Here is a 120,744-nt window from a genome sequence, read left to right on the forward strand (position 1 = left end):
TTCGGAAGTTCGGGCCAAGTTGGCGTTTAAGTAAGATAAGGTTAAAGGTTATTGTTCTCGTGAAGAACGGTAAAAGAGGCTTCGGCAACGAGGCGAAGCCATGCGAGCCATTCTCGCGGCTCCGCCCTCGGCGCCTTTGATATTCCACCCCCGATCAGCTGACATGCGCATTGAGAATATTTGATAAGGGTGCTCAACCGTCCGTCGTGCATGCATATGCATGCGATCGATGGAGAATATATCTTCGGATCGAAGGTGTTTCATTATTGAGTTCTAATAATCTACGAGAAAAATCTTTATCAAATACCTTTTAAATTGAATATTACGTAGATTAGGAATAAATTTTTATTTAAGGTCTATAGTTAAATGTAAGATATATGTTTTCCGTTTTATATTTGCAAAATAATTTTCTCTTCCATAAAGAGAAATGAAGAATTTAAGGTAGTTAAATATAGAGTTAAATATTATTAATTTTTTTCATTTTTCCCAGTTTTTTATATTTATAGAAATAAATCATAACAATTGTGACATTATATTATTTCATAAACTGATGTAAAGAAAAATAGATAAATGGTATCATCACCCATAATTACCACGACAAAACAAGTACCTAATATTATCTGTTTTTTATTTAGCTATTTCACTTTAATTTATGTATGCATGCATGCGTGCATTTTTATAACTCACATCACTTTAAAAATTTAAGCTAGGACTGTTGAAGAGATATTGATTTACTTGAGATTTAATTGACATCGATTACGATCAGACCTCTCTTGCGTCTTCTTTTTCATGGTACCTACTTCGTATAAATGATGTTGCAACATTGCTGTCCTAAACAGATACATTAACGTCTCACGTCGAAATTGCAGGCGCGATAAGTCATGCGGTAATATCTCGGCAAGTCAATAAATCAATTGCCTGTGGCTCTTTGGACGGGACATTAGGAATCTGTAAAGCACGGTGTGGACACAGCTGACAAGTCGCGACGATTACCCTCGCAATACTAACGCGCTATTACACAGTTTTAATATTGACATTACTATCGATTAGCTGTACCGGTCTCTGGTTCGTCAAATCGTACGTCCGAGTGCACGTGCTTCGTCATACATCTCTGACTGAAGCAGTATTAATGTTGAAACAAACATCTATATGAAAACAATTTGAAAGGATCATACAAAAATGAGACGTGTAATTAAATTTCTAAAAATAAAATAATTAGACAATGAAAAGTCGACGCGGATGTAGAGCGTGAAATAATTTTAAACGATAATTCAATTTATTATTTATTCATGATCCATACGTTTCGGCCTCTTTTCGAGCCTTCAGTGACTTAAAATAAAACATTCATATAAGATAAAATAGGACAAAAAGAAAAAAATAATAATACAGAAGCTGATAATAAAATTACAATACATACATTTTCAAGATGTCCATTACATATAGCTTATCTCAACCGATCCTCGCGAATGTCTAATGCAAGAACGGTACAAGATGTGAGGAGGGATGCACTAATGAAAGTAAAGCATATTTTCAGACTGTTAAAATTAAAATTTAAAATAAAAATGAAGCAAAGGCAACTTAATCAGCCGAGAAGAACAGCACAGGCCAAACAAACCGCTGACATATAACTGATAAAATTTTATTTTTATTATTCTGTAATATCGAGAGCTTTTAATTTAGATAGGTTAATTAAATTTCTCTATATATTCAAGTATCTTTTATTATTTACTATATACAAACGTAGTTTTCTTGGTGTGTTCTATATTATTTCTATATACATTACATAAAAAAGAGATTTTAAGAATGATTATACAGAGTGATAATAGTTGTTTTAATTTTGTAATACATTATATATATATATATATATATGTATATATATATAATATATACTATTTAAAATATGCTATTTAAAATTTATTGTCGCGCACGTAATTTCCAGAATAAAATGTTTTAGACTATGGTGAATAAAAAGTAATAATTTATTAATAGTTCTTTCTCTTCTCTTTTTGTATAACGTAAAAATTTATAAAAAAATGTATGTTCACACAATTGAACCTTCTATGTCAAATTTTTCAATTTATTATAAATATGCGTCTATATGAGCGACAGAAGATCGAATAACAGTAGCTTCTTCTCTTACATCTTTATCACCTACCCTCTACTTAGAATACTTTGCCAAATAATTTGCTTTTGATCTTAACAGAGACATATACCATATCGAGACAAGTTCGTGCCAAGTATCTTTGATCAAGTTTATAGTTATTGGAATGTGACGCGCGTCTAGCACGAATACGCATTAGACATCACCCTTTTCCTCGCGAGGAGAGAAACACACCGGCCGTTATAACGCATCGTCGAGCCTATAGAAATAAATCCTACTCTCACGGATTCTATACAATACATATGGTGTGCTCTTCGCACGAGTGATCTGCCATTACTACCATTCACGCAGGAAGCCTCTCTGTGTTTGACCACAAACTGTTTTAATCTCACTGTTACTCCTATTTGCGTTTTCAAATCGTTGAGCAATCGTAACGCATGTAAAAACGCTCGCTCGTTATGTATATACATATGTGTATTTATGCCGGTAAATAGCAATTGGCCGATCAATTGGCCGAAAAAACTTTTTAAATCATCGAAGAGTCTGTACAGGAGCAAACTGCAGGGAGTTTGTATTTTATACATGTATACCATAATCATATCACATGTTTATTTTTATTTTCTCCTTTATTGTCTACAACAACTTTGAATTGAAAATTTACTCGTACATTTATTTCTAATGGTATGTTTATTGTATATTGCACAAATGTTATAGTATATCATAAAAAAATGATAAAATATATGTATATAATTTCCTCTCTCTCTTTTTCACTATATTATATAATATATATCACAAATTAATCTGCTGTTGATGATAAAATTGACTCATAAAAGATCAAGTCTAGTTATTTATCTTTTTGCAAGCTATTTTCTCTTTCGTCATAAATTATTAATATTATAACGTAGATTAATCCCAAGGTTAAACTTCACAGCTCGAGCTTTCGATTGGTGCATCCACCGTTGGTGGTTTACGGTTGGGCGATTCTTCTGAAATTCCTTTAAAAGCGCTCGATGAAATATTCATCCAGTCGAACGCCATTTATCGCAATTATCGTCTATGAAGAACGCAATTATTTTTGCGTCAACGCTCACGTTGGACTGAATTTTTCCCGGCCGAAATTTCGCCGGGGCCCCCGATGTCTCTAAGTGTCCTTACGATCTTTGCTTTACCCAATATCTTCTTGGCTCCGCGCGCTCACCAGGTCTTTCTACTGCGACGTTTAGCTTTCCCTGTGTGGTGGGGGTACTTTTATTAAAACTCCCGTCAATAGTGCGGTGAGGAGGAGCAGGGAGACTCCTACTACAGGACGAGGCTTGCGCTTTATACAATGCTACAGCACAGCCTAGAGCCCAAGGACCGAAAGAGATTTGCAGAAATATTCGCGCGTCTCTCGCAATTTTCCTACGATTTTTTTTTTTTTTTTTTGTACGATTCCTTTTCATTTTCACTTCGCGACTGAATTTATTTTCCTGCGAAAATGACTCCATGTGTTTCATGAGGCAATCAGTTAAATTAACTATGTATAATAAAGAAACGACACTTTTGAAAAACAAAGTATAAAAAGAAAAAAATTAATATTTATAATTCAATATAAAACTTTTTCATAATATCCACAAACGATGTCAATGATAATTTATTTTTATACAATTGTACATTAGAATGACTGAGTTGATTGTATTATTAGTTTTTTATCAGGATAATACACATATATTAATTTTCATTGTATAATATGTTGAGATTATCTTTAAAGTCTCTCTTAATTCTTTTCTTTCAAACAGTAATACATTTTTTATGCACAAACAGTTTTTTTTATTCTTATCATCGAATTAGATTATTTTAAAGTAATGTCTTTTATTGATTTTCTTGACATATGCAGTGTATATACATTATAATAAAAATATTAAAAATATTTAAAAAATCTACGTGCGTTATTCCACGTCCGTTTCCACGCGTTATGAAGCACCGCGTGACGAACGAAGATGGCAGAAGTATATTTTATACGCTTTCCTTCTCTGGTTTTTAATTAAAGTTTGTAGGATACTCGAAGGGATAAAAGCTCAGACGTTGATCCTCTTACACATCGCGCTCGCTGACATCGCGCTCGAAAGAACCAAGATACCCTCGTAGTTTATCCCACGCGCGTTAACAGCCCTTTAAGCAAACCTTGCTTTTAGAAACCGGGGAAAATGCAGAATATTTTGACGGATGTCAACGATTATAATTAATCAAAGATACAGATGTTACATACATGTTATTAACATGTTCCGACAAAAAAGAAAAAATTAGAACAAATTTGATGAATAATAAACGTTAATCATTTTTTCATTAACATTATTATAAATAAATTGAACATGTAATTTATAAAGTGCCATTTAATATACACAGTATTTTGAAAAACTGTTAATTAACAGTGGAATTAGAGTCTAGAATAATTTCACCACTTACTATTTATTTTTACTATTTTTCAGTATTAAACATTTCACATTAAATAATAATTAAAATCTTGTGCTTCTGGTCAGTTAATTTGAAATTCTTTATATTTGATACGTATACTTTTATTTTATAGAAATCATCCTTAAATCAATGAAAGCTTTGCATGGGCAGACAGGTAAATTTCACGCGTTTTTTTTAGAAACTTCTGCGCGTAGATATAAAGATGTCCCTTTTTAGGTAGATGAAAACTGCGACTTTCTCAATTTTGAAGATAAATTTAATAATACTGTTGTTAGATGAATAAATGTGACGGATAAATATCGCACGCTTTCTTAGAATTCCTAAGAATCTACACAAAAGTAAAGCTAAAGGCGTACACGTGACCAACCACCCTGGACCTCACGCATGCCCCGTTTAATACCACAGCTTGACGGCTTGGTTGGTATGTGGGGGGTAGGTAGGTAGGTAGGTATATTGGCGCCTGCCGTTAAGCTCATGTTGATCCCTTGTACCAAGCTAGAGCCCCTTTATCCACAGCGATTTGGAACGTAGATAAAAGCCGCCATGTTGCTACCTGACTTCCGTTTTCCGAAAAATTTATAGACCTGAAATGAAAAGCTTATCAATTGAGAATTTAGAAAGAGAGAATATCTTCTGCTAAAATTTGCTATTGCGTAAAAAAAATTGTTAATTAAATTAGCGACGTAAATCTTTTTATATTTTATAATGAGCTAAAAACACATTCATAATTCAATAATACATAAAAATATTCTAGGTAGATGTTTATCCACTTTGCTTTTGTAAAAAGAGACTTTCGAGTCTGACAGTTACTTTATAGAAAAGAAAATTTTGTCCATTATATAAAAGTTTTTCTCTTACTTGCTCTCTATTTAACTCTTCGTGAACCAGGTGGGGTGAAATTAACGCCAGCAGTTCTAATTTGCTTTGCTTATGTTTCGAAATTTGTCTGATTCGGCTAATTTTTTTACTAGCTAGAATTGAAGTGTCGTCGCGTCATGGCACTGTGAAAAATTTTTATGTTTGTCTTTTTTAAAAATAAAAATTCTAATTTTTCAACTTATTTTTAATTCATTATTTTAGTTATAATATAATTATAAATATTTAGTTATAATATAAAAGGACAAATACAAATTTAGATGTTTTCTTGTTGATATTTTATATTTAGGATGAAATAAATTACGGAGTAAATTTGACCCCACGTGTTTCAGGGGGAGACTTTTTGTCATCTGGTTAACGGAAGGTTAAATTGCAATATTAAAAAATAGCAAAATTGACTTCTCTTTTAATTTATAGAGTTTTGCTTATCTGTGCGTATGTTTTATCTTAAAAAAAAATAAAAGAGTTTGTTTTATAAACATTTTTACTTTATTCCGAAATAATTAATCTAATTGTAAGATGTTTTTATCAAACATTGGATCAAACAAAAAGCAAAAGTGATTCTTAGAACATTTTATTAGTTTGCAACAAGGAATTCTGACATATGTTAATGTTTGAGAACGATAGCGCATAATCGGCAACATTTTTAATCTCCTGAGAATAGAAGGCCTGTCCACACATCGTTATCATTTTTACTGCCTATGAACGTAAGATATGAGAACGCAACGATGTTAATTAAACCAGGGTGATAGCGCGACGACAGCTTGTCACTAGAAACTTTCGAGAGCTTTGTTGTAGCTTTATGTAAAATTATGCGTACGTGTAAAATTTTTTTTTCTTCTGCGGCCGTACTTGTCTTTTATTCTAGCTACTGATCTTGCTAAAATATTTACATACTTGAATAATGATATAAACTGTTATACCTACTTATTATATAATATTATATAATATTATTATTATATAATGTATTATAAAATGTATTATGTAACGGTAAAAATAAATATAATACCATTTACTAAGAGATAATATATGTATAATGTTGTAAATTTTATCATTTTTTTTGCCCCTCAAACATTTTGAACACCATTAATTTTCCACTAAATCTTCATTCCACGCAATAATGGCTCCGAATATGGTTTTTAAATAAAATAAAAAATTAAATTAAATTATATATATTAATTATATAAATTAGCTATTGAGAAAACACATATGTTAGAGAATGGCCAACCAGTTTGATGTATTTATAATAAAGCTGTCTACATTTTTCTCGGACGGGAATGGAAGACGTGACGTACCCCAACGGGGCTTTTACTATAATGCCAGTGGAAGCGCTAAAGGCTTCGACACGCGCTGAAGTCGTTACCTCGCCGCACATAAATAATTAATGGCCATTTACTAGCGGTTATAAATGTGGCTTGCACACTCCGGTTTAGCGAGAATGACTTTGCCACGGTGGGAATATTCATGCGTCGTAAACCTGTAGTGTCGGAGGTATTCTATATACATATATATACGTATTTCAATCACATGTGCGTGATACACATAACAATTAAGCTATATTGTAATTTATATGTAGAAACATTTATCGGAGGTATATAAATAAAAAGTCATACAGTATTATTTAAACACTTTTGCATACTTAATATTGTTTTATTACACGTACATATATTAACATTTAATACTTTTTTTGAATAATGTTTTGTTAAAGGTTTCAAGATTATTATTACAAAGTTTGATTTTATCGAAGGTTAATATAAAAAGAAGGTAAAGAATAAAATTTAATACATCTCTAAAATATTCTCTTTTTTTCGTAAACAATATAAGTATATATAGAAATATATATATATATATATATATATATGCTCATAAATGTTGATAGATTATTCGAGGAATTTGTCCGATATTTACGTGAGATGAATTTCGCGTGCACATTACGATAATAAAATTCTCACACACACCATCGGGATCACGCGGGCAAAGGCATTTCATGTTCTACATGAAATAAATATCGAGTTGAATTTGTTATGAAGGGAGCAGCCGGGCGTGTATCGCGGATTGTGTTTATCGAGGCTGTTGATCTGGTTTACGAGATACGGATTGATTTACAACCGGAAAAGATACTACATCCCCTCATCGACAAATGAATTTCCTTCTTAAAATTAACAAATAACTTAATAAAAAAGGATATTCTATTAAATAAAGACTCATATAATTTAAATCCCTCTTTATCAAGATATAGTCGCGTGCTGTCTTAAAAGTATGCATTCATTTTTCATTAACTCTAGTGAATAAAAAGTCTTAATTATTTATTAAATATATAATTTAGTTTACATAATATTATTAATAGAAGAGCATTATTTTATAATTCAATATATATGTAAAATTTAATTAGGTATACTTATATGTTAAATGACGCTGATACTTTTGTTTATAAACTGATGGTTTAGAAATAAAACAAGATGCGCGCGAAAAGATGTTTATTAAAAATAATTTTATTAATCATACAAAATTTTTTTCAAAAATTTACATTATAGTAACACGTTCTACCGTTACGTATTACTAGAGAAGAGGAGAGGGAGGATTCTAGAACAAGATATTTATTTAAAATTTTAATATCAAACGCATCGAAAGTATTATCTCAAGCAATATGTTAAAAATGTATAAATCGGTATGATGGAACGCGCAAATTCAATGAGAGCTGCGATACTTGTCAAAAAGCTTTTCGAAACACGTGCGAGCGTCCAACAATCTCAAGTCCCCCTTCCTTCATGATCCCCGCGATCGTTTATATGGGCCCCTCCGGGCCAAGGTGTATGTACGTCGTATGAGCCGCAGTCACGTGGCCGCCACGTGCCAGGGATTACTAATTATGCCCCAAGAACGATCATAATATCCTGAACCTAGTAGGCACACTGCATAGATACAGTTAATATCTGGTACGGCAAACATCGCCACTATTCACAGCTCTGGTGTATGAATAAAGTTTCCTTACCTACGGGAGTTGTGGATATTTGATTTTCGCACGTAAGAAACGAGAGTTTACGACGACCTTAAAAAATCTTTGAAAAAAAAACAGAGCAAAATGGTACTTATTATTGGAGCTAATACAGCTCTACAGATATTTGAATGAATGTAGAAAAGATAATACAATGAATTAAAGCGTTTTTTCCTTTTAAATATTTCACTTTTTGGAAGATCAAACGTTTCTGTTTTATTTATAAACGAAAGAATAGAATTTATCAAAATAAAACTTTCGTAAAATAAAAATTTATCTGTAAAATTATTTAAAAAAACAAAACTTTATTATTTATCCAAAGTTTTACTCACATTTAAACCGCTTTATTTTGTCAATAGAAAATATTCTGTAATTAGATAATCATATAAAATAATAAGTGTATATAAATAAACGTACGTATATATAAAACTTTATAAATTTTCTGTACAAAAAAAATTGATTTAAAATTTATAAAGACAGTTTTCAAAATATTTTTTGCTGTATATGGTATACGCATTCATATATTCTATATATATTTCGGACGTAAACTACCGATATTTTACACGTTCACACGATTGCTCGTAAAACACAAATGTTACGTCGACGGCTTTGTTTAAAACGTTTGGTAACGAAACAGCACATATTTTTTTCGCTGAAACAAATTTGCGCGTCGTACAAATCTACGTTTGTTTTTTTTTTTTTTTAAACACGACCATGAAAAATCACCTACGCTCAATCACGTAGTTTACGTTACTCATATGTTGACCGGATATGAATCGAGAACGTGATCCAGTGTGCGATCTCGGCAAAGAATAATATTTATACGTTACTTTCCCATATTTGGAGATCGCCTTCAAAAACATCAAGGACTGACTTTTCTATTTATTATTCTCCCTCGATCGAACGTTTATTCATATATCGCATCGAAAACGCAAAATAATGTGTCCAGTTAAGTTAATTAAATACATATTTTATATCGCAGAAAGCAGTAGAAAAAGGAAGAAAAACACACAATCTTTTACTTAAAGTGAAATATTAAAATAAAGTTTTAACATGTATAATTCGATCTTTGGCAGAAATTTCTCTCTCTCTCTCTCTCTCTCTCTCTCTCTCTCTCTCTAACATGGCTCTGGAATTATATAATACATATATATGTATATCTAGGATATTCCAGAACTCTGCGATAAATATAAATAAAAATAAGGTCAGATTTTTTAAAATATTCTGCTCTTTCAAATGGGATTCTTTTGAAAATATCTATGGGATGCATTTTAATGAATTAATTTATTCATCATATTTCGCTGAAGATAATCCAAATGAGGATCGAAACGTTCGTTTATTTGTATTTTAGTGTGTGTAATTGAATGTATTATGTCACGACGTATATCTGCGCTTTGACTCTCATTTGCCCTCTTGCAAATATATAAGATTATTAATGATTTTTCAATATTACTGTTTGAATGAGTTATAAATAAAACGGAGGAATAAAGTATAAGTATTTTACTGATTTTCAATGAAATCTTGTGTCAGTCCTTTAATCAATGACATTTTCACTGATTCAGTTTAACAGAGTTTGCATAGAAAATTAATTTTTTTTATCTTTTTCAATAACAATTAAACTGCATATTTCTTAAATAAATGCGAATTTGATGTATTTTATCATTAACACGGCGGCGTGAGGCGGTAGAAAGACGGGTGTATCAACCAAGGTGATTTCGTCGGACTAATCTGTCGATTCCGGCCTTCGATTCGGGTTTCCCATGGACGTCGCCAGTGCCACGTGACTTGTGTCAATAATACGCACTTGGGAGTACCCGACCGGAGCAAACGCCCGCGATGTCTTTCCGTAGCGCTCGCCGCAACGTTGCAAACGAGAGAACGAGTATTTGCAAAGTGGCCGAGTTTTCGAAATTGGACGTGGAACTCGAGAAAACAGGGGCGGACACTGGGCGAACCTGGGAATATTTTCCCGAGCAAATAAACGCGACGGACCGCGGATGAGAATTTACGCAGCGCTGAATGAAATGTCGTCGGGATCGACGAAATAATAAATATTCCACGGTCAGACAGAAGGAAAAGCCTTCAGAGATATTTTCACTATAAGTGATGCACAAATTCAAATGCATAAAATTCCAATACAAGCTGATAAATTATTGCATTTTCGTGGAATATACTTAACGTTTATTTGCGACGTGTGTTTATTTCTTGCAAACTAATAATATTCAAGAGTTTAAAATTAAAATAGTTGACATGACATTTTAGCGTTTATAAATTAAATTATAATTTATATTTCTAGATATATGTACAAATGTTCCCCATACATTTTATTTATGTACATTTAAAAAGGGAATGATTTATCTAACTAGTTATGATATATAATTGGCTCACATATTTTGTCTCTTCATTTCTATCTGTTCCATATTTTTTATTAAGTTTAAAGAATAATTTATATATATATGTAATAGAATCTGGAGCAAATTTTGAATAGTTACTTTCCAAATCCCTGCGGAAAACATAGGCTACCATAAAATTTGAACATTCTATTCCCTACCCTTAATTTCATCCCTTTGACATTTTGTGATAAGATTTCAGAAAGTTTATGCTTTTTTCATGGTCAATTATATATTGTTTGCTTCAGAGAACCAAAATATTTATGCATTCGTTCTTGAGAGAAAAATAAAAAATATTTTATATTAAACCATTAGAACAATAAATTTAGCTATACAATGATATACTTGATATAGCAATAACGTAATACATTATATAAATTTGTAAGTTATTTTGTAATTTGAAAATACTACAAATTAATTTTAATGTATCATTTGATTATTACATTTCCACAAATGCTGATATTCTATATGACATAAGAAGCCTGAGTAGTTTAAACTAGTAATTAAATATAATACTAATGTGACACTGTCTATTTAATCATATCTTTGTAATATCACCTTCTCGCTACGAAATGTTTCGCGAATGAGTTAATCTAGATCTCCTGATTATCTCTCGTCGTCGATCTCTCGTAAAACGATCTGCGACGTATCTCGTATCACTGTCGACAAGTTACTCTACTGTCTCATCGAGACAGAGAGAAACAGAGAAAAAGAAAGAGTAAGTGACAATAGGGGGATGAATAACAGGGAGGCGTATAACCGGTAGCGGCCGATCGTGTAACGTCACACACGCTCTCACACGTGACGGGGCACGTGGCGCACGCGCGCGTGGTCGCGCGTGGAGCGCGATGCTCAAGCGTGTGGAAAATCGCTCTTTGAAGTTCCGAAATTCGCTGTTAATCGCGATCTAACGCTCACCTACGTCGCGAGGCCACCCGAGCGATATATTTTTTGGCGAAAGTCGAGTGAGGGTGAAACTCCCTCTACCCCTTCCTCTCTGCGCCTCTCGCTCTCGATTCGAGCCCGAATCAAAATCTCTTTACAGAGAGAGACAGAAACATGAAACGGGTTTTTGAAGGAGCGGAAGAAGGAGCGCAGAAATTGGGGGAGGGATGATTCGAGGGGGTGGGATGGGGTAATTGTTTGCCAAGCGTCTATATTGCGCGTTCGGCTGGTATCGAGGAAATACTGCGCGGCGACATTGTAATCGATCACCGGCGATTCTCGGATGATTCTTCTTCATTGCCGAGGGGTCTCTCTATATAAAATAAAAACTCTTTTCCATCTCTTCAAAATTCGTATCTTATATTTCGCAATTCCGTCGGATATAAATACATTGATGATTTTTTAATTGAGAAACGTCAAAAGTTGAATCTAGTTAATGGTTAAATATTGTTATAAAAAAATCTTGTTCTTTTATTTTTAAATTTACTTAAAAAAATTTAGAAAATAATAATTAAATTTTTGAAAGTCCCACTTCACAAAATACATTTAAATTTTACGTTAAGTAGTGTTTCTATATAATATAATATATAGGTGATAAATGAAATATCGCAAGTTTTATATATCTGACACACAGGACGTATAAAATGCAATCTTTGTCGGCAGGTGCGCTCTACTCGTGACGAGGAATATTTACTTTTTCTGACGATATGAATAGTTATTATGATAAATAGCAATATGCCTGACATTCCGAGGCTCGCGTGTAACCCCTGCCGAGGCGGGTTACACCGGGTTATTCAGGTTTGTATCCATTTTTCAAGGGTACTAGCTGAGAGCTGGGAGTGAAAAATTTTTTCCGCGACTCCGATTTGAATTTATGATGACCTAGGCGACAAAAAAGAAAACATTTCTCGTAATAGCGACATAAATATTCATACGTAACCAGTAGTTCAACATTCACCGACAGTTACCCTAAATGCTGATATTGCGACAATGATATAAATGTAACCTAAATGAGAAACAATGTTCTTCCGTAAAATCTATTCATCTTTACAATTTTGTGTTCCAAGTTTGTTGCGTGATGTAATTTATTGTATCAAAAAATTATAATTATGATCTTTTTATTCCTTAAAAATGTTTGTAGAGTCTTTCTTAAATTCTATATAAATCGAATAAATATATATATATATATTATGTAATGATTTTGTGTAAAATTACATCAACTATTTATATTATGTAATTATTCTTATGAAATACAATATAACATTTTGGTTTCCTTAATACATAAAAAAATAAATTAATAAAAGAAATTTGTCCTTTAAAATCGAGGTATAAATTATCTCTAAAAGTGTATTAATGCACATTGATAATATGTCAATTACTCGAAATTATCTGAAATCAATGATAATAAGCGGTACTGAATAACCACGTCAAGATTATTATCCGTTTATTAACTTATTAGCACATGAGTAGAGAAAGTATTTTGCAGGACAGGATTTATGTGATAATGCTATTTTCAAGAGTTTAAGACATTTCACGAGACAATTCTCCGCGAAACGATGCGTCACATTTTTTTATTCGACATTATTGTTCGCAGATATAAAAGCTCTGATACTCATTCGGGGTAATACGAGTGAATTCGGTCGGGGCGCGAGCGAAAGCGGGGGCGTTCCTTTATTGAACCGTGCGATGCCAAAGCCCGAATGCCAAAGAGTAGCGGGATCGGAAGGAACGTATAAGCTCTCCTTGGTCTCTCTCTCTCTCTCTCTCTCTTTCCCTCTGCAGCAACCCGGTGCTGGGTAACAGGGACGCATTCCAGGGAGGCGCGCAGCTGCTTTCAGCTCTGCTTCGCGTCCTGAAGCCGCGTTTCAGCTACGTTTCCCGTATAGCCAGTGGCGGATTATCCGCCGAGACTATCCGCCATCCCGGAATCAGAATGCTTATTAGATATTTTTTTATTCTAAAAAAAGTCGTGAGAAATAATTTTATTATTTGTATTAAATTATTAGTTACAGTTTTTTTTTTTTTTTTTGTTTTATTTATAGCTATTGTTCGATTTGTTCATTTTTACACACAATGTGGATTACTTTTAAGATATTTTATATTTCTATAATTTAAACTGGACTGTCTGATTATTTGTCTGATTATCATTGGAAATAATATCAAATTTTTCTCCGTCTTCCTCGAGCTAGAGTTTTTGTCAGCGCGCCTTGGACAGGAGATCTCGAAAGCTCAGCTTGCACTCGATGCAAGCCTTTGAGTATCCTCCGCCACTGCATACACCGCTCTCGTTTCGTTCTCGTATGGGCGCCGCGCCGCGCCGCGTTGCATTCCTAACAAAGTAGTCATCACGCATTCCTGGGACGCAATCGTGAACTTCCACCCTCGTTAGCAAAAGATGGATCCCTGTGCGCTGAGCTATAGAGAGGACACGTTATTAGAATTCACTCCGCGGGGCTGTCATCACGGGGGTGTCGAGTTTGGATTCCTCCGAGTCTCGGAGAAGTCGCGGCGATTCTTTTTGTCGCGACTCGAGGGGTTTGTATTACGAATCATATCGTATACCCCCCAACCGAATTTTTCGATAAAATGCGAAAGAATTACAAGAAGAATCTTGCCCTGCAATCGCTCTATGTATAGGAAAAAAAAAGAAATGATACTTGAGATATTAATATATATATGTAAAGTCTAATTTATTCGATTTATAATATTATAATACACATTTCTGGTCTTATTGTTAACTTATTTCTCCAGATATATAAATGTGGGGTTAATTCTAAATGACTAAATTAGTATATAATCATATATACGTATATGTTGTGTCTGACCACTGTTATCGCGCGATTCGATACTCTTCAAGATAGCGGCAAAATGCTATTGATCGGTGCCCGTTTAAAATCATATGACAGAACCATGTCTACAGTCGTGAAAAAAACAGCGGCGGCAAAACCTTTTGTTAATAGAATATACATATAAATGGGACGTCCGAGAGCCGAGTCAGTTAGTCAGAATCAGTATAGCGAGCAACGAGTGATAGCGAGTGCGAATTTTTTTTATCACGTGTATGTGAACGAGTAAGGTAGTCTTACATAGATATGAATTTTATCTAAACTTTAAACCTAGGTGTTTGCTCTATTTATTCCAACCATTATCTTATTATCTTTTGTTTTCTACTCCGATCTGGTACATCTGGTTCGCACACATGTAAATTTAACTAATATAATGGGCTCTTTAGCCCATTATTTTTTTTCCTTTAGTTAATATTATTTCTTATTCTTAATATTAACAATTTATTTCCGTAATAAAATATAATAAAAAAAAAAAAATAAATATTGAAGTACGCATGTAAAACATAATATTAATATAAATAAAAAATATATATAGTATATTTATAGTAATGTAAAGGAAACATAATATAAATATGTATGTATATAAAATATAAATACATTTTTAAAATTGTGCAATACCGATGCATGTGCTTGTATAGTGTAATTACATCGTCGACTGTTGAATTACTATCAGATACTGAACTTAAAAAAAATTATATTAATTCTTGGACGCCGAATATTCACCACGTTATTCACGTTTCGTTGAGGGTTGACAATCAAATTCACTCCATATCCCGTGAAAAGAATTCCGATGTCAGTGTGCGCTGCACTTTCGCGACGTGCACGAGACAAAGTGTTGTCAGAACCTCGGTATCGCGTATTACGATGCGGGGGCACCCACCCTATGCGTGACCAAAGGGTGTTTAGGTAGTCCGAGTGAACGGGGGATTCCTTCCACCCTCCCTCCTTTCCATCCTCCTACGGAATATAATGCTCGGACCGTATCGGCATAATTACACGGATGGCGTTAGTGTCACATCCCAAACAATATGTCCCCGCAAAGAAAAGGGGGAGAGTAACGCGGGGGTAACTGGGTTACATGCACCTGCAAGGAACCATATTTTATCCGACGCTCCGGCGACTTTTGTGCTTTTACGTGCCGTGAAATGGAAAGGGTCACTGAGCATCCCTAATTTTTCATTGTTCCGAGGATAAGGTCGGGATCGATGACCGGATCCGCGATCGAGATTCGGGTTGCATCTGGAAAAACGCGATTCTAACGCTTCCTTGATCCTATTGTCGTCAAAGTGTTAATAGCGCTCTATATAAGCTATTATGTATAAATTAAACCAATCTCTCGAAAAACTATCATGTACTAAAAATTGCGTTAAATTAATGATGAAAGAATACTTACACTGATCAACAATGATTTTATTAAATGGATAATTTTTCTTATTCTCATCGTATCTTTTGATGCAAACTCCAAAAATAAAGTCAGAATTTGTCCCAAAGGCTACATTTTTTTTTGTTTTTATTCTTTTATATGTTTTTTAACTAATATACATATTTAAAAAACCATACCAATACGTTTTGCTTAAAAAAATAGTTTTATACATTGAAACCTCTAAATAATACATTTAAATAATTTTATTAAAAATTATTAAGTTTAAAATATTGAAATAATTAAAATTACTTAAATTTATAATTAATTTGTAAAATTTTAATACAATTTCTTTAACGGGAGTAGGAAAATCTTGTTATAATTTAAAATTCAAAAAATACTATAAGAACCACCATACAAGATTAATTTAACACGAGAAAAATTAAATTTTGTTGTCTAGTAGTATTATTAAAACATATAATGTAAATATAATTTAGTAGCTTTTCAGTTCTATTAATTGAAAATCTGAAGATTCTTTTTAAATTCTAATTATTTTAATAAAATTTTCTGTGATTCGTATCCTTATTTATCGATATATACTCAATATTTACGAATATATAATAGGTAAGCAATACATACAATATATTTTAAAGAAGAGAAGCAGCTTAAATAAAACACACATTCATTTTAATTCACGATTAATAGCAGTTTAAGACTTAAAAAGCAAGAGAATAACAGAGAATTCCTTGCGTTTCTCCTTTACTACCCTCATGTTGATTTTTTAATGATACTTTACGATTTCCTCTGTCCGGATTGTTGGAACGTGAGTCTGGAAGATCTATCGATCGTGACGTATGGTCGCTGTCGCGTACGATTAAGCCAGTCTGAATACTAACTAGGCGCCCCGAGGGGGGGATGCCCCCCTCGGCCTGCACGTGTTTCCCCCAAATACTTTGCATCACCATTACCGCCAACTTGATGCCCCTTTGTATCATGCATCGGAGGGGCATGCCGTAGTTTCGTTCCCAACTAGGCGTATCATTTGGGGGAGGATTCGTACCGCGCGCGCACAGCGCAGGAACACAGAGACAAAGAGATCTATATAGGCTTTTATTTGGCAAACATCGCCGATAGACGGCCCGTACAAAGGACGGCATTGTCGCATATTTACGCGAACTGACAAACGGCCAAATACTCGCCGTGCGCACCGACTTTTCGACGGAAAAATATGTCCGGAGGCAGCATGGTTCGAAAACGGCATCGGTTATTAGCCGTATCCGCCCAGGGGGGAGATAGAAGTGCCCCCCTCCCCCTCTTCTCTCCTCCTTCCTCGTCAAAAAATGAAAAAACGGTGGAGATCATCGTTGCGATGAGTGCTACTCACGTCTACGAGTAGTTTTATGTCAATACAGCACCTCAATATCTTTATATTTGGATATTTTCTCTTCATATTTCACGATAGACTTGTGTGTGTGTGTGTGTGTGTGTGTGTGTTATGTGTGTTAATAATTATAAAATATATATATAGAAAATTAAAAATGATGTTTATACAATAAATATAAAATCATTAAGATGATGGATGGCTATCGATTTTTTATCATTGGAAACATTGCATTGTACAAATTATCTAGAAATTAAGTTATTTAAAGGTATTTCAATCATTTTCATATGTCTCTCTAGAAATAATGTAAGACACACTGTTATTAATCTCTCAAGCAATAAAGTACTGTTATGTAAAAAAAGTAAATTTACATTTTTTAATAAAAGTAAATTATATATTAAATAAGGTATATTTGTTTTTCTTGGAAACACGATTAGTTTTACAGTATCATGCAAGAATTAGCATCTTTGTCTCGCATGCTATACAAATTAATTCGACTCTGTATTTTTTTAAAATGTATTGTCATCTCGTTCTACAAACTCGTCCTAAATTTCGGCTAGATTTAATTTTGCACGATTGCTTGTTAAAAAAGTAAAAAAAAAAAAAAGAAGAAAGATCCCGATGGCGTCTAAGATCGATGTCCGCTCAGCCTGCCGAGATACGTCACTGAATCTTCCGGCAATGGTTGAGGTCGGATATTGATCCCCGTTCGCACATCGCCGCTGGTTGAGCACCCTCGGTGGTCCTTTTGCCCCACTAGCAACCCTCGGGCAAGGGCGGTTCCTGGCGACGCCAATCCGGTAGCCTCCACCGTTGAGTTTTGCGAGCGGCTAAGAGCGCGGGGGATGAACCCGCCCTCTTCACTCTCGCATCGATGCCTCATCTATCTCCAATGACGGGGACGAGACACGGGTGGGGAAGGAGAAGCCGCGTTATACCGGGATGAAGAAAGGGGTTGGGGGAGAGGAATGGGATTCTCGCTGTCGGCGCGAGTCGGTGGATCCCGATCAAAAAAGCGACGGAGCTCGCGCGGATGACACGTACGAAACTATCGTGTACAGAGCGCGTCCGGTGCGGATATCAAACGGGTGGATGAGGAAGGCGTGGAGGGAGAAAAGAAGCTCTCAGAAACGTCGAGAATCAGCCTTCACCGTTTTCACTGTATCCGGAATGCGGTGCAGCCGTGACGTCTCGCACCCCGAGAAGATCGTCCAAGAAGATTGTCATCTTACACCCGTGCACGGTATCCTCGGTGGTTCGTCATGAGACTCGGATAATATACGGCGTTGTCCGTATCGAAGAACCGGTGACAGCTAAACATACCAAGTCGTGAAGCTCCCCTTCCTGTTCCTCGGCTTCTAGCCAGAAGACCGAAGTGATAAACGTTCAATGTCTAGCGATAAACGAGATCGATGAGTACCAGCGTGTAAGTGACCTGGACTAATTTGTTTGAAAAGTGTCGGAAATTATATTACTATATACTTATACTTAACGCGAGATGCGCTATCGTTCTTGATAGCGTGTGAATTTAACGAGGAGAATAGAATCTACTGACAAGACAGAGTGGTATTAAAATACCTAAATAAAATTTCAAGAAACATCCACAGTTCGACAACCGGCGGAATAAAAACAAAAGTGAAACTATTGTTAAAGGACTTGAGATTTTGGTAAAATTTGAAAAGAAATTGCCTAGAACAATTAGATGCCTAAAATAGAAGAAAGAAGACGATAAAGACATTTTGAAAAAATTTAAATCATCTGCATTATTATTCCAAGAATTTTTATTGATGTGTGATTTCCAAGTGTTAAGTGTCATCCAAAGGAAAACTTTTTTAACGAGGATTTTAAAAAAAAGCGAGTTTTTAGCAGCTGGAAAACTTTTCTCGTGTTCAAGGTTCTAACAAAAAGACACCATGTTGGAATTCTATCCTCCAGCGTCTGGTTCTTTCAATCGTCAAGGTGAACCCGGCCAGCCCTTGCCGACGGTTCCACCTATTCCCTTCCGGCCCACATCTGATAATAATAATGCAGGTGAAAAGAAATTATTTTATTATATAATTTTATATATGCATATATATATATATATATATATATGTGTATGTATAAGTTTGATAAAATAAAATAAAACCTAAAACCAAGTAATATTTTTCGACAATTGGGATGCAAAACATTTTATGAACAGTTTGCTCTGTGCAATAAAAATATTTCAGTTTTATATATAATTTATGCTTTTATTCATTTCTTTTCTTTTTTTCCTATTGATTAAATAAAAGCTGGTAATATTCTTTGACAATTGTTGTGTAAAACGTTTTATCAAGAATAGTTTTTTCGTAAAAAAACATTTCAATAAAAATTTCAATTTAGAATAATAAATAATAAATAATGTCATTTTAATAATAATAATAAATAATGGTATTTTAACTGTATATTTCTTGGAATTGAGACATCTCATAAACACCCATTATTCTGCAGCTTGAAAATAGAGAGACAACTGTCGCACGTATTTAAATGCATATTATTTTTTTTATTTATGCTTTAATATTTTCTAAGCAATACTCGGGTAATTATAATCTATATAAATTAGCTTTTTATCATATTTGATCAATTATTCAGAAAATAAACAATTATACGATATCCTCAAAGGAATTATTTAATATTTTTTATATATATAAATATCATGTTGCATATTTTTTTTTTTAAATCAGTTTTCTAAGAATATTTCAGAATACTGTTTCCATATAAAAACTTTAGAAAAAATTACATTGCACATTAATTATTAGTATATTCGATTATACGTTTAATACGTTAGAAATATAAATATTTAAAAACTGATATTTTATTTATATATGCTATAGTATTACCTCCCTTCATATATTTTCTTAGAACCGGTTTGTTGACATTGAGTAAAATAGAAGATCCATTTTTCACCGAAAAAAATTGTTTCACAAATTTTTTCAACAGCTCGACAATGAAATCAAATAAAAGAAAACTAATGATTTTCATAAAAAAAAGTAAAAAATCTAGTTTCTTTTTATGATGACAATAAGTCGTAAAATGAAGCGAAAAATTGCTTCTGAAAAGCGAGGTAATGCTGTATGTCCTGTTGATTATGTCTTATAAATAGAGGAATTTAACATCTACATTTAAATATTTCTGTCCATTTGCATTCAAGCCAGATAAAAATTCAAACAATATGCAATACATTTAACACTAGAAGTATCGAGCGATCATTTCTTTAAATCATCATTTCTAATTATTTCTACTTTTTAGAAATCAATATCCCACTTCTTATGTAAAAGATAAAATTCTGAAATTTTTAAACTTCTCATTAATCGTTTAATAAAAGAAATCATTTCAAAATAATAAGAGTAAATTTCAGAATCCTATATTTTACACAAGAAATAAGTCACTAATCTAAAAAGTAGAAGCAATGAAGAAAATCATTCGGTACTTCTAGTGTTAAATTCTGGAGTCAAGTTTCATTTTCAATCATCTAACATCTATTTTGATTTTTTAAGAACTCTATAAATTATTCACACATATATATAAAGTCTCAATATTCTCTTTTATTAATATTCTTTTTTATAAAAATCCTAGTAAAATTTTTCAAATAAATGTAGAAAGAATTTGGAATTATATAGCACTCAGATCACTCTTTCAAACTATTTAATCGGATAATGATCGATGTCGTTAATAGCGTTATCATATCGTATAATATTGGTCGTTCTCTTTGAACGTTTGTCCCGCAGAGCCGTCCGTTTCCGTGAAGACGGAATCCGGTCTTCTGGAGACGATCTGCGCCGGCTGCGGCCGCACCATCGCCGACAAGTACGTGATGAGGGTGGCCGAGAGGAATTACCACGAGGAGTGCCTCTCGTGCACGGCATGCGGCGCGATGCTGTCGCACTCGTGCTTCATACGCGACCTCAAGCTCTACTGCCGTTCCGATTACGAGAGGATCTTCGGGGTGAAGTGCGCGCGTTGCATGGAGAAGATCAGCTGCTCGGATCTGGTGATGCGGCCGGTGTCCGGCCTGGTGTTCCACGTGGAGTGCTTCGCGTGTTGCATGTGCGGCCAGCCGTTGCCGAGGGGCGCCCACTATATCCTCAGACAGGGCCAACCGATCTGCAGACGGGACTTTGAGCACGAATTGTTTCTAAATAGTCCGCAAGGTGAGTGTCCCACACTGTGCACTATGTATGCGTGTGTGTGTACGTACGTGTGTGCATAAGTTGCGCATAAGGCTCGTTTGTTTTAAATCTTATTCCTCGATCTTGTGCCTTGTATTTTGTTAACGCGAAATAAAGCGACACTCTCACTATCGTCGTGCTCTGATTCAGTACAGAGACTTTTTCGTCACACGTTTCCTCTGTAAATTTCTAAGAATAAGAAATAAAATTAGCAAATGTGATTAGATTTTTTTAAAATAATGAATTAAACATTTTTTTAAATAAAAGACAAATGAAGCCACCCAGGTACCAAGCATATGTCATTTTGATATCGAAAACTGGTCATTTCTGGTTCAATGACGTCACGGGATCAAATAATGTCTAATTTAAAACATCTTTTTTGTGACGTCTTAATGATGTTGTAAAAGAACGTCATAATATCGTGATTCTTAAGTCATTATAAATCGCCTAAATATTACTATTTTTTAACTAAAAACTCATTTAATTTTTTTAATAATATCTTAAATTATTGAAGCAATTTTGCGTATAATTTTGATATTCACAATTCTCTATACCTCAGGGCCCTAACATGAATTTCCGCTATAACCTGGCACTTGATTATGACATTTGATCATGAATCTTTTCCTCTATCGTAAACTCGTGAAAAGTGAAAAGTGAAAAGTTTCATTAACGAATTCAATATTTGTGAATGAATTTTTCATTTTTTGCGAGTTCACGCTAGAGGAAAAGATTCATGATTAAATGTCATTAAAATGTCACTGATAGGTCTAAAATGGTTATGAGGTCACGTGTTTTTAATGTCTTAAAATGTCATCGGTCTGTGACATTAGTCCGTCATTTTTCTGTCATTACATCACGTCATATTTGATTCGAACTGACCTTATTTTGACATCAAAATGTCGTGTGTTTGCTACCTAGGCAATTTGAGGTAATTAAATCAAGTGCGTTTTAATTTTTTTTTTTTTTTTTTTTTTTGCATCAGTTTGTTTTGATACATATATACACTTATATAAAATATAATATGATAAATACACTATCAAGAGATAGTGTTTGTTACAATTTTTGTATTTTATAATTGAAAGAAATTGAAAGAGCTTAATGTGTGTGTTACATATGCACGAAGATAATAATTGTTTTCCTTGCATAAGAAAAAAATGCCGTTGTCTCGTATACAAATATACGAGAAGTAGCATGAATAAAAATGTGTGTATTATCTTGCATGAGATGACTTGACGATCTGTGTCCAGATTTCTATGTGAGCTACAATTTGTTTCTATCATACTGTCGCCAATAGTAGAAGCATTATTATTTCTGGAAATTGAATGAAACCCTGCGAAAAACTTATTGTTAGTTAAGTAAATACCACGATATATAATTTACTTGCGAAAGAATCTACCATTTGTTTCATACGTTTTCTGTGTAGCAACAAACTGCTCAACTATCTTTTATCGTCTTATTAAACGAATATCGATTATCACATCGTTTTCCACAGCAGATTTGAAGTAATTTGAGAATTGAGATTGGCGAGATTGGCGATACGAATTTTTAGCTGCGAAGTAATTTCACGAACCATTACCGCGGAATGCTTGAAAATACGATCGAATGAATCAAATAAAATGACGCCGTTGAAAAACGCATTGTACATACCTTGTTGCATTGTTCGCAGGTTGTACTACAATCTAAAGACATCCAAAGTAAAAATCTACAGGAATTTCGAAACAGGGCTGTTCCTTTTCAAGGTAATTACATTTAAATCAAGCGTGAATGATCAAAAGCGATTGCGTGACATTCGCGGCGTCGTAAAGTAGATATTGTTGAATTCGCCAATCTTTCGTAAAGTCAAAAAGTACCCCATGAAAATATTAAATATCTTGATATATAGTTATGGAATTTATTCCAAAGCGTTCATCGATTGCGATATATCTCGATATATCTCGATATAACTTTATAGAACGCGTTTCGAGATATTTCATGTGTTATTGGTGACGATAAAAAATGATGAAAGAGCAGTTTGTGAGCCGTTTGTTATGTATATATATATATATATATATATATATATGTGTGTATATATATATATATATAGCCCTTTTCTCCCTTATGACGCGTGAAATATGAAAATATGAAAATATACAAGAAATCACAGAAATAACAACGAACGTTCATATTACGCAAAAATATTGAAAAGAATTCTAATGGAATTTTTTTAAATAAATGCAAGAGGAGAGAATTCCCTCTTTCCTCCCCCATAAAGCGATAAAAACCACTGAAAATCATTTTTTACATTACATGAAAAATTCCAAACAATTCCAATGTGCGTTTTTAAGAGTTCATTGCATACGTTTAATAATAAATATCGACGATTTAATGACGATCGCGCATCTCGATGATTTGATCGACAATTTCGCTCATCTCCTGCAAAGCGAAACAAAATTTTTAACAATGGAATTCCCAGAGTTGTTGAAATATTCCGAGCGGAAGGTGGAATCCGCACGTATGGTCGGTGCGTTTGTTCGCGGCCGACATGTTGCCGCGCCGCGGTACATATGTTGCACGATAGGCGTGGCCTGTGTGCTTTGTCGGATCGCCGTCTGATCGAAGCCACCCGTATCTACTGCTCGACTTCGAGTTGCTACCGCTTGCGCCAGACGATCAATCCGTCATGCCGGGAGTTCGTTATTCGAAATACGGATTCACGAAGATTGACTAAATTGTCATTTACTCGTCTCTTTCTATTACGTTCTGTCGGTGTCACTAAATATTTTACAACAACTTATGAAAGAGTCCAACAATTGTTTGATCCTTTTTTTCTCCTTATCAAATCAAAAAATAAAATTGCTAACATATAATAGACAACAAACGATCTTATGTATAGGTAGTGATATTCTATTTACTTACTTGTATATATATATATATGCATATAATTTTTATTGGAATATTCATGTTAAAAAGTAAATTAACAAATATATATAAAATCTCTTGTAACTATGTAATTCCAAATTCTTTCTACATTTATTTGAAAAATTTTATTAGGATTTTTATAAAAGTAATAAAAGAGAATATTGAGACTATATATATGTGTGAATAATCTATAAATATATAAGATGCATCATATATATTATTAGATGACGACTTATTGGATGAGAATCGACCACGAGACGGTCGTCGAGGTCCAAAACGGCCGCGGACGATACTCACGTCGGCACAACGACGTCAATTCAAGGCGTCTTTCGAGGTATCCCCGAAACCTTGCAGGAAGGTGCGAGAGGCCCTCGCCAAGGATACCGGCCTCAGCGTGCGCGTGGTTCAAGTGTGGTTCCAGAATCAGCGAGCAAAAATGAAGAAGCTTCAGAGAAAGGCGAAAACCGAGCCGGGATCCGATAAAGAACCGAAAGAGGAGCGAAGGACGGAAAGTCCACACAGTGATCACAGTAAGAGTAATATTTTTCAAATCATTAATCCCGATTTTAATTTTAACAGTCCATTTTGGTTTCATTCTCGATTATCTATTATTTACAAGAAAAAAAAAAAAAAAAAAAAAGAAAAAGAAAATTGAGCAGAAAATTAGCGTAGAATTGCGAAAGAGCAACGCGATCTCGTCGGGAGACTCGCGAATTTGCGAAGACTGGTTAATGGGGCATTGATAAACGAGTGAGTTCAATGTCAATTGTCTAATCTCGTTCGCAGGTCATTACTTGAACGCCCTGAACATGCGCGATGGGGAATCTTCTAGCTTCCCCTCAGCCACCCAACCGCTCAACCCCAATAACCCGTACTCGCCCGACGGTAAGTCTTACTCACCGTAGAAACTCATTTACGCACTAATGTCACAGAGAGACGGTATGTGCGTAACGCGTTTGCGTTCTGATAGGCGTTTATGCAAAGTATATATATATATATTTCGGAACAGTGCGAATGATAATCTAGGCTCCAACTTTTTGACAAATTTGATTCTCTTTTAGTAAAATCGATAATTTTATTACTGAAGGACCCTTCTTACATTTAGATTAAAATGGCGACAAAAATTTTAATATTCGAAAGATAAATAAACAAATGACTAATCTCGTTGTGGAAAAAGTGAGATGTAACAAAAAAACTGCAATATATATATTGATTTTTCTTTAATATAAAATTTATCGATTATTTCATATTTTAAGATTTATTTTTATATATTATTCACACACACTCATATTAAAAGATTCAGGGATTTAAATAAAATTTTTAGCGTTGAATATTAAAATGTTGTAACAACTGCAGCTCGCACACATAAAAATTTCAAGAACACTTTGATAAAAAGTTTTTGAGAGACAAAATCTGTGTTTACTCCAACCATTTTTTTTTTTTTTTTTTTTTCATATCAAAGATAGAAGCTTCGCTATACATTTTTTTTCAAAACATCCTGCACACGTCACGCGCCTACGCAGGTTCGAAGCAAATATTTATTTAGCTGCTTCTATAGAGCACAGAGCGATGATATTTTTCTGAATATTTGGGACCTGAATTTTTAGCATTTTTTACAACTGCGATCATATTATTCTGTCACTTGATATCCTACCATTAGATATAAATTTAAAAGAAAGCTTATCTCATGTTTTTTTATTCCAGCAGAATATGCAAAATATGTTTGGAAAATTTGCCTTTTACATATGCAAATATCCTTTTTTTTCTTCTTAAGAGCAAATATAAAAAAAATTATTCATAATATTATTCATTTGAATTCAGTCAATATTAATTTAAAGACAGATATTTCTTTAAGGAAAATATATAAAGGGCTTTAATTATTGCGAAAATATATACTGTTCCTGTACTATATAGTTTTGTCCTGCATTATGTATGTTTGTGCAAAAAACTGTTTCCATTGCTATGAATATACAACAAAAAAAGAACCACGTCTTGTTTCTTCTAGACGCTTATCCAGGGCACTCGGGGGAGAGCTTCTGCAGCAGCGATTTGTCTTTGGATGGAACGGACGGCGGCTTCGACATCGGTGAAAACGACGGCGGCGGCGCGGACGGCAGTCATCAGGGTGCTTCGCATTCCCATCACGGCTCATCATCACACGACACCCCGTCGCTGTCGCAGAGCCTGCACGCGGCCATTCACAATCCCATCGACAAACTGTTCATGATGCAAAGTAGTTACTTCAGTGGTGATCATGCGTAATCCAAATTTTCCTTTCCTCAATCTCGCGTCGCTTATTTCGCCCTCCTCATCATCCCCATCCGTATCCCTCCCTCGCGTGTCCTATCAGTCGGCTTTATTGCGTCAACGAAGGAGTCGACATTGCAATTCGTTTCTGTATCGAGATGATCGCAACGAGATAAAAATAAATATTTTTCGTTCTCCGCGCGACCTGTTATTAACCCATTTCCGGTCAACGTCTTGTATATTTTATTTTTCTACGCAATATGCAAAATATATAAATTTCCTTACAAACTTTGTAATGTGTGTGTCGACGCAACGTCAAAAACTTCTCTTTGAAATGTTTGCTTTTCTTTATTGCCAAAGAATGAAAATCTGTATTTATTTCTCTGTGTGTAATAAATAGATATTCATGAGTATATTATGAAGAAAATTATTATGAAACTCTTTCCTCGTCCTATTTCATATTGCTTGATGAAAGGATAACAAATCCCGCCGACGTTGAATTAATGCAATTTTGTGCAATTTTAATACAGTTTATTTTTCAGAAAACTTTCATGCGTTCTTAATAATCTTGACTCTACAGAAAAGTTATAGTATGACAAAATATTTTTTTCCTTTCTTTCTCCATGGCCGAAAATGGGTTAAGAGAAAAATAATATAAAAATGAGAAAATTGTAACGTGAAATCAAAGCAAATACTTATAATAAATATTAATTTTTAAACAATTGGCACATCTACATATGCATATTTCCTGTTAAAGATAATAATTTCAGATCTTTGTTTAACAAACTAATTCGAGTAAGTTTATTCTGTCATTAGTTATTGTATATAACAATTAATATATAGTAGCAACAATGTGAGGCTAGTAATAACTGTGACTCAATGAAAACGCTACACACTCATGAAGACGATTCTTTTATTTCTATTATTTATTGTAGATTTATTTATTTTTCATAATTTTATATCCATCTTAATTAATCAGTCAAATTAATCTATTTTTCACAGTTTTTCGTAAAGAAGTGTAATAAGATGCGCGCGATGAAGATAGCTGTACATTCCGTATATAACCGTGCGAGAATATATTTAAGAAAATGCACATGCATGAGAGAGGCATACCATACATATATAGCATTTATTATTATATACGATGTATGCTTCTGTGTTTTCACTTATAAAAACCATATATTTAAATTCTGACGCTCTGAGATTCTTTTCCTTGCCAAACACAAAACATTCGATACTACCCACCGTTGGTCGGTGCGTGCGAATATTGTTTAAATTGAAATACTGTATAATTTTTTTTTCAATTTCTTTGATGTACTTTTCGAGCAACAAGATAAGATATAAATGAATATAATAAAATTTTTCTGTCAGCAAACTTACATAATTTTGAGTGTACATCAAATGATTATCGACCATTAATGTATGATTCAGAAATTATATATAAAAGATACTATATATAAAAAAATATACTTTCTCTAAAAGTACCTAAAAACATTACTAAAATTACACTATACTACATAACTATACTAAAATTATTACGTACTATGTACTATACTAAAATTTATACTATAAAAGATGGATTCTATTTTTTATGTATAAAACGGTATATTTCATGTTCACATTTGTTCCGTGAGATCGTTACTAATCTACAACTTGCATCGCAACTATTGATACAGTATTCATTATTGCATCTACTTTGTTTTCTCCTAATAATAGGCTTTTTGCATAGATTTTCACTCGTTTTGTTTGGTATTATTCTAATAACAACTATCAGAGCGAGGCAATATTTGTCTATAATAACGCATTAATTCGCGACATAAAAATTAACGATTAATTGTCGTTTTAATATATATCTCTCCATTACATAAATATCGATACAATTTTTATTATAAATATTTTTAGTAACAGCACTTTATATTTCTCATTGCTTATAAGACTAATTTAAAATTTGCTTAGGAATAATTCGACATCATTCCTGATCAACATTAATTAGAAATAATTATTAATAGTCAACAATAATACTTGTAATTTTTGGAGTATATTTTTGAGTTATGATATTGCTTTCGCAGCCTGAGAAATACTTTACATTTGTCACTATAATATAATGATATTCTTTCAGTCAAAGATTATATTGATCGACATTAAGCAGTGTTTCTATAACACCGAACAAAATAAAATTATATATAAACAAGTTAAAATACAATATATATTATTATGCGTTAAATAAAAATATATCTCAAATATCTTGTATGATATTTATAAAAAGATATTGTAAAAATAATTGCGCGAATATTCATCGAATAAAATTACGTAGAGAGAGTAAAACGTAATAAAAAATTAAGTTAATAACGTAACCCGTAACCGAATATTTACGGTTTACATTATATATTGTACGAACTTTCAATTATTACCTAATTTTCTTGTTATATCATGTCCGAAGAGATTTATATATATAAATGTTCATAAAAAATTATAAAATCTTTTTTTATGATTCGTATTATAAATACGAATTGTATATATATATAACTATAGTTTAAAATTCTTTTAATAATAATCATATACATAAATTCGCTTTTGCTTGTATTTTTTCGCTTATATTTTTTAGAAATACTTTCATTTGCTCCGTTTTATGCTTATATTTTTTAGAAATACTTTTATTTGTTCTGTGCATTTCTAGAGAGCATTTTCGACGATAGAAAATGGGACGTATATGCATATATGATAGTGACTTATTTTTTATTTTATTTTTTATGTGTGTATATTACTTTCATTTTCAATTGTTTAAACATTGTTCTGTTGAACAAAGTCTTTAAAGATGCAAGTCTTATTGTTAAAATTTTCTTTAATATAATCTTTCTTTCTTTCTTAAAATTTCAGACTCAGAAGATTTAAAACTTAAGGATAAAACAGGCTAAAACCTGGATAAAACTGTAAAATGAGAGAGTATAGAAAAATTTCATAAGAGAATAAAAGTTCTTATCGACAACGTAATATTGGGACGTTTCTCATAATAAGGATGTCGCGATAATCATATTATTGATTGTATATTTAACAATAATTTAATAATATATAAAATAATATTTTCTTACGAATTTTTATGAATTTCCAATATATATATATATATATATATATATATATATATATATATATACACGTTAGAATTTATATTACAATATCGGCTTTGTTGCGACATCCAACAAGAAATACAAAAAATATGTCAGCCGTATTTATATTCCTAAGTACTCGTAAGTACCGAGAAGTTTAAGCGAACGTATCTTGAGTAATCGTAAATAGAAATTCGTCGTATAATAAATTCATCCGTTCGATATATACTCGTATGTTCATAACATATATGAATATGTAATGAACTGTTCGTATATACAGCATACAAATATATATATATATATATATATATATATATGTGTGTATATATACAGATATATGCAGGATGATTCCTAAGTACAACAAATTTAAGGGAACATTCCTTGGCTTATGAAGAAAATGTCTTATACAGCTTGACGGACAAAAGTTTGGAACCAAGCGATTTTTAATATGTACGATAATCGCTAAAAAAATTCATACACATAAACAAAATGTATTTATTTGTACTCAATCATACAAGCTTTACAAATTGTTAGTAATTTTAAATACTTTATTTTTCACAATGTTCTATTATGAACAGTGCAAAAGTATCACGTAAATATTTTTATATGCATAACGCAAAAAAATATTTTTGAAAAATAAAAAAATATACAGTAAACTTTTTTTTTAAATTTGATACTTTGTTACCATTCCTTTTAGAAGCAATGTTTGCAGTACGATCCAATTAAATAAAATATAAATGCAATCTTGTAAATTTTGCCATTATTTGCAAATCTTGTCAAATAATGTTACCTAGTAATTAACGAGATAATACAAAAATTTCAAGATCTTGTCTTGTCTTGATTTTTCAACCATTTATATTTGATATAATCGAAACAAGATATGATTTATACTTCAAAATTAAGAAAAGACAAGAAAAATCAATCAAGATTTTTAATTTTTAATAACTAAAATTACAATTGCATTATATATGTAAATATATATATATATATATATATATATATATGCCTGTATATATTGTATATATGTATATATTGCTCTATTTTTTGTTATTTTTTTGTGTTATACGTATAAAAATATTTAGCGCAATACTTTTGCACTATCCATAATAAAATATGGTAAAAAAATAAAGTATTTAAAATTATTAAAAGTTTGTAAAGCTTATATAATTAAAGTACAGATAAATCTATTTTGTTTTCATATATGAGTTTTTTTAGTTTTTTAATAATTTTATATATATGTATATATATATGAGTTTTTTAGCAATTACCATATAATGAATATGTACTAAAAATTGTTTCGCATTAAATTTTTGCGCACCATTGTATGTTCTAAAGTGTTTTGTTTCCAAATTTTCATTTTTTTCCTCTCAAATTTGACACTTGTAGTTTTGAAAATAAAACATTTTAAAACATACATTCATAGAATATTTTCTTCATAAAACAAGCCAAAGAATATCTGTTTAAATTTTTTATACTTACTCACAAATCATCTTGTATATGTATATTGTATACAGTAATTATCTACAATATAATATACAATAGATATACACAGAAAAAAAGTGTTAAATCAAAATATATATACTCATATAAACTCGCTCATTGCTTTATATATATATATATATACAACAATTTATAATCTTTTTATTAGAAGAATTTGAAAATCTTAAATTTCAACAATATTAGAGTCTTATTTTAATACTATTTAATACTATAATTGTCATCTCAAGAATATAATAATTATTTTGACTCTAAAAAAATTATTCTATCCGACATTTTTTTCTCTATTCAAGAAAATTATTCTTAAATAATAAGACTATTAATATTCTTCTTGATTGAACTATATAAAATATCTTTATTCGAGTAAATTTTTGTTTAACATAATATAATCTTATTTCAAGATTTCCATTTTAAAAACTTAGAAATATTGATTATTAACTAAATATTGTTAAAATAACAATTTTCTTCTTTTCTGTGTATATATATATATATTTATACTGTATACGATCTAGTATTTGAATGTATATAGAAATGCTCTTTAAAATGAGTGATAAAAACTTTCTACAACCAGACGCGCGACAAAGATTACATTATCGATGCTTAGAAGAGTTTTCATCACAGATCAGAACCATCCGATTGGGTTACGATCGGAGGTTGTTGTCGCGAGAATTCCGGTGATCTTTATCGATCACTATCAACTATAGCGCGCATCTATTCTTCTTTCATTTAACATAAAGTCTAAGTAAACTTATGGCGGTGATGGAGCTTAAAAGCACTTTTCGATTGCTTACGTCATACGTTTAGTCATCATCTATGATCATCATCTCCAATCGTTCAAGTCGTAAGCCGCATCTCGCACGTTCCTAATCTTCACAAATTTCGCGGGTGTACTTGATTTATTGGAAAGATCTCACTATGTCCACAATACTAACGTAGGTTCCGACTACAAGGCCCAGCAATCCGAACAGGATCAGAAGTATATTCTTGATTAGCGTGGCTTTGAAAAGGCCGAAATCCTTCCCCGGCCACAGTACGCATATCTCGATAATTGCCGGAAAGGCGATGCCAAGGGCGGATAAGCAGAGTGCGCCGAAGAGGGAAATGAACAGGCCGAGCCTCGGTATAGCGACCGCCAAGATGACTGAAATAATAACAAATGCTCTAAAGTTGAAGAAAAGATATTATTCAAAAACGAATTTTCAAAAATATTGCTCATAAATGCAATGTTTAATATGCGCCTATTTTTTTCATTATTTAGATACTATATATTTTTATTATTTAACGGGTACTAATGTATTTCTCTCTCACGGAAATTTATCAGTATTTTTTAATTTTATTTACAACGTTAGAGATTTTAAATGCTACTTACATGTCGCTATGACAACAGCGGTCCGACAAACATATTCCCATAAAATTTTACGATTCTGTATTCGATGGTCCAGATAAGTATTCCACATAATTTCAACGGGCACGTAAGCTTGTAAGGCATACGTTATAAATATGGCAATTGCGAACATAATTTTAATGCTTTGAGACATACTGCAAAAAACACAAAAAATATATAAGAGAAATAAATAATTCCTTCACAATATAATAATTTATGGCTATCTTAAATTAGATGTGTTTAATATAGATTGAAGAATTTTTATATCTGTATTTGTATTAAATTGTAGATATTATTTTCTTGTACAGAAGAGAGAGAATTTTAGTAAATGGAATCAACAATACTTTACGGCGTTGCATGAATAAAAATATATAAAATAACATTATAAAATGTCATCTCCAGATATTGAAGATTGTTTCGTTTCACTTACGCTGCGTCTTGTGGTAAATTGAAAGTGACACTTCCCGCGGCTTCAGATCCGTACTTCACATAGCCAAAAAATCCAATGATTATGTACAAAATAACGATCACAGTCATTCCTATGTTCAGCACGCCGAAATAGCCGCCGAAAGATTGTGGCGTCTTCATATTATTTTCCAGAGCTATAATCTACGCAACAACAATATACATTGTCTGAATAATATAATAAAATAATGAGATGATACACATAAACAAGTAAAATTTTTTTCTTTATTTGTTTCTCGTATCTAAAGTATTTCAAAATAATTAAACTGTAATATGTTCGGAATTTGATACCTTTATATCACACTTTTAATATACATTTTTTTAGAAATATTGTTTAGAATAAATTGAAATTAAGCGTCGAAAATATCGCGGGACACAACGATTATAAGCTATTGCTCGTGATAACATTTACTGGCATATCATTTTATATGTTAACGTCAATTTCTTTTATATAAAATTTTCTATTTCCTGAATGAGAGATTATGATAACACTTCTGAGAAAAATATATATTTTTCTCTAAACACTTACCACACCGACGGCTTCTAACGCAAATAACGTTGTTCCAAAATAGAGGGCAAAATTTCTTAATGTACCAAACATCTCCCTTTCGCTGATCGGCGGTAAATCGTCAAACATATATGATAGAATCATGCCGAGCCCGACGAGTGTAATAAGATTCGCTAGTGTGGAAAATGGTGCCAATAACTTCAGATTTCTAATGTAATTGATCAATACCAATGGAATTAACAAAATAAACATATGGGTCGAAACTTCCAAAGGTATCCAATAGTAGTCTGTCACCTGCGTTCATCAGGAAAAATTATAATTAAATACACTGGTATCAGCAATAAGTGTCGATAGCAATATACATATATCACAGAATGCTCGATTTCTAATTGCAATTTTATTGATTTACCTGCTTTATATTTGTTGCTACAAATACAATATAGACGCAGCAAATTCCTAATTGATATGTTATCATAAATCCGTCTATAAATCCTCTGGAAATGTAATAGAATTCTTTTAAGATCATTCTTATTACAGTTTATAACTGCAAACTCCTGCATACTTTTTCTATTATAAAACGGATTGAAATTAATTGTACACTTCTCTTTTCTGTATAAATTCGTAATTAATTACTTTTTTTAAACTTCTATATAGAAGTTTAAAAAACACAGTGACAGAACATTTAATATATTTGAAAATTTGTCTATAACAATAACTATAATTATAATTATTTGCAACTATTTTATGCAAATTATCTATCATCATTATTAATTATCAATAATAATTTTGAAGGAAACACTATTTATTTTGTCTGCCGAACGCGATAAAGAGTTTATTTTATATGCGTACACTACTACTCTCTATTATTTATTATTATTTATTATTATTCTTTATTGAGAGATTACTTGAATAAGAGAATAAAATATAATCTCGTACAACTCAATTTCATCTACTTGGTACCATGTTGCGTCGACTTGTTGTAGGTCAAACAAGGAGATATATTTACTTACGGTGCATACGGCGCAAACCATCTCATACATCGAGGACCTTGCTCAAGGGCGTACTTCATACTGTATGGATAGCTCAATATAGGAACTCTTAACCGTTTACACAATTTGTACTGCGCCTTTATGAGTATGTGCAAGCAATACGTGCACAACGCTCCTATGATTATCGTCGCTATGACACCAACCAGGAGGCCGCTATTGCAAAATGCGTTCGGCATCGCTAGAATCCCGGTGCCCAAACTTCCTTTTAGCAAGTGGACCAAGGTTTCAAAATTTCTGGAAGAAAAAAATTTTCTCGTGTTATGAAACAAAAACCGTTATAAAAAATGTTCCGATATTACTCTTATTTTTATTTACTTATTTCTTTTTTGGTAAAATTTTAGATTAACGGACCCAGTCCCAATGAGCTTGACCTTGACATATATTGTCTTCTTTTATAAATTTTAAATATAATTTTTTTCTTAAAGGATGCGTTAAAAAAGAAAATACTCTTATTTAACGTTTGTATTTCGACTATTCGACTGCAAGTAATGTCTCTTACATGTTAATTATATTTTTATTTTATATCTTAATTTCCAAATAGATATATAATAAATGTAAAGAAAGAGAGCAACATAACGGAAATAACATCGAATTTTATCACAAAAGCCAATATATTATTACGTGTTTCAAATATGATATTAGATATTACCTTCAAACGTAAGTGATTAATTATAATTTACACTTACGAAGTTGGATTTGGAACGTTCCGATGCTTATGAGGATCATAATCCGTGTCTGTGATATCTGGAGAATTTGGAGGTGCTATGGTCTCGGTATTGTCTTCAGCGTTCGGAGATGATGCGGTTTCGATATTAGTTATAGTAATTTCCTTGTCTTCCCTGTGTATAAATTTCACATAATATTGAAATTTTAACAAATATCGAGTAATAATATTGTACATAATATCGATACGTAATATTTTCACGTAATAATAAAAGGTGTCTTTGAAAGAAATAAAAAATTCAAGTTCTTTTTTAAGTTAAAATGATCTTTTTTAATTATAAAAAAAAATAACTTAATTATAAAATCTAAATTTCTTAATATATAGTATTACTTGATTGAACCCTACCTATTCTTATGGGGGTCGATCAGCTCCAAATGTATATTTTCTTCCTTGTTCTCCATTATAATGAGTCCCTCATGCAATTCTTCCACTGAAATATTATTATTTTCCGTAGATTCATTCTCCACTTATTCAATTAATCACGTTAATATATATTTGTTGCAAAAGTATATAAACGAATAATTAATTTTAAATAATTATTACGCGATAGTGACTAATAAAAAATTCAAATTAAAATAATATACGAAATATTAGAAGAAAGACGATACAAGAAACCATTAGAACACAACTGAACACTCGAGATATAATCTTATTGTTAGAAGTGGTTTACTTTGTTCTTTTATAATAACAGACACATACATATAACTTTCCCACTACTTTCAAAATATAAACAGTATTTCGTTTTCTACATAAATAATTCAATTTACTTATATTCAAAATTTATACGTAATGAACATTAACTTTTAATAAATATTTTTCAGTTCATACTTCATCTACAGTTAAAAATTAAGCTATATATTTAGCAACATTATATATTATATAGATATGCAAAGTAATTTTAAATTGAACAACTTATTATACATTACGATTATATTATGTAATGTAAAATATTTAATTTACTTTTCATGAATTAATAAGTGAATTGTTAACTGTATCTGGCTGGCGTGTATTATCGGTTTACATAATTCTGATATTTCATTAGAGATACATAATGAAAAAAAAATTATACATAAAATAATATAAAAGTTGCAATCAACACATCGTACTTATTACGCGGATTAAAAGACATGCGAAGATGTGAGAATCGATTCACTTCAACGGGGCGGTCTGATACATTAAACTTTTAATCAATTGGTGGATATGGAGCAATGGAATAAAGCAAAAATGTCAATTGCGAATCTGTTGTACGCGGGTTTAACGCATTCTTCGCGAACTGATTGCTCTTAATTATTGCATTGAGGTCAAATGCAACTTGAGGTTAATTTACTGAAGGTTGCACTCGGTATCCTCGCACTTCGCTATTTACGCCTGTGACTGTTTCGCATTGTTGAACCAACGATTGATCTCGCGCCGCGAGAGGACAAAGTCTATTCTCGTAAAATACTCATTTTTAGCAACGTGTACAATAATATTTTTTATTATGTAAAAATAGGTATATAATGTATCTAAATTAATTATTAAAAAGATTATTGTAGAATAGTATTTTAATAATTAATAAATATGCATGTGCGTGTTTAATTATTTAAACTTATTTGTTAAGTAGACTATAAAGTAGCGCTATGTACCGCATGGTAAAGTTTAACGTGTAAGTAGCTCAATAATATAATAATAGAAGCGTCTATTTTCACGAGGAAACGTTTTTGTTTTAAGGTCATGGTCGCGATAGAAATATCCGGGAAAAAGGAAATCATTATCTAATTGACTCGGATCACTATCAGATTGTTTCAAGATAACTTGGTCTGCTCATGTTAAAACAAATTATGCTGTTGAATGTGTAACTGTAATAATGAATATCATTTGAACAAAATTCAAGTAAATGTAATGTATCGAAATGTATATTTTATCAATTTTGTATGTATATAAAATTAATAAAGAATATCTAATTAATGTATTATTATGATCATATCTATAGATTTATATCTTATATTCCGTATAATTTCTTATCAATATTTATTATTATATATGAAGTTTTTAACCGAATATTAATCAAACTATCTTTTACTTTGAAATTTAATTGCAAATTCTTTTGAATAAATTCTGTGTGAAATTATAAGACTCACCTTTTTTTATTGCAGTCCCAACTTTCAGCAATCGCTGGCATAGATTGTAACTTCCTCTGTTTGCAGTTTATGCCTACAACTAAAATTAAATAAACAATTCTAAAACAGTATAATGCAACTCACATTAGTTCCAGTAATTTTTTGTCAAATATTTTAAAATACAATTATTAACATACACCATTGCACACAATTTTACTATATGTTAATAATTAATCGATCAAACAAAACGTACATGTTATGCAATTTGTTAGCGTGAACGAATATTCGTTTAAGCGCGCATTGAATAGAAGCGGGGGAGAGGGGAAAAAATAGGGTTTAAGTATTGTAATCAATCCTCCTAATTCTTACTTCCTCGACGCGCATCGGGGGGACCTGACGAGTTATGTAGCCTCATGCTTGGGACAACGGGCTGGAATATGCCCGATGTACTAATTTTAGAGAGACCATCGGAAGGGTCCTCTTCGCCGAGAATTATCTTGACAGGTATTTCAGGAGCGTGAGAAACAGTGACGCGGATATAAATGAAGCCTGTAATGCTAATAATTAAAGCAGAAAATACGTTTACGAGTGCTTTTTACACGTCGTAAAATATTTATTATTATATTTTTATAAGTAAATATGTAATTCTCGTTCTTTAGATCCTCTTGCAAAAATACTTTTGAATATGTTGGTGAAATATATCTAGGTAGCGAATAAATAAATAAATTGTAAGATTCAAGGGCAATAATAAATCCATCTTTTTTATGAAATAAATGATATATTAAAAATCGTATGGCAAACTCAATCAATATATAAAGTAACATTGCATTCTTTCGCTATAATCTTTAATAAAGAAATAAGATACACGATACATTTTAGTTACATTTTTTAAAACAAGTACAAAAAAAATTGAAGAAAAATGTTAAAATATTTGAAAATTAATCGATTATGAGACAAAATGCATGTGTAACATTCATTAAGCTGATAATAGCTTAATTAAAAATAATACATATTAGGATATGATTCCATGTAACAGCATCGAGAGTATATGCATATAAGAGTCAGTACTCTTCCATCCATTTAATCGTTCAATTTATTGAGTTCTGCGCTGACGTGCATTGTTAGATTTATACGATATAAATTGAATAAAAAAGAAATTTCAAAATATGCATTTTTTATATGCAGATGACCAGATTAATTGTTAAAATCATTTATCCGAAAATGTAAGTAAAAAGATCAAATGTAATTAAAACAAATTTATATCTTATTTCTATTTTCGTTATTTCTTTGATTTATTATTAATATCAATTTTACACGACGGATTTATTAACATTAATTTATTAATATCAATATTAAACAATATAGATTTATTAATATTAATATAATATCAATAATATATAAGATATATAATATCCATTATATATCTTTCCTCGACTGTAAGTTATGTTAAAATTAAAGATTGATTTAAAAAATCAAATTTTTAGAATAAAATTAATTTTAGAATACAATTATGAAAAATTTAATTCAGTTTTAATTTTATTAGAATAAAATAGATTTTAAGATTATTTTTGGAAAAATAAGAAATGAGCTACGTAATGCAAAAGCAATAGTGGCTAAACAATGATAAACTTTTTTTTTATTATACAATATTTTATTATACAATAGGAAAATTTGTCACTGCCATTAATGGACCTCAACGCGATATCAATTGAATCGAATAAGCGGTTGAATGCGAGGTTATTACGTAACAATTTCTTCATCGATGTTAGTAATGGTCACTTAATCGTTTATAATGTGAAGTAAGGATTTAATTAAAAAGCTTTGAAACAAATTTGCACTGACTCGTGTAACAGGTGTAACAGCTTTCAAAGATTTTTGGCAAATGTTCTTTTTGTTGCTATTAATGCAATTTAATTATGTAGTACAATATAATTAATCATAATATATCATACATTAATAATTCATAATTTCATGAATATTTTCATGAAAACATCATATTCCAATTGTAATAAATTGTGAGAATTAAATATATAAATTATATATTATAAATAAAAATATATTTTTACTTCTGCACTAGCAAATTATGTTTCTTCATGAGAGTAAAATTTAATTATTAAACATTATTATTATTTTTGTTTTCAAATTTTTATCTATCAAAAAATTGTTATATACCAGAATTATATAGATTATATGTTACCTAAAAGATTTTAATATATTTTTATTTTTTAATTTTTTTTTCATAAATTTTGAACGTTCGTAAATGTCGCCATGGGTTATTGTCTCATATAATTTTATATTCAAATAAAAATACGTTAAGTATTAAGCGTAAGTTATTATATGAAAAAGCTAATGTATATGCAATACATTACATTGAATGAGATGATTAGATACATAAACATTCTAAGCAAATCTATATTAATATCAATAAATATGTAATGCATCAAGTATATATTATAGCTTACAAATTGATTTATGATTTTAACATTATTAATATACAGTTGTAGGATTATTCACGAAGTATATAGCATAGTCACACATTCACAATATTCTTTTAAAAAATTTCATAATTTATTATAACGAAATTTAATAAACTATATAAATTTTGCACTTATATATGTCTAAGATCAATTAATTAACTTAATGGATAATGGTTTTTTGCAAGCATATGAACGTCAATGAGAAGAGATCTGTCATCATTGGTGATATAATAGTCAATCATTAGATGCATTGTCAATGATATAATAGGGAGCGTTGATACTTGAAGTTATGATTAACCAATATATAAGTAGGTTGAAAATTGGACCAATTATGACGATATTTCGATATTGTAGAAATGTCAACTTTAACATAGGAAAGTAAAGAGAATAAGAGGCGGTAAAATTTACATCTCTCGGTCAGAAACATGATAATGTATCACTGTCGAAGCGGTCCACATTCACCGCTTTATTTCGAATGTAAATTTTGTGCTTTTTTTTGGCGTGCGCGTTGAAACTCGACTTACCGGATTAAATGCATCCGTAAGCGCGACGGCAACCCTCGGCGGATGTAAAGCCGATTCTCTCCGAGGAGGTAACTACCCAGTAGTTGGCAGTTACTGTGTCAGCGATCGAGGATGTCTAGCGACTGTCCCGCACCACTTCTACCAATTTCTACTGTGGTGCACGCATTCGGCATATAGCAACATATAGCAGCTCGTCACGTGATACATGGCTAGTTATAAAACGGCTTCTCGTAAATGCACGCAAGCGGTGATTTAGCCACCGTAAGTCGACCCCGCGCTGCGTGCTTTTATATCGTGGATCCGCGCAAAGGGATTAAAAAAAGGACGAGGATCGTCGTAACGTGGATTGATTTGTGCGATTTAAAGTGTTATACGAGCGGAGTCTTACACGGTTTAAATCTCTTTCAACAACTCGCAGTAATTGCTCTCCTTTTATCAAAATTGTTCCAAGTTTAATTTAATAAAAAAATATCTATAAAAAATTAATAATCTTATATTAATTAATATATATAAAGTATTAATATAAAATAATAATATACAGTAATGTATTAGTATTCTCTGTGTGATATAAAATCTTTAATACAAAAATATAATATTATTATGCGTTCGTAATAAAAAATATGATAAAATAATTGACCCAAATGTGTGTGCATTACAACATGTTTGTGTTTTGGCGACACGCACGAGATGTGAAGATTCATGCGATCAGTGCACGTGGTACATTAAATTACAGTACTAATGACTGGCGAGGAGATATTTACGCTCTTTATGCGGAGATATAATTAGATATTATATACAATTATTAACCCACTTTGTATTTTGATATCTTTGATTATCTCGAAATAATTTTGAAATTTAATAAATTTTTATAGCAATCGCTTTTATTAGAGTATATATATATATATATATATATATATATATGTATCATCTTGCATTATGTTTTACATATATAGACAAATGTTGTGTTTGTTATCTTTCATTTTTTTATTACTGTTGTGTTGTTCAACAAGATAAAATCAATATTTTTATGGTTTCAGTTATATAATTCACAATGCGTTAATAGTTTCTGTGAGCTTAAATTTATTTCCACGGAGGTGTCAACATTTATCTTTACGAGAGCGCGAGACTTTCCGCATTACATAAGTGTTTCGCGACGGAAGAGCAGAATTTCCGACCTCCAAGATATTTATGTAATCTGCTGGTTAATCTTCGGAAAAGTCGCGAGCAAGTTTCGCTCCAAACGATGGGGAAGATTTTGGTCGCTAAAATTAGAATCAGCTGAGTGCCACTGATTGACGACGCTGACAGATCAGGTGAAGGATTATCAATAAAATAGATACATATGTCGAAGAAGAAATATAATAAAAATTAATCTCTACGATTTATAATTATTATTTATTTTTAAATAAATAATTTATAATTTATATTCCTTTGCAAAACAAGAGAAAAGATCCTTAAAAATAATTAATAAAGCTTAATCATCGCACATGTATATCATCTCTGACACTTGTTTTATATGAAATAGGTCCTAATATTATAAATAGCTTTTACTGCTTTACCTATATGAAAGAAACCGACAGAAATTATTAAATTTGATTATTACTGCTTTGCTGTAATTCTTCAACAGAATAAATTTGCAAAAAAAACCTGCTCCGAAAGTCATTTATGCTAATTATTTATTAAGATGCTACTCTTGTTTGTTGCTAATTAAATGTTATCTAAGTCTTTAATTTCATAAAATATATTTGAAATTAATTAGACTCTCTCAAATTTTAAATGTCAGCGATTAAAAAAAATTATCTGTTGCTATTAAAATTCTACCTAACAATATAAACTTGAAAATAGATTTCATACGTAATAGACTTACATACGTTAGAACTCTCTTGAGATTTGCATTAGATTGACGTCAGGAAGATTACGTAAGTCAGACGCATCGTTGTCAATGCATTTTCCTATGGCGTTTTCGATCGATATAATCCGAGCATCGTTCCCTCGCGTATAATAAAATTCAACTCTCATTCAAACTCAATATTAAATTTATGTAATGATTTAACAAATAATAAAATTGATATAAGTGATGTAAGTAAAGATTGAATGTATTATATTTAATTTTATTTCTCTTAATACAATGATTTTCAGCGGCTTTGGTAGACATGTAGATCAATGTACTAAACTAATAATGAGAACAATATAACAAACTGATAATACAACTTTTACAGAAGATACGACTTTGACATAGAAAGCCTTTTATTTTCACTATTTTAGAAATAATTGCATGTTACATCAAATACGCTCACAAATCTTTTTGTTTCTCAAAATATGTGTGAGGAAGTATACAATTATTTTAAAAACTTCTATAAGAAAAAATTACACGCGAGCTTACATGTATTTTGATATGTTTATAATATGCGAGGTCCAGCATATTTTCATAAGAAAATAATGCATAGATATTGTATCAAAAGAGATCATAGTTTGTGATCCAGATTGATTACAATCGCAAGTAGCATTATTATTACTATTTAGTTACGGTCAACCGCTAATCTAAATACATGCTAGATTCTATGAACGATAGTGCACCAGTCAATAACTGCAACTCTTTGCAACTTACGTTCGAGTTTATGAGGTACGAGCGAAATCCGTTCGAGGCACTTTATCACATGTTATAACATATATAATAAGCTACGACTGAGGGATGAAAGACGCGATACGCGAACTCGTGTCTGTGTCTGTGTATGTATGGGTGTGTATACACCCCTACATCAATCTTCTGGCCACGCATTCAGTTAAGTATGCAAAATATGTGCTACATGTGATTGCAGCGGCCACTGTCTGCTTTCACTGTCTGTGAAAATTAGAGACGGATGACGAAATCCCTCTGGGTCACACGGGGGGCGGGGGGGTAACTACCCTCTTTGCGATCCATACGATAATGATTTACAGGGACATCTGGTAGCGGGTAATGTAACAATTCACTAGGCTTGCGCATTTGGCTAATTCTACTGATCGGTCAAAATGGGTCGTATCGACGGCAAAAGTTACATAATAAAAGAGAGAAAAAAAAGAGTTTAAAAAGATAAAATAATTATTAAAAAAAAAGCGAAAAAAATAAATATTAAAATGTAACCTAACAAAATTCTTTTCTGTCTTACAATTAGTAAATTTATGTATATAGTGAAGTCTAGAAATGTTACATAAGTTTTTAAAAAATTAAAACTAGATCTCTCTTATTCTGCCAATAAAATTTGTTTTAACTAAATTATGTAATTTTATTAAAAATAGATAGTTAATATTTAAGAAAAAAATGTTACTTTTCTATTTATGATTATGACTGTGTCATTATTATGTCAACCAAAAAATAAGAGAGCGTATATGTGTAACATTTTATCGACAAATGACTATGTTTACTCTTAAATATAAACAAATAATTATAAAAATTATTCACGAAAAAAGCCTTTACGGAATTATCTGTAGTGCGCAATATAAAACTGATAAAACAACTCGTACCTAAATATTTTAACAGCTCAAGAAAAAGAAAACTTTGTTGCGTGTGTTTTAACTATACAGAATGATATTCATTTGTATATGATCAATATTGATCGTCTGGAAACGAATCTATGTAAAATGAAGATAATAATTGTATTGATGATTCGTTTTTAGACAGTGATTTAAATCACTAAAATATCGATTTTTTCTTACGTAATGTTTCGTAGCATAGTAAATGTATATACATGAACACTATTTTTTTCTACCATCTTAAAACTCAATAAAAATAGCGATAAAAAAAAAATATATATATATATATATGTATTCTTGATCACTATTTTTGTTGAGTTTTAATATATATATATATTTATATATATATATATATATATATATATATATATATATGTATGTATATAATATTATATATTATATATATATATATTTTTGATCGCTATTTTTGTCGAGTTTTAGGATGGTAAAAAAAATAGTGTTCATGTATATATATGTGTGTGTGTGTGTGTGTGTGTGTGTGTGTGTAAAATTGTACAACTGTATAATTAAATAAAACAATCACTATATACATATACATATATATATATATATATATATATATATATATATATATATATATAATATATATATTTGTTCAGATAGGCTTTCCTAATGTCTTTTTCAACTTCTTAGCATCATCCCTTTTCAAATATATATATATATATATATATATATATATATATATATATGTATGTGTGTGTGTGTTAAATTCAAAAGTCGCCTATAATGTGTTAATGATTTTGGAGAAAAATATTATACATAGAATTGAAGCTGAGGAAGAAAGGGAGGGAGGAAGAGAAGGAAAACCGGCAGCAGGTGGTATGTGTGAAAATAAAATTATTTTTATTTATAATACAATAAAATTTCTTTTTATACATGTCACGCGGATTTCTAATACTGACGCTGACAACTGACATTCGATTGTGTCTCGTTGTTACAGTCCGTCTTACTCGCACACAGTGCTTGCATATTATGATACGTACAGAATCGACCCACGTACTCAGGAACTTCATCCCATCCTCGATGGAATCGAAGTGTTACTATGGCGAAGCCGTAACACGTTATCGTTATTTCGGTCCCTCTCGGTCCGAAGCCTCTAAATGCGACACTATTTATAGATACACTTACTTTTAGCGACTTCAAACTACATATCACATCGTCGATTTCTCACATCTGAGAACTTGTTCCTGTTTGCTATTCTTCTATCTCCTACTTTCTCCCGCCCTCATTCTTGGCAATTTGCACAGTTCACTGAGCTGGCACTTCACGAGAACTTGGCGATGATATCACGAAGACTCGTATAGGTACCCACGATCAGACCCAATAAGCCGATCAGTACCAGACACATGTTCTTCGCCAGCATAATCTTCTTTTCCGTAGGTCCCATTACCTCCCAAAAAGCACACAATTGTATGATCGCCGGGAATGCCAGTCCCAAGCCCGATAAACAAAATGCACCAAATAGGGATATAAAAAGATCCAATTCCGGAATTGTGATTGCCAGACCAACTGAAGCAGGTTACACGCACAAATTAATTAATGTAAGTAAGATTGCTTGAGAAATAATTAAATTAAGTAAGATTTAATTCAATTTGTTTTCCCCAATCATATCACATAATAACGTAATAAAAATTAACTAAACAAAATTATTAATTTAACCAAAAGAGAAATAATATTCTAATTTGAACAAGAATTTGAGAAATATTAACGAGATTTAATATTCTTCCTTAGAATGTTTAAAAAAAATTAATGATATATATATATATATATATATATATATATATATAGGGTGTTTCAGACCACCCGTCCACCTTTTTTATTTTGAAAACGGTGATGCTAAGAAGTTGGGAAGACATATTTATCACAAAAGCCTAGCTAAAGTTTTTTGATGGTACTTTCAGTTTTGGAAACCGCTTAGAAATATCGGAAACGGAGAGGCAACTAAAAAATTTTAAATTGTAACATGGGGCAACATGGATATCGTTAGATAGAGCTTTTGAAAAGAAACAATTTTTGTTTGAGCAAAAATTTGATATCTTTTATTGTTACCAAGAAATGAACAAAACACATTTGCAATTATTGTAACGCTCGGAAATGAAACTAATTACAAATGTTCAAAATGCCTGCCACCTTGATGGAGAAACCTTTTTATCCTTCGTCTCATGTTGTCAATCGCTCTCAAGACTTTTGGAGAAGTAAAAGTTGGTTAATTGTGCGCCTTCCAATTAATGACAAATGCGCCCAACAACCGTCTTGTTGAAACCACATGACAAATCATCCGTGTTTATGTTTGGTCCGTGACCCGTATCACGAGTTTGACTCATGTTTATGTTTGCCTCGTAATATCCGTACCAAAATATCAATATTTTAAGATAATTTAAAAATTTGAGCATTACAATCATTGCAAGGGTTTTTTAATCATTTCTCTCTAATGCTAAGTGATGTCAAATTTTTTTTTTCAAACAAAAGTTGTTTCTTTTTAAAAGCTCTATCTAACGATATCCATGTTGCCCCATATTGCAATTTAAAATGTTTGAGTTGCCCCCGTTTCCGATATTTCCGGAGGGTTTCCAAAAACTGAAAGTTTCACCATCAGAAACTTCAGATAGACTTTCACGATAAATATGTCTTTTGCAACTTCTTAGCGTCACCTCTTTTCAAAATAAAAAGGATAGACGGGTGGTCTGAAACACCCTGTATATTTATATAGCTTCATATATGTATTATTTCTAAAATGTGTAAATGTCAAAATTAATTAAAAGCGTAAAATACTGCTCGTGGCTAAAGAAACAGATAGATCTTGTTGCAAAATGTTGTTTAAAATGTTTTATCGTCCACGATCTTCGATTTATCGAAAAAGTCGATTATACTCACAGGTAATCAAAATAATGGTAGTCCTGACCACGTACTCCCAAAGTACCTTGTAACGATATTTCTCGAGGAGAGGACTGATGTACTCGTTCCATGATATATCGATGGCGACATAACACTGGATAGGATGCGTGAAAAAGATAGCGATAGCGAGAAGGATTTGTACCGCGATTCCTAGATTCTCCTTGGTAGGCAGATTAAGTGTGATACTACCAGCGATGTCTTTACCAAAACGTATGTATCCAAAGAATCCCAAGATGGCATACATTGTGACTATAATAGCCATAGCGATGTTGAGCACGCCGAATGGCTTCATGAAGAATCTCGGAGTTTTCATCTCGTTTTCCAACGGCATAATCTATGTAAACGGATGGCAAATACAATAAATTTGAGCTTAATATGTATGTGATTTCTTTGGCTAAATGTTTTAAAAATAATTTAAATTATGTAAAATATTATTTAAGATAAGTATCTGCTATGTGTAAAATAGTAAACATAGTGATAATAAATGATTAACAAATGTTCTCTCAATAATTTCTTGATTATTATAAAATGTTACGAAACTGTGTTACTCTCTTCTTACATAATAGCAAATATTGTAATATTAATCAATGTTATTTAATTTATACAAAAATTTAATTTTTTGATATTTTATTTATTATCATATTCGCAATTAAGCGCTATTTTGTGCCCATCAATTTGATCGATTACTTACTACGCCGATGGATTCGAGAGCGAACAGAACGGTGCCAAAGAAAAGCGGAAAGTTCTTGACTTCTCCAATTGTCACGCGATTTTCGAACGTCAACGGCTCTCGGAAGATATAGTAAAGTATGATCGCGAATCCAGAGAACATAATAATATTCGCGACTGTCGAGCACGGTGCCAAAAATTTAAGATTCCTGATGTAATTAACGAAGATTAAGGGTAAGAGCAGAATAGCCATGTATACCTCCAATTCCATTGAAACAAACGAGCTTAATCCCTAAAAAAGAAAAGGAAAATGTAATTATTTAGTTGCAAAATTGAGATTTAATTTGAATACACCTTCAGCTTAACATATGTATTTAAAAATTAATTCTAATATTTTATATGTTGGATTTTTCCTTGGAAAACTTTAATACAACCATTTCATTTCCAAGCATCTCGTTTTAACTCATTAAAGAGATTTCATTTTCGTCTATAAGTCATATCTTTAAATAGATTGACTTCAAAGTATTATAGTAGTAAATATTGATTCCGAGATGTAATAAATAAATATAATATTTGTGTATAGGTACAACTCTTCGTACCTTTTAACACTTTTGGCTAAAGATTATTTACGATGAAAAATGATGCAAGCTTCTTATGCATTCTTATGTGTTCGAATGCAGACGCTAACAAGTTTAAAGTTTGTTTCTCGGTTTTACAGCCTAATGAGAAATCAATTAAACGCATGATGCTGTTACGCAACTTATTACTTGTTAAATAGTACCTCGATATACGTGAGTCATATTTATAAGTAGACAAAAAACAAAAATGCGAAATATTCAATATACTCTCAATAAATCCTTATGAAAAGAATAGCACTAATAAATTAATAATAACATTACTGAATTCTTTCCGTTAACATAATCATTAATCACATTGACAATCACGTGTCGAGAAGAACGTAATCAGCACTTCTGTCTTATATTTACATTTGACATTGAATTCACAATTAGATCGCGTGTACTAGAGATTTCTCGAAACGCACATACATACCGTCCATTTTCTTGTCAATGCGAGCTTGATCTCATCACCTTCGCTATGCGTGTCCTCAATAGAGAACTTTTCGCCGTCATTACGCGAGAAGTTCATCCTCGTTTATGACACTTACGTGTTTCGATTTCACGTAGCATCTGAAAACGCGCGGATGACATTATTTTTTCGCCCATCTTCTCATTCATTCGGAATTTCGTTGAAAATTAAATTTGTATTTTTTGTTTGAGTGACATAAAATTAATAAATGTCATCAAAGAAATTAAAAATTCATTGAGAAATATTAGCATAAAAATTAATTCCCCGTCATTCTGTTAAACTTTTCATACGCTGGCATTGATTTTATTATCTTATGCTTGTTAAATGTACGAATATTTTTTTTGTTTTTCTGAAAAAAAGGAAAGGATTCGAAAATATATATTTCAAATAAATATTACACATACATAAATTTAAAAAATTCAATAGAGAGAGAGAACTATGTGGCGATGTGTTAATAATAGACCATTACATATTGGTCCACATATTATATAAAACATTACGTCGCCAGTTCTTTCCAATTATTCTTTATCGACATAAACAGTATGTAATTATTATATCATACATTTGTTAAACAAAAAGGCAAAAAATTATTTTGAATAAAATTAATTCTCAACAAATATTACCAATTTTTGAATAATTCCAAATAAACGTGAACATGAGTAAAAAGATTTCACAGTGCGTGCGTCATTGTATCTCAGATTGCTAATTTATGCAATGATAATATATATCTCCATAAAACATTCTTTGTATACTTAAAAAAAAAGAAAATTGATATTAAAACATCCCGCAGACGAAAATAAATGTCACCATGCACGATTAATCTCGTATGTTAACGAACTTTTTATATCACGGCTTGAAGAATTTAAGATTGTGATTCGCAAGAATATATTACAAGATTAATATATCTAAATTTATGTAACACTTTGGGAGTGTTTATATATTGAACAAAGAGCATCAGTTCCATGTAGTTTTTAAAAAAAGAGATAATTTAGATCAATTACTTCACTATCGCACATTTAACATACTATTCGTACTATTGTTTCGATTTCAAGGGCAGGCGGAAATGGGCGCGTTACAGTCGTTTAACGTCTGTCGTTTATCACTGTCTTATGTAAGACAGACACAATGACGCGCCACCGACAATGTGCTATTAATTAGATGCAGCACTAAAAGTCAATCTGCATTTAGGAAAATTGTATTTATAAAGAAAAATTTGTACGCAGATCGATTATCATTGATATATATATATATATATATATATATATATATATATATATATATATATAAACATATGTTCTATATATAAGGTAAAGATAGAAAAAATTTGCGCATTTTTAAGTTCAAGTAGAAGGAATAAGATGCGCGTGCAGTCGCATAAAGAGCAATGAACACATCATTCATAGAGATTTTGGTTTTTATGTTTCAATTCAATGTTATTAATTCGATATGTTATTAACAATTTTCTACTTGTTTAAAAAAAAAAAGTATTTAAATTTTCAGAAATGTTTTGTATATTTTTATAAGAAATATTTCATCTCTAAATAATTGCAAATACAGTAGTTTCTAAATTAATTCCTTATTTAGACTAGTTGTTTCATGCAGTTTTGAGTAAAAATTTTCATGTCAATCACAAAGGTTATACGCAATCTTTCTTATCCAATGAGGATAGTTTGCGCAAGCCTTAGATAAGAAACTTTTGCGCAGGGATTTCATTTATTTTAATGAGAAAAAATTGAAATAAACTTGTTTAGTCAATTAATTTCTTCTCTAAAATTAAACAAAAATGAAGAATATTGTTTTTACCTTATCTACTGTATTTATTTGTATTTTACATAAGAAATAAAATAATTTAAATTATTAGTGTTATAAAATATTATTATTACTATTCTTATTAATTTTTATTAATATTATTATTAATTTTCTCATTAATGTTACTATTATTATATCACTATTATGAAAATAAGTAATTTTTTGTTTTTTAATAAAAAATAATCTTTCTTATTCATATGTAATCTCTTTTATTTACGTGCGCAGTCTCATCCAGTTAGGAGAGATTATGCAAAATTGAATTTTTGAAAAAACTATATTATCTTAACAAAAATAGTAAATGAATTGGAATATTGTTTCACTAAATATGTTTAATATACTAAAGAGAATGTATTTGTAAACTTAATTAAAAAAATTAATGAACATTCGATTTTTAATAATTTTTTCCGAATTATGCGCAATCTTTCCTAGTTTTATCTTACATATGCTTATTATTTTTTATGGATAAAGAATCTTTCTCTATTTCTCTGTTGACAAAAAAGTTATTAGTATTGATTATATACATTAGATAAAAAAAAACAAACAGTAGAAAATATAATTTCCTTTGGCGAGACTTAAGTCTGAATCATTTGAAGATTTCCATTCAGAAAATCTCCTCTTCAATTCTTGTTTTCATCCTGATCGCAATGATATATCAAAATAGCGCGTCATTCCGTTCCTCGAATATTGCTCTTGTAGCAAATGTTTACGATAGTTAATCCTTCGTGATAATTAATCATACGTAATCAGTTAACATATGTGTTTGTATATGACTGTCGATATATGTAGCACTTTGTAATTTCCAATTGAAATTAATCTACATTTTTGCATCTAGATAGATGGATATATTGCTGTAGATGTAGGAATGAAAACAGTATTTTGTATCCTCGTAATCATAATTTTAAAAATGTATAAATCGGTTCAGTAAATCGTAAAATAATTCATAAAACGTAAAAAAAAAACTTTTTCGTAAACACGATGATGTAACGAAAGTAGAAAAAGAACATTTCCACTATTTATAAATACATTATACACATTTTGTTATTTATCGCATAAATTACTGATATATTGCTCTGTTTATCAAGATACTACAAATAGCATCACGAACGTTAATATTAATGATTACTGCTTATATACTTCTTGTTCTATATTTGTTCTATACTTGCATACGAATGTGTATGTTACATTTTGCAAGGCTAATGTTGTATATAATTAGTATAATAACACCTCAGATTATAAAGCGCAGTAAATATCTGAAAAACGATTATTTCTTCGATAATTATGAAACAGAAATTACAGCTTTTATACTGTACGAAATTTAGTAACGAAATTTAGTACGAAATTAAACAGATTTAAAGAAAAAAAAAATTAACTCTAAAAAACTTGAGAAAAATATTATGAAAAGATTTCCTATAAAATTTGTTTATAAAGATACATTATAAAAGCTATAAAAAATTATCTGTGTCATGTATGTGTGTTTAAATTAAAATGTTTTAGCAGTTGGGATTATCAAAACTGGAATTGCCTCGTGTATTGGAGTAAATAACCCGCCATCAGATAATTTCGAATGTAAATAATTCATCAATGTATTTACAATAACTGCGTCTGCGAGCAAGCACGCGACAGTCAAACTAAATGACTTCTCTAGGATTTTTACCTTAGTCAGATTTCGTAGATTTGCATGAAGTCTCGAAAAGAAATCTTAAAGATCCCAAGTGTCACCCTTTCGGAATTCTTCAAACTTCAATAAGCGACTTGGCTTATGCCAATAACATCACTTCTAAAATTTTACATTTATATTTATAACTTTGAATATAACATTCGATATATTCAAATAGCAGAAACTATATACCCATCATTGTAATATTATATTATAAAAAATTACATTTTTCTTTTTCTTTTATATGTATAGATCCAAGTTCCCTCCATTTTTTTATAAATAATTTTGTTACACTCGAAAGTGTCTGATACACATACATATTTTTCCGATGATGTAAAAATATATATGTTTAGAAGATATCTTGACATTTATCCAATTGACGATTAATCAACTTTATGTGCCTTATCTCCATTCACTTCGCATCCGACCCTGAAGTCAGGATGCTTGTATCTACGTCAGCTTTACGTGAACGCACTCGTTACATCGCACTATGCACACTCTATTTGCTTACCGTAATAACACGCATGTCGTAACGATAGTATCTATTACATTGCGTACTACGCAATGCTGGCGGTTAAAGCGCCGTCCACATAAGGCTTTTGTTAGCCATTATCTTATTGCAAGATTGCGTTGCACAAATATGTTGCAGTGCACTTATATTTCGCAGTAAACGTGCAAGAGTCTTTTCTTTTAATTACATTTCGCATAAGCTAAAATGTCTTTAATAATTTTATTAGAGTCATTCTTTTAAATTTAAATTCCTCCGATCTTCATTAAATTTACTGAAAACAATTAATCTTCATTACTCTTTATCCACGATTGACATTGCTTGACTCGTTAAATAAAAGTACCAAGATTTTATTTCTTAAAATGAATCATGCATTGCGTTTCGCATGACTAGTTCACTGGGATTTGCGTTTAATTTTGAAAAGGCAAAGTTAAAAAAAGAAATTCTACGCTTTCGTGTACTACACAATTTTTATGTGAACGGCACTTAAGTTAACGTTCGTCCGCCTTTTGTAGACGGTTCCCATTTGATACTCTTGATAAGATTCTACTCGCTTCGCGCACATGCTCTCATGCAACTGGCGAGATAGTGTAAAATTCCATAATAAATCATTTCGTACACGTGTACAACTTTGCATCCGACGTGGGATATAAGAATATGGAACAAATAAAATTGGCATAAATATGTCAATGTATAATTTCTATAATCCGCGACGCGACGCCGCTCTTATCATTTAATGCCAGAATTTGAAAACGTACAATAAATAGTTCTCACAAAAATTAAAAAATATATTTTTTTCCTTGTAATAAGGACATTACATACAAACAATATTGTTTTTCTCGCAATTTTATGCATGTATTTGCTCGAATCGTCTGTTGCAACAAACATATCAATGCATTAAACGTTATATATTTGTTATCATAGAATGACTTATATTAAGAAACAACTTTGCTAAAATGATTTATCACGCAGTATTTATTCCATCCGATATAAATTTTATATAAAAATAAAAAAAAATTTAAATACGTCAATCAGTATAATTTATTCAAATTTATATTGGCTAGATCTACTTTTTCCTCTTCTTTGGCTTCATATAATTCATAGATAAAATTTGTAAGCAAAATTATTCTTGCAAAAGTCGAATAAATTCCCACAACAAAAGATCATATCCTCGATTTCGATCGCGTTGAACAACGTAAACAATGTCGAAAATGTCGACGGCCAGCCGTTTACGTTAGGTGCAATCACCTTGAATCAACCGCACGCACATTAATTACAGCGACTGTCTACTCGCGTATTCTTGCAGCGCATTTTTCCCTGACCTAAATTATTCCCTTTCCTACCTGCCTACATGTTTTAATGCCGGTGAGAATACGCGATATCGGACTTAGTGTTAGCGCACTTAAGAAAAACCACAAACGATTTATCGACTGATGTATGTAAATGAGTATGAAATGGAATTAATAAATGTGCGAGAAATAAATAAAATTTAAAATTAAAATAAATAAAATTGTCCTCACGGAATTATGATGCAAAAAATCGTACATTAAAAAATAAATCTATACAACTCAATATTATTATAACAAATTTATTTATCGATAAAATTGATAATACTTTTTTCTTAAAAATCAACTTTTTTATTATTCACTCAAAAAAATATTTTGCTAAGGTAGATAGATTTCTAGCTTTCTAATTAAAATTTATTGCTACTTTATGTATCTGTTAGAATATTGCTTGTCACGTATAGAATTTATAGCAGCAATATTCTAGCAATAACCTCTAGAAAATATAATTGTTCTTGACAATAGGCCTTAAAGATAGGCATCATAGAAAAATTTTCTATCTAAGTTACACTAATAGTACAGATATAAATTCTGTCATTTTGATTAAGTACAAAATATATGCAGTATCACAGTATTTACTAACAATTTATCTTTTCGTTTCAGTTAATTTTTTACACCTATAAAATTTTTGATCAAGTTGCAAGATCATTTTTTTGAGTGTTGAAGATGTGGTACTAATTGATTTTAATTAAGATATTTCTTTTATAATCAGTACGTCTCGCATCGATAGTCCAATAGTCTTTAAGCAACAAGTAGAAAGATCATATTCCACTTATTCTAAATGACTAAACGACTATCCGATTCGAATTCACATTGTATATTAGATTAGTAACGTGCACGACCGAACAATCACGTTTCAATGATAAATGTCTAACATTGAATACCGTGACGTCAACGTGGAAAGCTTAACGCGTTACGTATTGCAAGTATAGTGGGGACACTCACCGATTGTAGATTACTGGATATGAATACGATGTAGACGCAACAAGTGCCCATCTGGTATATCATCAGAAAGGTGTTTATTACGTGTCTGCAAATATGAAAAAGAAGAATCTTTCATGAAACACAGGTGTGCTTTAAAAATTACCATTGTGACTTCTAATTACTTCTAATTACATCCTCATTATTTTAATGAAAGTATTATGTATCATATGATAAATACTAATTGCGCAATATAGCAAATTAAATACTTTTTGCCTTTATTAGTAACGGTACACGCGAGATATATACAAGAGATACATAAATATGATTCTTTTCTCTCTACATTTTTTTCTCTACGAAGTATACAAGATTTCTAAAATTAGATAAAATATAATTATCGAAAAAGAGTGTCATACACACACACACACATACACTTACATAGAAGCTTTGGAAAACGGTCTGAGGAATGCCGGTCCTTCGCTCAGAGCAGATTCCGCAGTCGCTGGATACGTCATGGACGGCACCTTTTTCCTCTTGCACAATTCGTACTCTGAGAGAACGAGTATTCGCATACAATATGTACAAAGTAGTCCTATAATGAGCGTGGCTATCAGACCGATAATGTATCCGGCATGGTGGAAAGCTTTCGGCATCGCTAGAATTCCGGTGCCTAAACTGCCTTTTAACAGGTGGAGCAATGTTTCCGCGTTCCTGAAAATTACATTGCAAAGAAATCACACGTTTATCACTGCTAGACATTCGTAATTATATCGAAATTATGAAATCTAAATTAAACTATGATAGACTTTTATATGACAGATAGCCCTGTAAATAATATCTTTCACTTATAAATAATGCGTTTTCATGACTTTACAGGTGCACTGCTCGTTGATATGTTACAGATAAAGTAATGTTTGTAAAATAAATATTGACCGCGTGTATATATTTAAATGTGGAAATAATTAATTCAAAGTTGACAAGAATCGTTGCCTTATATCTGTAATACCTGTAATAATTTATACCATTAATTATGACACAGAGAATTATGCGTTAAGAATTCCGCGTTTTCACCAGGAAGGTGAGTCACTAAGTTTTTCGATTTGATTATTGTACGTAGGAAATTACGCTAATAAGATGCTTAGTGTGTAACGTGCTGCGAATAATCAAGCGTCATTTCGCATGCAAAGAAAGTACCGCGCATTACATAAACGTTCTTGGTCATCTGGAATGACCGTTGTATCATATTTTACTTTCATTAACAATAAGTCCTCAAGATTAAGTGCTCCTTGATAAGTACTGATTAGCTAATATGCCAGACCAGATTGCGTCTTAATCCCGTTATAGTAATCAAAAGATTTTATACAAATATAAGGAACGGAAAAAAACATCTCTAATACTATCGGATTTATTGATAAAATAGCAAGAAAGATGTCAAAAGTTGATATTGCTTCAATTAAAAATATTTTTTTTTAATTATTATGATGTAACTTTACCTTTTATATCCCGGAAATTATTATACATGCGATATTAATTTCATTTAAATGATTGTCTATTAATTTTAGATGCAAAGAGTATCCTGTTATTTCTTCATTAAAAAAAATAAATGATCTGTCTCATTTTTATTAACATTTTTTTAACTTAGTTTTAATAACACTTTTTGATAAATAGTTCAATATAAAAAGAACCAATTTGGTTTAATATCTTCTTGATAATATCTCTATTCTTTTTATTTATCTATATTTGATTTTATATATATATATATATATATATATATATATATATATATATAAAATCAAATATAGATTTATATATATATATATATATATATATAAAATAAAGCGTAAAAATATTAGAAAATAATATTAATATATTACAAATTATATATTGTTTTTTTAAATAAATTTTCTAGATATTAATAAGTTTACATAATTATATCTACTTATATATATATATATATATATATATATATATATATACGTGGCAAATTTATTATTATTTATCATTGTATAAAGTATAAAACGTATAAATTAGTATAAAACGTATTCGAGAGAACTCACGTAGTTGGATGCTCCACTACTCTATAATCATATGGGTCATAATCGTTGCTCAGCTCGTCTACACTTTTCTTTTCTTCAAGTTCCAGAGAATAAACACTGTCACGTTTCTCATTCGATCCGTAACTGTAAAAATTATTACTTTCATAAGAAAGAAGATTTTTGAAATATAATAATATATAAGAAAAATAAAATATCACACACACAATATAATAAAATGTAAAACATCTTTTTATACTAATTTTAGATTACAGTATTAACTTTAGAAACAAGAGATCTTAGATAAAACATTTAGATAATAAATAGAATTGTGCCTTTTAAATCAATGAAATTTATGGAATTTATGATATGATACTCACCCATTTTGTCCCTTAGATGATGAAGATTTTTTCAAATCCAAAGTAACCTATAAACGAGAAAAAACAAATAATAAATTCATATATAGTAGTAATAATATATAGTAAATATACATAGATGCTTATATAACTAATAATTTATTGCGAAAAATATTGCTTACATCGCGCAGACAACATTTTAATTCTGTATACAAATGTACAGATATCTCTCTTTCTATCTCAAATTACAATACTTATTTAAAAAATATTATATATGTATAATAATTGTATAATAAATAATAATTATTGATAATCAATAATTATTAATAGAGAGAGATGGGAGTTAAGAAATTTATGTATATATTACGCATGAAATAATCATAAAACTATCATTTTATATTACTATTAATGCTACTTAATATATATACTTATATATATATATTATACTTTAATACTACTATTTTATTTATATTTATTAAAAAATTGCAAGTTTATTAAAACATTTATATGTAATTTACAGAACACACACTCATATAAACTTTTATATAATTTTGTTCCAATACTTAATACAGAATATAATATATATATAATATATGGATGTATAATATAACGATAGAAGAATATATATAATAAAATAATGATAGAATTTACAGACTTTCTAGTTGAATTTATTCATTTACACATACGAGAATTCAGAAAGAAGGCCACAGTTTTATAATGGATTTTTTACGATTACCGTTATTATCATGCTAATCTATTCGTGATATGCATCTAGCACAAAATGATTCACGAGTTCTTCAACAACGAGCTTGTAGATTGTGCGCAAACTAGAGAAGTTTAAAAACTCTGTCTAAACATAAATATAAAATTTTGAAAATAATTAATAAACTGTAGATATGCATTATACGATTGTACATAGTTTAACTGTTTGGAAATAAATGTATATGAACGTATGTGTCTTCTTCTTTTCCTTAATTATTATTCTGTAATATTCCACGCCCGCAGCTATAGACATTAATTTTAATAAGGCTTTTTCCGTCCATTTAATTCAATCGATTGTGCTCACGCGCAATTGTCTAATATTAGTACATGATTGTTACAAGTTCTATTTCTGTCGCGATAAATTTTCCTCTTCGAATTTTTTTCTTCGAGAAAAACTTCAAATATCTACGTGTAATCCATCCTGGAAACTAACTAGAAATATAATTTTCGTGTGTATAAATATTATATATATTTGTAAATTTTATGATCGAAATAAATTTTCTTGATCTAACCAGATTAATTTACTGCAATTTACTCTATCTTTTTGCGATCTTAGAGCGCAAAATTGTAAATTACCTACATTTGCATAATTCTCCTCAAGTGATTGATACGACTTCTTTACATACAGTTAAGGCTTTAAATGCAACAAGTACGGGAAATTTTCTCGCGTCGTTCTGTACAAAGCCCACAAATTGCATAATGTGCGGATGCGATCATTTAATATGTCCTTCAAAGCGAAAAAACTATGCCCACAAAAAGTGATAAAATGCGTCGTTAACGACATATAACATTTATGTGATACCGAATGTAATAGAAAATTCCATCAAATTGTTTCGATGTTATTTAATAATCAAACAGAAGAATGCTGACTATCTAGTGTAAACATATAGAGAGAAAACGTGTTACAAAAATTTTCCATTATATCAATAATATGACGCATCGTATCTGATAATATCCCTCCTTTTTAAGTGTGTGTTAGAAAGAGAAAGAGAGAAAGAGAGAGAGAGAGAGAGAAAGAGAGAGAGAGAGAGAATATTTTCTTTATTTTCAAATTGTTATATAGAGTGAGTCACGAAAATTTGGCAATTTTAAAAATGAAATAAATAAAATTTAACTTAAATATTTATTTTTATTAACGCGAACTCAAGGCCAATATACAGGAAAAAATTATATAATAACCAAACCAGACAAAATGGTGCAAACAGCGATAAAAAATCTGTGTGACAGATTAGAGCAATGTAGAATAAATACATTTGACAAATGTAATAACTTTTTTTATTTAAAAAATAAATAAGACCAAGTGATATACTCAAATAACATTCTATATCTTATTATTATCCAACAAGAAATATTTAAATTTTATTTCATTTATTTATTTCATTTTGAAAATCATTAGATTTTCATGATTCACCTTAATTATCTCTTGCAATTTTTCATATTTATTCTTTACACATTAATATTTATACAAGTACAACAATATATACATCAACATAAATTATATATTGATGTTTATCCTCTGTTTCCTCTTTTTGATGTAAATATTTGTCCATAAACAACCAAGTTATTTAAATTTGATACGTATTTTAAATGTGTATTGAAAAATTAATAATACTATTGTTATGTTAATAATGTGTCAAGTTGTTGAAAAGAAAATATAATTATCTTGTAACATATTTATGTTAGCAATTATTGCTAAGAAAGACATAACTCTTTAGCATACACGCAACCTTCGTTTATGCATCAAAGTGTTTGTTTCCTTATCTCACTGTCTGGTATAAGGAGATAGAAACGTTTATTATTGATGATATTATGAACGTGTCAATTAGCGGTAGCTAAATCATTTAAATCATTTAAATAAGATTATAAACACTCCTTACTTGCCATGTTTTCCTCTAGTTTTGTATACGTTCATTATGCAATTGTTACACATCACATATGTTCGACATGTAAATCTGTTCCACACGCGCTCGATTAATGATAGATTATGAGTTTATTTGTATGAATATCAATTTGCAAAACGGAATACTCCGTAAATATTGTTAGCAGACGAGTTATCTATTGCCTATCTTTACCGAGAATGGAATTTCTTTTGTCAACACTTTTGTTAGAGCTTATTTGCGATACCATGAGAATTACGGATTTTCATATCTTTTGTACTACTTGGAAATCTGGTATAATTCCAAGTCACACGCGTGGGGGGACGCGATACTGTGCACGCTTATTTTTCAGTAAATAACGTATTTATGATACTAAAATGGAACTTTTTTAGTACTTTGAGCAAGTTGGGACGAGTAAGTTCGTAATATATCATATTAATATGAGTGAAGTTTATTATCATAATGCTTTTCAAATTAATACACGTATGAAATCCTAAATTGTTGTTTAATCATTTTTATCAAACATAAAATATTATTAATTCAATATTTTTTGAACAAGTATATATATCAAGAAATAGATATTCAAGTTTTTTAAAGAATACATTAATTAGTTAAAAAAATAACAAATTAATAATTTAACTTTATGTTCGGTAAAAATAATTTAACAATAATTTACAATTTCGTACATGTATTAATTTGACAAGTTGTATAATAATAAACTTTTATGTGTAAATTAAAAATTATTTAAATTACTAAATGATAAATTACTAAATGAAAATAAACATTATATATATATATATATATATATATATATATATATATATATATATAAAGTTTATTTTCATTTAGTAATTTATCATTTAGTAATTTAAATAATTTTTAATTTACACATAAAAGTTTATTATTATACAACTTGTCAAATTAATACATGTACGAATAATAATTAAATAATAATAATTAAAATAATAATTAATTTTTAGACATAACGTCAAGAGATATTTAAGACATATATATATATATATATATATATATATATATATATATATATATATGTCTTAAATATCTCTTGACGTTATGTCTAAAAATTAATTATTATTTTTTATATAAATGAAATTAGGAAAGATTAAGAATGAAAGAACATGAATGGAAAACCACGACATTCAGAAAAATTCTATGATAAACACACGCTCTATTGGATATGCTAATTTTTCAAATTGCGATAGGCTAGTATAACAATAAGTTGTTACGAAGTATTGTTTTTATATATAGTAGTATATATATATAAACAGATATATCTGCAAATACTACATCTGACAATCGTAAAATTTATCTGTTTGCTATATCTGATATTCAACGAATTACATACATTTAAATATACTGATAAATCGAACAGCTTTCTGTTGAATGAGGTCAAACTGACAATTGCGAATAATAAGTACAATATTATCGATTAATTGATAATGAGACTTAACATTGATAACAGGAATAAACAGGATAACAAAGAACGATAATATTATAATTATTGTAATATGAATTCTAAATATTTCTTTGCTACTTTTGTCCATATTTGGTGTCTCTTTTTATTCGCAATTTTTATTTTGCAATTCTACAATATTTAAAATTAACAATTTTTCGACATGCAGAATAAAACAATTATCCGTTAAATACTTTGCTACAAGGCTTCTTTTATAAACAACATTTTTACTTATTATAAATCTCTAAAAACAAAATGATATTATAATATGACAATTTTATTATGCATTTAAATAAAAATGTTTTTTTAATTAATTTTATAATTTTTCAGAAATTTTTTAATTTCTGAATCGATTTTTTACAATTTCTCTTTTATGATTCTCTTCTTTTAATCTTGTGTTTTCTATTGTATTTTCTGCAAATATTCGAATTAAATTACATTAATTCAAATTGGCTAATATCCATACTAAAAGAATTAGTAATGCATTAATTATATTTCATAAAATATTATTAACGTAATATTATTATATTTTAAATATTCATGTAACAATCTTTATTATTGCATAAAAAATTTCTGATAATATTTTTTTATCTAATAAACTCTCCCACACGTATTACAAGTGTCAATGTACAGTACCGGCCAAAAATATATCATCTTTAGTATTTTCTAGTATAATTTTATTTAAAGTGCATGGATATTTATAATATCATAATATATGTTTTGATAGTAAATACAACTTACTAAATAAAATATTTTTCATAAAGTAATATAAAAATTTAATTTTAATAATATAAAAAATTAATTTTATAAGTAAGTAAATTAAATTAAATTTATGCTCAAAAATCCTAAAGGTGATATATTTTTGGCCAGTACTGTATATTTAAGAAGATGCTTTATAAACTCGAATGCTTCTCTAATCTTATATCTGTTTTTCTAGTCCTAGTTAATAAAACTTAAGCTTCTTATTTATCATATTCTTGACGCAATTTCAAGTTATCGTTCAATTCAGAGTACAAAGGTTTTTTTCAAATGCACGTTTGTTTATCACAAGTACTTCACAAAAGCGTCATAATTTCTCATTAATCCTTTCATTCATATTTATGAAATTTTGAAAATATTTCAAGTTTTAATAATGAAAATTAATAAGATTCTCAATTCAAAAATAACGAAAACGGAAAAAAGGAGAGCCAAGAGCAAATAAACGAAGATGGTCCAAAAACGCGGATCAAAACGTTTGAATAAATTTACTTTCTTTTTGTAAAAAGCTTGTGTTTTTATTTGCGCTGTTATACCCTGCGCTTAGCTTTTCGACCTTTTTTTCGTTTTTATTATTTCAAGTTTTGTTACATTGCATATTTACATATTTTCTTACATTATTACATAAGAAATCAATTTTCTATATATACATAAAATTACGCTACAATTTTAAATTTATTATAAATTGTATAATATAAAAGTTATGTGTACATTTATGTTAGTTATATGTACGTATATGTACACACTATTATAATTACAGTTTTTTTTCTATTTTATTAAATCTTATAATTGCAATTTAAAAAATTTAAAGATAAATAAAGGAATTCATTAGATAAATAAATCCTGAATTTTAATTCTGAATTATCAAGCAAGAATTACTCAATGCCAAGTTTTGACGTTAAATATTGGCGTTTGCGCGAATTTAGCTAAATACATTTCATTTTCCTCCTAATAATCGCACTTCCGATAAATGATATTGTATAAGATGTTATATGTTTGACATGTTAATAAAAGTAAAGCAATTCGTACTCTGATATGACTATCGTCACGTACGCTTTAATTGAATTCATTGAAATCGCTTGAAAACACATTTATTTTTGACATACAATATGTTGTCACTTTCCTCAGAATATCAAAATCATATTTCTCGATATTATTCAACATCATTAGCAATTCGAAGCGTACCACGGGCTTTATATTTTCCGCGAATTATATTTTATGCACCTGGCGAATGAAAAGACAATGGGAAAATAGACGGAAGCGGGCAAAGTGGGTGTGCAATCATTTTGCGCAGGTGTCAAGAGAGAATATCAAAGAATATACCGCCGCCTCTAAAGAAATTCCGTGACAAAGCGTGCTCCGACTTCACCGATTGACCTCGTGTATCACGCATTCATTTTTCGTTCCGCGCGCGTGTCGTTCTTGACATTAATGCGTCGTCGTGTGCGTACATTTCCGCTTTTCCGCGGGCATAATGAACCGCATATGTGCGGCAATTTTGTATACTAGAAAGTAGAGGAGCCTTGAAGACAAGTGTTAACAATACAGTCAATATAAACACATGTTTTACTGGCATGAATCAATTTTCAATTTTTACGCGAGTAATCATGTCATAAATAAATAAATAAATAAATAAATAAATATATATATATTCATTTATTCTACAATTTATAATATAATTTAAAATTCTGGCATAATTTCATGTATATATAGAAAATTGATATCTTATATAATAATGTAAGGAAATATGTATAAACTTGTACGTAACGAGTCTCTTTATCCAATATCATATTATATGAAATATATATGTATATATATATATATATATATATATATATATATATATAAGTATATATACACGTATATATAAAATATTCTAAAGAGATAAAGTACATTTCATCAATGGCAAAATTTTTTCCATCTTGTTTAACGAGTATAACGAATTATTAACGATATTAATAGTTAACAAATTTATATCATTAAAAGTTTAACAGATTATTAAATTAAATTTTCAACAAAATCATTCGAGAGATAACGTTATGTTTTGGAAATATTAATTTCGCATAATCATAAAAAGATCTTTTTAATCATTCAAATCATCATTTCGATTTAATTTAATAATCTGCTTTTAATGATATAGATTTGTTAACTAATATTGTTAAAACAAAAATGCAAAAAAATCCCTTGATAAAATATATTTTATCTTTAGGATATTTTATATATATATATATTTCATATAGTATGGTGTTGGATAAAGAGACTTGTTACGTGCACACCTAGCGATTTATTATGTATCTATTACACAAGCTATATCTCAATCGAGATAAAACCGGTATTTTCCATGCCAGAGTTTCAGGTTGCCTTAGAGAAGTAGTCAATTAGTATATGCGACTACGGTTTTCTTATTTTCCAAGGTGTTATGTATGTGTATATGTGTATGTCTATGTGTTACATATTCATTATAATTACAACCGTGCTACACAATGTAGTTCAGGAATTGTATATAAAACTTATTTGCGACGAGAGATTCATCTCTTGTAACATACGTGTCTCTTGTTTGTGACAAATACATACGTTTAAGCTGTCCTTATCCTTATCAATGCGCAAGATGATTTTAGTAGCATTGTAACAAAAATAATGCGTACGAAATTGTTATGAAAAATAACTTTCAACAGAACTGGTATACCAAACCGCTATGGGTCTACATTATTTCATTAAGTATATAATCATTTACGTCAGATAATTTTACTAGAGAAAAAGAAATAATTCGCAATGTACATATGTCAATACTCGTCAAAGAAAATAAAAAAATTAAAACATGTCGTAATGTTCAGGACATCACAAAGCAGAATTCAATAGCAAGGTGCGAAAGAGAGAGACATTACCGTGTGTATATTTACGACGTTATACAAACTTTATCGCACCACTGCAATAACAAAAGAATTAAATCAGATGCCTTCTTTTCAACCAAAGATAGGCAAAGGAAACTATTGCGACATTAAATATTCAATCGAGATACGATAGGTGCAGCGTTTCCGCTCCAGAATAAAAGAGATCAACAATAAAGTTATGATGTAACTATATAGATTCCATTTATAAAAGTATAGCATTATAGATAGTACTGCATTTACATTTTATTTTTCAACGCAGTTAAAGTTAAATGCCAAGTCTAAATTTCCGATGTAAAACTTTAGGTAAATTTTTCTTGGAATAAAATTAACTCTTATTCCGTACTGATGGATCATTTTTGTCTGTGATTTTTCTAACAACGTCAATTTCTCGAAAACAAATAATCATAAAATAATATATTTAAATAAATTATTTTTCAAATTTATTATTTTAGTCTTTATTTAGAATGTTCAAAGAAGATATATATACATTTTTTCAGATTTTTTAAAACACTTTTACATATTAATAAACTTATCGAAAATACGCTGATCCACCTGTACAGTTAAAAGGTGCCAAAAATAACAATACGGAGTAAGAGTTAATTTAATTTATCGAAATTTTTCTTGGAATAAAATTAATTTAATTTCTCGAAATTCTTTAACAATTACTATTACTATTCGATATATTAAACACTTTTCGTAATTAAAAAATCTTCCTTGAAATGTACGACGGGAAAAGACCGACTCCACGTGCACTCAAGGTTATTACAAAGGTTTGTGTACAAAGGGAAAGGCATGCACAAAACGCACTTCGTACAATAATTCGAATTACTTTCGAATAATCGTATGCGCTTAAAGGACAAGCATTGTACGTACCCTGGTTGCCTTCGATGATTAAAAAGCGAAAAAGAAAAAGAGAAAAGGCGAGCGCGAGTGGAAAGAGTCAGTCGCGGGAAGGACATTTCGCGTAAAAGCTAGTTATTGGACTCAATCAGTAGACCAGTTCGGCTTGGTATATTTATTAGCATTTCCTCATTGTGCAATAGCTTTAATCACGGATTATTATTCAAGTAAACGAACGAGAAACACCGACGGCGTCAACGACGCTGTTCAGCACATTAAAAATAAAATAAACGAATGAACGATTGTCCTTCGACGTACGAGTTTCGTTCGCGCAAATATATATCTATATTGACGCAAACTTTCCACTCTCATGAGCCCGGTCATGATCGAAACATCACGCAATCATCCAAGCCGTCGAAAATATCAAGTGCGCAACAGTTACCCAGGTTTATTATTATCTTGTCCTGTATAATCGTTCATTGCTATAAAAAAGATGCTGACAGCTCTACGGACGAATGAATTTAAAGGCGATTAGTTTTTACCCTGATTGTGTCATTTTTTAGGTATGTAAATCTTTTTGTATGTTATAATTCTGTCGTGTAACTCGTGTATTTCTTAAGTGTTTTATTTTAGTAACTTCAAATTTAAATCTTATAATCAAACGTTGCGAATAAATCAAAAATGAAGATTTAGACTTTTGAAACCTAATATTCTCTTTTGTTAACATTTTAACTTTTTAATACTATTATTGCGTAACTTATTAATATATTGAACTTTTAATAACATGAAAGTTGTCAAGTAATATCGTTAAAAGCAAAAATGCTATTATATTCTACTAAAAAGTCTATTAAAAGATTTTATTACTTAGCATATTTTCAAATACCTATATTTTTTTTTACGATATCTTGCACATGTGTTAGATTATCTTATCTTATGTGCATTTTATGCATGCTTAAATAGCTCTGCATTTTAGACAATGTATCCATTGAAAAACAGCGAACACGTTAAACTTCAAAATGACATAAAATTACGAACACAATGTTAATTTTTGACAAAAATACCTGTAAAAAACCTGTAAAAATAATCTAGGAAGTATAATTTGTCTTATATAAGTCTGCTTTATGTACGTCTCACATATACATGTGTATCTAACTGTCTTAAGAAAATCGCTGTCTTATTTTTTACTCTAAGAAAAATAAACTTACTAAAATACAACTTACGTAAGAAAAATTAACTTACTGAAATTATTTTGAAATAATTTGTGTTTAAAAATTCAAAACTCTTTTTGTACGTTTCTTCTTCTAAGAAAATGTAAAAATACAGTGATCTTTAAAGGCTCAACATAAACAAAGTAGTAACCGCACCTTTTATATATCTATTTTACATGTAACTAATGTCACATTAAAGTATATTTATTATAGTTTTAAATGTCAAATCTTTTTTCTATTCTAAAAAAAATGAGTATATTAAAATTATATTATTTCTGTTGAAAAAAGTCCCAATTTTTATATGTTATTTGTATATTATTTTTTTGAATGTTACATCTTTCTTCCAAGAAAATATGTAGGAATGCGATAATTTTTCAAGGCTTAATGTAAATAACACGCCTTACTTAAAGAAACTTACTTTTCATCATTACAATAAAGAAAACGTGTATGTTCTCTTTCTGCATTTTTCTGTAGTACAAACAATATAGATGTAGATATTCTTTCATTTTTTTTTAGACATTTGTGTCAAATCCTTTCAAAAGTCCTGTCAAAAGTTCTACATGTAATTTTCTACTGCTTTTTTATTAAAAAAAAAAGTGTTTACATTTTTACATACTTTATATATGTATATATTTGTGCGATATGATCTCGAGGATAACGTTTGACATGATAACATGAATGAGATAAAGCCGAATGTGTCGCAAAATTATTAAAGTTGGAGAAAAATCATAATAAAAAATCAAAGTTTGAATTATTTTTTCTTCGAATTTCGTTTTTTTCCTTGCGTGTATAATAAATACACTTGCCCTTTTTATGTTTAAAAATCGTTTCTCTAACGTCATTTGACACGTATATGTTGACATTTATAACATTTCACTCACCGTGCTCGATGTAAATCCTAGATTGTCATGCGACATCCTGGAGGGGATGGATCACAATATATACAAGTAGTCAAATTCTCGTCGAGGGATGAACTCGCATATGACAGAAAATGAAGAGCGCGAGTGCAAGGGTTGATAAGTGGAAACAAGGTACTAAACAGACAGAGAGAAAAGAAGTGATGTGAATAGACAGAAAATCGAACGGTCACGAAGAGATTCAATCTCTAAAGGTCCGTTGCATTATTCACCGTGACAGGTACGACCGCCGCAAGTCGACTGATCTGACTTAGCGCGAAGTATTATTTATATAGTAACGCGCGGCGAGAGAGCACATGTGTGTGACTCGTGGCTCGCGGTATCCTTCCTTTATGTGTATCCCAAGTCGAGAAGAACCGCAGCGGTCATTCAGCCGACCGGTTGATTGATAGATATATCACGAGTTTAAAATAAGCACGTGAACATTTTACACAATAAATACACCATGGTTCACGACGATTAACATTTTTCCAATCCACGTGGCGGTATCATCGGAAAATAAACATTCAAGTCACCGACTCGATCGATTGTGCTACGAAAATATTTTTTACTTATGTATTTGCATTCACGAAGTAGATTTTTTTACGCGAAATAAGCGCATGTAATGTATTCATGAGTAAAAATAAATATGTGAGTAACCTACTTTGGAACATGATTAATGAATTTAATTTTAACGCTTTGTAATTAAAATAGCGTTTTTTAATCTTCAATTTTTTTAAAAAAGCGGAAAGAGAAAATTATTAAAATACAATATAATAAAGTTTATTAAATATACAATTAGGAAAGTGAAAATATTTATAAGTATTTATTAGTTTTTATTCTCTAATGACTCGAATTTCTTCCTTGAAAATTAACTACAAACATAAAAAATACAAAGATAGTTTGATGACATGTTTAATATTATATGTATGTATAATTATTAATTTTTCCGCTTACTTTTCAACAGTTTAATTAAATTTTTAGAACTTGAAAAACATGGTTATGATGTAAAAGTTATTTCAGATTATTTAAAAATATTGATTATTATACATTATTTTTTTCAATTAAAAGTCATAAATTTTTTCAATCAACAACTTAAAATTTTTGTGATGTATCGTATATCATATCGTTTTGTAAATGAATGATTAATTAATTTAATTTGTCTGTTCTGTTTTTAATACTATCCGTGTTATATAATATTTGGAGATTGATCTTTCACGTTAACATAAGACATTTGTGGTAAAAGATACATATTTATTATCTAGCATTCATAACATGCCATATTCAATTCTTTAAACGATATTATTTTTGCTGCATATTTCTAAGTAATTTGCAAGTAAGATAAGGGTATGAAATATATTATATAAAAACAACTAATGATAAGTATGAAAAAAAGTTAACAAATCGATAAAACTTGAGACGTGTAATATTTCAAAGTAAAAATATTTTAACAATGAATACTACTGACTGGAAAATATTTTTTCTTTTCATACAGTAATAATAAATCTTATAAAATCACATTGATGGTTTTCGTTTCTAAGTATTCGAAGTAAGATATAATCGCAATTTTTTTATCTCTTCGAATCCTCTCTCTGACATCAATTTATACATAGATAATTGATAACAAAAATATATATACCGATCAAATTTTTTCTTACGTATTTTTTATTCAATTGTTTTTACGTAAATTCTGTATTTCCATATCGCGCACGAATTATATATGTGTTACACAATAAGTTTAATATTACGTTAGCTTTTTGAAAAAAGTTTATTCTTTTTTTTTTTAATAAAAGCATTTATAAAAATAATAAAGAATTTTAGATCGAAATCTATGATAAATCACAACATATATCATTTTGATAGCTTGATTTTAGAATCAAGATACCAAATTTTAAAAAACGTGCATGCTCGTCTGACTACTGACCGAAACGTGACTAGAGTGTGCAAAAATAGATACTTTTGACATTTTCCTTCGATCTTATTCTGTGGTTGCACAAACAATTTGAAAAAAAAGAACGAATAAACCAGACACGCGCGTATTTTTTAAAAAGTATTACTCATATTGTCACAATCTATCGAAGAAGAATTTGTTCGTTGAAAAGATAATCTTTATTTGAAAGTTGATACTAACATATTATATTTCACATTGCAATACGCGCGCGCAAACAATCTAAAATGTATGACGAAATACATTTTATGAGATAAAAGAATTATCACAGAAGAGCAAGTAAAAATAAAATTATAACAGAAACATCTGTATAATCGATAATTATTTAATTAATACATACCTCTCATACTCTAATATATGGAAAAATACGGATAGCCATTCCTCTTCCACGTCTTTCATAGTCAAGCATAAAATGCTTCACAGAAGTATGTGTGCATGATTATGTTAAACGGCCTCTTTACGTTTCGTTGTCTTTATTTCTGAAAACACAAGAATCGATTAAAATATTACAGAACGTTCCGCGAAATATTTGCGCAGACATATTAAAATTAAATAATTACCTTTTCATGTATGTATTGTTAACACAAAGCGATAAAAACAATATTTTAAGGGAAGCGAATTGGCTCTTTTATCGATGGAACGAAATGTACTTGATACTTAAAAAATGATGACTATATCAAAAGGCGCATGTGACGGCGATACGACCATGAATCTCTCGTGTAGGAGTAGAGTAAGGTCGATGAATTTGATTGAATCATGCTCGTCCTTAGTCTTCGCGGTTCACCTTCCAGACGAGTGTGTTGCACATGAGATTATTAAATATATATATATATGTATATATATATATATAAAATATATGCGCGCGTCTCGCATAAATTAAGAATTGCACATCACTCACTGTGGCATGTATTTCGAAAGATTTATCTCTATTCGATATAGGTATGTATGAAAATAAATAGCGATTCGACATATGCAATCGCACACAAGAATTTATGTAAGGATATTTTATGGCTTGGTATAAAAATTTTATATGTATACAAAAATCCATTCTCTCTATTTGTTACACGCGCATGCAAGAAGAGTTCGTTAAAATAAATATACATCTTTGTTTAGTTCGTTATTATCTATGCTAAGTGTGTTTCTGAGTAATAAACTTATACAAACCAGTTTATTAAGTCTCAGATTATAACGAAATATTATCATATATATAGTTATACAATAGTTGTTCAAATACTTACAAGCTTAAAAGAAAAAGATACATATGACATATGTGATTAATAAAATGTTTTTACTTAAATACGCTATTTATGATACAATTTATAATAGTATGTCATGTATATTTATTATTTTCCTAAAAAATAGCAAAATGCGCGCATATATATACATATACATATATATGAAGCTTATTACAAAATTAAAAATATTTTGCTCGGTGTCTACATGATGATATATATCATTTGGTTTATATCTACAGAGGGAAATTAATTTTTTTTTAATTGGAATCGGATGGTTTGATAGTCGACGCACGACAATATTCCTTTAAGAATTAAAGGATTATTTGCACATTGATATCTTTAACGCTTTTTGGCACACGTTTAATAGCTAGAATCTATAATTCATATACTCAAATATATAAAAATCTTTACATTCTTAAGAAAAAAATATAGGGGAAGATATTAAAAGAAAGGAATAAGGATATCAAACTTGATGCACAATTATTAAAGTGCATTGCAAAAAAATATATGAGCATATTCTTCCGCATACCTATACATATGTAGTTTTCACACGTGCCTATATATATAAATGATTTACGATTTGTTTAATTTTTTTAATTTACACAGTTTGTTGCCTTATTAATTATCAATATTATGGAAGCGTTGCATGCAAAAATACAATGCTCACCACCTATGCCCGTTATAATTCCTTTACAAAGATCGGGCGAAACAGTAAAGGTATATTTTATATATTTTACAAAATAATAAAGATATCAACAATAAATTATATATATATATATATATATATATATATATATATATATATATATACATATATATATATATATATATATATAGCGATATAATATTATATATCATCCCAATTGGACACAAAAATTGAAGACATTGAACATAAAAGTAAGTTTCTATCAATTGTTTCTATCACAATGTTTATTTTCAAACGGTGCAAAGACTTATTCGTAAGTAGCTAAGTTAAAATTTATTTGTAAACTCTATATATTCAATTATTGTATTTATACGTAATTAATGCAACGTTTTGTACGTATAAGAAGGTTTATAAAAGTTTTTAAAAGAGATATATAATATCAGTATATATAATCATAAAATAAAAATGAATGTGTAAAGTTAATTTTTTTTTAAATCTTTATAACTCTTTTATCACACACACCAGTGCCATTAATTAAAAAAAGTTTATTAGAAAATTTAATCTACCTTTATCCCAATGTCTTCAATTCTTGATAATAAGCTAAATATTCTCTTGTTTCTTTCGAAACTGCTTCACACATATAGATATGTACATGTGTATATATATATATATATATTATATATATTATATATATTATATAAATATATATATATATGCATGTATATATAGTACGCATGTATATATATGTATATCTCTTAAATATTTAACAAATTGTACGACCTAAATTACACTTAAAGTTTAGGTAAGATTCTTTCTGAAAATATTTAATAGGTTTGCAAAGTACATGCTATATATATATAGCCGCTATATGTCTGTATTTTATGTATAATGGATACAGTCCCCAAGTGTTCGTTTCGCTGCCACAAATGTATGTAATTAATGTAGGAATTAATAATTGCAAAATATAGACACTTGAGTTTAAATCAATATTATATCAGGATCCTCGATATTTCCTCTCCAATTCCTGATAATAATGAATTATTGTCACCTTTACCTTCGATAACTAAATTTCCCGTCGCTCTCTGTAACATAAAAAGCTATTAGACCATGACATTGCTAAGTTTACAAAATTAAAAAAATATAAAAAGATGCGTTTAAGTGAGTTTTAAGTAAACTGGACATAAATATAATAATTATAAGGTATTGAGATACCGTTGTCTCACATCATATTAATTAATATCTATGTTCTTTTTAATATGGCTATCAATTTATTTTACTATAGAGAAAAAAACAACGAAAAGTATATACAATTTAACTTACATTGTATTTTAACAAAAGGCACACATGATGTCCCTTCAGAGAATGTCCGTATAATGATGCAGTATCATCAATCTGTTCCACAAGTGTGAGATTGCATTTGCGACAGATAATATTTAGAACCATATCAAAGTCCAGAGAAACTGTTACTTCTTTTCTAATCTTAGATATTAATTGACCGCTTTTAAGAAGTTCCGTAAGTATGTCCTTATGAGAAAGATGTCCGACCATAAACTTGCTACACGACAAGTGCACGGTAAAATCGAGCTTGTCTTGTTCCGTTCCATTTTTACTTTCGAACATGTATGTCAAGGTACCTCTAAGTCTCTGAGCAAACGTCACGTCCGAAACTAAAACAGTGAACTGAGTTTCTTTACTAGATTGCAGAGGCAGTTGAAACGGCAGTTTTATCCCAAATTCATCTCCAGGCTGGAAAAAAAATGATAGAAATAATACACACATACATAATTAATTAATTTGCAGATTAAATTATAAACTCAGAATATTCATCAACTTACATTTCTAACTAATTTGAGTGATGATGTATCTGGAACATCAAAGACTAATTCTTTCACAAGCGGCTGACTTATATTTGTAATGCAAACTGATACAATAACTTTACTTGAGTCATGAGGAATTTGCCTCAATTCATATGTCATGGAAATGACCTTGTTCTTGGCTAATTCTTCGCACGAGACATTTTGCTGTTCAGAGTTCGCATTATACTCTGAATTTATAATATCGCTCTTTAACTCTGGTAATATCTCTTTCGATGGAGTGGATATTCCCGCCGTTTCCTCGTAATCCAACGATTTATTTTCTTTCTTACTTTTCGACTTCTTCGATTTTCTATGTTTCGCGTCTTCTTCATTAGACTTCTTATGTTTGCTTTGACTCTTTGATTTTTTGTGTTTACTTTCTTTTTGTAACTTGCTGGATACTTCTGTATATCCTCCAACATCAGGAGACTGCATCTTTTCAGGGGACGAATTACTTTCCAACCACAAGTCAGATGATTGATTGTTCACTGTTTGATCATTTAATTTGTTTTCCATGACATTCTTGATTTTTCTTTTAGATTTTCTATGTCCCTATTAATATAAAATGGATGAATTTATTGAAATATTGTTCTATTATTGAAAAATTGTTAAGAAAAAAAAATAGATATTAAGAAAAATTTACTTTTTCCTTTTTGCTTCCTTTTTCCTCAATCTTCTTCGTCGTATCATTTTCAATAATTCTATGTTCTAAGACAGGCAATCTTTCATCCTCTCGTAAAGGCATATCTAAGTCAATATTCAAAGCTCTATGCGGATCATTCGCGTCTACTAAATCGTAATCGTCACTGTCACTTATTTCTGCACCTGGAGGCAGTTCTCCTATACCAGTATTCACTATTTGTAATGGTAAATTGTCATCCAGTTCATCCTCTTCTGATGCAGATTTTTTATCTGAAAACAATTCGGCATTAAAAATTAAAAATTTTAAATTTCGAACAAGACATTTAATATAATATAATATAATAATTTATTTATACTTATAATAATAATAAAATAATAATTATAATAAAATACTTTCTTTACTTTTATTCTGCTTCGACTTCTTCTTCTTTTCATGCTTTTTGTGCCTTTTATGACTGTTATCTCGACATCTATGCAAGTTGTTTGAAATTTTTAAAGAGATTGGGATGTCTAATTCTGCGACAGGAATGTTCTCGAAGTCTTCGTATGCGCTCGACGAATTATGATATGATGTAGAAGTCTTAAATGAGCCTTTTAGATAATGAGGATTATTTTCTTGTTCTAATTTTCTTGCTTCACGTCTCTTTTCAAGCTCTTCCAACGACGGTTCGCTCAATTCCCGTTTGGAGTACGAATCGTTCGGCTTCTCTGTCTTAATAAAAATATCATTCATATCTAAATCTTCCGAGTCTGAGCTCTCTGAAGGTGGATCATTGATCCAGGAATCTAAATCTAAATCTTCTGGTATTGGAACCTAAAAGATATCATAAAGTTTAATATAACAAGATGTATTAATACCTTATGTCATTAGTTAACGTCGACAATCTTTCTTTCAATTTATACAGATTAAATCTATCTTCAAATAAATTATAAATAAAAAGATAATTATATACATATTATTAATTGATACCTACTTTTCTTTGAGCTTTTGGTGCAACTGGATTAAGTTCACCTTCGAAAGCTTCCATTAATTCCTGTGCAAGACCAGGATTTTCTTTTAAGCAGTCAAACAGTACCAATGCGGAACTTGATCTTTCTTGAACTTCCAAATCGCCACTACAGACAAAAGCTGCTATTTTGTCCTTCAATCCATAAATCTGTAAAATAAAACCCTATATTAGAATTACAATATCTCACTAACAATAGATATATTCAAACTTTAAAATATCAGTGTGTGCGGACTTGTGCCATAAAAACAATTATAAAAATTCATTATTATCATATAAATTATACTATGTTTTGTACCTTTTCCATCGTTTCGGTATCTTCTTCTTTTTCTGCTTTAGCAAATGTGGCTGCAGCTAATTTTAATATATTATGAACATAAACTGCCTGTATATGTCCTGGCAAACTAGAAGCTTGCGATCGCAACATAGATTGTAATGTCGCCAAAGGATCTTCCAATTCACTGTTTAAATTTAACAGATTATTAAATATTTTATTACATATCGATTAGACGGATTACTTTTGAAAAATTTCTTATTACCTGGAGAATTCTCCACAAATCCATGCTGCTGCATATAAAACCTCGGACATTGTTGCCCTTGGCTGGCCGGTTAATAAATATGAATTCTCAAGCAGTAAGGCACATTGTTGAACCGCATATTTTCGTATAGCCTGTACACGAATTGCTACATCAAGTAATTGAGTCGCTACTAGTGGTCCGTGTTTGGTGCCTTCCATTCGTGTAAGTTCTACCAATACAGATATGTACCTGCAAATACACACCATTTAGTTTATAATTTGTAAAGAATACATTTAGCATATCGCAAAAGTCTGGTATTTACCATTCGAAATAGGTAATAAACTGATAGTTGTTCTGTGAGCAAATCTGAATAATTTTTGAAAGTAATTCATCACGATAAGTGGTGCCTTCAGCTTTGTCCATATGCACCATTAATTTCTTAACTATCTCCATTAGATTTTTCTTGGAAACCATTCCATACAACAAATCCAAGGCACGCAGTCTTATACTTTCGTCTTTATCATCGAGACATTGCATAATAAGATCTTTGTGAGCTTGCACACTTTTTGGATGTGTCTTCAATATTTTAGACATTGCCAACAATCCCAAGTACTTTAAGTTTTGGTCAGAGTCTTCTATCAGTATTCTCAATTTCTGAACACACAACTGTATTGAATCGGAATGATTCGGCATACCGGAAGATATAGAAATCAATACAGCTATTACTGTATTGATACATTCATACAGCAAGGACATTGCAGATGTACTAGAAAAATGATTAGTATTATATTATAAATTAAATTGAAAAAAATCAATAATACTAAATTATGAAACTAGCAATATAAAACAAATATATACTGCAAAAAATGAATAAATAAGTTGAGCTAAACATATAAATAAATATAAAGCATAAAAATATAAATACAAAGGATAAAAGTTCTATGCAAGTAATAAGAACATTACAATATGTAATGCTTTATTATAAAATACATTAAATACCTGTGTATTAAATTGGTAAGGGGTTCTATTAACTTTTTGCCAAGCCTAGGTTCTAGAGGTGTCAATGCTCCAAACTGAAAATACAATGTTGTGTGTTGCATTCTAAGAAATACTAAATTTTAGTAAATTTTTTGTATACAAAGTAGAGTAGCTTAATTTTCTTACTTTATAAATAAATAAATGAATAAATGAAATATATGAAAATAAATACTTTATATGCAAAATAAATTGTAAATATGATTCAATGCTACAAAATGCTTATTGATATTGATATATTAATATGCATATAAACATATGTATATATAAATATGTAAATATATATATATATATATATATATATATATATATACATATATACATATAATTTTATTATATACATAAAAAAATTATGTAAAACCTTGAAATCAGATCAACTAATGGTTGAGTTAGCCGCCGACCCAGCTTTGGCTCAATCAGAGTTATAGTTGAAAACTGAATATGAACAAAAGCAATATTGCTTACAATAAGAAAATAAGAAAATATATATATATATATAAAAATGTTGTACTTCAGATTATTACAAAATTATTATTTAAAAAATAAAGCTGCGAGAGTATGACACGTATTTCGTGTTTTACAAGAACATGTGAAAAATAATTGTCAATCTTCTATTAATCTCGCATAATACTCACCAACTTGATAATCTTGATGAGCATCCAATTGTTTGTAGAAGTTGTCATTAGCTTAAAAAAAACAGGCGCTAAGCTCAAGTAATTCTTTGGATTTTTTCTGGCTAATTCGCAAACTACGTTTACTGCTGCGCTTTGAACGCCGCTATCCGGATCTTCGAGCTTTTCTTTCAGTCTGGGGAAAGCTGGCCTCAAAGCCTCAGGGAATCTCAGGAATACTTTATACATCATCAAGACTGCCTTCTTGCGCAAGTATGGCTTTGTAGAGGTCAACAATGTCATTATGTCATGAACCAGATCTCGGGCTAGGTCTGGACTAATAAAGCAAGACAAGCCGCTCAACGCTAAGCCAGCATCATATTGATTTTGGCTATTTAAATCTTTACGAATCATGTTTGTTGTTAACATCAATAGCTATAACAGAAAATATTAATAAATTATAAAATGGTATGTTTTTTCTTAACAATTTATCAAGTACATTGTATATACTATATATATAGATATATAAATAAATCATAATTTTTATTTATAATCATCTATTATTATCAGATGATAATTTTACTTGTATTATTGTGATTGTATTTCTATATTATGTTTATTCTTTTCTTGTATTTATATATACTCATCAATTTAAAACTAAATTAAATTCATGAGTATATATAAATATAATCACAATAATACAAGTAAAATTATAAGAAAAATATACAGCTACATAACTGAAGAAAATAGACTTTACCTCTATATCTGCATGAAAGCTCTGACTTGCAGCAAGATAGCCAATTCGTTTATAAGTGAATTTTGCCGATGACATCACTTCTATTATATTAAAACCAGCCCAACTGATATCATATCCCAACATCTGGAGCTGTAAGATATAAGAATAAATTACCTCTGATACCAGGTATTGATACTTGGCACAAACTGAATCAAATTGAACATAGGCACCAACATAGAAACTTACATATGTTAACTTGGCCACAGCGTTTGCTTTGACTGCCACATTATCTTGCCTTAATTCTTGCTTGATCTCCTCGATGCATTGCGCGATATATTTCGCCTAACAAAAAAAATTATAAAAAATTTCTATTTGTGTCAGATAGAAAAGAATGCAAAATATGAAAAGTGAGGAAAGGAAAGTTAGGTTAAGACGTGATAAAGATTTCACCAAAAGAGAAATCGCAAACCAGAGAGAGAAACTCACCTCGTTTTCCTTGTTGTTTCGGATTCCGCGCACCAGATCCGTCAGATTCTTATCGAACATTCGTTCGAAGTTACCCTTTACCTTGCGGAGTGCCATGACCGCATTTAAAAAAAAAATTAAATGCCTTGCTCGCGATATCACTTTAAAGGGGCCCTGGCCCTCCTCTCGCGCATCGATAAGACTCGTCTTCAATCGGATGCGGCCTTGATTAATCAATTGCAATTAATCGAGATTCATAGGCACATCTCAAAGCTCCCGACCCGACTTACATTCACATCTTTTGACAGATCGGGGTTGGATAATAGAGGGCCATTCGGAAAAGCATACCTGCAAGAAATGTGTCAAGAGAGCAGGCAAAACCACCTATCTTGCGCTATCTAGTCACTCATCGAGTATGCAATCTTATCGACGTGTTCAACTCTGTTGAACTTTTTGATCGCTCCAACGGTAAAAGGTGAATTCTCGCAAATCAGCATCATATCTGTAAATTAAATTCGCAATTAAGGTCGCAAAATTCGGTGAATATGCAAAAAGTGACGTATTATAATATATATGTACTGTCAAGAATTGTTTTTCATCTCCGTAAAAGAGCGATGACAATTCCACTGATTGTGAGCTGGCTCCAATTTTCTATAGAATATATAATAGTATATAGAAAGGCTCGTTTCAGGTTCCAGGTTCCAGACTTCAGTACGTGAGTGATTCGTATTCTATAAATGACGATTTATAATCCTAAAGGTCGATTCAGATGAAGTCGCATAAATGCATATCTGAGAGAGATCGACCAATCAAATATAAAGTGTAAAGAATATACATAGGTATCATGTTAACAGACACACATGTGGCGATTGGTTAATTTCCCGAGTAAACCTTTAGCTAAAGCATACGCAGACAAATTAACGCCTTGCATAATTGCAGCTGCCCCGACCCCCGACCCCCAATGTTCTCAGCAACTGCATTTAAACGACAGACGTAATATTCTCGTCGATTCGGAGAAGGACGAGTCGCCGGGCGATTAATCGAAACCACGTCAATGTAGACACCCTCGGCAATTCATACATACGTCGCATGCTCCTGTACGCACACGCTTGACTGTTCTTTGTATTGACCCACCCACACCTCCGTTCGTGCAGAGCGTTTCGTCTCAGATTGCTCTCAACTTTCGCAGCCGATCGTCGTCGGAGGTCGGAGGAGGAGACAAAGGGCCAAGTCGGAGCGTCAAATATCCCACCTGCTCGCCTCGTCGTCGTCGAGCATCGTCGAGAATCAACGGGTCGCGATCATGCGATAACGCGTATTGCGTTTCTGTGCGACGCGAGGTCGTCGCGGGAACGCAGCGCCCTGAAAAAGGAAAGGAGACTCACGAGCGAAGCTCTCGGACTGTCAGATTCATCTAGAGTAGATCATTCATTTTGCCTGGGCATCACTGGAGGGGTATAGGCACGACAACATCGTGGCATGTCCCGACGACGTGCAAATGTACCGAGATAGAGGTTGAGAACCGCTCGTTTTTGTATATTAATCTGCCTTGTCTTTCTTTCTCTCTTTCTCTGTATGCTTGAAAAATTTGCACGATGAAAAGAGACGTCTCTTGCGGAGCATCGTGTGGGTACCGCACGTCATCTCTCGTGTCATGTGCTCGCTTTGAAATTCGATCCGTTTACACATGTCATTAAATATATTAAATTATTTCATCTCGAGAGACCATCTCGTTAAGTCGTGCAAAAATCTTATCGATGTAATATTAATTAATGTGTAGTAATATGTATCCTATATTTTCCTTATCGTTATTTGTTGAGAAAACTTGTCTGTTAAGTATGTGTATGTATGTTACGATTGTTATTATCATACTTATATATTTTACACAGAAACACGCTTGTATTTTATATATTGTAATCTCTTTTCTTACAGATAACTTATGACAGGTGAACATTCTATTCTCGACGGAACAATGACTTCGGGTTACTTTACTTTGCCGATTAATATGGACAGAGTGTGCAGAATTTGTCTTACCGAAGGTACTAATCTATCACCGATCTTCTCTGCTAATCAAGAAGTAAACAATTTCTCAGGTCTCTCCCAAAAAATACAAGTCTGTGGTTCCATCGAGATACATGAACAGGATGGGTTACCTTCCTTAATTTGCGACGTTTGTATTTATAAGGCTAGCGTTGCGCACGAATTCAGACAGCAGTGTCAACATTCCGATACAAAATTACGCATGTACTATAATAAACCTGCCAAATGTAATATTACGGTAAATATCATTTTGTTATTATGTTTATCTATGTTGACATATTCAATATATATACATATATATATATATATATATATATATATGTGTGTATCATTTTCTAGGATTCTTGCACACAGACGGATCTACAAACGAGATTTGTACTATCGAAAAAGCCAGATCATATTGAAGAAGATTATTTTGCGAAACAAGACATGCAAGTAGTTGCAAATCCACAAGAGTACATTCAATCCACTGACTCATTTCCCAGAGGGGAAATCACTCTAAATAATCAAATTCATATGTCAGATGACAAACTGTTTATATGTTCTATCGGATTTGAAGGGAGTAAAGAGGAAGCAAAGGATTCTTGCATATCAGAGAGCGAGGTCCATCAGATGACAATAGTGCAGGAAGATGTACAAGATGCGACTAACATTATGAATCTACAAAATAAAGATGATGAAATCAAGGAAGTTGATCAATACGTAGAGAAAGATAGTACGGAACAGGACGAGTTTATCAGCGATAACTTACCCAATGACACTGTGGAAGAGGAAGAGAGCATCCCACAAAAACGTACGTCCATGAGAAAAACGAAATTGGCATCGACTAAGACATATAGCGATGACGAGATCGGCGAAAATTATTACGAGCAGAGCAGCGACAGTCAAGATTCAGTACGGTCGAAATTTAAATGCAAGGTCTGTTCCAAGCAATATGCCACGCAAAAAGGTTTAAAGAAGCATTCGTTGGTCCACGAGAAAAAGTACAAATGTAACGTCTGCTTAAAGATGTTTTATAAGCAGGAAAATATGGAGAACCATCAGAAGATACACACGTCGAAGCCGCACGCGTGTCAACTCTGTCACGCGTCATTCTCGAAACCCCAGAGTCTCGTGAGACACCTGAAATCTCACACAGAGAAGGTAAATGATATGATCAAGCAGATCAATACGAACGAACGAAAGGATAATAAGGAACCGAAAAAGGAGCTCAAGAGCGAAGATGATACTGACGACGAGACCGGACCTGCGAACGAAACGGACGAATTCGAAAACGCGCCCGAGTTGTACAAATGTGAAATTTGTAACCAATATTGTTCGTCTTTGAAGAACTTGAGGAGGCATGCCCTCGTGCACGGCGATAAGAAATACTCGTGCACTGTATGTAAGAAATGGTTCTTCAGGCCGGATACGTTGAAAAAACATGCGGAGAAACATGGACACGGATTATTGGACAATCTGGCGGATGACAATAAACTGTACGATTCGGATGACGACGATATGCCGGCTAATAACACGATGGATCCCGTGCCGGAGAGCGAGAACGTCAAGAGAGAAGAGAGTGATGAGGAGGGATCCGGGGAGTACAAGTGTCAGCACTGCGACAAAGTTATGGCCACCAAGAAAGGTCTGCGACGGCACGTGTCGATGCACAAGCCGAAGGCTGAACCCGTGACCTGCGATGTCTGCAGGAAGGTCTGTGCTAGTCAAGCTCGTCTTATCCTACATCAGAGAACGCACAAGCCGAAGGAGAAGGTGCCGCGCGAATACCTATGTCACATCTGCAGCAAGGTCTATCCCAGCAATTCATCCCTCACGTATCACATGCGAACTCACACCGGCGTCAAGCCGCACGTGTGCAAGACATGCAATAGCGGCTTCACGACGACGACGAGCCTGGCGAATCACATTCGTATTCACACGGGTGACAAGCCGTTCATCTGTCACGTATGTAGCGCCGCGTTCGCCGTAAGTTCGGCTTTTCGCAGACACATGACCCGGCACACAGGCGAGGCGAATTATCTGTGCAAAACGTGCGGCAAGGCTTTCAAACGACTCAGCACGCTGAAGGAGCACACGTACACCCATTCCGGCGAGAAACCGTACGTGTGCAAGACATGCGGTGCCGCGTACAGTCATAGTGGCAGCCTCTTTGCGCATCAGAAGCGCTGTCGCGCTCAGTACGGCGAGATGATCGTCGACGAGCACAATCATCATCATCACATACCACACTCGGTCGCTCATATTCACGTGAATATGAATAACGTGAATAACGGGGCGGGAGTGCGACCGGTCGCTGTGATAGGTCAAATGTTCTAAGAAAGACCAAACAGTGTGACGCGTAAACTTTTAATGTCATTGGGTCGAGTAACTGTAACAGAATGTTACTATGTAGCTGTAAATCCTATGTGTTGAAACAGCAAGTGTGCGCACACAAACACGAATTATACATCATCTGTAAATATACATACAGCTCCTTTTGAAGATGGAAGAAACATTCTTTGAGTATACCTTGCACTTACAAGGCTGTTGCATGCTAGTGTTTTGCTTTTAGAAACACAATAAATCAGTGGTGTCATTGAATTATAAATATAGTGACGTTGACACATTATGAAGAACAAAGTTTTCCAAATAAAATGTAATAAATTGCCATTATTAAAATTGCGAACTATTTTTTTATTATTTGTGATGTCATAAGTATAAATATATGGGCACTGCGCATATATCAATATATCATGTGTGTATATATACATATATATATTTTTATATCTATTCACACACATACACACACATATATATGTATATACATAATCCAGATATTGTTATATCACATATTACATGATAGTTGTTTATGTTTTATGCTGCATTATATTTAGAAAATAATTGATATTTGCTTCCATCATTTTATATTAAGCCATTGACTTGTCTATTTTTAATTTTTTCAGGCTTTCATATAATAGGAATGGAGATTGAAAATAAATAGATTCAATTTCAATGAAAAAATATACAAAAGCCTATTTTGAAACTCATTAAAAATGTACACTTGTGTTACAAATTAAGGAATTTGTATACAATAAATATACATAAATTTTTTATAAAGATGTACACAAAAAGTACAATTATTAATTGATCGATTCTTAAACAGCTTAAAAATTTCAATAGTTGAGATGCGCAGGCATAGCGATACTAGAAGTGTATTATCTGGTATACAATTTCTGGACTATGATTGTCACGTAAATAACAAGTGGATGAAAGAGACGAATAAATTTTAATTCATTTCTTATTTAAAAATATCAGTTGGCTCAATTTGCCATCAAATTGCATCGTAATTAAATCATACATATTCACATTATATAAATTTACATAACAATAAATTAAATCATATAAAAATACAAAATGTTTATAATTATTGTGATGCTCAGATATTATCACAAAAGTTGATACAATCACATTTTTTATCTTAAGAAAAAAATTGAAGATTATACATATATTAGATATCTAATAAGCGGATGTATTTTTGTAAAGCAAAATATTCCTCTTTTTGAAAATTACCTAATTATAAAGACAAACCCCACTTAAAAACATATTCAATGAAAACACGTTTTTTTTTCAACAAAGTATATCTAAAGCATATTAGAGTTTATACTTATTTTGATTTTTAATCAAATGGATGATTAGAGAATGATTTTATAAACTAAAGAAAAAAATAAGAAATGTACAAATATATATACATAACGAGACTGATCATTTTCATTTAAATATTTAATGATTTATAAAGCTTGTAATAAAATCTTACTCTCTAAATGTAAAATTTTTATTTTAAAAATCTTAGCTAGTATTATTTTATTATATTTTTTGCTTATTGCTAACATGTAGAAGTATTATTTAGCTCATAAATCTTGTCATAACATGGATCTCTCTGTCTTATCATATCCAAATAGTGTTAAATAGCATTATATAGCTGTTTACAAAATATATTTACCTACCTTTTTTTCCTTACAGCGCCTATTTAATTTTGTTTCAATAGATATTTGCTTATATTAAAATTTATATAAGAAGTACATCTGATTGGACATCATTTCAGTTATAAACAGCATTCAGGAAAAACTAAAGATAAAATCTCTCATAAGATATATACCAAATCATAAGAAATAGATCAAGCTAATTGATAATAAACAAGAATACATTTAATCAGATGGCAAGTACTTTATACTATACTTTAATTAGTACAAAATTAATAAAAAGTTAATAAAATTTTGAATAGGCATGTACTATGTACATTTAAAAATACACGAAATATCACATTTTTTCTGTTATGAGTATAACGATGAAATAATTTTTTATAGTTTTCATTTGGATAATACAATTGATATTGAAATTTAGATATTTAATCACAATATTTTTTACACATTTTTTTGTGTAAAATATTTAATTTTGAAACGTATATAAAATAAGACTTATTTAATAAAGATATGTTAATCACAATAAAATAGAGAAGTACGATATTTTATAAAAATATTATATTTTTAATTTCTTATATACATTTGAGTGCACTTATGTATGTACAAATAATATATTCTGTTTTCTCCTTTCATCAAACTTTTCATTGGCAAATTTATCTCTAATTTCTTATATGTAGAACATATCAGATAAACAAACTTCGTTTACAAATAAATGTTTAGATTTCTTTTAAGAACTGCCAACGTGTATGTACTTTCTACTAACTTGATCTAATTGTCAATTTAGAATTATTCCTTATGTATATTTCAAAAGTTTCTTTTATTACAATATATAGATGTGTTAACATGCAAGAAATAGAATTTTATAAAAAACTAGTGTGTGCATGGGTGTGTAAGGCACTGCAAATTATAATATATATTAAAATTTTATAAAACAAATTTCTTTTAAAATATCAATATATTTGTATTTCAGCATTATCATATTTGTGTTTATAATACTGAAAACAGATTAATTAATAGCCATACCATTGTAGATTTTTATTGGATAAATAATATATAATATCTATGAATCTTTAATTTTTTTTTTCTTTTTCTGCAATAATCGATAACGTCGCCAAATGGAATTTCTTGTTCTTCGAAGAGCTTTAGCTAAATCAACATATTTACATTTTTCATCAAGAGTAGGGTTATTTTCTAAATGATCTATTATCATTTCATCTTCTTCAGGTTTAAACCTAGAAATTTTAATTAAAAAGTTACAATATCGACCACTATCTATGAAGAAAAAAGAAAACAGTTTAAATGTATATAAATATATATTATATATACCTTCTTATTACATTATTTTCATATAAATTTTTAAATCTATGGTAGACGCTGTACAAAGTTCTATTTGGTAAACCATCAGCTAAGAATTGTACAAATTTCCGCCTTTCTTTAGTATTACGTATATATGTTTGTCTGTTATCAATTCTTAAGTGTAAAAAGGGATGAAGTATGTTTATATTCCAGTTATGTATCTATTTCAAAATTTCAAATGTTGTAAGCAATTTTTCTATTCAATATATATGTGTGTCAGTGTATAATATATAGAAATATATATAGTGTTAGTGTACAATATATATAAATATATATAATAATATATAGAAAATTTAAATCTATTTAAACATTCAAAGAAAATATTTATATATAATTTTGTTAAAAATAAATATTAGAAGAAAATTAGTCTTACATACCTTGCAAAACATTCTCCAATTCCTATTGATAACTTTGTCTTCCTCAAGAGAATACAAGCCTCTTCTTATTGGCACTATTTTTTCAAACTTTTTTATTTGCTCTCTTGTTGGCATACGAGATCCTGCACGTGTTTCAATTTCATGTTGCGGTGGCACTTTATGTCTCAATTGTACATGCAAATTATATAATTTCTGCAATAGAAAATAAATATACAGTATATTATATTTCACTTGCAAAAATTTTATTACATTAAATTTCTTTCGAAATTATTACTGTCGAGTCTGCTGAACATAATTTTTCTTCTAATGCCATTTGTCGAGCTAAATATGTCGCATCACTGCAATATTCCTCTTCCAGACCTTCACTTTCCGATTCATCCTCAGAACTATTTTTATTATTCATCCTTATATTATCAACATCTTCAGTTTCCATTCTGATAATAATCGCTAATGACGATGTTTCTAAGGATAAGTCAATTAAATATTAATAACTTTAAAAATTATCATTATTACAAATATAAATAAGTATCAGCTCTATAAACGACACTGTATAAACCATGATTTGTTTTAAATACCTATTTTATAAAATCAGTTGATAGTTGCACATATGTATACACATAGAGAAGTCACATATGTGCGATTAAATAACGAACAAATGCTCGAGCGGAATTTTAAAAAAATCGAGCGGATATTAAACATAAATAAAATATAGTTTACCTCTATTTAAATACATACGTATATTACATTAGCAACACATATGGGTGTGTTTACTATAATATCGCTTTCAGGTTATATTCCAGAGAACTCAATGGCTGCGTTCAGCAGAGAAAGCAAATCAATGAGCGCTTAGTAATTCTTTATTGTGATTGGTTCTTGCATTTAGACCTTCGATGGATCTAAGTGCAGAAACCAATCACAATAAAGAATCACTAAGCGCTCACTGATTTGCTTTCTCTGCTGAACGCAGCCAATCTTTGCACATTGAGGTTTCTCTCTAGTATAGTTACTCAAATATTATCTGCATATTATTTTTTGTAGACTTTATTAATAATATATATATATATATATATATATATATATATATATATTATTGTATTACGCACTTTATTAATAATATATCTTTTGACTTTTAAATAAATAAAATAAATCTAGAAAAAATTATATCTAGACCTAGAATTTAATCTTTCTAAAGGTGGCAGAAATGCCTTCACTTACATCACTTTTTATAAAGTCACTAGATTATAGTGACTTTAACTTTTTAGACACAAGTATCAACATCTCGATGTATTCGTGCATCGTGGCTGTTGATTGCAAAAACTTCAAAGTGGAAAAGGATTGAAAGAACAAGGGTTGTATATCGATTATTCATCGTTATAGATTATCGTGAGCTTATGATAAAGTGCGCATAAAAACGAAATGGCACTATTCCGGGCATTGCCCGTCAGAATTGGGACATCGTCTAGGATCATCTCACGGAGCGTTCCAGCCGTGTTTTATCATGTGAATGTAAATATAATCAATTTACGTGCTTATCATACCGCTCTCCTAACCTCTAATCGTGTTCATTTTGCATGTATTAGTGATTTTTTTCTGATTATTATTATTACATCTGCATTTACATAATTCTATTTAGTTTAATGTTAAATTTGCGATATAAATATAATCCCGAAGGTTATCTCATTTTTATTCCTTTTATATCGATACCGTGTTTTGATACTTTGATTGACTTACGATTTATTAAGTTATTTATATAAACACGATCTCTTTTTAGAGACTCTTGTTTATACATATAAGGATTTTTTTACATTTTGTGAATAGCTATTTTCTATAATTTGAAATATTGTTCTGTAATAGTCACAGCTGATTGTTTATGTGGTGTAATATGGCGTAATCTATTATTTGTGAATAATTATAAATAGATTTACGTCACTTTGACATCACTTTATTACGTTTCAATTACTATTTAAATTATGTTTTATAATTTGTTACAGTAAGAAAAAATTTATTAATTCACAACTACTAATTTTTATTTATTATAAGTATACTTTGTTGTATGTGACAATAAATCAATAAAAGAAATAAACCAATTAAATTTAATTATATTAAATGTTAATCATGTTATTAATAAGTAATTTATTTATTGTGTCACATGATGTTATGTATTGTTATTTATACATCATTATGCTTCTGAAATGACAGGCAAATATTCTGATTTTGATGACATAATTAGGTACTAGATCACTATGAAAATCCGAGAAATGTTGGTTCATTGGATAAGAATGATAGACAAGTCGGAACAGGTCTTGTGGGAGCCCCTGCTTGTGGTGATGTGATGAAACTTCAAATCAAAGTTGATGAAAATGGCAAGATAATTGATGCTAAATTCAAGACTTTTGGTTGTGGTTCCGCTATTGCTTCAAGTTCTTTAGCGACAGAATGGGTCAAAGGAAAGACGGTAAGATGTTTCTTACATAATCTATAATTTAGCATGATACAATGCTTAAGAGAAAAATATATATTCTTTCTTTTATTATTATTTTTTTTTATATAAAAGAGAATTTATTTTTATAAAATATTTTATGTACAAAATCTTCTGGCTTTTGTTTAAATTTTCTGTTTTAAATTTGTTTCATAGGTGGATGAGGCATTGGAGCTAAAAAATACTGACATTGCTAAGGAGCTTTGCCTTCCTCCTGTCAAGCTGCACTGTTCGAGTAAGTATACATGCTGATGCTATAATTAAAACTTTTTTCTTATTAAAAAATATATTTAGAAAATATTAATAAAACTTGAATGTACATTTGATTATATATCAAGATTACTTAATTTTAATTTTGATGCAAATTTTTTTTTAATTACAGTGCTTGCCGAGGACGCAATTAAGGCTGCTCTGTCAGATTATCGTATCAAACAACAGTCAAAGGAGAAAGCGCAGAAAGAGGCGACCAACATCAAGAGTTAAAATTGATTATGTAATTATGTGATAGTAATAAAAATAGATATATTTATCCTTCTCTTCTCGTAGATATTATTTACTTACTCTAAGAACATTATCATACTATTATAACTATCGTATTTAGAGCTAGGGAAATAACATTCCTTAGTCTACCATCTCGCCTCTAAAAATGTTTATATTACTAAGATGAAGTAAAAATTGTACCTGTACTGTACTATTTTGTTAGATGAAATAAATTTATTTAATTAAATTTTGAAAACGAAACATGTCCTATCATCTCTCTTAATACACTGTGAACAATTTGTATTCTATTTTCTATTCGCGAAATACATATATTGACTTTATCATTTATTGAATATCAAGAGATGATTAGAAGAACAGTGGTTCTTACGTCATGCGGTGACTGACGCGATAAATCTATATACGTGTGATCGATGTTGTTATCAATGAAAAAGTCACGGGGGCCATGTGCGACGACCTAAAATTGAGTGACTCGTAAAACACGCACTTCGTGACGTGCGCGTGTTTTCCATCTTGGACGGCCTTTATCTTTTGCGCTGCAACGACGCGATTGCCTCGTTATATGAAATGCCCCCAGCTATGCTTTTGCGTCGTACGAGAGATTTTATTTTTTGTTTCAATTATTGATATATATATTACATATATTTTTATAGTATACATATTTTTTTTATCTTCTTTCGTAAATTCGAAAAAAATGTAAAAAGAAATTTTTGCTTTAAATCCATCGTTTTTGTACTTGAACTAATATTTCTTGACAAAACCGTCGAGATATTCTATTTTTTTGCATTGTAAACGATTACGAAATGTACCTAAAAATGTATTTACTATCTTGCTATTCTTTACCATCCCGTCTTTTTTTTTCTTAATTTAAAATCGACCCTTCTTGACATGAAAGAAATAAAAGAGGTCATACATTTTCACAAATTTTCAATCTTATGTATTTTTGCTAATTAAACTCTTAATGTGAATCTAAGATTCTAAAAGTTAAAAAGCAAAATCCATTTAAAAAAATTAACTGACGAGTATAATTATGTAATTATAAGTATAATTATATAATTGATACCTCATTTATTTCATACAATATTTATTCAGAAAAAATCGCGTGTATGCTTCTCTTTTTTTCTACATGTTCCAAAGAAATTGGAGTAGTAGGTAATTGGACTTTGCGGAGAAATTACAGTTTCCTTCTTCGAATGAGAATTTGCATATTTTATATGAATTTTATATGAATTAACGAAGTAAATTGTTTGAAATTTTATTGTGAAAAACCTGACAAATATAAAACGTTGCGAGATTCGAATCGAGTCGCCTTCAATCTAATCGCGAATAATGTACTTAATGATTCCTTAAAGTGATACAACACGAATCGTTGATTTCACAGGAGATAATCCGTGCCGATAACGGTCCTCTCTTGTCGCGAGTATATTTATTGCAATACTTCTAGGAACGCAATTAGTGAGAATTACAAGAATGTTCGTCGTAGAAGAACGCTTGCTCTCTCGCGAGGAATGCCACGGACGATGTCGGTTAATTAATTCTGGCTTATATATCTTCGTCTCTTCCTAGTTCATAGCTCTAGTCGCAACACACAGGTTGTTTCAAAAATAATTATATATATATATATATATTTCTGAATCAGAAATATTAATTAATTTTGGCTCATATTTCCCTTTCGAGCTCATAGCTCTAGTTACAATAGATCATTTCAAAACAATCACATACTTCTGAATCAGAAATGTTATATGTCGGAATAAGAATAACGACATCTTTTCCAATATCAAAAAGCAAAGATTTTTTCTCCCTAAATGTTGAAAATTTTAACAAATTTTTAAAATACCGAGAGATAAATAAATTATTATATTACATGTGTACAAATTATTAATTATATATGACTTTGTATTCTATCTGAAAATAAATTATCATAGTATTCTTTTTCTTATTACTTAATTATACATATAATTAAAGAATAAATTTTATTTTATTAATTTCTTTTATATCTTTTTATCTGAGCTTTTTATTAAACTAATATTTTAATATTAAAAATCAGAATAAAATGATATCAGATAAAGATAGAACTAGAAGATATTCTATACTATGTATTACACTTTAATGTAATGTACTAAAATATTTTTTTTTTCAAATTTTTTTAGTTGATGAATATATATTTTAATCAGAGAAAAATTTTGAAATATTTTTTAATATAATTTTTTTTCCATCTATCTATTTAACTTGAAAAACACATCATTGATGTGAGGGCACAACTAGATATGACAGGACAATGATCATTGACTTCGTTCTTTGTCCTATAGTTGTCACAACACCAATTGATGCTTAATAAGAACGAATTTATGTACTGCGTGCGTTTCCATTCGGTTTACCAAAGGAAACAGCTAATTAATTAAGTCGTAGTCGTGGTCACAAGAGACTACTTTATTTCATTCGACTTTAGCCCAGTGTTTATGATATCATTCTTGTTTATCAAATTCACGCTTATCGAAAGATTTTATGCTAATGAGAGAGAGAAAGAGAGAGAGAGAGAGAGAGAGAGAGAGAGAGAGAGAGAGAGAGAGAGAGAGAGAGAGAGAGAGAGAGAGAGAGAAGCTTCAATAAAAATTCATTCAAAAATTATGTATAAGATACGTTTTAAAATATGCTTTGACCTTATTTTAGTTTTAAATTTATTTTTTAAAGATAAAATATGACTTACATATTACACACTGTTATTGCCAAATTAAGTGATTATTTTCTTAATCTTATATTGATCATAATCTTTTTTTTATATATTGATTGTATGAATGACTAGAATTATGTACGCGTCTGTGAGCATAATTATATAATATTGTTACACAATCACAGCCTGAATTCATTTTCGATTATCGGTTATCTTTCTTTTTCTTTGGTTTTATCACATCGTATAAAAGTATTATGCTATAACGATACTGATGATTATACTATGGACATTTACGAATTATCTGCTTCTTTAAATTTTTTAAGAAAGAACTATACAGATTAACTATATTAAAAGTTAATACATCTAATACATTTCAAGATTCATAAATTTGACATTTGTGCAAAGAACTTTTTAGCCTTTTAAAAATTAACAATTAATTTATGAGTTTAAGTGAATGTTTGCCTTGTAGAATTTAATTTCAAAATTGTAAATATTATCTTACATCGAACTAACTGTTCTATAGTGATTACACGACGAAAATTTCATAGAGACTGTATTACAAAAATTTATAAAAATGAAAATTTTTATTCTACAAAGCAAATCATTACTTTAACTTACAAATTAATTATTATTTTCAATTTTTTATAATTTTATATAATTTCATGTCAAATAATTTTATATAATTTTAAAAGACTGAAATTACTTTGCGCAATATGAAATTCATAAATCTCGAAATGTATTAACTGCTTTAATTTTTGACGTAACAGATCCATATAATCCTCTTTAAATATGCATATGTAAACAATAGTCTATATGTACACAGACGTGCAGACTATATACATATATTATCAGTTTTACGAATTATTCTATATAGATATTATTTATATTAGTATTATAATATTATAGTAGTTCAATAGATTCAGACGGAATTATAATACTTATATAAATTAATGCTTTTCGAAGCATAAAGAATTGTTAAGCTGCAAGCTATAAAATTTATCACAAAGCTTTCAAATGCTTAGCAATTTCATCAAGCTGTTGTCATAATAAGCATAACAAATAGAAAATTAAAGAATTGAAATTATACAATGCTTTTATTATATCTCTAGCTTTTAAAATATATAATAAGCAAAAAGATATTTTTTTATCCAAATGTGAGGATAAATTTTGTAATAATATACAGATTTTTTTTTTTTTCAAACTAACGATAATTTTGCTTCGTATAAGAAACTGTAACGTCTGGCTAATCTGGTATCATGTTAGTTTTCTTGGATTCGCGGAATAGGAACAGTCAGCTGAGTGATAAATATTAAATTTAAGAGTGGTTGAATGTGATGACGGATATGTCTCATGGCGCATGAAATCCTACGCCTCACGCGCCTCGTGTTTCTCTAAATTTTCCATTCTGCTATTGCTCTCCTCTTCACGCTTGTAGGCTTGGCAAGGTCGAGACTTGGACGGCTAAACGGATAGAGATGAAATCGAATTCGATGATTTGGTACGCACGTGATGGGGAAAACAACGAGATGTAGTTTTCTTTGGCATTCGTATTTACAGATGTTTACCTATATTTTCGTTCGCGTCGTAAAACAACAGTGTATGGTACAAAAGCATGAGATGCACAAGATGATGAAAGAAATCGAGAATATCCTTAGAAAGTAATTTCTCGATTTTTTTATAACGCTACAGCAGCCTTTCTCTCGCTTTTATAATATTTAAGTGCTCTTTCTCTTTATAAAACATTATAAATTTAAAGATGTGAAATTTTTAAATACTCTTCCTCATTGTTTTTTAATCTCTTGTTTAGGAACAAATAAAGGAGACCTGTGGAAACTTACCGTAGCCTCATTCTTTGTGCTCCATTTGGAAGAGAAAGAGGGGAGACTTACTCTTTCTTCTTATTGTTAGAAATGTGATGTGTAGACTACACTATATGTATTGTGTGAAATTTATCAGTTTAGAATAATAGTTATAAGATATTCTTGAACACATAAGCGTATTATATGTATGTGAAATATATATGCATGTATATAAAATTTATTTATTTTCCAAAATATTGAAAATATACAAATAATATATACAATTTATGTAACAATGTACAATTATGTTTTTCTCGAAAGAAATCTGGAAAGTTTTACCTGATAATCGGATTGACATTTGACAGTATTATGTATTATAATTTTCTGTTATTCTTATTGTTATCTCGTTCTTAGAAGTCGGTGAAGAAGATTTATACTACAATCTTTTAGAAGATAAACCTTATTGTTGTGTTTGTTTGACGACAATTGCCAGTTTCAAACACATGAAATAAGGAAATACTTATAAACGTATATTTTGAAATACTTTAACGAAAAAAATGATTTATAAGAAAGATAAATTTATAATTTTTTTAAATAAAGTCGTATCTTTTTGTCTAAAAGTTATTTCAGTTTTATTTAATAAAATCTCGTTTTTCTACAGAATCTTGATTGTTTTATACAGATTCTAATAAATAACTCTTTCTTATATGTGCTATTACTTTTTTCCATATTTTTTGTTATTAAATTACTTTCTTACTCTTTCATTTTATTTTTGTTTCGATAATCTTATTATTTTTGTTTGTTTCAAAATACTATAATTATTGATAAATGTTTAACAGCGATAAGGCAGGTATAGTATAATTTGCAATAAGTAATTTATATTTTATTTAATTATTTAATTTATCTTCTCTGATAATGATTAATGTACACTGTATAATCTCGTTAAATGTGAGATTCTTTTCCACATAATTCACTACGGAATCGTTCTGTATTCAGCTATATCTTCGGGCAAAATGCTTATACATATATATATATATATATATATATATATATATATATATATATATATATCTAGTATTTTTGACCGAATATATCCTTCAACTGCTTATTTTTTAGAGCTGTGCTCTGTTATTGTATCGGAAAAACACAGGTATGTCCTTATTTTGGCTGCGTACATACGCGGGAATAAAAAAGAGAAACATTATTTGTGAAGGAGAGAAAGAAAGACGAAAAAAGACCGATCTTAAACCACTGTGACTCGTAGAGTGTTAGAGTGGGGATATACGCTTTGTCGATAAAAGAGAAGGCAAAGCGACAACCGACTTCCTTCTTCCTTCGCGTTACGCGCGCGTATGAAGTATGAAGCAGTCGCGCGAGGGCGAGGGAGAGAGATACAGTATTGGCGCGCGCGTGCGCCCTGAAAAACTGCCGCGGAGGGGGGATACAGCTTTACCGAGCGTGAAGAGCAGTGGTAGAGGGAAAGGGGAATTGCGGGCGGAGAGGGGACACTTGACGCCCCTGCGTCATAACACACAGCTGATCAGCGATCAGTTGGCTCGTGGCGCACGTATGTCGCGAGTGCGTAGATAGATAGCGGGTGCGTTGTACGCGGGGGAACGGAATGACGGCGGCATTGTGACGGCAAGCGGCGGGGTTCATGTACGTGCACCGGTGTCGCTACACGTTCTCTATGCGTCTGGACAACGACGAGGACGACGAAGACGACGAGGTAGTCGGCAGCCAGCTCGGTTGGAGGTATCGTCGCGACGAAACGATTGTTCGGCGAGGGCGGAAGAGGAACGGAACGGCTGGGTCGATCGACGGACCGACGGGGTCTATGACTGGAACGGCGGCGGATGATTGTGGAAAAAGAGGTGGCCGAAGGAAGCACGAGGACCGACGACGCCGTTGCTGGCACGCTCAGGTTCATGACACAGGCTTGCGAGTATTTTACGAGAACGTTGAGCGCCGTTCGGAGCATTGACGCGCGTCTCCCCGCCGTCACGATATCTACGTATTTATCTATACCTACTTATCTGCACCACCGTGATCTATCTATACCTACTTGCTTATCTACACCATCGGGTATTCATCCGGAGCACGCGCGTAACGAGTGATAAAGAACACGTCGCGGAAAAAAAAAGGCAGAATAGAAAGCAGATTGAAACCAGAATAGAATTCGGAATAGAAACAGGAAGGAAGGAAAACGTCACGGCTATTGCCCTCTCTTATCTTCTTTCTATATTTCTCTCTTTCTCTCTCCTCACCTTTGATTCCCTCTCTCTCTCTCTCTCTTTTTCTCTCTCACTCCCGATACTTTTTCGTTTTGCATTTAACTGTCGCGCTACTGTGGTAGCACACCAACACGTTTACTATACGTATATACATATATATCATCCGATAGTAGTGTGATCGGCCCCCGCGTTTTTATCTCTCTCAGCTGTGTGTATGGACCGCCGCGTGTGTTGTTTTTCGTGTGTATGGTACGCGCGCGCGAGCCGCGAATAAAGGTCGATGACGATGCAACGGGTTCAAGATCAGGACAATGGGATCAACATCAAATTTGGCTCGGGTAAATCCCGAAAGGGCGATTACAGGCTGGTATCTCAGGAGTCGGACAACAACAAAGACCGGCTGAACGGGACCAATAAGTCAGGTGAGCAATGAGAAAAAAAAAGCGAATTCCGTTGATTTTGTGTTGGCACGATAGGTCTGCTTTCTCGAAGAAATTCGAAATCTTACATTTTTTTTTCATATTTATAAAGCTTTACAAATACTGATCTCTAAAAATCATTTTCTTTGTTTTTTATATATAATATTTTACATATAAATACTACGGTAGTTGTTAAGTTTATTATGTGTCCAAAATTTATATATAATTTATACATAAGTCTATCATTTATGTTGAATAAAAACGTCGGAATTTTCTAAGGGAAATTGTTATGCATTGTTATATCGCTAATGTTATTGCAAGTGACGTCACTGATATATACAATTAATGACGAAGGCATTAACGAGTATCGATGAGAGAATTGCGTTTGCTCTCGCTCTCATTGTTTCAAGAAGGATTCTTATCCTCTTTTATCTTCAGAACCGCATAACGATTTTTGTTAATGTCAGTGAGAATTACTGATAACATACTGAGGTTATCAGTAATTGCGGCTAGTATTAATAAAAAATCGTTAACATATTGTCCTTCCGCTTATGTTAAATATTTGTATGTTTTGTCTTTCAATTTTTCTAGCTAAAGTGCATAATGAGATGATAAATATTAATGATAAGTTACATTATATTTTTTCTTGTGTTTTATTGTATATGTGTAACAGGAAATATTTCTCAATTGTCGATAAAAAAATATAAGTTCAGAAAAAAGTTGAAGGTTATAAAATTAACTACTTATAACACTAATAATAAGTTTTCCGCAACAATGCACTTTTGCAAGTACAAGTACATTTTAAATATAAAAAAATTGGAATCATTTTTTAAATATTCGACACATTCTACATATAAAGTATTAAAATAAATTCATAGATAAATGAATACTTTATAATGTATTTTCTGATACATTTTGACATAAAAAATATGAAGTATTTATTTTTCGTATTTATTTTAGATATTATTTTATATCTTAATAGTAAGCTAAACTCATAGATATAGATATAAATGAACATTTTATGATGTACCTTATATTTTTCATAAAAAAGTATGAAGTATTTATTTTTTGATGTCAGCATTTTTTATACAATTTTTAACAAGAAATGACAAAAAGAATTGATACGGGAAAGAGCATTTTTTATATAATTTTTAACAAGAAATGACAAAAAGAATTGATACGGGAAAGGAAATAAAAGGTTCCATTTAAAGAAAGTACTATTGCACATTATGGAAAAAGTAATGCCTTTTAATTCTTTCATCTATTGTTTTCATGAGAGAGATATTTCCTAATAAAAGTGCTAGAAAAAATCAAATTAGGTTCCAAATTGGATTCTTTTTTCCATTAAAAATAAAAAATATATATATATAGTTCATATAATATAGTCCATATAATTTATATTAAAAATTTCGAAAAATCTTTGATAAAGACTGATCCATGAATTATAAACATTTATTATTAAAAACAAACTGCATTTGAAATCTCAAAGCGGAAGAACTAAGAAAAAAAACTAAATTATAAAATAACTATATTTATTAAATCTAAAAATAAAAAATATTAATATTCCAAAGTGACATATAATGTTCAACATGTAGAGTTCATACCTTTATTCAGTCTCTTATCATATAATACGACCATATGACCAACATTTATTCTCTCTCTCTCTCTCTCTCTCTCTCTCTCTCTCTCTCTCTCTCTCTCTCTCTCTCTCTCTCTCTCTCTCTCTCTCTCTCTCTCTCTCTCTCTCTCTTTCTCTCAACGTTTTGTATTGTCATTATCTCTTATTTCTTTATTTTTGTAATTCATCACATTTACTTATAAAATTTTTTTCCTGTTTTCTTATCTTTTTCCATTTTTAAGCTCCATCTTCCATTCGGTATCGTAGATTATTATAGGTAGATGTTTTATAAATAGAAGAGTTAAATATATAAAATATTGGCCTATGAGCCAAGAAGTAAATTGAGTAAAACTGATATATAAACGATTAAAACGCGTTACGTTTGCCTATACTTGGTATCACTTCGAGATTGTCATCTTCTCTAGTTTAGTTACAATATTCATTCATAGTCCGTGCTAGATGCATGCTGGGCTTTATTTTTAACAATTCATTTTGAATAACGAATTGTATAAATTTTATTAAAAAAGTTCGTACAAAGGTATAAATATGCAACAATATTAAATTACGTTTGAAAGTATGGAATTTCTTTTTTTGTGTTTTGTTTTATTTTTTTTTCCCAGTATATTAACGATATTTTTAATCTTTGTTAAATAGCAGGAAAAAATATGTTTTTAAAATAATGTGTAATTAATTTTTGTGTATATGGAACAGAAAATAATTCATATAAACATAAGAAATTATTTTTGTTACAAAACATCTGTAAAGTAAAAATTTTTCAGGATATATCAATAGAGAAACTAAAACAAATCACTCATTGTTGTAAGAAAAAAAGAAAAATATATCAAAGGATAGAAAAAGATTTATTTGATAAAAATTTGCTTATATCAATTGGATTTCTGTCGACCTTCTATTTCACATCCATTGTTTGAATGTTCGAATGTTATAAAAACAAGTCAGAATGCACGTCACAACGGAAACAACTTCCGTATGTGAGGTGACCAGTATCGATATTACAACGTTGCATACTGATGAATGTTGCTCTTTGTGACGGAGAGAAATTACAACTTTTTCTTTTATTACGCGCAATACATACAAGAGATATCTATTTTGTCCTTGCTTTTCACCTATCACGTGAACCAGCGACTCTTTTATATTCATTATATAATATTAATGAACACTTGGGATGTGTTAATAATTGTTTTTTTAAACATAGAGAGAATTTTAAGATTTTTAATTACTCTCTGCTTGCGAGCAGAATAACTATTTACTCTGTGTAGTCGTTTAGGTTTTATTCAGAAAATTTTTGTTGTAAAGCATTTCCTCTGTAAATATCTTTTGCAATAATATAATTTTTTTTAAATCTTTACAAAAGAATTGAAATACATTGCGATAGATTTTATGTTATATTTTAGCTATTATTTGGTATATTTACAAAGTTATGCCCTTCAATCTGTTTAATATCCATCCTTTGTTTATGTTTTGAACGAATTTATTGTACTTAAGGACATACCTGATGAGGACACTTTAAACATCAACTATATAACATATTCTTATTATTATATCAGTATCAAAGTCTCTCCTATCGTTCATAATTCATTAGCATATCAATTTTCATCTGACTACAAATGTGTTTAATTATCATCATAAAGCACTTAGAAACACGTTTTTCTCGTAAAATATACATTGAAAAAATATCTGTTATTATATACTTGTGTGTATACTAATTACTGTAGTTTACTCAGGCTTTTCGCGAATTGGTTACACAAAATTAAAAACATATTGTTTCAACTACACTGTCTTTCCTGTACTTTGTTTGTCAAACTATATGTTGAGCAATTGGCAGCAGTAAATTATCAGAAACAGAAAAAGAGAATTTTCGAGAATTGTTTAATTGTTTAAATGTTTTTTTCTATTATCATTTTGCTTTACCTGCACAGTAAAAAATTGTGCATCCATATGTTAAACTTTTCTTACCCGTTTTGATTACTACTTCAATGTAAAATTAACATACAGCTGATATGTTATTATTTTTATAACATTTTCATATGTTACATTTATGTCAACTTCATAACTTAACACTTGTGTTTGTCTCTTATAAGTAAAATATCAATTTAAGTTTAAAATAATTTTGAGTACTTTTAACATCATTAACAATCAGCAAATATGTTTCAAAATCAATTTAACATTCTAAGAAAAGTTAAAATAAATCTTCGAGTAATCATAGACTTTAAAATGTTCTACCAATTTCTTACAAGTTATTGTAACTAATCTTTTATATATATTATAGGTTTTAATTACTTTATATGTTATTTTTACATCATACTTAAAGTCACAATAATGAAAATAAATGTAAAGTTTTGTTCGATTACTTAACATTTCTAATTTGTCAATAAGTAACACATAATAAATAAGTTATTTTAACTTAAAATTTAGAATAGACTTTCTGGGATGTACAAAAAAATGTTAAAATTAGGATTTTATTTTTTATTGTGCGTTTAAATAAATTCATAGAAATTGGTTTCCTCTATGTCAGGTTTTAAGTAAAAAAACAATGACAACACAGACACGTTTCGTCGAAGTAATTGAATCATTTTCAAGAAATATTAGACATTTTTTCCTGCTATAATCAATAGCGCATAATTTGCAGTTTTTGTAATATATTTTTTAGCATTATTATTTAAATAATAATAGCAGATGAGAGAGGGAGAGACAGGATTATTTTCTTAGTTTTTAATAAAACGAATTTTATTAAATCAATTTAAAGGACAAAAAGATAAAAAAGTGTTATGAAAAGAAGAAACTAACGATGCTACTCTGTATTATTATAAATGACATAAAAACTCTCGAAAGAATTAATAAAAAATTTTCAATTATATGTATTTTTATTGCAGAAAAAGATGAAAAGGTAGAACAGGAGTTAATCCCACCGGACGGAGGCTGGGGATGGCTGGTGCTTCTGGCCTCCGTCATGGTTAACCTTCTCATCCCTGGTACCATCAAGTCCTTCGGAGTATTGTTCGTCGAATTTCTCGATGTATTTGATGCGTCACCAGCAGCAGCTGCATGGATACCGTCACTCTGTTATTTTCTATACAGTTCACTGGGTAAGAATTGTCGTTATATATATTGTATATTACATCGATAAACGCTTTTCGGGGACGTATCCATGGCTTTTAGACATCTTATCCTAGATCGGATTCTATCGAGAATTTTATTCTCGTATCTATTTTTTGCGTTTATATAATTCATTAAATATTCAAATATAGTCACATTCGATTCTTGTTTGCTTTAGTGTCAAAATTTCAAAACTCTGAACAATGAGTCATGTGTCTTCACATGAAATCGATTACACTTTTATAATAATTATATGAAAGAAACTAAGTTCTTTAGAAAATATTAATTCATCCGTTACATCATAATGTAATCACGAATTTTACATTTCGATAGAAACATATGGAAATTTACGATAATATGGACTTCGAGACACGGAAAGATTTGCTTTATTCTTTTCGTGTTAGTTTCCCTCGTATATTATGAATCACGTCGTTGTATTTGAGTAAACAAATTAAGAATGATTAGCTTAAGAACAAACAAATGTATGCATATTACGTTTAATATGTGAATCTGAATTACTGATTTATATCCTTTGGTAAAATCATAATAAAATTCGAAGAATTTTTGGTATATCTGCACGAATAATTTATAAGGAAACATAGCTGTTATACTTGCATTTTTTTATTCAGCGATATCTTATCATTCCAGGCCCACTGTCTAGTGTACTTTCGGTCAAGTATTCCTATCGTACGGTAACTTTAATAGGGGGGACATTTGCCGCGGTGGGGATGATGCTGAGCTATTTCGCGAACTCTGTGGCCTTTCTATGCGTAAGGTAATTTCTCCTTCCTTTTAAAATAAAATATAAAATAGAATCATATTAATTGATCATTATATTTTACGCAATCAATACCTTTAAAAAATCAGTAAGAGAACAAAATTTTTCCAGAATTATACATGAAAGCAAGGTTTATAAATATTATTAAATTTTTTTATTAGAAAGAAATTACAAATAATTAAAATAAATATTTTCTACTGATTAAATTGAAAATTACGACGAGAATATTTGTCTTGTAAAACTTTTTTTTCAAGTATAAAATATATATATATATATATATATATATATATAATAATTACATCAAAGCAAAATTATTTTCCACTTTTCTATTTTTATATATGTATATGATATGTTTCAAATATTATGATCAAATATTATGATTAAAGAAAAAAACCAAAATTAATTGTCGTATTATAATTACATTAATTATATGTATTTACTGCGAAAAGTTTTTCAAAAGAATTACAAACCATTTTTTTTTAAACAATTGCAGAATTTCAAAATTATAATACAAAGATAAGAAATATTGGAGTAAAGCTATTCGGTATTAATAAAGATGAGCGACAATGTAAAAGAAATATTTAAATATATTAAATGTAGAAAAAAGATTTATAAAATAACATCGTTTTTTTTTAATTCAATACTTTTATAGATATATTCTCTCGAATATATCCGGAGTTTTTTGCGTATTATTATATAATGAATGAATATTTCTTATGTAATTTCCAGTTATGGTGTACTGGTAGGTACGGGAGCAGGATTAGCGTTTCCCCCAACTGTATATATCGTAACGTCTTATTTTGTACGGCTACGAGGACTTGCCAACGGACTCTGTATATCTGGCAGTGCGTTAGGCTCAATATTTCTTCCACCCGTTTTGGGCTTTCTTCTACGAGAATATGGTTACAGGTGAGCTTCTTTATTATTTACTTATTTTTTGGTTTAAACCAATTGTATATAAATTAATATATAAATTAATATATAAATTAATATATAAATATTCGATAAATGCTACAAAAATGAAAATGTAAGATATATATGCTTACACTTTCTATATAATAGTAGTTTTATCGTTGGCGATCAACTATGTTAGCAATGATAAAAATCTTGACTAATGACAAATTTCTTCCTTTGTCGCAGAGGCGCAGTATTAATAATGGGTGCCATTACATTAAATGTCTGGGCGAGTGCGCTTCTGTATCATCCGGTGGAATGGCATATGGTGCCAGCTCGACCTCCGAATGACAACGATGAGCGCGATGACGGGGAAACCGTCACCAGCAGCCCGGAACAAATAACCGAGAAGAGCAGCAGTCAACTGGTATCGTCGAACAACTCAACGAGCGAGAAGGCTGCGCCTATCGTACCGAAAAGCGCGTCAAGCGTTGCCTTGGAGTATTACAAGAACACACCTGTGCAGAGCCGCACGCGAAAGATCAGCGTACCTGCCGGACGCGAGATCAGCGGCCAAATGCACAGCACGCCGACGTTGCACGCTGTGCCGGAGGGCGGTGGTGCCATGCTCGATACCGGGAAATACTCCAAGACATCTGCAAAATCACCGTTGAACTCGCCCAGCGCGTCATCCTTCAATTACGTCAGCACACCGTATCATGGTAGCACCCTATCAGTCCTGCATCCGGAACGAGCGTCTACATTGACGCTGAACGCCATTTCTAGCACATTCGCTAGGAAAGCGAACGCGGAGCAGAAGCGGCGCGAGGATGACGAGAGAAGCCAACAGAATAAGTTTTTCGACGTTAGCCTGCTCAAGGATCCTATCTACCTCGTCATTCTGATTTCCAACTCCACCAATGCTATCAGCTACACCAACTTCGTCATTTTACTACCGGTCTACGCCATTTCCCTGGGTTTTGACAACTGGGACGCGTCGTTGCTGCTGTCGATCGTCTCTATGCTCGACCTGGTAGGTCGTATCGGCGGCTCCGCTCTCTCCGACATCAAGATAATGCCTAAGCATTGGTATTTCGTTGGGGGTCTGCTCGCTTCCGGCATTTCTTTGGCCATCTTACCCACCTCCAACACATACGTTATGTTGTCCGTTTACTGTGCCTTCTTCGGTCTTGCATCCGGCATCTACGTTGGCATTACCGCCGTCATCATGGCCGACATGCTGGGAACGGAGAAGCTCACCTCATCCTATGGTATCTCATTGTTCGTTAACGGCGTCATTCAACTAGTAGGGCCACCCATTTGTGGGATAGTGTATGAGCAGATCGGTAGCTACGGACCGATCTTTAGTATACTTGGCATTATTCTGGTATTCGGCGCGTCTCTTTGGGGTATTGTGCCATTAATTCGGCGGAGACAGGCAGCATTGGAGAAATCCGCCAAAATAGATAAAGTATAGTAGGACAAACAAACACAAATTTTATAAAAAATATGATAGTTCATCCGTCATTAATATTGGACACTCTTTTCATAATCTTACGTCTTAAAGTTTGAGTTTTGGAATAGATGTATTATTAATATATATGTGTAATGCATACATAATGGAAACCTATTCTCATTTTCAAATTTTTAAATGTAAAGTTATGAAAAAGCAATTATATATAAACGAGTCGCGACATATGACTCGATTACTACGTAAAGGCACACATGAGCTTAATTGCGCAATTGCTTAAACGTGGCCATGTAAACGCGTATGTATGTATATAAGAGAGAAAGAGAGAGAGAGTGAAAAAGAAAGCGAGAACGTGGCCGAACATTAAACTGTGATTAGCGTGAATGTAATGTATCGAAACTGCACTGGCGAAGTTTTCGGAACGAGCAAAACTTTAACATTTGAGCATTTTGCTTAGTCCGATAATTTTCGCGTAAGTTGTCCATGATGTATGATTGTATGACTGTCGAATAATTATTAATTTTAGTAATTATAATTGATCGCCAAATAGAACGGTAAATGTGGGAAAATCTTATTGTAAATCAGTTTACTATCAATTCTAAATACCAGTTTACTATCAATTGTCTTGAATAATAAGATTACACGTGATAGTTGAAATGAATTGTTCATTACAAAAAAGTGCTAATATTTCGTTCTATAGCATTACATTTTTCATTAGTGACTGGTAAAAGTGATATGATATAATGTTTATCACCTTTATCAGTAATTTGATTATTACGTGCACAGAGTGAGTAATTCTATCATATGGAATTTTTTCTTGTAATATAAAACGGAATATGCGTTGTACCTTTAAAGACAGTTATAAAACAAGAATATCGTTTTTAGTAATTTCATCATTTTATACAAAATAATTTAATTTCTTAATGAAAATCTAATTTATTACCATAATATTAAAACACAAGATTGAAATAAGTACACAGAAATGTAATAAAATCCATTTACATTTAGTTTATATTTATAATGAAATGTTTGTACTTACAATGATAAAATGTAGAAAGTACTTAAAAATAAGTACTTAAGATGATGAAAAATTGTGAGTCTGTAAATAATAAAAATTTTTCTTATATTTTTAAGAATAAAATCGATAGAAGATATATATCGTTCTTTAAAAACTGATATATATGCACATATATGACGATCTGTTTTAAATTACAAGAAATCAAAAAGTTTCAACTAGCCAAATCAACTTCACTCTGTGTCAACGATTTCGGATTCCGACTTTATCACATTTACCGCCAAGTATACGCTCTTATATCGGTGATGAGGTGACGCTCAATGCGACCTCACGCATCGCGTAGTCCATTTTTGACTATAATATAAAGCGTACTATTTAGGGAAATAATTTTCGAGAGAAAAACTTTTTTGAGAAATGTGCAAACGTTTCCTTTCTCGGAAGTAGAAAGAAAAAAATATATCTCCTGCCTTATATACGAAGAAAGAAAAAATTACTCTCTCTCTGAAAGTAAAAATTTTGCATCAGTACGAAAAATATAATTCAATTTTTTTGAATATTTAGTGAAAAGCAACGTTCATGATTGATACTAGTTGTGCATCGGAATAAAAATACTATTGTAGCACGTATCAATTTTGTTTCTATAAACAAATCTAATAATAAATTAAATTAGCACACAATTGTAGCTAGACAGTATCTATTTCTAAAGACTTGATCGCATGTATGTAAATGCGATCTTATTGCTAGAATGACTGAAAGTGGATTCTATCTATGAGAATTATAGTTATTAAATATTAGATCAGAATTTTGGTATAGGTTGTCATTCTCTCTCTAAATTGAGAATGAATTAATGAAAAGGATCCACAACAAGTATAAGACGTGATCGTATAAGCAAAATATATCCGGCGAAAAATGTATATCTTTATATATTTTAGTGTTAAAATATCGTCTTGTATCAAAAAATAAGTTTTGGTTTTGTCTGGATTTTCAATTATTAAAGGAACTTCAATTCGGTTGATCCATTTTTCAAAACTTTCGAAATCCGCCGGAAATAATGCCTTACGAGTAGGTCATAAGTAGTTTGTAAGTAATATATATATATATATATATATATATATATACACATATATATTATGTTTATAACTCTATACAAATACATAAAACAAAAAAAAACTCCAAGATAATATATTGATAATTTTCCTATTAAGTTTTTATATATTTAAAGCTAATTATTTAAGCTTCTTTTCTCTTTATTCAAATTATAACTTATACATATACAATATCATTTTTTGTTCACATAAATAAAGTATTATTTCCTAAAAATGGGAATAAAATTAGTCCAAATTATAATACATAAGCATAGAGAAAATCAAGGGCTCATTGAATGATAAATTACTGGAAGCATAAATAACTAGTTTTACAATTTGTTTTAAAATAAGATGAAATACAGGAGTATATACATTATTCTTTGTATTTCAAAAACAACTCTGAATTGGACATCATTAACAAGAGAAGTCATTAACGAGAGAAAAGATGATATTTATCAATATACATACTTTATGTTTTTTCGGACTATAATAATCTAAGTGAAAACAATTACTTTTCTTTCAAGATATTTTGGGCAGTTGGCGGAGTATCTCTGAATTTAGGAAACTGTTCCCACGGGGCAGATAGTTCGAATTTACGGAATTCTTGGGCTAATTCTAATGGTTCAATAACTACTCTTTTTTGCTCGTCATCATAACGAACCTAAAACAAATCATTGATATATTAGAGAGAAATCAGAGAGAATGTAAAATTTAATTTTTAACTTTAATTAGATTATAATAAGTCTAATTTTAATAGATAAAAATTATTGCTAATAATTTCTAACAACAAAAAGTTCTACAAATGAATACAATCTTATTGATATAAATTTGTTTGATGCTATATTAAAATCAATTAATATATTGATATATTAATTTAATAAAATAATCACCTCAACATATCCACTGAGTGGAAAGTCTTTCCTTAGTGGATGCCCTTCAAAGCCATAGTCTGTAAGAATCCTGCGAAGATCAGGGTGATTTGAGAAGAATACGCCAAACATATCCCATATTTCTCGCTCGTACCAATCAGCAGCTTTAAATACACTGTTGAGAGAGTCAACGGGTGTCAACTCATCAGTATATGTTTTTACCCTAATACGCGAATTGTATCGCAGCGATAACAAATTGTAGATGAGCTATAAAAATAAATATATACAGTGCTTTGTTTATATGTAAAGTTATACGATGTCAATTTATCACATTTGTATAAATTATTTTATATTGTATGTATACAGACCATAAAGTACAATACAATATATAAAGCAAAACCTACCTCAAATCTATACTGCCTACTAGGTACATCTATAGCAGTAATATCTGACAGATTAACAAACTGTGTATTATGATGATCTTTCAAAAATGTACATGTAGGAATAATGCCTTCAGGAACAATGAGTAACTCCAGTTCATCACCAGCAGTCAACTGTACTTGTTGTATATATTTTGGCAAACAATCAGAGATATAGCGACCAAAATTTATCAAACGATCGACATCAACTTGACTGGGTTTACGCACCGTGGCTATAAAAATATTTAAGATAAAACAATGCGTTAAACACTTTTCATATATAGTATATATGTAGGATATTTCAGAATTATTTCTTCCACTTTTCTATTATTATCTACTTTAATTTCTGACAGAAATTGGAGCAAATACTAATAACAACAAAGAGCCTTTAATAAATTATAATGTAATCTTTTCTCAAAATTTACTTAAGGACCAAGTTATGTATTGAACATATCGTACGTACGACGAGTCTCGGTTTTTTCGCTGACTGTCGTCGTGTTGCATCGTATCGATGACGGAAAAGCGACAGCATAACCTGTTAGACAAATGCACACGTTATTACATAATTCGGTAGAAAATGTCATTTGTACGATATACTTTATTACATTTTGGTGTAGCGACTGATAAACTTTGCGACAGCCTCCAACAATTCTTCAATATTGATGTCATCTTTTCACAAAATCTTTAAAATACAATTCTAAGCACAATTATCAGCGGGACACCATAGTTCCTAACATTTATGACACTTTTTACTTTAGGGAAATATGTATCAGAAATTGTCGAAGAACCCTAGAACTTCTCTATCCAACAACCAATCGTAATAATGTTTGGTCAACCAATCAGAGTAGTGAAAATTAATTTTTCCTAATGTAATTTTTTACGTCCTAAAGGACGTAATTGACAAATTTTTATAGATTATTAAAAAATTAAAAATAATGATTATAAAAAAATAATTTTATTTCGATTATTAGAAAGTTTTACTGTTAACTAGTTAGAAGTTACATAGTTTCTACCCTAGAGAAAAAAAATCAACACTTTAGTATTTATCAAGTAAAATTAAGTGGACTAGGATTTTTCTTTAATAATATACTAAGCTTAATGTTATCATCCAAATCTATAGACATGTAAGTTGTATTCTTTCACATATACATAAAAAAATTTATGAATTATAGTTACAGATAGCTAGTTTTAACATTTGTGTCTTAAAATCTCTCAATAACAAGTTATCACAGTTATTATTAGCTGGACTGGATAGCTTTGAAAATACTGTGCCGTTCCAAAGCTTGTAATTCAACAAGAATGGTAGCTATAGTATGTCTCAATTGGTGAAATTTTGCCAAAGATAATTCAAATATTACACATTCTCCCGTATTGAAGATCCATTCCATCACGATATTTGGTTCTAGCACTCTATTTATTATACTGCAATTAAATAATAATATATAAGAATATGATCTTTATATATAATTATATTGTTCATAACATAGTATCGGCATCTTTTTAAAGCCTAGACTTACTTAGAGGAGATTGTAATATCTACACACCATCTGCAAGAGATCAATTGTGGATTAAACTTTGTTCTTTGAATTAAGCCTGATAATAGATCCAATCGCTTTGGACCATAAATCACGGAAGATAAATCTTCTATACAGTCTGGAGTCATTCTGTAATTGATATATAAAGGTCAATTGAGAAGTAATATACAACTGTCATGTAGAAAAAAATAAGCTTTAATAATGTACTTACTTTAATTCCTCCAAACATTGTTTTAATTCTGCAGGTTTAATATCATGGCTATACTGTAAACGTAGATGTGTTTTCAAAATTGTGAGAATAGCAGCATAGTATTCATCTACATACTCTTCGGATATGTTATATTTCTTACTTATACGCTCTAGTATACCTTCTTCAATATGTTCCAATTCTATTGCTTTCACTGCAACTAACATTTTTTATACAATTAATATACGTACATAGATATGTAATATTATTGTATACATTAAATGCTATGATTATTGTAAATATTGTAAATAATCGTAGCATTTAATGTAAATAATTTTAAGCAGTACATAATTTATCAGTTGAATTTTGTTGTATTTAATATAATGAACTATACGTTTTATATCTGTTTACATTAAGTCATATATCTGTTTTAAGCTTACGTTGTATTAATGGACGCGCGAATGTCTTTTTTAATTCTGCCAAATATTTCGTTTTATTTCCTAAAACGCCTAAGAGTTGTGTTTGAAAGGGAGTTGTCATTTTTATCGTAATGACATTCAAGTAATTTTGACAGATCTCTCCCGAGTGTGATTTTAATCTAACCCTAACCTAACCTAAACTCTCGCATTGTTTAATATTGCCATCTACTGGAAATCAAGAGCTACTATTTGAATACTCGCTGCATTCTCGATACCTAGTGTATTAATCGATATCGTATTGCACAGCTGAATTTCTAAATTTCTACCGACGATTGATGATTTTTAATTAATTCGATGACAATTATTGTCATCGAATTAATTGTGTTTGAGTGAGGAATGGCACAAGTATCGTCACGAATGGAATAAAATATCGAAGATTGCTGATCTCGGACAAATTTTAACGAACGGTCAGAGGTAGAATATCGATTTCATTTCACATATAGAAATGCAATTGCCTAATTATATTAATATGTATATTGCGTTGTACGTACATATATTGTCTACGAAACACTAGAATTGTAAATTGAATTTGTAGATTGAATATTGCATTATGCACAAGTTGATGAACGTCCAGATGTATTTATTCTGTCCAATTTAAATGGCTGATAATGTCAATGCTCTTCTATTACCGTTGGTGTTACAATCACGAAAATATTTATCCGGAGCCTCACTATACTTATATAATATAAATAGCATAAAATCTTAGCTATAATTATTCATTACAAAATTTAGGGAATATGTTACATTTAACATAATTATGAGGTGAATATATATAATTTAGTTTATAATTGTGTGTGGGATTGCAGATAATTAAATATTAATATCAATAACAGTGTTAAATAAGATGAGCTGTAGCTTGTAATGTTGACAGATACACCTATATCTTTTAAGATATCGTGTTATTTTACATTTATATATAAACTCTAATATTTTTTTAGGTTTAATACAAGACAAGAAAATTCAATAAATTTTTTAATATACCGGGTTAGAATGATACCCAACAGTAGACCGTGTGGCCTAATGGATAAGGCGTCGGACTTCGGATCCGAAGATTGCAGGTTCGAGTCCTGTCACGGTCGTACAACATATATTTTTTTTCGTTCGACACATGAGGTGTGCAAGATATGTAATGTTAATTCATTTATATATATATATATATATATATATATATATATATATATATTACATATGCACTATTAAAGTCTTTCGAGTTCGCTCTATTTAATTTTTTCATTGTTTATTCAATATAATACACAATGCGCAAAAATATCTAAATCTTTTTAAAAATTTATTAACTATTTAAAATTGAATTAATGTTAATTTTACTCTTTTACTGCAAAATTTATTATTATAAGTTCTAAAGCAAGTAAGGTAAATTATGTATTTATTTTACTAAATTTTTTCTACTATTACATCTTATTGTTATATGATATATATTATATGTATTGAGAGTTTATTGTGCAAATTTTTTACAAGTGATTTTTTTATAAAGTGAGATATATCTGTGGAGACATTTCTTTGTATAATAATATACTATGAGTGCGTGTAGGCGTCTTATGTAAAATGGTAGAGGTATGGGAAGGGCATTCACACTTCAGGTAGAACAGAAAGTCACAATAATGTCAAAATACGTCAAAATGACAAAAAAAAAAAGGATTGAAAAGTGAGTTTTTACAGTCATACTCTCGTCATTTTGACGTCATTTGACATTACTTTGATATTATCATGACTTTCCATTTCACCTGAGATATATATGTATACTGATAACATTATTAAGAAATGTCGACAGTTCCTGGAATATTATTTATTACTCTTTAGCATTTCTAACAAAAATTCCTAATGGTGCAATTTCGTTATAATTCATTTTTTATATGAAATTGTCGATATTACATTTATAATTTATAGTTATTATGAAATGTGTAGGCGACATTTGATCAGCACAAATTTAATAGCTTTTAACCTTTCTATTATCAAGAAGAGGATAACAAAGTTACTCTAGAGCTAATTATTTCGCAATAGAAAAGTTAACGATCAAACAATGATTTAAAACAATGATTTTTTTCTGCAAAAGAACGGTGAACATAATAAATTTATATATATATATATATATATATATATATATATATATATATTAATTTTTAACAAATAATTTATATAATAAAAAATTTTGTAACACTATTGTTAATTAAATAAATATATTTAGATATAATATAGGCTTTAGTAGAAAAATTATTAATAAATGTGTAGTGACTCTTTTTATAATAATTTAATGTTTAAAAGTTTAAAATTAATAATGTTGATTATGATCTACAGGTATGATCCGTTCGTTGAAATGATCAAGCAAGAACCTTCGATAGCTCAGTTGGTAGAGCGGTGGACTGTAGTTGGCATAATTAAGATGGACATCCATAGGTCGCTGGTTCAAATCCGGCTCGAAGGAATTTTTTTTGGTACAATTTTCTAGTTCTTTTTTGTGGACAAATACTATTTTCTAAAATGTATAATTAAAATATTATATATATATATATATATATATATATATATATATATATATATATATAATCTTTCATTTCTTTTATATATAAATAAAAATATTAATTTATAAATATAATAAAATCTTGTGTGTTTTTTAAACGTATAATATAATATTTTAACGATATGTTTTAGATATATAAATAATGCATACAAACGCACACACATAAAATCTCTCTCTTTCTATTTACACACATAAACACGTACGTATACAACATTTAATTATTTATTCATTTACTATAGTCCTGTAAAATTTTCTTTTTTTTCAATATAACTGAATAATATAATAATTAAAATATATAATTATTATTTTTACATTATATTCAGTTTCCTTATTTTTTATTAAATAAACTTCTTACTTATTCTATATTGTGATAAAACATATTACCATAGTACATATACTCATAGTTCGTTACATCGTTTAAAATATTTTTTGCAGATGATCATAGGAACAGCCACGAAAATTGAAAACAGTCTCCTATAAATTATAAATTATAGTACAGTTGAATATGAAGAATAGCTTCATGGTTTGTCGTATGTGTTATTAAATACTTTCTTCGAAAAAGTATCAAATTAATGTGGAAAACTCTCAATTACGTAGATAATAGGTAAAATTAAAAGTAATAAACTCTACTAATATAAATACAAAATTTAAGATATAAAATAAAAGATATTTTATATCTTATATATTGAATACAAATTATAAAATTTTATAAAAAATAAGTGACCTATATAAAATATAAATTATATATAAATATTAAGTACGCTTTCACAAGTTTAGAAAAAAACTCTTTTTTGTTTTAATATATATATAACTTATTTATATATTTATACTCTTATTTCTACTCTTTTCTACATTTAAAAATAGAAAAAATATGTAGAAAATACACATTATATGTATCTGTATATAAAACTAGAAAAGATAGATTATTACTTGTTATTAAAAGTTTAAAAGGACTTATCTACAAGGAGTATATAGAAAAATTTTAAATTTTTGTTGCAAAATTAAAAGAACATAAAAAGGAAAAACTTGCTGTAGGATACTATAACATTGACAGCTTGTTTTCGAAGTTGTGAACAAAACGAGTTCTCTCTAAATCTCTCGTCATATTTTGTGTCATTGATTCTGCGTCATTCGATGCTTATCCATTTATCTATTTTGGGGATCGAAACCCTTGCGAGGGCGCGCCACTCCTTTTTGTCTAATCAGAGCAAAATGAATTATCCTCAACACGAGACCGCGCCTAAATGTGGCTTGTGTAAGCTTTTAAATTGTTTCTCAGGTAAGTTTGACCTAGTACTGCGAAGATTAGAGGGTCGATATAAGGTGTTCGATGTATTGTATCCCCTCTTGTTGTTTGTACAATAGAATTCATCAGTGAACGCATCTCGTTGCGCAATAATTTGTTTCAACAATTCTCAATATCTTGATAAAATTAATTTTTAAAAAAGAAAATTTTCCAACTAATTAGAATTATTTTGAATAATTTAGCAGCCTGAAACTTTAGTAGTTAGTTTATAGTAATAATGCACAATATATTAATATACACTTTTTTAATATTATTAAATTTTTTTAAAAAAGATTTCTTTACTATTAAAGAATCCACTAGACATTTTTTTCTAATAAATTAAGATTTTCATAAATAATCATAATTTTATACGAATTCTTCTATGAATTGTAGAACTTTTGATTTATTATATTTTTCTGAAAGTGAGAAAATTTTCCATATATATATATATATATATATAAAAATCCAATTTTTTGTATGGGGAGAATCAATTTTATTATATTTCTTTTAACCTTTTTGTTATGTCAAGGGAATAATGAAATTACACAGAGCAGGGAATATTGATCCTATGTTTAGAAAATATATGTTTATATATATATGATATTATATATTATATTTATTACAGTGTAAATTATTATTAAAATTTTTGCTGATTTTGTTTATCAAAGCAAGTATTGTTCTAGGAAAAAAAATTTACAGTAGAAAGATAGCTTGTAACAGAAGGGTTAACAGTTGAAAGATGTAACTTGTGTGTAACCCCTATATATAAATGGGGCTCCTCCCGTACAGAGGACATCGCGTCTGCGTTGATCACGACGCGAGTAAGAGTCCGATAGAAAGGGTGGCAACTGGCAACACGTGCTGCCATCCTCCTGACGTCCGGTGTTGGGGATGGCGTGGGGGATGGAAACGCGTCAACGATAAGTCGCAGCGGAGTTTACCAGAGCGATAGCGCTGTAACCAGTGACGTACCTGCAAAGATCTCATCATGTGAGATCAATTAGGGTAATTGTGACACGAAACTGTACGTGACACCCGAGTATTTTTCAGAACCAATAATCCTTATCAAGTCGTTAAATAGGATTAATGTTTATTTAATAAATGTTGTAAAATTATTAAATATCCATTATATGATATTATCACGTTTATCGTATTCTATTTTATTATAACGGGCTTATTATATTTTGTAACGGACACATAAACGTTTTGTATGACGGGGATATCAATTTGAATCTTTTTACAAGTATAATTTTTTTCTAGGTAGATTTCTTTATTTTATTTTATTTTTTTTAAATAGAATATATATTTTTTGCAAATTATATTTAACGTTTTTAATCATTCAACATTTTCTATTTTTTATTTAACGTTTTAAATGTATCCTCGTGTTTTGTATACTTTTTACTTTGATAATGTCTTTCAATTATCAATATCTAGTTAATACAGAATCTGAAATATCATTATTAAAAATGTGTGTATTTAAAGAGGAAAGCAAAAATGTAAATGTGAAACGTGAGAAAATTGTTTTGAAAACAACAAAAAAATGTGCAATGTCTTTTAATCGTCATTATTGTTTTTATAATTTTTATACGTTCGTATAAAATGGTATCACATATTATCTTCTTCCTACAAATATCTAATTTTGTAAGTTACGTTTATTTCGCGAGACTAAAAATTCTTAAATTGACTGGCATATCTCATTCTATGTACGCGCAATTTTTTTTTTTTTTTATAGTATCACACAAAACTATCGATACTTCGATATGATATCGTGAACAGCATAATTAGTAAGTAGCCCCTCTGACGCGCAATCGCGGCACGTCATCGGACGATGCGCCTGTGCACACCAAGGACAGTAGAGGTAGAGGGCGAGGACGAGACATGGTGGTGAGAGGAGAGAGGAAGGGAAGGGAGCAACGTCGTCGGACCGCAGCGGAGTAGGGACGGCGAGTAGGGGGTTGAACGCGCGTGCAGAGTGGGGGGAGAGGCGGGAGGAGGGGAATCGTAGAGGGCCGTGAACGCGAGCGCGAGCGCCTTCTCGCGCAGTCTGATGCCGCCGGTCGCGACGATCGCGCGCGTGCTTCTCGCGTTGTCCGTCCGGGTCTCTGAGTGAGCGCAGCCGCGAAAACTCGCGAAAAGGGGCGGCGAGAGGTCACGAGAGAGCGGGTGTCGCGGCGCGATCGAGTCGAGTTAGCGCGAATTCGCGGGACGTCACGATCGAGCGGGTTACGCGGAGACGGCAGCGTAGACCCCCCCGTGAAAAGAAAAAGTTTCGCGACTCATCCGCGCGAATATTTAATATTCGCGAAGTGATTGTGAGCCGCGGCGATCGAATCGCCGGGGAAATCGCCGCGAAATCCGGACACTCGGTCGGAAGACTCGCAAAAGTGTCTTCCGACGCTTGTCCCCTCCTTCCCGCTCGGCGAGTGAGTGACAAAAGAGCCCGAGGGAAAGCCAGCGGAGCATCCAGGAGCTGTGATTATCGCGCCCCGATGCCACCCTGGCGTCGCGAACGGTTGTGCGGTGAACCACGCCAGTGAGATCGTGAGGATGAGCGACGTCGGTCGGCTGTCACGCAGGATAAGCAGGTAAGGAGTTACGTATTGTACTCTGCACCTCGTGCAGACACCCGGACGATCATGGTTGCCGGCAAATCAACCTTTCTTCCTCGCGTTTCCTCCCTCTTTCGCTTTCCCCTCGGTTTCTATCGCATAATGGCGTTGATTGGGGATCGATTGCGTGTAGGATGTGTAGGAGTGTCGAACGACGCTGCTCTGCAGCTTTCAGGGGCTGCCCCCTGTTCACGTTCGTCGAAGAGAGGGTGCAGGTCGGAGCCGTTCGACGTGGACTGCTGCTGTCCAGGCCGGTGGCGGATCGATTTTCGCGAGGGGCGGAAGGGGAGCGGGTAGGACAAGGGGCGAGCGGAAACGGGGGCAGGAGCGCACTGTGTACGTGGGTATAAGGATATACCTGTGTGTGTGTGTGTGTGTGTGTGTATATATATAACGTGTACATATATATATATATATATATATATATGTGTGTGTGTGCTTGAGTGCGCGAGAATGACTTCGAGAATGGTTTTCAGCTTCAAGAATTTCTCATAAATCGTCGAGATAGAACGCGTCGCCTAGTTTCCGGAATAATCCGGTTCCTCTTTCGGAACCGATGACTTCCGGCCGTTCGATCTCCGCTTATCGCGGAGATTAAATTAGTCACGGGATTGGACTAATAATGTCGCAGTAGTTGCAGCGAATGTGTGGTCCGACGCCGTCCCGTCCGATCTCCCGCGATGCATGAGTTGGTATCGAGTTAAGTAAACTGACAATTCCCCGGGTAACGGATGCAACTGATTGTAATGCATACGCCGTGTTACTGCATTATACAAGTACTTGAGATACATTAAAGTCGCATACACGAGTCGCGGGATGCATTTTGTCTACTTACTGTGATATGCAAAGAGATAGAGAAATTGAGAAGATCATGCGCGTTAAGTTAAAAATAAATTGGCAATTATTGGCTCTGACATTATTACATTTGACTCAAGCTTTTTTGAACGGTTGTTTTTGTAGCTGACTTTGTACGCGAGATTTTGGTGGAAATTTATTATTTGAAATTTATAAATTCTTTCACATATATATATATATATATAATATGCCGTAATTATAATCTAAGATATATCATTTTTCAACAAACTCATCTTGAACGATATCAATTTTTTTCATGGGAGTGTAAATGTGCTTTTATTTATGTAAGAGAAAAATTAGAAAATGTTTTTTTTTTCTAAAAGTAAATTAAATTTATTTCCGATTAAACTTTCATGTAAATAAATTTTACGTTTTCAAATTAATATTTGCGAAGATAATATTTAAGGTAATTTTAATAATAAATTTTAATAATAAAAATATGTTTTTTTAATTACATATATGAAGGTGCATTTAATTTAAAAACATCGCTCGGCACTATCTTATCTGTTATGTTACTCATCGATTACGATAAGTAATCTTACTCGATTCTGTATACAGTTAAATTGATATGTTTGATGTTCCATGCTTTATCGGATAGAATGATTTATCACTGATAACAGGCTTCAGTGATTCAATTACTCTAACTTTTCACGGAAGAAGATTTTTTAAGAACTGTAGCTTACATTGTGTCTTTGATATACACTTGGGTCATGATAAACGAAAATTAACTTGTTAACTCCCGTACACATCTATTACTTCGATATGATATACGTAAGTGGTACAACCATACGAAGAGTTCGTTGATAATAAAGTTTTCTTCCTTGTAATATAACTATATGGCAGAATTTACATATTTTTCGGCATGTGTTATCTTGTAGGATTAATTATATTAAGATGATTAATTCTGTTGATCAATAAGGATACAATTCACATGAAAGATTACACACACATACATGAAAAAATAAAATAAGTTTAAAAAATTATCAAATCGACGAATTTAAATTTGCACTTCTTGATAATCTTCTGTTTATCTTTATTACTCACAAATGTCATATCACAGTATTAAAGTAATTCAAACATAGATGATTTTAAAAATGAATCTAAAATCTAAAAGAGAGAGTTTATTTTTTTACGTGAGATATTATGTATAATTAAATCTATATTATTTAAGCAAATTATCACATCTCAATTCTTTTCATATCTTTTAATTGTTTAGAATTAAACAATAATAATTGAAGTTATAAGGTATAATAATAAAAAATAGAGAATGCTCATTGCTTTCGAAAAAGAAAAAATTCCACTCATTAAAAGGCTAATTCCACTTTCTGCAAAACAACTGTCAGACTGCCGTGAGTTGAAAGAAGCGATTTAGGAAAATATCTCGTTAAATTATCTTCCCGCGCGCATATCCCGGTTGTTGCACCATTCCGAGGTACGACTGAGTAATCATTGAAACTCGCGGAAACATGGTAGGAATGTCGCCTTCGTTGGCGAACAAAAATAGTCGCTACCGCGTCAACTCGACTTCTCAGTATACTCTCAAGTTCGCTCGATATAACTGTCACGGCTTGCTCTTAACCCCTTGGGGCGAACCTCTTCTCAGGAAGGTATTGTAGCTGAAGGCGGCTATTTCACTCTCCGAAATGGTAGCGGAAATGGAAAAGTTGCGTGAATAACACTATAATATAATCCAGTAAAAAAAAATATGTAAAAATATAAAAAAAGAAAATAATAATTATTTCCCATATTTTTTATATTAAATTAAATAAGCTTTTAAATTGTTCTCTCACCCTTTCATTATTTTGAAAATTATAAAAATAATCATTTTCAACGTTATATTTTATTTCATCCAAAATTGAGTATATGTCGTTAGAACACGTTCAATCTTCAAAAAGAATTTGCTGTTAAGATTAGGAAAAATTTTTGTGATATTTTCAGAAGTCTACTTCAAGAGTTTTAATAATAATATACAATATTTAATTTTGAATAAAATACAATTTCTTTTAATATGTGTGACATGATAAAGTATTAACGTCAAGTAGAAAGGTAATCTGAGCCAACACAGGATGTAAGAGTGCAAATTAATAATTAATAAAAAATTTTTTATCTGCGCTAGCTCATATTGCCTTTCCTTGACACTAATACTTTTATCTTGTCACACATATTAAATAAATTTTTTATTCAAAATTAAAAATTGTATACTATTCAGTTATTATATTAGTTTTATTTAAGAGACTTATTAATTTTATTTTATAATAAAATATAAAAATTAGCTTTTTCATAACTTTAATCTCAAATTTATCAATATTGTGGTACGATAGAGCACTTGAAAGTTTAAATTAGTAAGAAAACTACAGGGAATGAGATTGATTATTCACTATTTTGGCTTTAAAATTTTTTTTATTGAATTGCATTAGTATTTGCAACAATATGAAAAAATAAATAAAAGTTTTTTTTTAATCCTGCGCTTAAAAAATATTATATACCAGATTTTATGTTATTATAAAGTTGCAAGAGATAGATTTATATTTAAGACAATAAAAGAAGTGGACAAAGCAATTCTAACGATACGTACAAATAATGGAAAACTGAATAACTTCTGTGAAACGCTTCATATAATATTATTACACCTCAGATATTAATTATTCTTTATACATAATTATTCTTGCAAGCATTGTAAAATTAAATTATTGTTTTAATAATTGATCAATCTTTTATATTCATGCACTTTCTATATTGTTTTAATATATGTTTTAATATTTTGGTTTTATTTTAATTCAAATTTTTTTGCATTTTAATTGACGGACTTTATATATGCAGTTTTCATATTTGTACTTTCATACACATATACCCATTTACTATAGATGTACATTTTTTTGTATATATTTTAATTTGTAATCTGCTATCAACACAATGTACAAAATTTTTAAATTATTAGATTTTTATGGAAAGCATGGTTTTTGCTTCTTTTTAGTCTCCTTTTTTGCTTTTTTCGTCTTCCCTTCCCTTTTTATATCCAATAACTTTCTTCTTATTTTTCGTTTCTTATCACGAGGCATTCACTGTGAATCACTTAACAAGCCGCGATTCCGAGGTCGGAAAAATCGATCGTGCATCGGTATATCCATCGTCCAGCGTATTTGGGTACATGTCGTACGAAACTCTTCACTGTCCTTCTCCCACACATCTCTGACCCTTTCTCGCCCTTTGATCCTCCTCGGTCGATAGACCCCGTCTCATGGTTACTCTATTCCCCCCCCCCCTCTTTTTGTTTCTTTCTGTCTCGTTCTCTCTCTCTCTCTCTCTCTCTCTCTCTCTCTCTCTCTCTCTCTCTCTCTCTCTCTCTCTTTCTTTATAATTTTCTTCGTCTGTTATTCTTTCATAAAGTTCAACAGCAGAACATAATAAATTAAATGTAATGAATGCAAAGAG

The 120,744-nt window shown here is 30.6% G+C and overlaps 10 protein-coding genes and 2 non-coding genes across 22 annotated transcripts; 6 read left to right on the forward strand and 6 right to left on the reverse strand.

Moving 5' to 3' along the window:
• The first annotated feature begins 18,375 nt into the window (after positions 1–18,375).
• Positions 18,376–28,003, forward strand: Lmx1a (LIM homeobox transcription factor 1 alpha). Of its 2 annotated transcripts, XM_072887649.1 has the most exons (5): positions 18,376–19,379; positions 21,098–21,520; positions 24,661–24,966; positions 25,223–25,321; positions 26,442–28,003. In XM_072887649.1, exons 1-5 carry the CDS (start codon positions 19,262–19,264, stop codon positions 26,696–26,698), a joined length of 1,203 nt encoding a protein of 400 aa, XP_072743750.1. In that variant the 5' UTR covers positions 18,376–19,261; the 3' UTR covers positions 26,699–28,003. The 2 variants fall into 2 exon arrangements, with proteins under 2 accessions (XP_072743750.1, XP_072743751.1); XM_072887650.1 differs by lacking the exon at positions 25,223–25,321.
• A 3,591-nt stretch (positions 28,004–31,594) lies between these two features.
• On the reverse strand, positions 31,595–44,322 carry LOC140663461 (proton-coupled amino acid transporter-like protein acs). Of its 3 annotated transcripts, XM_072887647.1 has the most exons (11): positions 40,515–40,953; positions 37,883–38,070; positions 37,535–37,613; positions 35,760–35,844; positions 35,377–35,529; positions 34,652–34,924; positions 34,051–34,135; positions 33,663–33,935; positions 33,099–33,277; positions 32,654–32,823; positions 31,595–32,425 (listed from the first exon to the last, which is right to left on the reverse strand). In XM_072887647.1, exons 4-11 carry the CDS (start codon positions 35,813–35,815, stop codon positions 32,181–32,183), a joined length of 1,434 nt encoding a protein of 477 aa, XP_072743748.1. In that variant the 5' UTR covers positions 35,816–35,844; positions 37,535–37,613; positions 37,883–38,070; positions 40,515–40,953; the 3' UTR covers positions 31,595–32,180. The 3 variants fall into 3 exon arrangements, with proteins under 3 accessions (XP_072743748.1, XP_072743749.1, XP_072743747.1); XM_072887648.1 differs by lacking the exons at positions 37,883–38,070; positions 40,515–40,953 and adding an exon at positions 43,123–44,322; XM_072887646.1 differs by lacking the exon at positions 37,883–38,070.
• Positions 44,323–44,870: 548 nt separating this feature from the next.
• On the reverse strand, positions 44,871–70,755 carry LOC140663460 (proton-coupled amino acid transporter-like protein acs). 3 transcript variants are annotated; one of them, XM_072887644.1, is made up of 9 exons: positions 70,318–70,755; positions 68,015–68,167; positions 57,350–57,396; positions 56,994–57,116; positions 55,375–55,647; positions 54,961–55,045; positions 47,635–47,904; positions 46,923–47,277; positions 44,871–45,557 (listed from the first exon to the last, which is right to left on the reverse strand). In XM_072887644.1, exons 2-9 carry the CDS (start codon positions 68,048–68,050, stop codon positions 45,313–45,315), a joined length of 1,434 nt encoding a protein of 477 aa, XP_072743745.1. In that variant the 5' UTR covers positions 68,051–68,167; positions 70,318–70,755; the 3' UTR covers positions 44,871–45,312. The 3 variants fall into 3 exon arrangements, with proteins under 3 accessions (XP_072743745.1, XP_072743746.1, XP_072743744.1); XM_072887645.1 differs by lacking the exon at positions 70,318–70,755 and adding an exon at positions 68,263–68,512; XM_072887643.1 differs by lacking the exon at positions 70,318–70,755 and having other exon boundaries at positions 68,015–68,512.
• A 1,278-nt stretch (positions 70,756–72,033) lies between these two features.
• Garnet (adaptor-related protein complex 3, delta 1 subunit-like garnet) lies at positions 72,034–79,441 on the reverse strand. Its single transcript, XM_072887630.1, has 15 exons — positions 79,308–79,441; positions 78,750–79,230; positions 78,510–78,605; positions 78,285–78,413; positions 77,552–77,962; positions 76,881–76,954; positions 76,204–76,647; positions 75,903–76,130; positions 75,662–75,824; positions 75,331–75,513; positions 74,759–75,170; positions 74,358–74,626; positions 73,694–74,266; positions 73,179–73,604; positions 72,034–72,940 (listed from the first exon to the last, which is right to left on the reverse strand). Exons 2-15 carry the CDS (start codon positions 78,843–78,845, stop codon positions 72,848–72,850), a joined length of 3,597 nt encoding a protein of 1,198 aa, XP_072743731.1. The 5' UTR covers positions 78,846–79,230; positions 79,308–79,441; the 3' UTR covers positions 72,034–72,847.
• A 246-nt stretch (positions 79,442–79,687) lies between these two features.
• On the forward strand, positions 79,688–84,128 carry LOC140663457 (uncharacterized). Of its 3 annotated transcripts, XM_072887635.1 has the most exons (4): positions 79,688–79,825; positions 79,918–80,242; positions 80,661–81,006; positions 81,108–84,128. In XM_072887635.1, exons 3-4 carry the CDS (start codon positions 80,668–80,670, stop codon positions 83,085–83,087), a joined length of 2,319 nt encoding a protein of 772 aa, XP_072743736.1. In that variant the 5' UTR covers positions 79,688–79,825; positions 79,918–80,242; positions 80,661–80,667; the 3' UTR covers positions 83,088–84,128. The 3 variants fall into 3 exon arrangements, with proteins under 3 accessions (XP_072743736.1, XP_072743737.1, XP_072743739.1); XM_072887636.1 differs by lacking the exons at positions 79,688–79,825; positions 79,918–80,242 and adding an exon at positions 80,275–80,570; XM_072887638.1 differs by lacking the exons at positions 79,688–79,825; positions 79,918–80,242 and adding an exon at positions 80,275–80,487.
• A 1,169-nt stretch (positions 84,129–85,297) lies between these two features.
• LOC140663465 (uncharacterized) lies at positions 85,298–87,306 on the reverse strand. Of its 4 annotated transcripts, XM_072887654.1 has the most exons (6): positions 87,181–87,306; positions 86,738–86,925; positions 86,464–86,655; positions 86,057–86,247; positions 85,754–85,962; positions 85,298–85,627 (listed from the first exon to the last, which is right to left on the reverse strand). In XM_072887654.1, exons 1-5 carry the CDS (start codon positions 87,194–87,196, stop codon positions 85,791–85,793), a joined length of 759 nt encoding a protein of 252 aa, XP_072743755.1. In that variant the 5' UTR covers positions 87,197–87,306; the 3' UTR covers positions 85,298–85,627; positions 85,754–85,790. The 4 variants fall into 4 exon arrangements, with proteins under 4 accessions (XP_072743755.1, XP_072743754.1, XP_072743757.1 ...); XM_072887653.1 differs by having other exon boundaries at positions 85,298–85,962; XM_072887656.1 differs by having other exon boundaries at positions 85,298–85,962; positions 87,199–87,280.
• Positions 87,307–87,752: 446 nt separating this feature from the next.
• Positions 87,753–89,669, forward strand: Iscu (Iron-sulfur cluster assembly enzyme). Its single transcript, XM_072887658.1, has 4 exons — positions 87,753–87,969; positions 88,694–88,918; positions 89,099–89,177; positions 89,325–89,669. Exons 1-4 carry the CDS (start codon positions 87,880–87,882, stop codon positions 89,423–89,425), a joined length of 495 nt encoding a protein of 164 aa, XP_072743759.1. The 5' UTR covers positions 87,753–87,879; the 3' UTR covers positions 89,426–89,669.
• A 5,752-nt stretch (positions 89,670–95,421) lies between these two features.
• Positions 95,422–106,634, forward strand: Hrm (solute carrier family 16 member hermes). The gene is made up of 5 exons (XM_072887639.1): positions 95,422–96,566; positions 101,073–101,285; positions 101,944–102,070; positions 102,803–102,982; positions 103,214–106,634. The coding sequence occupies exons 1-5, from the start codon at positions 96,425–96,427 to the stop codon at positions 104,442–104,444; spliced, it is 1,893 nt and encodes a 630-aa protein (XP_072743740.1). The 5' UTR covers positions 95,422–96,424; the 3' UTR covers positions 104,445–106,634.
• Positions 104,932–108,590, reverse strand: Nd-30 (NADH:ubiquinone oxidoreductase core subunit S3). Its single transcript, XM_072887652.1, has 5 exons — positions 108,432–108,590; positions 108,290–108,361; positions 107,812–108,059; positions 107,429–107,674; positions 104,932–107,199 (listed from the first exon to the last, which is right to left on the reverse strand). The coding sequence occupies exons 1-5, from the start codon at positions 108,493–108,495 to the stop codon at positions 107,047–107,049; spliced, it is 783 nt and encodes a 260-aa protein (XP_072743753.1). The 5' UTR covers positions 108,496–108,590; the 3' UTR covers positions 104,932–107,046.
• A 317-nt stretch (positions 108,591–108,907) lies between these two features.
• On the reverse strand, positions 108,908–110,162 carry LOC140663466 (COMM domain-containing protein 5). Its single transcript, XM_072887657.1, has 4 exons — positions 109,989–110,162; positions 109,573–109,768; positions 109,344–109,490; positions 108,908–109,248 (listed from the first exon to the last, which is right to left on the reverse strand). Exons 1-4 carry the CDS (start codon positions 110,086–110,088, stop codon positions 109,065–109,067), a joined length of 627 nt encoding a protein of 208 aa, XP_072743758.1. The 5' UTR covers positions 110,089–110,162; the 3' UTR covers positions 108,908–109,064.
• An 871-nt stretch (positions 110,163–111,033) lies between these two features.
• Positions 111,034–111,106, forward strand: Trnar-ucg (transfer RNA arginine (anticodon UCG)). Its single transcript has one exon. It is a non-coding gene; the product is annotated as a tRNA-Arg (tRNA).
• A 1,268-nt stretch (positions 111,107–112,374) lies between these two features.
• On the forward strand, positions 112,375–112,467 carry Trnay-gua (transfer RNA tyrosine (anticodon GUA)). The gene is made up of 2 exons: positions 112,375–112,411; positions 112,432–112,467. It is a non-coding gene; the product is annotated as a tRNA-Tyr (tRNA).
• Positions 112,468–120,744: the final 8,277 nt, after the last annotated feature.

This window comes from Anoplolepis gracilipes, chromosome 3 (genome assembly GCF_047496725.1).
Source record: "Anoplolepis gracilipes chromosome 3, ASM4749672v1, whole genome shotgun sequence".
NCBI lineage: Eukaryota > Metazoa > Arthropoda > Insecta > Hymenoptera > Formicidae > Anoplolepis > Anoplolepis gracilipes.

Excerpts from the sequence above, each read along its gene's own strand:
- Hrm (XM_072887639.1), top strand. The coding sequence starts at position 96,425 with ATGACGATGCAACGGGTTCAAGATCAGGACAATGGGATCAACATCAAA. Across the intron at positions 96,567-101,072 it reads GAACGGGACCAATAAGTCAG|AAAAAGATGAAAAGGTAGAA; the intron begins GTGAGCAATGAG and ends TTTTTATTGCAG. Across the intron at positions 102,983-103,213 it reads CTACGAGAATATGGTTACAG|AGGCGCAGTATTAATAATGG; the intron begins GTGAGCTTCTTT and ends CCTTTGTCGCAG.
- LOC140663460 (XM_072887644.1), bottom strand. The coding sequence starts at position 68,050 with ATGTCGCATGACAATCTAGGATTTACATCGAGCACG. Across the intron at positions 57,117-57,349 it reads TCATCTAAGGGACAAAATGG|TTACGGATCGAATGAGAAAC; the intron begins GTGAGTATCATA and ends TAATTTTTACAG. Across the intron at positions 55,648-56,993 it reads GTAGTGGAGCATCCAACTAC|GAACGCGGAAACATTGCTCC; the intron begins GTGAGTTCTCTC and ends TGTAATTTTCAG.
- LOC140663466 (XM_072887657.1), bottom strand. The coding sequence starts at position 110,088 with ATGACAACTCCCTTTCAAACACAACTCTTAGGCGTTTTAGGAAATAAA. Across the intron at positions 109,491-109,572 it reads CAATGTTTGGAGGAATTAAA|AATGACTCCAGACTGTATAG; the intron begins GTAAGTACATTA and ends TATCAATTACAG. Across the intron at positions 109,249-109,343 it reads GATATTACAATCTCCTCTAA|TATAATAAATAGAGTGCTAG; the intron begins GTAAGTCTAGGC and ends ATTTAATTGCAG.
- LOC140663461 (XM_072887648.1), bottom strand. The coding sequence starts at position 35,815 with ATGGAGAACAAGGAAGAAAATATACATTTGGAGCTGATCGACCCCCAT. Across the intron at positions 34,925-35,376 it reads AACGTTCCAAATCCAACTTC|AAATTTTGAAACCTTGGTCC; the intron begins GTAAGTGTAAAT and ends TTTTTCTTCCAG. Across the intron at positions 32,824-33,098 it reads AATTTACCACAAGACGCAGC|TATGTCTCAAAGCATTAAAA; the intron begins GTAAGTGAAACG and ends TGTTTTTTGCAG.
- LOC140663465 (XM_072887654.1), bottom strand. Across the intron at positions 86,248-86,463 it reads ATTGGAGAATGTTTTGCAAG|ATACATAACTGGAATATAAA; the intron begins GTATGTAAGACT and ends ATTTTGAAATAG. Across the intron at positions 85,963-86,056 it reads GAAAATAATGTAATAAGAAG|GTTTAAACCTGAAGAAGATG; the intron begins GTATATATAATA and ends TAAAATTTCTAG.
- Garnet (XM_072887630.1), bottom strand. The coding sequence starts at position 78,845 with ATGGCACTCCGCAAGGTAAAGGGTAACTTCGAACGAATGTTCGATAAG. Across the intron at positions 75,825-75,902 it reads ATTTGTGGAGAATTCTCCAG|TGAATTGGAAGATCCTTTGG; the intron begins GTAATAAGAAAT and ends AAATTTAAACAG. Across the intron at positions 75,514-75,661 it reads ATACCGAAACGATGGAAAAG|ATTTATGGATTGAAGGACAA; the intron begins GTACAAAACATA and ends TTTATTTTACAG.
- Nd-30 (XM_072887652.1), bottom strand. The coding sequence starts at position 108,495 with ATGACATCAATATTGAAGAATTGTTGGAGGCTGTCGCAAAGTTTATCA. Across the intron at positions 108,060-108,289 it reads CGAAAAAACCGAGACTCGTC|CCACGGTGCGTAAACCCAGT; the intron begins GTACGTACGATA and ends ATATTTTTATAG. Across the intron at positions 107,675-107,811 it reads GTAGGCAGTATAGATTTGAG|CTCATCTACAATTTGTTATC; the intron begins GTAGGTTTTGCT and ends TTATTTTTATAG.
- Iscu (XM_072887658.1), top strand. The coding sequence starts at position 87,880 with ATGGCACTATTCCGGGCATTGCCCGTCAGAATTGGGACATCGTCTAGG. Across the intron at positions 87,970-88,693 it reads CCGTGTTTTATCATGTGAAT|GTACTAGATCACTATGAAAA; the intron begins GTAAATATAATC and ends TGACATAATTAG. Across the intron at positions 89,178-89,324 it reads TGTCAAGCTGCACTGTTCGA|TGCTTGCCGAGGACGCAATT; the intron begins GTAAGTATACAT and ends TTTTAATTACAG.
- LOC140663457 (XM_072887635.1), top strand. The coding sequence starts at position 80,668 with ATGACAGGTGAACATTCTATTCTCGACGGAACAATGACTTCGGGTTAC. Across the intron at positions 81,007-81,107 it reads CTGCCAAATGTAATATTACG|GATTCTTGCACACAGACGGA; the intron begins GTAAATATCATT and ends ATCATTTTCTAG.
- Lmx1a (XM_072887649.1), top strand. The coding sequence starts at position 19,262 with ATGTTGGAATTCTATCCTCCAGCGTCTGGTTCTTTCAATCGTCAAGGT. Across the intron at positions 21,521-24,660 it reads GTTTCTAAATAGTCCGCAAG|ATGACGACTTATTGGATGAG; the intron begins GTGAGTGTCCCA and ends ATATATTATTAG. Across the intron at positions 24,967-25,222 it reads AAGTCCACACAGTGATCACA|GTCATTACTTGAACGCCCTG; the intron begins GTAAGAGTAATA and ends TCTCGTTCGCAG.